Source organism: Paroedura picta, chromosome 13 (assembly GCF_049243985.1).
Source record: "Paroedura picta isolate Pp20150507F chromosome 13, Ppicta_v3.0, whole genome shotgun sequence".
Lineage (NCBI taxonomy): Eukaryota > Metazoa > Chordata > Lepidosauria > Squamata > Gekkonidae > Paroedura > Paroedura picta.
Genome location: NC_135381.1, coordinates 15237303 through 15381481, shown reverse-complemented (window position 1 = coordinate 15381481; position 144179 = coordinate 15237303). Strand labels below are relative to the sequence as shown.

Below are 144179 nucleotides of genomic sequence, written 5' to 3'. Positions count from 1 at the left end.
CATTATAGAAAAGTGAAGGAGCTAAACAGAGAAGACGCGTGGATGAGGGAGATGTCAGCAACCAAAAGCTGTGCTTACTTCTTTATAACAAAAGCAATTTCAATATGCCTATCTTGGACACAAGGTTTCTCATGTCATAAAAAGCTTGTAAAATGGAATGTTTCTCCTTCTGGTTGTGAGATTAAGGTAGACACAGTCAAATTAATGGGGCCTTTTTGATGCAGAAACACATCTACTGGCATGTCCCCTGAAATGGAAATGATTATGGATGTTATATTCATTTGTCCCACCCCAGGGACTGTGCCAGTAGATGGGCAGCGGTAGCTGGCCAGGCCTGGCACTGAGCTCTGCTCCCTGTGAAGCCACCATCTGTCTTGCACGCCCAGCCCTGCCCAGCCACCACTGCCTCTGCTGAACATTTTCTGCACCCGGCCGTACACTCCTTCCAGAATCAGTTTGTTACAGATTATATGTTTCCACATAATCTGCAACCATCTGATTCTCGTACATTTCTTTTTCATTTTTTGCACAAGTCCCATAGTTTGACTGGCCCGCCCCCTTTCAGAAGGACAGTATGCACACTGATGTGCATGAGCTGCAAAGGGTCAGTGGATCCTTGGCAGGAGCAGGAGACCAATCTGTAACGGAAGGAAGTGTGTGTTTTCATGTGTGTGTTTGCACCCCATGTGCAAATCAGACAGACTATGTGCACACTATGTATATATATATGCTGAAATTCCATGGGCTCATTTTTCACTTGGTCATTGGCATCAGCGGCCGTCACTCTCCTGATACCTTAGCCTTACTTGATGACTGGCCCTGCCCAGGTATGAAATATACGGAGAAAGCCAAAGTCTTGATGGAGCCATGGCCATCACGGCTAGCCACCATTGAGTCTAACCAGCCTACAACCAACCAATTGATCTTGCCATAGGAAAGGGTTGATAAAAACTCCCACACTACTTTTTAAGCATGGAATCACTTGTGCTTTCCCCACTTCTTTGTTCCTGCAAAGTCCTGCAAATGTCTATCATGGACCAATCATGAGATCAGCTAGGTTCTTGGGCAGACCCTGAGGGCACAAGGAGACACTAGTAGCAAGTTTCAACTCAAAAATCTCTCTAATTTTTTTGTCAATGAAAACGTGCCATTTAACAACTGGTGGCGGTGAGCAGACGGGTAGCAGAGCCCCCCCCCCAAACAATCTGAGTATGCAAACAGACACATACGAACAAATTCAGATGCATCCAAACATCTCAATGAGTGACTGGCTCTCTGATCACAACTGGCAAGCCGGAGAGCCAGCCAAACCGGTGGGTTATTGAGCATCCTTGCTGACAAGCAATTACACCGTGCTTTTCTTTCCCCTTGATGAATCAAGGAGGCATTAACCAAATGTCCGTTAATGATTTTGCATTAATTTTTTTCTTTTGTCCCCCACACATTCACAAAATTTGTCTTGTTTCCCCGTTGAAGCAAGCGGTGCCTCTTCACAGCTGATGGTGCTTTCCAGAAACCAAAACCAAAGAGGGGAGAAGGAAGCATGGGCTTTTGGAGCCCGCAGGCAAATTGAAGTATCTCTTTGCAAAACCATGGACGTCTCGCTTGCTCCGTTTTATTTCTGCATCATTTATTAATTCAGCAGGCAAGTAATTAGCCAGGCGAACAGCCGTCTTCTCTCCCTCCCTCCCTCCCTCCCCCCCCCAGCAGATGTTGGCGGTTTTGCAGAGGCAGCCGCCTGTGTTTGCTTCTTCAGCAGCTGTCTGTGCTGCTTTCGCTTTGGAAGCTTTAATCAAGTCATTACAGGGGATTTGGATGCTGCTGAGTCTCTTCGGTCTTCTCTCTGCTGGCTTGGAACAAGGCTTCGCTTGCCCCAGGCCTGGGCCCAAGTCAGAGGTCCCCCGGGAGCGTTCAGCTCTGGAAGTGCTGAGCCTGCCGCAGACTGGAACTTCCACTTGTCAGACACTCAAACATTTGTAAGGCCCCAGGTTACCGAGAGATTAGTCTAATCTCTTCATTAATTGAAATCTTCCACTGGGCACAGATGCTGCTTCGCGTGCATGGCAGGCAGAGCCGGGGATAACAGAGCGCCGATTTTGCTGTGATCTCCTCCGTGGGTGCAGCTGGAACCATGCAGAAGGCCTTGTTGTATCAGGCAAGCAACAATGAGCCAGTGAGGCAGGGATGTCATCTTCCAGGCCGTGGGGGCAAGGATACCCTACTGCTGCCCCTAGTTGCCTGCTGCCAATCAACGCAGTCGTCAAAGGGGACAAGTACATGGTCCCACCAGTACCATGTCACCATTTCTGGACAGAAAGTGGCTCCAGGAGTTCCACTGATCTCTATGATGTTTACCACTGAGATCTATGGCAGGGGTAGTCAACCTCTGGTCCTCCAGATGTCCATGGACTACAATTCCCATGAGCCCCTGCCAGCAAATGCTGGCAGGGGCTCATGGGAATTGTAGTCCATGAACATCTGGAGGACCAGAGGTTGACTACCACTGATCTATGGGATTCCTCAAGCATTATGGGGTCGGTGTGATGTCATTTCAGGGGGTTTGATTGACACAATGGCATGACATCAATGACTCTGTTTTCCAGGGCCCCACCTCTGGATGCCCATCTTGTGGCCAGCAATGAGCTGATCACCCTACATGGAGACCATGGAATGGAAGTCCTCTGTCTTCTCGCTGGAGCACATAAGGCATTCGGTTACCCTGGAATTATTGTGTTAAGTAACAGGCCCTGTATAGACTCAGGTGGCCATCAGAACTGAAAACCTCCACCCCGTTCTTCTGCCTTTCACCGCGACCCATTTGGAGCAATGTTCGGCGCTTTCCCATTAACATCTCCCAAGGAACCATCAGCTTGGTAACGCTACATTAACTAACATTTTTGTATTTAATTGCATTAGCATGTGTTTATTTTTTTTTCCAGTGGCTCTTGAGATGCTTCAGGGAGCCATTAATAAAGGCAGCGATCAGACAAAGTTCTCGCGTTTTTCACGGTGCGCCGGTTCCTCAGAGCTGCAAGTAGCACAACACTTGATGGCTGGATTGGGAACGTCTTGCTTTCTCAGAAATGATAATGCCCACATAGAGCCAAATGGTTCTCCTCGGCCTGCCTTCTTCTAATTTAAGCCCATTACAGTGGAACTGATGAACAAAGGCTCTCATTTCGCTTGCTAACAACCTTGCAAGTATCCCATCAACGTCCCACCCCCACAAGTCAACGTCCCAGCCCCACATGTGTGTGTGTGTGTGCACGTGCACACAGAGAGTGACTGAAAATATGGACGTATCAACTTGTATGTAGGCATGAAATGAGCTGCCCTGTCCAAGAGACAGATGAACTTTACAGCATAAGAGGAGGCCAGCTGAATCAGCCCAATGGTCCATCTAAATACCAGTTCATAGAAATCTTTTAAGGAGCTGGTGAGAATGGACTCATTCAGTTTCCTAGCAAGAAAATTGTTACCTGGAGCTCCCTTGAAGATGGGAGGAAGGGAGAGAGCAAGCAAGCAAGAAGAAGAAGAAGAAGAAGAGTTGGTTCTTATATGCCGCTTTTCCCTACCCAAAGGAGGCTCAAAGCGGCTTACAATCATCTTCCCTTTCCTCTCCCCACAACAGACACCCTGTGAGGTGGGTGAGGCTGAGAGAGCCCTGATATTACTGAAGAAGAAGAGTTGGTTCTTATATGCCGCTTTTCCCTACCCGAAGGAGGCTCAAAGCGGCTTACGGTCGCCTTCTCATTCCTCTCCCCACAACAGACACCCTGTGGGGTGGATGAGGCTGAGAGAGCCCTGAGATTCCTGCTCAATCAGAACAGTTTTATCAGTGCTGTGGGGAGCCCAAGGTCACCCAGCTGGTTGCATGTGGGGGAGCGCAGAATCGAACCTGGCATGCCAGATTAGAAGTCCGTACTCCTAACCACTATACCAAGCAAGCAAGCAAGCAAGCAAGCAAGCAAGCAAGCAAGCAAGCAAGCAAGCAAGCAAGCAAGCAAGCAAGAAAGAAAGAAAGAAAGAAAGAAAGAAAGAAAGAAAGAAAGAAAGAAAGAAAGAAAGAAAGAAAGAAAGAAAGAAAGAAAGAAAGAAAGATTATGCCACCTTGAAAGACATTAAAACATTTAAACAATTAAAGTGCAGTTAAAATATAAGTTTAAAATGTTTACACAAACAACACTTGAAATCTTGGTCATGAATTAATCTAAAAATTGCTTTTTTTTAAGTTATAGTTCAGCTCTCCCCATTCCCCATAAGTCTTTTCATAAATATTAAACAGGGAATAGTTCCTTGAAATAAGGAACTACAGGCAAGCCTGCAAAGCCCAAGTCTGGGCAGGTGAAGAGGAGGAATTAGTACAAAATGCAGACTCTTCGCTGAATCTTTCAAGGAGATTTATAGCAGACTGCAAGGCAGCATTTAACTCTTCTGAGTCTATTGGATTTACAGGGGCATAACTCAGTCTAGGATGATGCTGTTAGACAATTAACTAAACAATTGAAACCACACTACACTCCTTTACTCTCTCTTGAAAGCAGTTAAGAGTAACCCCATGGCGACTAGCACCGAGCAAGAGGTATTATACTTGCTATTGTCAAATTTGGACTCTTATATAACTCATAGTGTAGCTTTATTTGCTTTAGCTGCGATGATTTCCAAGACGTGATTTTATTTGATTTGGTTAAATTCTTTGTAACCAATAATAATAGTGATTGCATATTGTATCTTGAAACTGTGTAGTTCTCTTAGTTGTTGACATGATCGATTGCTTGTTTGCATATCTGCAATGGCCTTTGGCTATACGCAATAAATTTGAATGACTGACTAACTGAGATGTTGAAGTACTTTCCAGGGTTTTATAAGTCTGGATTCTTGGTTGCAGGAGCTTGAACAGAAAGGAAAAACCTCATATTTCCAGCAACTACAGGTACCTCTACTGAGAGGTAGAGGTACCTGTAGTTTTGGTCAAAAGCTTTAAATTCACATGATGTCCTGAATATATGTTGTTGAGTGTGCCCCCGGACAATCTTCCTTGTAAAATGGGTACTTTTTTTCTTCTATGCCACAACTGCAGCAAGGATGGCGCTTGCAAGAAGATGGAGACAAGAAGATATACCAAAAATAACAGACTGGATAGAAAAGTTGGGAGAACTGACCAAAATGGCAAAGCTTACTAATCTAGTTAATGGAAGACCAGCAGAAGAATTTGAAGAACATTGGGGGCATTTCTCACAATATTTAGCCAGATATACCTATTACCAAATTATTAATAGTATTAATAGTATTAACAAATATGTTACTGGGTGGACTGACTTGTTATGGAACTATAATCTTTTGTTCTTTCTTTTTTCTGTTATTTTCTTTCTTAAACGAAATAAAGGCTGGAGTTATCCAGCATTTAAAAAAGAGAGAGAGAGAGAGAAAACAGAATACTCTGTTTTATGTTTTAGAGAAGAAACTGGAGTGGTGTAGTGCTTAAGAGAGGTGGGTTCTAATCTAGAAAACTGGGCTTGGTTCCCCGCTCCTCCACATGCAACCAGCTGGTTGATCTTGGGCTCATCACAGTATGTTAGTGCTGTTTCCCTCAGAGCTCTCTCAGTCTCACCTACCTCTCTGGGTGCCTGTTATAGGGAGAGGAAGGGAAGGTGATTGTAAGCCACTTTGAGACATTTTCTGGTAGTGAAAAGGGGGGGGGTATAAAAATCAGCTCTTATGATGATGGTGATGATGTTCTTGTTCTTGTTGTTCTTGTTCCCAGATAACCATTAGGCTTGAAAAAGGGAGTCCTGCACCTGGAGGTCAAGCATTCTCCTGCATGCCTTGACTTGGTTCAGGCTTAGTACATCCAGTTTATAATAATTTGGGCACTATAGAGCTTGCCTATTCGATGCTATGAAATCTTGTGAATCCATTCATAAGTTTTTCAGGTTTAAATTACTGCTCAGCTTCATCTGTAAGGGTTATCCTTGTATGCTGTTCAGGATGAGAACCATATCTCCGGAGAAGAAACCGGTCCCTCAAAGCAACTTCCAAATGTATGGACGGCTAAATCTGAAGCAAGGAGAATCCAATCTCTCCTGGACAGATGCAACTGCAAGGCGGGATAAACAGAGGTCGGCAGAGTTTGGAGCGATCACCAGGGAGAGGGGGAAGGGAGTGATGGATGAGGCCACATTAAGGGAGCTAAATATGTACAGCTCAGCTAAATGAGGACTAATGAGGGATGAAGGCATCAGCAAATATTTGTGAAGGGTGTAAACAAGAGGGCAGGAAGACATTCCTCCCACTGCCACAGAGACTGGGGGACGGAGGATAAATTGAGAGGGAGACCCTGTTCCATGGCAGTCAACTGAAACATGGAGTTGGGAAACTCCCAGGTGCTCTTTAGAGGCAGCTTCTGGCTTTGTCTCTGCAGCTTTTTAAAACATTTGGCAAGTTCCTTCACTGTTCGTTTATTCTCCAGTCATCGTCTGCCTCCTTATTCCTGCCTAAGGCAAGAGCTGCTACAGCCTTTCCCCCAGCGCTCCTGGTTCTACACAGCTCAGATCTCCAGAACCAGGTGTTCCCGTCTGCCTGTGGGCTATGGCTTGTCTGGTCACAAGTGACTGTTTCTGTGCTTCCTTGATTCTTCAGCACCTGATGACTTGCAGCTGACTCTCTGAACTGACTCTGTCCCCACCCCCACCCCCACACCCCCCCCACACACACATAATGTTGTGGCGACATCTAAGTTCTTTCCCCCTTATGTAGTCATATGATTCAAACATGCAAATCTACCTGAGATGACAAGCATCAAGGGACATGATCTACCTGAGATGACAAGCATCACATACAAACAAGTTTATGTGGGTCATGTTTAAATACTCGCTTGTAGTCCCACTGTGATGATTTAGTAGTTGGAAAGGTAGGGTAGCCTTTTTACACGCAAGTCAGTAACAAAAAGGTACAAGCATCTGGATGTTTTCTCCATCGGGGGTAAAAGGTGATCTTTAGTGGGAAAACAGTGCAAGTGGAAAGGATTAAGAAACCCTTTCTCATCTTCTGGTGTAAACTGCAGTCTGACTGGTTATATTGTGCAAAAAAAAAAGCCCCATAATGGCATGACCTATAATACGTATTCTCCTTCTTTCCACAGTCCAATGCTGGAGACATTAATGTAGAGTATTTCAGCAGTGCTACACAAAAATTATCTCAGTTGTTTGTCTGTCTCCAGGCCTAAAGGAAGGTGCTGCTCAGGGCCAGATCCATGCACAAATTAGGTGAGCTACAGTGCAGGGCCTCTAAATATGGAAGGCTCAGGGTGGGCTCCATGCCTCCCACCCCTCCCCAGCTCAGCCTCAGGACTCAGGCCACCCCAGAGGCCATCCAGTTGGTGCAGGGCTGGCAGAAAGGCCTGGCTTCTCATCTCCATCTCCCGTCATTGTGGAGCATCAGGCTCCATGGAGGGCACAGGGCTAGGACAATGGCTGGGCTCTGTGCTTCCCACCCTACTCATTCTGAAGTGGATTCCGGGATGGAAGACAGAAGCCCCATGAGTGTTGTGGGTCCTAACTCGCTATTAATAACACTAATCCAAGGGCCCGTATAAAATTGGAGCCAGTCTGCCTACATTTCTGTTCCCTCCATTTTATCACAGCTGCCCTTCTCTACAACTCTGGCATTTCACTGCTGATGGCTCAAAAACTCAATTACTTCAGAGCACAGAGAATGGCTCCCCTCCTCTCCTCGCCTCCCTGCCGTCTGCAAAGTGCTGTACCAAAACACTCCCAGCAAGATGACAGTATTCTATAATATGATTTTGCCACATATTCCTTCTTTCTTGGCTCAGGCTTCCCCTGTGCATCAGCAGGGAAAGCAACAGAGAGAAGCAGTAGGAGGGATCTATCACTCTTGGATGCCTCTATGGCATCAGATAAATTTGAACCCAGGTCTTTTTCTTTCCCCCTCCCCCAATTGAAACAGAAAGCCTTCTGCATTGGGGAAGCTCAGAAGGGGGAGAGCTGATCACGAAGCTGAACTACCTTTCCTGAACTGGTGCAGGGGGGGTGTGTGTCAGGTCATGTCCAGCCAGCACTAGTGTTTTATTTCTTCTCTTTTGACTCTTGAGCCAGCAGCAGCCTCTCAGCAAATGAGGCAAATCTCTGCTGAGAGAAGTGTGGGCTTCTGGAGCACAGTCACTTTAAAACAGGGAGGGAAGCCTTGCAACTGGCAACCAGGAAGTCTTTGAACTGACGCCCTGGCCAATCAGGGAAGACTGCTTTGGAGCAGGAAGTTAATTCGCAAAACGCACAAATCTACACATTTACTGATGGCAGTTTTTCAAATATCGCAGCTTATATCCACTCCTGGATATCATGGGGAAAAGGTAGGGTCACTGCAGATCAATCATGCATGTTGCTGAAGGAAAATTTGAAGTGCCCAAAATCAAAATGGAAATTGAATTCAGTGTAGACAGGAAGGATTTAGTCGGGATGGGAGTGGATAAAAAGCCCCGTGCAGACTCGACCTAGGTAAACATGTGTAACTAAATAAAAGGATTCCACAGTAGAATATTGTTCCCGAATGGATTGCATTAAAGTTAACATTTCTTCATTTACCTTTGAATGTTTACTTTTGATCTAAATAAGTAAGTTAATAGTTTTGTTACATTTTGGTTTAAGTTGTGGCCCTCTTTAGGCACTGAGCATACTAATGCAGCCCCCATGTGCCAAAAAGTTGGGGACCCCTGTGCTAGGGCATTGTATCTTGCTGCTAGGAATGCCAGCCTCCAGGTGGGACCTGAGGGCTTGCAGTCATCTCCCGACTACAGAGATCAGTTCCCCCGGTGGGGGATGGATGCTTTGGTGGGTGGACTCTAGGGCTTTGTGTCTTGCTGCTCAGGATGCCAGCCTCCAGGTGGGACCTGGGGATCAATCATTATTACAGCTCACTTCCAAACTAGAAAGTTTAGTTCTGTTGGAGAACATGGATAACTGGGAAGTAGGACTCCCTGCAATTGTACCCCACTGATGTTCCTGTCTTCCCAAGGCTCTACCTTGAAATTCCCAAATGTTTCCCAGCCTGGATTTGGCAACCCCGCCACCCCATCCCCTGCTGGTGGCTAGGGTCAACTTGGCAGCCCTCACTGCACAATACCAAGTTCTGCAATCTTTTTTCTTCTTTCCTACCTCCTTCTTTATTTCTTGTTTGTTTTTAAAAGTCCCCTGGTGGGGGCAAGGAAAAATGATCTGCCACTTGGACAGGGTCAAGGAAAAATGGCTACCATGTTGAAGGGCAAATCTGAACTCTCACACCCCCCAAGCAGCCATCTTGGCTTTTACTATGACCTTTCCAAATAATCTGCAACAAAGCAGCTTTGAAAAAGAATCAGAGAAAAACCATGGATATACTAAGAGATGTAGTAATATACCATGATGCTCTGGAGAAATTGGGGGGGGGGGTAGGGGAATACCACTTCCCAACAACATTAACCCTGGGGCAGATAAGCTGTGATGAAATTACCAGAGAGCGGTTTTCTCTATGGCAGCCAATTTTTCTTAGTTGTTCTAGAAACCAGAACCTTGTCCGTTATGTCATCTTAGTGTGTAATTAATACAGCAAGAATATATTCATCTAAAGCCACATACTACAGGCCCTGCCGGATAGATTCCAAAACCTGGCCCATATCTTTTTTTTGTGGTTTTTAACAAGTTCCCAATGAAATATTTAACTTTCGGTTAAACTGGCCCTCTCCAGAGTCTCAACAGAAATTACAGTTGGATCTCGCTGCAATTTATATCCTGTCAAAACTTATTTCTGGCAACTCCAGCCAATAACTCTTAACTATTGGGCATTGCCACTAGAAATATCGAAAGTCAGTTTTCATGTGACAACATCTATAAAGATCTTAGTCGGTCTCTTTTGTATTAAGTCCCACAAATAGACTTGTGGTTAGGGGGGTGTGTGTGTGTGTGTGTGTTGGCTTTCACTCAAACTGAAAAAGTATAGGCTGGTTTCTCCTTAATGCCCTGCAAGCTGAAGCCCCCAGCCCACTACAAGGGACTTTGTGCCTCGCACCTTGTGTTGAGTGAGATTGGCAAACAGGTATGGGGAAAAGATGAAATTGTGGAGCATCTGCAGAGAACTGAAACCAAGGGCAGCAGCCATTTGGGGGTAAGTCATTACAGTAGGAGTTACAGGGTGGAATCATAGAATCATAGAGTTGGAAGGGACCTCCTGGGTCATCTAGTCCAACCCTTTGCACTATGCAGGACGCTCACAACCCTATCGCTCATCCACTGTAACCTGCCACCCCCTTGAGCCTTCACAGAATCAGCCTCTCAGACTCTCAGTAAGTAAATTTTGTTTTAATACACTCTCCTGAGGCACCACTTGATAAAGCTTGCAGAAATGGATAATTCAGGGCTATATACCAAGCACTATTTCCTTTAGAAGTTCAGAAGATATGTAACTCCTTTTGAAGACTTGATGGGATTCAACTGAAACACATGCTTGCAAAAATAGCCTGTGATTGCATAGCTAAAGGGAAAAATACTGACATCATACCATGTACTCTTAGTGAGAAACATTTTGTAACCTTTTGTTTTTGTTAGAAGTCAGCTTGGTAGAATAGACTGTGTTAAAGTGTTAAACAGCCTTGGAAACAAAAGGGACCTCTTTGTTTTAGACGGGAGGAATGAATAAAATAATCCCCTAAGTCACATGAGAGTAACCTTGAGAAGCCTGAAAGAACTGACTCTTGGAGTAGAAGAGAAAGGTGGTATTATATTCATGCTCTAGCTTTTGCTTGTAACTAATCTGAAATGGAGAAGTATGGAGAGCCCTCCCTTTGTTTGGTGCACGTTCTCTCCAGGCCAGTGGTTCTCAACCTTCCTAATGCCGCTACCCTTTCATACAGTTCCTCATGTGGTGGTGACCCTCCAATCCTAAAATATGCAGGTGTTCTTTCACAGAAATCAAACCGAAACTTACCAATGGCAAGAAGATCCATTGTTCATGATGGTATATAAATTGGCGGGTGCCTTCAGGAGGAGTGGCAACAGTGGCGGAGCCTGCCAAGCTGCTCACATTGCTGCGATCCCTGTTAAAAGGTCATTCGACCCCCAGAAGGGTCCTGACCCCCCCAGGTTGATGACCACTGCTCTAGGCTCTGGCAAAGAGGGAGTGTACCCTTCACTTTTTCTTAGCTGATAAACTGTGAAGAACAAAGAGACCTGTCCCCCCACCCCCTTTGCATCATTGGAAACTGGGTAAGAAAACAGGAGCACAACACTTTTTTGAAGAGTCCCAGATAAAAATTGCAGAGGGCAAGTTCTGCAGATGTCAAGTGCTCATGCTCAAGTATTAAAAAATACTTCGTGTGGATGGGCAGGGGATAAATACAGGTGAGATTCCATTTACACATTGAAAAGTCATCTTATTTGTTCGTGAACAACACAAAGACGTTGGACCCCAAACGTTTCATCCCTCTTGGATGCCTGCCAACTCTCTTCTGTATGCAAGCAAAGCAAGCAGGTGGAATCGGCTTTAGCCTCCCGCCCTCTGCAATTCATATGTCTGCAAACCGCACCACAGAGCCGCTGTTGAGTCTGTTGTAAAAGTCACATTAGTTATGTAGCTACATGAAAGATTTACAGTGGATCCAATAGCAGCTCCGTGGGGCAGTTTGCAGACGTGAAAACAACAGACAGAGGGAGACTAAGGTTGTTTCTCCCTGCCTGCTTTGGTGGCAAACAGAAAAGATTTTGTGTGTGTTGAGGACGGGGGAGAAAACCCTCCCATTGCATGTGCAGTGCAAGGTCCTTGTGCTGTTCTCACAAAACATGAGAATTTTGCAATGTGCAGATGGATCCAGAATGGCCAGACTGGGGCACTGGTAGAACAGAGAGAGAACCTGGTAGCCTCTTGCATCAATAAGCTGCCCAGACTGAAAGAAAGCAGCTGCAGTACCCTCAAAGAGTAGCTCTTTGCCAGCAGACTGCTTTCTCGGTGGGTTAGCTTTCTGCTTGCAAGGAGATTTTTTTAACATGGTGGTTTATGCAGGCTGCAGAAGGATGGTCCATTCTACCTCCCAGGATTTCCTTGCCTCCTTTTGGCGTATGCAGAGCTGAATATCACACGGGAAACTGGCAGAGGCAGCGGTGGCACAGCAAGTGGGGCTCAGCACCGGCCTGGCCAGCAGCCATCTACTGGCGCACTCCCTGGGGCAGGACAAGCAGTCATATCTTTTTCAGGGTGTGTGCCAGTAGATGTGTTTCCACATCAAATTCTGACCGATGTAGAATCATCATTTGACTAAAAGCAATGGTGCTAAAAGCCGGAAGGGTTAAACCTGTACGATTTCGGCAACAGAAATCCTCACCAGCACCAGGTGCTTGTATTGTCCATGTTCCCTACTGGGCTAACCAGGGTTCTGTCATGGAAATAGTCTAAGGAAAATGGACTATGGGTCAGGTTAGAAGACCTTGGAGGGAATGAGATGCCTGAAACTTCTACACCCAGGAAACAGGAAAAGGCAGCCAAAATGGAACTGAACACTTTTGCCCAATTTGCAGTGTGCTCATGTAGAGCAACAGACATTAGATTTTGAAGTGACAACCTTGGCCCAGCACACATTATTTTCCCCCCTATTTCTGTTGCAGAGGGCTTTTGTTGTGACTGTGTATTCTCTGTTTCCTGATGAAGGAGCCCTTCGAGTTGGGGTCAGAAGGAGGGTCATTCTCCCATGATGAAATATGCATGGCAGCAGGCAGGAGACGAATGATTCCCTTCTTGCATGCACAGCATGATATTCCAATGCCCTCCGCTGTCTGCTGTGCCGCATTTTCGATGCTCTGGTTTGGTGAAGGATGGGGTGAGGAAATACTTTGTTGTCACTTTGTAGATGTAATTGGCTTTTGAAATGGAGAGCTTTGTTTCCTGGAATATTTACAAGCTCCCTGTGACATTTTAGACAGCCAGCACAGCGGTAATGGCAAGGATCTTGTTCCTGTGATACCACCCTCCCCTAAAATTTCAAAGAGAAGTGATGACTGCATGAGGGGGGGGGGGGAGAAAACTTGGTAACGACTTCCAACTTCTTTCTCAAGAATTCCTGCACACCTGAGGCCTATCTTTGGGGCTCAGGCAACTTCCTGTTACCATTTATGAGATGAAAAACAAAAAGGGAACAAAAACCCAACTTGAGAAAAGAAGGCAGCAGCCTGAAGGCTGAGCAGAAAATATATATTATTATATAATATATATTACAGTACAGAACAGGAAAATCTATTTCTAAAGTGCATTGAAAGTGCATTATCTATTGTGTGCAGAATACACCCTGGTCTGTGCACAAAGGAAGAGCCATGTTACAGTGACCAGGTGGGGACTGAAAATGCCTCACTCGGCACCACGGTGCTCGCAGTGCCATAGGGTTGAATGGGGGCTTGTTTTGTTATTTTGCAAGAAGGTGGGATTGCGTTCTCACAAATCCCACTTTCCTGCAAACCCCCTTTCCCCTCCCATGCCCTCCCCCGCATGGTAGAACCTTTCTACCATAGTTCCATTTCCCGGGGGGGGGGTGCATTTCAGCAGTGGAGCTGCTGTGCATAATCAGTCAGTGAGACTCCTTCAGTTGGGAAAAGCGGAGAATAAAAACCAACAACTTTTCTTATTATTATTTTTGTCTCTATCTCCCAATATTAATATTTCTAGGTTATATACAGTTTTAAAATTTCTCAATAACTTTTCAAAAATAAAAAAACCTTTAAAAATGTAAGGGTAGGAGGAAGAAATATTTAGGGAATATATAATAAAATTCTGGTAATGAGAATGGAAATCATTCCTTTCTCATTACCAGAATTTTATGTTGGCAGGCATTTGAGGTATATTGGCAGGCATTTGAGGTATATTTTTGGCATATAGGCATGTTTTAGGAAAATCATTTATAAAAAATATATATTCAGAATTATTGTAATAAAATTAAAGGAAAAATTATTAAAAGGAGGCAATAAATTAAAATCAACTTCTTTATTCCTTTGAGAAAGCACATACTAAAAAGGCAAACAAGAACTTTTTTTTTCAAAACTTTTGTGACAAATTTCAAAAGCATCCACCAATGCTAAGTATGTTTTGCAATGCTTCACAACAAAGCACTGATGGTTTGCATGCCTCAAACAACATTTCATTGTTTATGCCTAAGACTATTGTTACGCAGCAAAGCTAAAACAATTGGTGAAGAACTCATCCTATCAGCATCTATTGAGGTTTTTCTGAGTACTGTTTTGCAAAAATCACCACTTGATATAATTAAGATGATTCCTCTCAGCTGCAATTCAGAGCAAAAACACACAGACAAAATATGAATGATCACATTGTGCAGCATATTAGGACAACAGAATCTGCTGGTTGAGTCAGCTTTGCAGAGCATTGAATCTTTGCTTCTAGCTTATGTGTGCTTTATAAAAGACAAAAGCTTGGCTCAAGAGTTATTATTTGCATGTCAACTAAGAACAAATACTACAGGGGAGTCCATATTTCATGCAGTTAAGCAGTGATTCAAAGACAAGGAAATTTCACTTATTAACATACTTGTGCAATACATGGAGCACCATCAACACTCTGGGTGTGTTGCAAGAAACCTCAATGTTTGCTTGTTTAAGTTTCTGCACACTATAATTGACTTGCAGGGTGGGAGTCCCGGGCTTAAGGAATACGCACAAACACTAGGATGGAATTGAATAAGGCCGCAACTTTTATTAACAACACATTTTTATGGGATGTTGGCCAAGGCAGGGAGTTGCTAGTCAGCTAACTGCTCCTTATCACCCCATTACAGTGATTCCCCCAGATCCCACACCAGTTCTCATCCAGGAATGCAGGTCCCAAAAGCCGCTGCAGTTCCTATCCCAGCAGGTGTCCACCTAGAACATCCAAGGAGGCGCAAATCTCTTACGGACCCTTTTCAGGCCACCTGGCCATGTGAAACGTGTGCTCCCCCCCAGCCGGGTTCAGCACCCTTTTACAGGTTTGCCGCCTCTTTAAGGAGACCCCTTGCTTGAGGAGTTTGCCACAAAATGGCTACGCCCCCTGCCAACCTGCAAGCTGTGAAAACTAACATTTCAATATAATGCAGCTGCAACAACCTGAAGTATAATGCCATGGCCTGTTTCCATAACCAACCTGTTGATTATTTTAACCTACAGGGGAGGGAGGATGGGTAGCTCCTTCAGCGTTGCTCAGCAAAAGAGGCTTGGACAGGCACAAGGCGCCTCCAAACGCCTGTGCCGTGACACCTCCTTCGCCTCCTGGCCAATCATGGGGCTCCTTGCTGCACACGGCAACCGCGTGAGCCCCGGGGCCCTCCCAGCGTCTTCCCCCTTGCCCTTCCCCAACCTGCAATGGCTAATTCCGGGCTGCCAGTTACTGCAGTGAATAAAATTAAAGCTCGTGCTCTTAAGGAGCAAATATTCTGGAAGCTCTTTGTTGAGATTGGTGAAGGTTTTAAATGTTTGCTGCTTCATATTGAAGTTCATTGACTACCAGTAGGCAACAGTTTAAGATGCTGTTATGATCTTTTTGACACAGCTGTGAAGTTTTTTGAAGAGATAAATGCTAAGTTCAGCGATGAACTCAGAGAGAGAACAGGCATGAAACTGCTTATTTATCAGAACTATTTGCAAAGTTCAATGAAATGCATTTGCAATTCCAGGATAATGAGGTCAGTCTTATTAAGGCTAAATATGTTGTTTCTACATTTATTTCAGAGTTAAATACCCAAATGCAATATAGGCCATTGCAAGGTATATCAGCTTCTGAGCCTGTCTGAGCTAAAATAAAAAGTTTGGATATGAGATCATGATCTGCATGTTTTTGTGATCATTTTCATCTGCTTCAAGAGATCTTTTGATGAAAATTCCAGATCGGGTGATAAATCCATTTTCAGACACTGAGGAAGCTGGGATACTGGAGGAAGAACTAGCTGAGCTACAAAATGACATCGAGCTGAAGTCAAAGTTTAAGAAATCGTACCACGAGTTTGGGCGACAGAAGAAATTTTCTGATCTCCATCCTGCATTATAGAGAGTGGTTAAGAAGTTCCTTGTTGTACTTCGAACATCATATATAATGGAACATGATTTTACTGTGGTCATTCAACTCCTCTCCAAGCAAAGAAATCGACTCTGGATTACTAAACAAGGTGATTTAAGACTCTTGGTAAGTGACTGTAAACCAAACAGAAACTAACAACAATCCATCAAGCCCATCCATGGCCTTAAGAATGTCCTGAACAGTGTTCACTAAATGTGGTGTCTAAGAGTCTTGCTAAATGACTATCAGACTTTGAAAAGCTGATATCACTGTTCTTCACTTTTGTTGAATAAATTAAACTAAAAATTTTTAATTGGATTTTGAATCAATGTGCAATGAAGTGTTACGGATTTGAATTTTATTATTATCTACCTTCCGAATTATGCTTTTAACAGAGTACTGGAGGGGGCACCGGGGATGAGTTTATGGAACCAAGATGGTGGTGCCCCAAAAGATCTTTGGGAAACTCTGCCTTGGAGTCATGAGATGTCCTGGGGTTCTTTCTCATGCTTCTTCCCAAGCATATGAAGTTACCATATTCCAAGTCAGATTCTTGTTTTGTCAAGGTCAGTATTGTCACCGCTGAGCAGGAATGGATTTCCAGGATCCCAGGCAGGTCATTCTCATCAATGTGATCCTTTCAGCTAGAAATGTCAGGGATCAAATCTGCAACCTTTTCAAAAACAAGACCTCAGTGGAGTATAATGCTATGAAGTCCAGCGGAACAGATCTCTTTAGTCTGGAGAGGAGCTATAATTCCAGAGGATCTCCAGGTCCCACCTGGAGGCTGGCATCCCTAGACAGAGGTCAGTTCACCTGAAGAAAATGGCTGCCTTGGCAGGTGGCATCTATGAAATTATACCCCAAATTCTGCCCTCCTCAGTTCCCCACCCCCAAAATATCCAGGCATTTCCCCAGCTGAAGTTTGCTCGCCTCTGGGAAAGCAAGATTTGGGTGTGCATGTTCATGCCATGCGAACAAACACTCCCGCATCAGTGTAATAGTAGTGGAAAATTCAAGAACATGTTAATAAAATCTTTCAATATGTACCTTACATCGCTTCCTGTAAACTGGCTCTCACCTAGCCAAAAAACTCCGTAGTGCATAATGCATACTACTATCAAATCGATAGTTTGCTCCTTCAAGCAGAGATAAGTGGTTTTGGCTATAATTCCCCAGGGCTGATTTTAGTGTGCAAAACTGGCAGATTTTGGACAGACACACATTCTGTCACACCGGTAGTTGTGCTGTCCCTGTGCTGGATTGCCAGCTTTTGTTCTGGGACAGACCCCGTTTATGAGATAAACAGGAGGAATCAGTCCATAAATTGTTATGGGCCTCCAGCTGTCAAGATAATGTGAAAATACCGCAAATGTTTCAAGGCATTTTGATGAAAATACATCAAAGCAAACAAGACATGCCTCTCTGAGGAATCATTGGGAGGGGAGGATAAACAGTTGGGTATTTTCCTCCCCACAAAAGTGAAAGACTGCTGAGGATCATTGAGTGTTCTCCTACTCATCTAAGTCCTAAATAGCACCTAAAATTACAAAAGAGGAATCAAGACCAAGTGGTATGGAGTTCTGTGCTATTCCATGAAGGTTTCCACTGTATTTACTGCTGCTTCCTCCCAGGACCATAATAGCAGCTGCCCTCACGACCTTCCACTTTCCGCTGATCAGGTTTGAAAGGACACTTTCCCATAAAGCTACCGTCGGGAGGAGGATCACTAAGAACTCTCACTGCTGAGTGAGTTCTGGCATTGGCCTGGTCTTGTGCTCGCCTCAGGGTGAGGTGCTTCATGCCTACAGGACAACACAGGGCCTGAACAGGCCAAATCCCCGTTCCCCGCCCTTAACTGGTGCTCAACAGCTGTCAACATTCCATGCTTCCTGGAGAGAAATCTGTACTCTCAGTTTCCATGAGGCCATTGAGGGGTGCTTAGCTTATTTTCAAATATGTAGCACCACTTTCTAGAGTTGCTAGCTCTAGATTGGGGCATTCCTGGAAATGTGGGGGTGATCAGGGTTTGGCGATGGGAAGGACCTCAGCAGGGTATAGGACCACAAAGCCACAGTAACTGTTTTCTCCAGGGGAACTGATTTCTGTGTTCCTTTGGGGAGTTGGCAACCGGACTTACCTGTAGGTGGCCTCATTTCACAGCACCACTGATGGGCTTCACTCCCCAGGATTCCTGGCCTCCTATGGAACAATGGGATGCTTTGGGCTCAGCACATTGTTTGAGGGAGGGTTTTAATCCCACAATTTTCACAAAACTAAATTTTGTTGCCCACTTCTAGAATCCAAGAAATGCCCACCTTGTCTGTGAGCAATCCCATTTCTCTGTAATTAAATCAGAGAGAGTTCTAATTATTTCATCCTTTCGAATATCCCAATCCACCAAGGTGCCATTTTATTTTATTAAGATATTTATTCCCTGCCTTTCCCCCACAATAGGACCCAAAGTAGTCGATATTAGTCTCCTCTCCTCCATCGTATCCTACTAACAACAACCCTGTGAGGTAGGTTAGACTGAGGGACAGTGACTGTCCCATTGTCATCCAGTAAACTTCTTTGGCAGAGCAGAGATTAAAATCTGGGCCTACAAGACTCTTAATCACTACACCATGCTTTCAATTTGGAATACACAGATAACAGCTGTAGTGTTCTAGGTATGGGGTAAACACCCTACAGCTTTTTATAACCTCAGTGAATAACAGCCCCAAGTGTCTTGATATATATTCTGTTTTTCAGCCACGGCCACCTCCCATCATCTCCACACGGGTTCAATAACTCTGGAAAGCTTGCCCCTCCAAAACATGTTCTGAGGTAAATTATTGAGCTTCAGCACAGTAATGCCCTCTAAGCAAAACAAGAGGCAGTAACCATAGAAACTTGCCTCATCAGGGCCTACATACAATGTTAAAGCATTGGCCATTTGTAGAGGAGAATGTCTGTAAAAATAGGTTTGCTCAGGGATTCTGAAGCATACAATGTCGTATCTGGGGAAAACTCAATGTGACACCATGATTTGCAAAAACTATACCACGGAGTTTTTGGCAAATCCTAAAACACACCTCCAAATGGTCTCCCAGTTTTCTCCAACTGGCCTTTGAGGTGCTGGTGGGCAACGGAGGAGATTGCTGGGAAGACTACTACCAAAGCAGGAGACCTGGAAAAGCTGACTGGCAGTGAATTTTGCATTTGAAGAAATATTTCTGTTTGTGTGTCTTCAATCTCTTGCCCATCAGCTTTGTATCTTAAGTCTTTGGTTGTTGATGATGTCTTCTTCCTAAAAGGAATAGCTTTCATACCCAAATGATGCCCCACCAAAAAAAAAAAACCAGAATTCCTGGCTAGTCTCAGAATTGATCCAATGAAAACCTATCTCACTATATGTGGGAAGACAAGTAAGATAGTTTTATTCCAGACAGCATTTGATGGAGGGTGAATTGTTTCAGAAAACTCGGCACTCCCTGTGTTAATTCTCCGTGTTTTCAATTCTGTGTGCACCAGGAGAGACCTGGACTATATATTAATTATATATTCAGTTCTGAAAGCCCCATTCAATTTTCACTATTCCTGTCAACACGGATACTTTTCAGTTTGTGCAGTCTGATAATGTGAATCGAATCCCTAGAGAAATGGGGCCAGTCCCATAGATGCTTGACCTTTTCCCTTCCTGGCTAATCAGAGCAGCCAAAAGGAAGCTAGCCAGATGGGCAGAAGAGGCAATAAATGCCCCATTAAGAATACCAGTCAGGGTGGAAAGAGCATTACTGAAAAAGCCACTCTGACCCGAATAGTTATCATCAAGTCTCTTTTGGTAAAAGTGCATTAATGTGTGGTGCTGACCCAGTTCGAAGTTATTTCTGGATTCCTTAGATCAGCTTTTCTCAAGTTTTTTTGCTGTTGAGAAACCCCTGAAACATTCTTCAGGCTTTGAGTGGCATGATCGTGCAGAATATGGTTGGGAAGCAGAGCTGCGTAAATGCCCACCAGAGGCCCCTCCCTCTTATACCCACTCCAGGACCATCATTCGCATTCGGGGGCCAGGAGCTGGTCAACAGGATGATATATGGTCATATCAACCAATAAATGAAGAAAGCCCTATCTTGGATTCTTTTCAATCAGATTTCATTTCCAGTTTCTGAATGGAAATAACCCCGACCACCCTAACACCTTCATCCGGAGCTGAATCAGATAAGTGCTTTCCTGTTAATTTCATAAGGAAGCTTCTCCGCCAGGCATTTGGTTGAGGTCAACCTGAACCAATTGCCTTCCACTGGCCCCCGAGCCTCCCTCTCAAGAAATCCACCTCTGATTTGTCCAACCCACGGAGCCATCAGTACGCTGTAGTTGAATTGATGTTCTCACCATTGTTCTACTGTTATATTGTTCTGTTGTTATCACTGTATTGTTATTGCGTTTATAACTACTAAGCTATCTGTATTGTTTTCCCTTGTTTTATATAAACCACTCTGCACCTCAGGGGAGGTCGGTATATAAATATAATGAATAAAATAATTAAATAAATCCATTTGGTAGGACGAGGTACTGTCTGACCAACATGAGGAGAACTGAGGGGAACTGGCTTCCAATCGATCTGGTCCTTCATGGATTGTAAGCTCCAAAAAGAAGGCTGGAGAATTGACTGTTGCTTAGCCCTTCAGAAGGAGGGATTCCACTAGGTTCCCAGTTGTCTCGATCCAGATGGATTCCCAGCCACTCTAGGAGAATGCTACAACAGCCTGACAGTTAAGAAAAACTGTCCAGAGATTTGGTTTCATTGATTTAGTTATTTTCTTATTTGCATAGTTAATTTGCTGTTTTCTCCAGTGCGGACCCAGAGCAGCTTAGTACAAACCTGATGTTGTCACCATCTCCCTTCCATCAAATGCCACAGAGGGGGAACTGAACTGGAAGGAGGCTAACAAATTGAATGTACTTTGGGGCAAGGGATTAACTGATCTGGGAGCAGGGGCAGTCTCTTATGGAGGTGGGAGCACTGCCTGTTAAGATCCAGCTTTCCTGTTTCATGGTGTTTGAGACCTGCCTGCTCATGCTATTGAGATGGCCCAGACACCTGGGCTGCCCTGCACCTGGCCTGGGACCTCAGGTGGCAATGGCACAGGCTTAGAAGACATGTGTCAGTCTTGTTTGTTTGTTTATTCATTTGTTTGTTCACTTTTTAGAAGATTTATAAACTGCCCTCCCAGTGAGCCAGCTCACGGTGGGTGCACAAAGTGATATATAAATACAATGCTTAAAACAAATAAACTTTAAGTTTAAACTGGGTTGAAAAGTAGATAAGAAACCAATTAGAATAGATATCTCTTGTTTTCTCCCATATTACAGCCTTTACAAAATTGATTGGGCATCCCAATTAGCTGAATGTGTCTCTTGGGTGGAGAATTATTCCTGAATGGTCACTTAAATGCTATGGCCAGATTCTCCTTCCACATGCCAGCTAGAGCCTTTCTGCAGAAGGTAGGTACTGCCACTGACACAGGTGTCCCGAGCACTCCCCATGGAGCTGCCTTTGAAAAGCCTTTGGAAACTTCAGCTAGCACAAAATGTAGTAGGTAGAGCAGCTGCCAGGTTACACCTTGAAGAAGAAGAAGAGGAAGGAGGAGGAGAAGGAGGAGGATTTGGTTCTTATACGCTGCTTTTTTCTACCCGAAGGAATCTCAAAGCAGCTTACAGTCGCCTTTCCTTTCCTCTCCCCACAACAGACACCCTATGAGGTGGGTGAGGCTGAGAGAGCCCTGATATCACTGCTCTGTCAGAACAGCTTTATCAGGGCTGTGGTGAGCCCAAGGTCACCCAGCTAGCTGCATGTGGGGGAGAGGGGAATCAAACCCAGCTTGCCATATTATAAGTCCATGCCTCTAACCACTACACCAAGCTGGCTCTTGATGGCACACTTCAAGGATCCCTCATATAAATACAGCTGTTGGGGGAAAAAACCTTTTCGATCCCATATTGTAACATGGCAATGGAGGCAATTTTCTTGCCTATGGCTCCATTAATATCTTAGTATTTTGCAAAAGAGGGGGAGGGAAATCGCAGTCAAAGGATTAATTTAATGTCACTTAAATGGTCCCGCCTAGTTACGTTGGCTCCTGTTAATAATAAGTTTACACTAATTGCTTTGCTCTCTTCCTTTCAATATAATTAAAAAACACAAAGACGCTTACAGGAGTCCTGTGCAATTTGTTAAATGATTATTACTTTTGGGATCATGCAGTATTAATCATCGCCATTATTTATTAGAATTTTACCATTAATTCAGAATCACATTATTATTGTTGCTTCATTTGAGTTTCATTATAGAGTATTCCTGGGAGGGAGGGAGGAGAGAGGAGGAAGTCTAGAGGCCCAATCCACTAGGATATTTTCCTGCCTGAGCTTCATTGAAATGAACAGGCGCTATTCTGCATCAATGCATTTATTTATTTATAAAACATATGCAACACGATGTCTAATAAAAACAACTCGAGCAAGATTAGACTTGAACAAACAAAAATAGCATCGGGACTAACAGCCTTGTGGAAGCAAATACCCATATTATAGGCATGAATTTATTCATGTCAAAATTTAGGATCCAATACAGGTTGCTGGTCTTTAATGATGTGCTGAACTGGTTTGAGCTGGGAGCTGTATGTGATCACCAGAGACGTTCTGTTGTTTTGGCTGGCTGTATCTTGTAGCAGGTATACCTTGGTATCCTTGGGGTTTGTTGATCTTTCTTTACTACATCAGATGAATATTGTAATTCTCAAAATGGCTTTAGCTTGTGTAGGTGAGAATCTCTGCAGGGAGGATTGGAACAGAGGCAGCTGTAGCACAGAGCTAAGCTGTAGATAATTAGAATAATAGAAACATAGAATCATAAATTTGAAAGGGACCTCCAGGGTCAACTAGTCCAACTCCCTGCACAATGCAGGACACTCACAACTACCTGCCTACCCACAGTGACCCCAATTTCAATTGATTGGTATGTTTATGGAGGGGACTGCATGCAGATATCTTTGGCAATCAGTCAGTTTCTGGTATAAAATGGTTTTTATGCTTCTATTATGTATTTGTATAGGAGTATCTAGAAAATGTACTTCTTGTGTGGAACAATTCATGGTCATATTGTTGCTGGGGTGGCACCCACAAGGCCTGGTGCAATTTCTTCAATGTTTCCATATGATTAAAATGTCATTAAAAAATCTCAAATGTAAAAGGGGTTTTAATGAAAGGGAGCTGAGGAAAATCTGCTCCAGACCAGCCATGAAAAAGCAGGCATACTGCGGTGCCATGTGGGTGCCCATGGCTGTGCCACTGATCTGAAGGAATCATCACCAAATTAGAGACAGTTGCAGGTGAGGACAAACTGGCAGAGCTTGATAGCAAAATCCGTTGAGGTGTTATCAGAGATGGTACTTCTTGAGGCTTAACACCAGAGTAGCGTTACCTGGAAGATTGTCAACACAGTATATATTTTCTTGTTTTTAGAATTTTTTCCCCTGAAAAGTGAGAGACGTAGATCTGGAGAACTATCTTGAATGGTAACTTAACCAGGACCGATTATGCACAGGGCGGGTAATCCAGGATGGTGGCAGCAGGGCTAATCCCCGATTGTCCATGATGCTGCCACCATCCCAGCCCTGGCCCGGCATAATGCCCCGGATGGTCCGCAGTATGTGAATGCAGGAATTCCCACATTCTCCGTGATACCACAGGTGCCATCTGTGGCCCTCCGGTGCCAGCCTCATGCATAATCAGAAGAGACCACATGAAACTGATCATGAATAATCAGAAGACTCCACCTTGGTGGGAGAGTGGCATGCTGCCCCCCTGCCATTGTCCTGTATAGGCCCCCTGCCTCCCGCTCTCCCCTGCTGCTGCTGCCACCACACAGTGCACTGGGCTCTTCTAGCCTTGGTGTAGTGTGCACTCACGAGCTATGCCGAGGCTGTCCACATACGCCAGGGGATTCCCTCCCCTGTGCATATGCGGGAAGTAGGGCATGCCACCCCGGTGTAAGGACCACGCAGCAGCCTGGTATAGCTGCCGCCGTGCATAATGGGTCCAGCTTAAGAATCTGAACTAGAGAGTGTGAACAGCATTGGACTCACATTTAAGGAAACAAGTTGCCATCCGTGAGATTATATACCCTAGCAACTAAAGGAGCAAGAGGGAGGCTTAAAGATGACTCCCTTCAAGTAGGCCTAGATCTTTCCTCAGAAATATAACACCACAACCTGCACTAGTTCCCACACAGGTGATTTCTCTCCTTCAAAGCAAAAACCATGGAATTGTACAACAAAGAAATAATCTCCTGGCTCTTTGAGGTGTGTGTGTGGGGGGGGACCAGTTTATCCTTTCCACCCCTCAGTTGCCACCGGATGTCTTGTTAGCAGCAGCCTGCTCATGTTTAGAAGTCCAACAGAAAAAAAATGGGGAAACTCCAGCCATTCAAGCATTGTTTAAACAGGATATAGGACTGAAGGATATATACCATAAGTTATATCTAATCAAATAAATAACCAGAAAACCCAGAAAGGATGACTTTTTAGACAGATGGTTGCCTTTTCTGACATGCATTGATTTGTTCCAGTGGGTCGGCCCTGTCAGTCTGCTATTGCCGAAACAAACGAAAGCCTTCTGGCACCTAAAAGACTTGCAGATTTATTGAAACAGAAGCTTGTGCAGACTGGAGTCCACTTCATCTTCAGTTGCCTGGCTTCTGCTTCAGTAAGCCTGTTCTCTTCAGGTTCCCACATAACCTCTTTGTGTTTTGTTCTTTATTGACAAAAGCTATCGGAATATTCCTTCACATCTATTTAATTCAATGTGTAATTGTAACCTTCTTATAATTTTGCCCTCAGCTGGATTTCAATAAATAGTGAAGGGATTCTGCTGCTGTACGATAGGATACAGAAGGCCTTACACATTTATTTTCATCATTTATGAATATATCTGATTCTCAATGTGGCCCCATCTGTGGGTACATAAATCTGGTGAGTACAGCCTTGAACAAACAAGATAGCTGTTTCTACAAATCGGGGGGGGGGGGGGAGGGAGGATCCCCAGGTTTGCAGAGAAATCCAGGGGGGGGAATAATGGGATGTCAAATCTCTCCCAAATAATATAAGCAGCATCTGAGCCTTTAAGAAATTAACATCCTCTGCAGTGGTCACGTGGGAGTTGCTAGGTAACCACAATAATGTTGCAGGCTTCATGCCTTGATTTCTGAAGGCAGAATGAGGGAGTAGGGTCTTCCAGTTCACTCCTGTTTTAGCTTTCCAGTTCACTCCTGCTCCCCTCCTCCATGTCCTGGAGGGAGGACTCATGTGGGTCAAGTCTAGCAGCAACTATCAGATGACTCATCACTGCATAATTTGCATGTCATGCAGTCTCAGCAGTGACCACCTGGTGCTGTGCTACTATTTGATAGTGTCACTGTGTGAAAGCCAGTGTAGTATAGTAGCAAGAGTATCAGAGTAGGCATGGAAGACCCTGGTTCGAATCCCTACTCAACCCTGGGCCAGTCCCACTCTCAGTTTATTCTGTCTCTCAGGGTTGAGGATAAAATGGTGGAGAGGAGGAGGATATAAGTTACTCTGGATCCCCTTTGGAGAGAAAGGCAGGGTATAAATGAATTCAGTAAATAAAGATTAAGGGGCTGAAAGGACTGGTGGATAGAAAAAAGGAAGCTGAAATGAGGGTTGCTAAAGGTAAAGGTAAAGGTATCCCCTGTGCAAGCACCGGGTCATGCCTGACCCTTGGGGTGACGCCCTCCAGCGTTTTCATGGCAGACTCAATATGGGGTGGTTTGCCAGTGCCTTCCCCAGTCATTACCGTTTACCCCCCAGCAAGCTGGGTACTCATTTTACCGACCTCGGAAGGATGGAAGGCTGAGTCAACCTTGAGCCGGCTGCTGGGATCGAACTCCCAGCCTCATGGGCAGAGCTTTCAGAGGGTTGCTAGGAGGAAGGAAAAAGGAAATTATATCTCCAAAATTTCTTTCTGTGAATTTGGGACTGGTGGGCCCAGGTCGGTTGAGGGGTGATTTGAACCCAAATCTTGTCAGATCAAACCCAGCATTCTAACCACCAATTATTTTGATTTCCAATTATTTTGATTTCTTTAGCTAGTTTTTAATTTTTAGTTGCAAAGGTTTCTATGTGAGACATAATTCATTCAATAAACACCATGGTTGTTGTTTTTTTTAATGTTCCTGGTTCTATTAACCATTCTTATAGTCCCTATTTGGCAGGGACGTGTCTAGAGTTCCTCTTTCTACCAACCACAATGTTAGAGTGGCAAGCCCTGGCACTGAAAAGGCCTTGTGGTTGCTGGGCAACCCACCCCATGTTTCCCTTGACCCTGCTGGTTAAGTCCCAATAGGACATAACTGGCCCTTCTATGAATATAATTTGCAGCTTTTCCTCTTAGGTGTTAATTAAGCTGATTGATTGCCAATGTGCTTAAATGACTTTGGGAATGCACATGCACACAGATCTGGCCAGTAATTGAGTTCACTGCTGCTGCTGCTGCTGCCTCCCAGCCCCAGGTATAGCTACTGTAGAGTTGGGAGGTTGGGTAATGCAACAAGAAGAAAATTAATTAACTTGTGTGGTATATTAATTAGATAATTGAATTGTGGAAAATGGAACACAGTACTGTTTTCAGATTGGAGGGCTGATCCAAAACATGAGCATTTCAAGAGCTTTTGTCTCCGCAGTTTCAGAACTGACCTCCAGTTCAATGAATGAAGATGGTATGGCAGGGTTTGCAATCTTTAAAGAGCCAAACTATGTTACAATTCACAGCAAAAGGGTAACAACCAGTGTAAGAAATCTCATTTGCACTGTGTCCAATTTTGAGCCCTGTATTCCCCTGAGGGATCACAATAGTAGCATCTGTGTATAAAGCTGACCCATCCACTAGGGCAGGGGTAGTCAAACTGTGGCCCTCCAAATGTCCATGGACTACAATTCCCATGAGCCCCTGCTAGCATACTGGCACTAGGGAAACCTAGGTGGTCACCCAAGGCACCACAGCTAGGGGCACCAAGAGACAGGACCACAGACAGCCCTGGGGGTCCAGGGTGCAAGCCAGAGAGGGTGCCAAACCAGAGTTCCTCCAGTGCATGTCTGCCATGCCTTCTTTAAAGTCCCACTGAGTTCAATGGGATTTACTCCCAGATAAGCATGCTTAGGATTGTAGCTCTTGGAATGATGGAATACATTATGGTATGTATAGTGGAAGCCTTCTTGAGGCCTGCAAGGAAGAAAAGTGGATAATAAAGGTTTTAAGTAAATAAATATCGCATTCAGGGTAAAATGAGAGAGATTTGCAAATTTATTTATGTGATTTATTTAGACTGACTATATAAACTTTCAGTGATGAAATCCTCCTGTTGCAAGACCAGCCAAAGTCCAGGAAGCACCTTCCCAAAGCATTTTAAGACCTCCCTGCATGCACTGGTTTTTGAAGGAATAGGAAGAATTATGCAAATTTTATTTGGAGAAGTATTTTTATGAGTGAAATTATTTTACCTCTGTGCTGAGCCAAGCAAGATTCCCAACACAAAAAATACAAATGCACACAGCTCTTTGTCATGAATCTAGCGGGAGGCATCCCACTATTTTGGCCACTGTGAGGAAAGGCTAAATGACTGGCCAGGCTCCTCAGGTGGCGGGGCTGTGGCTAAGGGTCCTATAGGGGTGTCCTTGGCAGACCCCAGCTATCCTGTCTGCCTGCACCCTAGGCAGTTGCTCAGGAATACCTAGTGGGCAAGCAGCTCCTGATTTTCAGAGCTGTGGGAAATGATCCCAAGCCATAGTAAGGAGGACCTTGAGCTCCAGCATATGCTGAAATAGAGAGGTGATAAAAATTTATAATGCAGAACGGTACTATGTGAAGGGAACAGGACTGCAATTAATTCCCCAGGAAAATTTTAGACATTTGTCTTTTTTCCTCCCCCTTCATACTGCGCAGCTTATTGGGTGTCCTATTCTGTCTTTATTTCATTGTTCTTTAATAATATAATTCACTTTTATTACACCGTGTTGCATGTATTATACTCTCTTTATTTCATCGTTCTCTAATTGTGAAATACTGTTTTCATTTCCTGGTTCCTTAATGTCATCCAAGTTTATTGCAGTGTTTGTGGTATTTACTATACTGGCCTTCACTGCATGGGTTTCGTTATTTTTATTATTCAGCAATCCGCCTTTAGTTCCAATGAGAAAGGCGTACAATAAACAAACTAAATGAATATACCCAACTAGCTCACATTCAGCTGTCCCCCAAGCTCCTTCCTCTGCAATTTGTGATGGGGATGATGCCTTTTAAACCTGCCTTGCCACTGGCTCCGCCCCCTGCCACAGCGCTAACTCGTGCACCCGGCAGAAGAAGAAGAAGAAGAAGAGTTGGTTCTTATATGCCACTTTTCTCTCCCGAAGGAGGCTCAAAGCGGCTTACAGTCGCCTTCCCTTTCCTCTCCCCACAACAGACACCCTGTGAGGTGGGTGAGGCTGAGAGAGCCCTGATATCACTGCCCGGTCAGAACAGCTTTATCAGTGCCGTGGCGAGCCCAAGGTCACCCAGCTGGCTGCATGTGGGGGAGTGCAGAATCGAACCTGGCATGCCAGATTAGAAGTCCGCACTCCTAACCACTACACCAAACTGGCTCGCTGTGCTGCTATGTGCTTCCTCCCATGGGCACCAGGGCTGCCTGGAGGAAACACATGCAGTCACTCCCTTTCTTGCTCTGGGGCTCTCGCCCACCCGAGCAATGGCCCCCATGCACCCCTGGCGGGGTCACAATGGCACTTCTCAGCGATCTCAGGAGTCTAGAAACCTTCGGGAACAAGGTATATTTATGAAGGAAGGAAATGCCTTGTTGGGCTGGAAGTGTTCCCCCATCTCAACTAGGCTGGGAAGGGAAGTTTCTTTCAGCAAAACCTAGCACATATTCAACCAGCAAATAATTAGGCTGGAGAAGGAACCCCAGGACACCACTGAGAATGTGAAACAGAGGAAATTCCACATTCCTGTATCAATGAACAGGTTTCAAACAGAGAAGAGAGGGAAGTTGTTTCAGCGTGGCTTTTGAAATAACTTGAGCAAACTTGTAAAAATAATTAAAGAAAGCAGTGTCAGATAAAGAAAATAACTCTACAGATGAAATCCGCTTTCATGGCTGTGAGTGACGATCCGACATAACAGTGAGTTAGAACAGAAAAGGAAGAAATTCGTGGGGAGGTCTTCCTTTTCTCGGAAACAGTGTTCTGAGGTTCTTTTTCCTGCCCGCCAGGGACTGCTGTGAGTACACAGCGGAGAAACCGAAGTCCAGAATTCCATGACAAACAGGCAGACAAATGTGTAATTATTGTCTAGAGAATTACATGATTATATTACAAAACTGAGATCTCCGTGTCATTAGAAAATCTCTCCAAAGGCATCATTTTACGGGAGGAAGCTTTGAAACTCTTTGCATAATAAGCCATTCCTCAAATCCAGATTGCTAATTAAAGCCATATATTATCATCAGCTCTCCTATTGGTATGGCAGTGCAGATCTACCTCATTAGTTGGTAATAAATGCCTTTAAAATCTTAGCAGAGCCAGAAAGTTGCAGAAAACTTGACGAGAAATAAATATGGTCTTCTAAAGACAGCCTATGCCCAGCTCGGGGCTGCCTCTTTCAGTTGCCAACCTCCAGGAAGAGCTTGGTATTCTCTGGAAAGGGCAGTATTTTCACATGTCCTTGGTAGTATTGAAAAGAGGGTCTTATATCTGTCATATATTAGCATTTATATATGTGAGAGCCAGGTTGGTGTAGTGGTTAGGAGTGTGGACTTCTAATCTGGTGAGCCGGGTTTGAATCTGCGCTCCCCCACATGCAGCCATCTGGGTGACCTTGGGCTCCCCATGGTACTGATAAAGCTGTTCTGACCGAGCAGTGATATCAGGGCTCTCTCGGCCTCACCCACCTCACAGGGTGTCTGTTGCGGGGAGAGGAAAGGGTAGGAAGACAACCAGCAGAGGGAAGGTATGGAGGCTCAAATACTCTAAAGGTGCCTGCCTCATCCCATCCTCACACCCGCCTCTCTCTCTCTTGTTCCCAGGGAGGAGAATGTCTTTTTAAATATGGCAAACTTCCTGGAGCAATGAATAAGCAGACACGTGTGCAAGCAATGCCAGAAATAAAATAATTTTTTTCCAAAGTTGTAATACGAAGTGTGCCCCTCCAAAGTTTCCTTACCAAATTTTTTACTTATTGCATTGACCTTTGTAATCAGCTGTTCTAGACCTAATTATGCCTAATTCACTCTAACTATACCCCTCCATACTGCAGTGTCTTCTAGGTCAACCCACAGATCTCCATCTTTGGAAATTTTTAAGCAGAGGCTGGATAGCCATCTGATGGAGAGGCTGATTCTGTGAAGGCTTAGGGGGGTGGCAGGTTACAGTGGATGAGTGATTGGGATGTGAGTGTCCTGCATAGTACAGGGGGTTGGACTAGATGACCCAGGAGATCCCTTCCAACTCTATTATTCTATTATTCTATTCTATGATTCCAGCAATTTCCCTAACCAGAACCCCTCCCCCCTCCAAGATTACAAAAAAAAATGTTATATGTTGCCTGGTCCTTCATACATTCTTTCCTTCCCAGGCCCTGACCCCCAAATTGCCCAGCAATTTGCATAGGCTATGTTGAAAACCCAGGAGCAGTAGCTTACGGAACAGGGGAATCAACTGAATTTTGCTTTTGTAACCTCTTTTGAGGTGGGCTGCAACTGTGTACTGTAGAATTTTCTGCTTAAAAAAAATTAAATGGAATCTACATCGCCAGACACCCACCCCCACCCCGTTCCATCTGCAAGATGCAGTTTGCCCCTTGCAATTCTTTGCACTTTCTCATAGCCCCTAATTTAAATTAATTAAACTGCGGCTATTCCTGTGGCTATTAATCACTCAGTATTTGTTAATCTAATTACAACTGTATTGATCAATGGGCGGAATAATGATTTGAATAACTGGAATTAAAATTAAGCTACCCAATTATTAATAATAAGGATAAGGATGCTTACTAAGTGGGAGGGGAATGGAAAGACTTGATTAATTCTTCTAAGCTATCTCCGAGTGTTAGGCTGCTTCTAAATGGCTTGCCCTGCGCCTGATTGAGCCGTTGCTTTTTTCCGACAAACAGCCCAGCCTTCCTCTTTATCACAGGAGGCCCCAGCGTCATCAGCTGAGGATATCTGGTCCCCTCCCTCCAGGTGGTACAGACTTGCAGTTCATTTATTTGTCGGTTTGTTGGTTTTTATACTTTAATTTCTCTCTTGCCACTCCCATGGACCGACTTAGTGGAGGCTAACAGATTGCGAAGGGAAAACCACATTAAAACCCATCATAAACCCCCCTACACATAAAACATAAGGCAATCCAGGTTGGAGGCAGCTAGACTCCCCATCTCCTCCAGACATATAACACCTCATGGGGGGGAAGGTTGGTAAAAGGGAGCCATGCCAATCTTATTCACTTGGTTTTTAGCTGCCTCTCTTACCTCCTCCCAGGTGGTGCCTGGTGACCTCACAGAATTACTGTCGCTCTCCATACAGATATCAGCTTCCCTGGATAAAATGGCTGCTTTGGAGGGTGGACAGCCATTCCCAACCTTTTTGGGATAGTGACCCACAAGTCCAGATTTACTTGGTGACCCATCAAAGGCAGCTGAAGGTTTTGGGTGTCCTCAGCAAACTGTGACCCTGGCACCCATTTAGCTCAGCTTTCCACTCTCTATAGCAGCCAGCCAAATAGTTTTGAGAAACCAGCAAACACCACACAAAGGATGCCACTGCCCCCACTATGAACCCCAAGCAAGTGGTATTCCACCCTACGCAACCTTTCAGATGAAGATCTAGCCTTTGATCACCGTCTCCCTTTAATCCCTCCCAGCATTCTCACTCTTGTAAGCATCAGGACAAGTTTTACTTCATCAAGATATACAGGCAATTATTTAAAAAACCCATTAATGTACAGCATGGAAGATAACTGTCTCCAAGGTCAGATCAAGAGAGTTGTGGAAGGGGCAGGAATGGTCATTAGGGAGGGATGATTTGCCACCCACTTTCAGAGCTTTGTAACCCACTTTTGAAACTCAACCCAGTCTAGGATCCAGGAAATAATGTTCTATGGCAGGGGTGGCCAGACTGTGGCTCCCCAGATGTCCATGGACTACAATTCCCATGATCCCCTGGCAGACTCTATATGCCTATCTTTGTGGAATGCATAACAATCCTCTAGCAAAGCTTGCCCCCATGTGTTAGATAGATTAGCTGTCTCCTACCTTGGCACCCTGTTAGATCAAACTTGGTTTCTGTGGGAAAGTGGACTTCCCATCTGAATCTGGATTCAGGGGGTGCAGGGGTACAATTGGCCATTATCTCTTTAGTTCTTTGTCTTCAAAAATGGTTGTCTGTTGATGCTGATTTTCCTGAAAAAGCTGTCTTGCCTTCAACAACAATTATGTTAGGTTATCCGGAGCCTGGGACTCCTGCGAGTTCATCTTGAGGGGCTTTGAGGACTGCCCCCCAGGGTCGTGACAGGTTATGTCTCTCTCTTCCTCCTATCTTTAGTTGTTTCTCTTCCAAATAAAATTATTTTATTCTGAGCATATTCAAACTCTGCCAACAGGCATGACACGCCACGTGACCTACCAGTTGTAGGGCTTATGAAATGCTGACAAAAGCCTTTCGTGGCACTAGGACAGTTTTGCCCAGCATGATTTGTTTTATTTATTCATTCATTTGAATGATGGCTGTGGGTGCTGTGGTAATTACCAGAGTGTTTCATGATGCCCACTTCCTTCTTCCTGAAAGTATCTCTTCCCCAAAGCAAGCAATCTCAGCTTTCTTCCACCTCAGTGGACTAGGAGGTGCTGCAGAAGAGCTCAGAATATAAATATAAGAATAAACAAAACAGGCAAATAAACTTTGCATCTTCAGGGAGTCCCACCCAGGAAGAGCTGCGCCTCCGTCCTAGGATAATTCTGGGCTTAGAACATCCTAAGATTTTGTGACTGGAGCCAGCCAGCCAGCTCCCACAGCAATGCTTCTGTAGTTGGATGCACCTTCACGATGGCCATTTTGTTCTGGTACCCACCAATAATTCTCAAAACTCCTGAAGTGCCCATAAGCATAATAAAGTTGAGGACCTTCACGGGAGGGAGGGGGGCTGCTGACATATCTCATGGGTGTGTTATTTGCCCTCTTTCCCCAAACTTTAACACACTGTAATAACCATTGTGGTTCATTAACAAATGTGTTTTGATAAGACTCCCTTTGGGACTTTACAATGGGAAATTCCATTGCTACACTCCAGAATCCTTTTTAGCTTTATGTTCATCCCAGCATTGTCATCCTGGACCAATAATGCTCTGATTAACATTCAGAGCCAGATTATTAGGCAACAGGGAACAGCTTTCTGATTTCAAGGGGAAGGCATAGCAATATGGCTAGAGTTTATAGATTCATATGTTGTAGCCCATTCATATTTGATTATGTTTTCTCTGTTGGGGGATATTAAAAGATTATTATGTTCCCATTGTTCTCACTTTCTTCATAAAACCTGCGTGGGACGCAGGATGCCTTGGCCTTGTAAAGATGCAGGTTTTGCAAATGGAGAGGGAACCATTGTGCCTCTCTGCAAAAATCCATTCATTGGGAAGGCCCATCCCTACTAGGAGACAATGGCAGGCTTCTAACTTAGGAAGACAATTGAAGATGGGCACAATCTGCATAGGTTCAGTCTGCCAGGAAGTCCTCCTGTGCAAGAGCCATTTGAATGAGCAAGTACACAGGAAGGCCCAACCTGGTCTATTTGCTCTCTCCCCAATATTGGCCTTTAGGAATGTGCTTTTAAGGTTGGCTTTTAGGGTTGTTAAGTCAGGCTGCAGCCAGCAAACCCCCCCCCCCCTCCCCAAGAAATTGGTGGTGGGACCTGGCACGCCACAGTTTTGATATCTCTTCTGGTAAAACCCGAAAGTCACGTCTTTAGACAGTCCAGCACTTATTAACATTTATAGCAGGGGTAGTCAACCTGTGGTCCTCCAGATGTTCATGGACTACAATTCCCATGAGCCCCTGCCACAGCATTTGCAATTGTAGTCCATGAACATCTGGAGGACTAAAGGTTGACTACCCCTGACTTAGAGTTTTTATAAAATGCTAGAGAAACAAATACGTTACTTCTAGTTTTTGCCAGGAGTGACCTCAGCAGGCCAGCTCCATCTTCCACCATTTCCTCCTACTGGTGCCTGAGTTCTTAAAAACTACACACCCTTGTTTCTTAAATGACTTTATGGAATTAAAATGATATTTTCCTGAGACCACAGCCCTACTGCCCTGCCTTCAGGCCTGGTGGGGGAAAGCAGCCAGGAAGAAGGTATAAAGACAACCAATGATGGTGGACACCCAAACAGATTTCATCAACAGCTCTAGGGATGCCAGTCCCCAGGGGTGGCCTGGGGATCCCTGGGAATTATGAATCCTCTCCAGGCTAAAGAGATCATTTCCCCTGGAGAAAATGGCTGCTTGGCAGGGTGGACTCCATAGCACTATATCACACTGAGTTCCCTCCTCTCCCCAAATTCCACCCACTTCCACCTCCACCATCAAAGTCTGCAGGTAATTCTCAACCGAGAGCTGGGAACTCTAGCAGCAGGTACCTCAAAACTTGCTTTCTTTGATCAAATGGCACCGCTTCCAAGGAGTCCAGAGAGAAGCAGATGAGGAGTGTTGTTCTGTCCCTTTGCTACTGGTAATCATGACTCCCAAGAGAACAGAAAGAGCTCCTCTCCTCTCCTCTCCCACCCTTCGGTTCACAAGAACTGTCAGTGAATGGGGGGAAAGCCCTTTAGTGAACTGGGGATGACCAGTGGTACCAGTCATTTGCCACATACAAGCATCATAGAAAAGAACGGAGGATATGGATCCATGGTTCAAGGTCAGAAATGTGAAAAATATGCCCCGAATTAATAGACACACCACTGATGTGTCTGCACTCAAGAAAATTCAGTGGCGAGTGAATGGTCACTGATATGCTGTGGCCAGATTCTCCTTTCACATGACAACTAGAGCCTTTCTGCAGAAGGTAGATACAGCCACTGACACACATGGGATCACTGTGGCACAACGGGAGGTGTGTGGATGCAGCTACTGCATGGAGAAGAGGAGCTTCTATATGGCTAACTGCAGAAGGCACTCTTTCATCTAACAGAGTGGATTTGCCCCTCCCCTCCACAGCCAGTTCATGAATAAGCCCTTTGGTCTGCTGAGAGCCAATGGAGGCTGGAGGAGGAGAGCAGGCAGTCAGTGTGGTGTAGCGGTTACGAGCAGCAGCTTCTATTCCAGTAAGCCAAGTTTGATTCCTTGCTCCTCCACATGCAGCCACCAGGGTGACCTTGGGCTAGTCAAAGTCCTGGTAGTGCTGTTCTCACAGAGCAGTCTCTCCCAGATCTCTCTCGGCCTCACCTACCACACAGGGTGAGGAAGGGAAGGAAATTGTAAGCCACTTTTGAGACTCCTTCGGGTGGTGAAAAGCAGAGTATAAAACCCAACTCTTCTTCTTCTTCCATTCTGCCACTAGAAATGCAGCCCTTTGCAGCGGCTGTTCTGTTGCATCCCTCCATTGGGAACTGATGCAAGATTTCGTTTTCCTATGACAAAATCCTTCAGCGGAGCATTGATCAACAACTCCACCCCGAGACATGATGTCCAGGATGTTTCTGAGACGTGACCCAAGAACAAAACGGGTACGTTATAAGAAAGACATAAAAGTAACAATGTAGCATGAAGACCATTTTTAGCACTGCATCAAAGGACAGGCCTTGCTCACAATGGCGCTGAGAAGGAAAAGAAAAGGAATTGAATCTCGGTGCTTTCTCATGCCTGAGAGCAACAAGAGGGAAAGCCTTTATCCGCCTTAAATGGTGCCCTGCTGCTAATAGAGAAAAGGACCGTTTTTCTTGGAGCACAATATTTCAAGGAAATCAGCAGTCCCTTAATTATCCCTCGGCATTCTCTCGATAAACCTGGATTGCTAAAGGCAGATAAAGGCCTGACAAAAAGGTTACCGGAAAATCATTTTTGTCAGTCATCGTTATTTCTGATAATAGTCCAAAGTTCAATGGCATTCATATTGCTGCTCCAGCTTCAATTGATTTTGTTAAAGTTCACCCCAACACTTCAAACCTTGTGGTTTCCGCAATTGCCTCCCTGGGACCCTCCAGACATTGGGGGGGGGGGGGTCTCAGCATTCTGGGCATGTAGGGACAGAGATGGCAGCTGAGACATAACTGGACCCCTGGCAGGCAAAGAGATTGTTCCCAGATTACTGGGAAAATACCTAGCAGTAATTACAACTTTAAATTCAAAGTGGTGATCTATAGTAGTAATATCGCATTGTATAGGCAAGAGGGGACTTCTCAGCCATTGGAGAATGGAGCATTGGCAAAAGAATTAGATTAGTGGCGAAATGAAGACAAGGCGGTGGAAATGAAAAATGAACAGTGCCTTAACCAGTGGTGCATGGCTGACTCAACCTGCCGGCCCATCGAACTGGGATGTATCATCACTCCCATCCAGCTCCCATTTGCTAAGTGGAAGATAGAGTTCATCTCAAGTCACAGTGAGCTGCAGTGACATCCAAATGGACCTCATCATCATAAAAAATATTAATACATTCCAGCGAGCGCAAGAAGAATATCAGACCCTGGGCAAAAATCTTTTAGGTCCTCCGCATGAAGATTCTGAACGCGGATTGCACAGTAAAATGTATTGCCATATTCACATCGTCGATACCACAGAGCTTGAAGCAGAAGCCCTGGGACCATCTCAAGACCTTCCCTCCATGCCTCTGGTTGGAAGAGAGCCAAGACAGAATCATAGGCTGGAATCCTCCAGGTTCTGGGAATAGGGTGATCCCAGGGCAACAACCTCCTGCTGCTGGGAAGCTCCGAAGACTGCACAGTCCTTAATTCCTGGGACTGTTGCAGGGCGGTGCCACAGCACTATCACTTTGCACTCCAGAGAGGTAGCAATGCTCTCTTGTTGACTTTACATTAATGGGCAGTAGGGTGGCCAACATTCCTGGAGATTTGGGGGTGAGTTCTGGGGAGGGTGGGCATTGGAAGGGAAATAATTTGCCCTCTGAAGCAGCCATTTTCTCCGGGCAACTGATCTCTGTAGTCTGAAGATCAGCTGTCCTACGGGAAGACATCCAGGCCCCACCCAAAGGTTAGCAACTCTGATGCTCGGCCACCACCACCAACAACACCCTCCAGCCTTTTCTGCCCTTTGGAGGCCTTTGTGCCCTGCAAGTGACCATCAATGACTGTTCAAGAAAAGAAACCATTGGAATCAGGACTCCAGGCCTTAACAGATCTCGAACTGGTGTCCAAGGGATATCCACAGAGTTTTAGCTTGTGTGCAACACACCACCCACCTGCAAACAACGTTTGTCAGAGTAATTCTTTTTGATTTACTTTTCATAAAAGACTGCTGTATTTTCCCCTCTCCAATAATTGGACAGTTATTTATAACTAAGATTAAGTAGCCTTCTGGAGCCTAGTATGAACGAGATGGCCCGCAGGGAATTGTCAATATAAATACCGGGTAGTCTCATTCTCACTCTTATGCTCTGTTTAGACTGATCTTCCGCAAGGCCCATGAAATCAAACCCCACTTGATGGGGTGGCAGGAATGTTCAGATCTTCTATACGCACTCCAGTCTCTGTGAAGAACCGTCCAGTTGGATGCAGCCCCTCAAAAGCGAGTTATCCCTGCCCTTCTTATTCCCATGGCCTTACTATATTGGAATCAAGGTGTGGTTCAAGCAAAAGAGGTAGACCACAAAATACACAAAAAATGTCCCCATTGTAAGGAGGAGACCCCACATGCTAAGATTTTAATATAATCTCTTCTGGATTTTCTTTAAATAGGCAGACAGACAGACATTTCAATTTATTGACTCCCAGACCAGGCCGGCTCATGGTGGTTTACAAAAGGACAATAAAACAAGGATAAAACACATACTCCCTGCAACCTAAAACCAGTCAATACTCTCCTCAGTTTCCCAACCAGTCCCAGTATTCATCACCCACCAACCTTGGGGGGTTGCCCAGGATGGATGGTCCAAAGAGGCTGTTAGGGGCCATTGGAGGAGGGACCCAGATCTTCCATAGCCCAGCCTTGACCAAATGCCTGGCAGAAGATCTCCATTTTGCAGGCCCTGTAGAACTGTGATAGGTCTGTCATTGCCTTCAGCTCTTCCGGGAGCTCATTCTACCAGGTTGGGCCAGGACCAAAAATGCCCTGGCCCTGGTTGAGTCCAGGCGCACTTCATGTGGGCCAGGGACCACCAGCAGATTCAAACTCATAGAGTGGAGGTCCCTGTATAAGGAGACAGGCGGTCCCACAGATATGCAGGGCCCTGACTGCGGATGACCTTCAAGTTAAGTACCAAAACCTTGAACCTGATTCAGACTGGGCTGGGCTGGTGTCAAGTCCTGTCTTCTCCCCGTAATGGCCCCCAACCGTACCCCTTAGTTAGGGGTTAGTCTGGGAATTTTGCCAGGTGTTTTTCCAGCCAAAACACCACCTTTGAAAGCTGCTACAGCCCTAATTGCCATCTTGGTCTTGCTCAGATGAGTTTCAGCTGATGTATGCAGTTCCTCCATTGTTGTTTAGCCTTTGCTATTAGATGCTAGTAACTTGTTAGAAAAAGTGGTTAGTGTAGCAAAACAACATTTCTGGCCCTTGGTTAGTGACATCATGTAAAACGCCAAAAAGATGTTGTTTCATAAGGTGAACATTTCACTTTTTTAATTGGGTGCAGAGTGGCCCATAGTGTCTATTCTTCTTTGTCCTAATGGTATAACTACATGTTGCACAGAGATACCCCTGAAAACAATATCCCTGGGCAATTCTTTTCCCCTCCCCCTTGCAGGCCAGCAGATGATCTGCTCCTCATATGACACTCAGCCAATATAATTCCAGTACACTTTTTCCAAATTTCCTTTTCCAAAGATGATCAGAAACACAAGACCCAATTCTTTGTCACCATCCCCAAAACAGCATAACCAAATGTGTAAATAACAAGTCTGAATATTGGTAAATGGAGATTTTAGGTTCCATCTACTTTTTAAACAGTTGTTTAAATGTTAATAAATTTCACCAACACTCTAGAACAGTGTTGATTTTCACAAGAATTTTCTTTTCAGTGAATGTCTGTTTAAAACTAGATTTTCCTCTCTGTTTACTGCAATATGCTTGTTTTCTGTATTATAGTTGATTCTTATTCTGTTGGTAATAACAGAACACGCTTCCAAATGTAATTCCCCATAAAAATGTACACAAAATTCTCATGGCTTGTACTCTTTGCTCAAGGGATCCTCCTTGCCAAATGCCAGGCAGATAGAGGAGAAACACCCCCTATTTTATAGGCAATTAACATTTCCCCTTGCAGAACAGAGAGCCTCTTGTGGCGCAGAGTGGTAAGGCAGCCGTCTGAAAGCTTTGCCCATAAGGCTGGGAGTTCAATCCCAGCAGCCGGCTCAAGGTTGACTCAGCCTTCCATCCTTCCGAGGTCGGTGAAATGAGTACCCAGCTTGCTGGGGGGTAAACGGTCATGACTGGGGAAGGCACTGGCAAACCACCCCATATTGAGTCTGCCATGAAAACGCTAGAGGGCGTCACCCCAAGGGTCAGACATGACTCGGTGCTTGCACAGGGGATACCTTTACCTTTACCTTTGCAGAACAGACCTACAGAGAGAACAAAACATTGGTGTGAAAGTGTTTCCCCTTCTGAAGGGTCCAAAAGCTGGGGGGGGTATATTTTTAAATAATATTGGAGCCCACAGAAAGTGACCGCTAAACCTCACCCCCGCCAAACACACACATTCACATACAAACCACTTCTCACTTTCTCCTTCAAGGCATGACAGTTAAATGCGAAAGTTTTGAAGAGCTCCTTTTTTTACCTTAACCTGTGAATTCTTCTTCCTGCTTTTCAACAGCACTTTTACAGGACCATGAAGAAAGACCAACAGCTCCTTGACAACTCTGCATCACTTCCCGAAGAGATATGATGCAGACTTGAAGGCCCGAAGACAGGAAAAGCAAACATATCTCAGCATACATTTGTCACTTTTCAGCCACAGCACACAGTCTCCCTCCCCCCCCCAAAAAAAAAACCAAACAAACAAGTAGTCCCTGGAGGCCTCATGTCAGAGCTAGATGCAGGCTCGGCAAGAGAATGAGAACACATTTCTGAGCCATAAGATTGCTTGCTCCCCAAACCAATAGAACCTCCATGCTCAAGCATGGGATACCTTGAATACTCAGTGCTAGGGACAAGTCACAGATTAGTGACCCCCAGGACAACATTCGTGGATATTTTTCCTGGCCCCCGCTTCCTCCTTCCCTTCTGATTACCATCCAGTTCAAATCCAAGAATTTGTAAACTTAATTTCAGAATTGTCACAAGCACAGCTTGTTGCAGTCTTCAGGTTACCAACGCACATAAGCTCATGAATGTATCGGTTAGAACACTGTGCAATATTTTTTTTTGCATTGTAATGAGGTTCCTTCTGTGATTCAATCAATGTACCTCCGTGTTTACGTGCACAGTAATAATTGGAAGTGGGGCGGGGAGATGCAAACTGTAGATGTGCAGTGTTGGAAAGGAAGTAGCTAATTCCGCAAATCAGGTGAGGGGATGAGATTTCTTAAATATCCTTACACAAAACTTTTCTTACAGAAAGGCAGGCTGTGACATGGGACCCAAGGGGACAATAAGCTCTCCTCTAGCAGTCTTCTTAGATGGATGGGAGCCTTATGTTTTCAACAAGGTGCATTTAGGAAGCAGGCACACCACTTCTGCCCTCTTGGTGGAAGCAATGAATGGCAGATGTGCCTTACGGCTCGTTTTTGCTTTTAACAAAGAAACAGCTGGCATGAAGACCGTCAAAGCTTCCAGTACAGAAAATATTATTCATCTGCTTAAAAGTGGCTTTTCTTGATCAATTCCACACCATTTAGTAACAGGTGCATGTATAGAGATGCCAACTTGCAGGAAAGACACGGCAATCCCCTGGAATTACATACAGTTCATCTCCAGATTATATGAGAGGAGACGACTGAAAGGGGATTTGATAACATCGTCAAATATTTTAAAGGCTGCCATCAATAGCTACCTGCTGTTAAATATATTTATTTATATATTTAAACAGAGCTTTTCTCCTTTACAGGGACTCAAAGTAACTGACAACATCCTTCTCCCCCACCCACCATTTTGTCCTCACCATATCAAGGCTCTGGAGAAGATTAAGCTGAGAGAGACTGACTGGTCCATGGTCAGTGGGGTATCAAGGGGGTCGGGGGGCAGCTTAAGATAGGCCTTTGAAGGGGGCCCACGAAGCCAGCGTCATCCTGCTGCCTCCAAATGGCAGCTATTTAAACCCCCTGTCTTGTTTCCAACCTTGCAAACCAAGGGAAGCAAAATGAACTGCTGAAATGGCTTGCAGCCATTTCAGGCTTCTAGCAGGGTGGGCACACTTGTCCGCTGGAAGGCTGCCAGAAATTTCCGTGGTCCATTTCACTTCCCTTGCTTTACAAGGCGGGGACAGACGCACTAGTAGGCAGCAGTACCTCAAATTGATTGCTCAAGCAAGAAAAGTGAAAACAGCCACTTTGAGCTTGGCTCCTTCCTAGAGCTGCTTCCTGTGCCTCGTGGGCTTTGCTGCTGAGGAAATCTTTTTGAAACAAGGATTTACAGGAACCTTGTTCAGCTTTCAGCATCAGCTTTCAGCATTGTTTAAAGGAGACATCTTTGTCCACGGATTATTTCTCCTGGATTCATTTTGCTTAGGGGGAAGACACATTAACATTACAAAGATACTTTTTACTTACCCTTTCTTCATCATGCTCCTAAAGATATCGATTTTTATTTATTTATTTATTTATTTTATTGCATTTTTATACCAACCTCCTTGCAGCTCAGGGAGGTTCACAGAAAACATGAATCCAATATGACAGATACAACACCTTCTGCAAATCAAACTGCATCAACGTCACCGAACAATTAATCACTTAGCGATTGATCGTAACCCAGCACATTGCTGCATGCTGTATCCAGTGGGCTTATCTGATAGGAGGAGGTTCTGGAAGGCCCAGTAGATGTTAGCTCATATCTTGGCTACACAGTTTGCTGTTGCTTTTGGGTTTAAATAGCTGCCAGATATTTCAGCAGTCCATTTCATTTCCCCTCACTTGGACGGGGGGGGGGGGGAACAAAATGAACAGCTGAATATACCCAAATAAAAACAAAAAAAACGACTTTTATTCTCATCAGATTTTATTTGACAGCTAAAACAGATCAAAGAAATACAGATTCTTTAGAAAATACCAGAAATACCAATAAGATGTTTTGAGTATTTTTTGTTAGGATGAATTGGATCTACACACCTTCTAACCTTTCTCTCTCTTAATTTCTCTCCTCCTTTTCCAAGCTCTCCTCCTGGCTGCTCTTGCTCCTCATGCCAAATGCAAGGAAGCAGCATGGAGGAGGAGGAGGAGGAGGAGCAAGGGGCAGGTAAGAGCCTCTGGTTGGCCATCAGTCAGAGACTGTTATCACCCTATTGGGGGCATGTTCCCCAGTAAGGGCCAATCAGAGCATGGCATCATTGGAAGGACCATGTATTTTAGATGAGGGATGTTACAAAGTTGAATAAGAGAAATTCTTCACTGTCTGCTTCTCTTCTCTGGCCACTGAGTACCAAGTCTGAATCAGCACCTTTAAGGCCAAACTGCTGCTTCAGACCAACACAATGGCCCACCTGAATCTATTCTCTGGCCATTATTGTTATTTGTTTTATGTCATTGTTAACTGAGATAGTATTATCTGTCATGGAGGAGACCTGACCTGGATAGCCCCTGCCTAATCTCATCAGAGCTCAGAAGCTCAGCAAGGCCAACATGAAGACAGGCAAAGGCACACCACCCCCAAACATGTCTTGCCTTGAAAACCCTAAGAAAGGGGTAGTCAAACTGCGGCCCTCCAGATGTCCATGGACTACAATTCCCATGAGCCCCTGCCAGCTGGGCTCATGGGAATTGTAGTCCATGGACATCTGGAGGGCCGCAGTTTGACTACCCCTGCCCTAAGGGATCCTCATAAGTCAGCTGTGACTTGATGGCAAACAAACCAACCCAGAGGGGCATGTGCCACACTGGGCACCAAATAGGCTAGCTACACCACTGCCCAAGGTCACCCCACTTCCATGGCAGGAATGGGGCTTCTAGTCTGGGACTCCCAGACTGTATTCTATCACTCTTACCACAATACAAAACTGTCTCTTTAAAAAAATCACACTAACCATACTACTGCCCTGGTATAAGATACCAGAAAATGGGGTCAATCCAGCTGTGAGCACCAGAAGGCAGGAGGCAAAGGGAAACAGCAGAACTGGACCCAGAACCATTCCAGGCACTTAAGGGATGGATCCGAATCCTCCGAGTGGAGTGACCCGAAGGAGTCAAAGAACCCTGCAAGATCTGCCCGTCACTCAGCAAGGAAGCATCCCTGCCAATCGAATCAAGGGCCTAAGCTGACAGAAATGTTCTTTTTAATAATTCAAAGAGTGAGAGGAAAATCTTGTTGTTGTAAGGGATCCCCTGAGCTGTAAGCAGCACTGAGAACCAAGCTGGGAGATAACAAGGAATGAAAAGCAAATGGAGCACAAAACTAGCACATAAATATCAATAGAGAAATGAATGGAGAGGAACTCAATTGGAAAACAAGAGCAGAGAGGAAAGAGGGAGCAGCGATTAGCAGCTATGCATCTTTATAGCCCTGCCATCAAGCCCGAGCTTGTGTGCAAACCATCAAGCCAACAGGCGATAAAGGCCTCTTGTGAAGCCCACACGTGTCAAGATGATGGTGGGGACGGCCACTGGGGCATGAATGCTCTGCCCATCTGTCTGTTTTTGGGTGAAACAGTAACCCAGGGAACTGTTTTTCTGCCCCAACACCACCTGGGGTACATTAGGGTCCGCAGTCTTTCTGCATTTGGACTGCTGAGCGGCCGCTGGCAACCAGACGGAGATGAGGATGGAGGTCAGGAGTTCCCAACAGGACCTGTGAAGTTGCCCAACAGGCACACCCCGGCTTAATACCATCAGAGCCGGGTGAGCAAGCCAGTGTGCCTAATGAAAAAGTGAGAAGTCCTCTAAAGCAGGACTGCTTCCTTGCCTGAAATTTGGGAGGCATGACTCCTTGGGGAGGAGTCTGGTCTCCAAGAATTTAACTCCAATTTAAGTTGAAACAAAGAAGTCATTGATGAGAGTGTGTGGATCCCAGTGAGGAGGGAGGAGATTTTTAAAAGGACAGTCTAAATCAGGGGTAGTCAAACTGCAGCCCTCCAGATGTCTGTGGACTACAATTCCCAGGAGTCCCTGCCAGCATTCGCTGGCAGGGGCTCCTGGGAATTGTAGTCCACGGACATCTGGAGGACCACAGTTTGACTACCCCTGGTCTAAATCATTATACAAAAGAAAACGAATACAAATACTCAAGAAGGAAACACACCGACATGACCTAGATTAAATTTCTGTACAGGATTTTCATTGAAGCCCTGTTTGAAACAGCCTTGGAAAACACACTAGATTTTACTTCTGCGGGATGCTTTCCCTACTTTGTGGCTAATAAAAAGATATTCAGTTTTTCTTGTAGCCCCTTCCCTCCTGCTTTAACCCTTTTCTCTGTCCTCCTAAAAACCATATCCTTTCTTTTTCAAATCTTTGTCCAAGAGACGCCTCTCCAGGCTGCTAATAAAGTCCAGCCTTTTTCAGACACCATCTATTCCCTGATTCCTGCCATCCCTCCCTATCTAGCCCTTTATAATCTAGCTGAAATTTGTATTACATGAAAGCTTAGAAACCAGCTGGACCTCTTGTTGTAAGATACACAGATTGCACATCGTAAAAGCCAGGATGGCTGCCAGGACATATTTCAAGATGTCAAAAGGAATAAAGACAACTGGAAAATGGCTGGAAATAACCAGTGGCATCCAACCAACACTCTACAAATGCTTATTTGTGCAAAAGGGAAAGTGACTTCTGTTACCAAGAAATGGTCCAGTCCGGTATAGCATGACAGAAAATAAATAAGAAAAGCTAAATGTTATTCTAGAAGACTTCTGGCCTGGGGAACGGCAAGGCTTTTATATTCGCACTTTTCTCCCCAATGTGAGACAGACTCGATTACACCATCATTCCCCCAGTGCCATTTTATCCTCACAAAAACTGCCCGTGCATGGACACCCAGTGAGATTCCATGGCAGGGCAGAGATTTGAACCTGGGTCTCCCAGATCCTAGTCCAACACTCCAACCACTACACCAGCTCCATCATGGCCTAAGTTACAAGTTGCTCTGCCAAATTAGGAGCTCTATGGGACCCAATGAAATCACCCGCATCCCTTGAATCAGCTGATCCTTGCAGAGTTAATACAGGTGTAGTCCCAAATTCTGGCCCTGCGGTGCAGTCCAGAACAGGCCAAGGGCTCCCTCTTCTGGAAAGCTGATCCATCAGTGCAGGGAATAAGGTGCCTGGTCCTAGAGTCCCCCAGGTTTCCACAATGGGGCTTTACAACTCACTGGGGTCGTTTAAGATTCAAATGGGTAGCTGTGTTGGTCTGAAATAAAAGAAGAAGACGAAGACGAAGACGAAGACGAAGACGAAGACGAGTTGGTTCTTATATGCCGCTTTTCCCTACCCGAAGGAGGCTCAAAGCGGCTTACAGTCGCCTTCCCATTCCTCTCCCCACAACAGACACCCTGTGGGGTGGGTGAGGCTGAGAGAGCCCTGATATCACTGCACAATACAATCATAGCACAATACAATCACTGCACAATACAACCTGATATCGTAGCACAATACAATCAGAGTCCAGTAGCACCTTTAAGACCAACCAAGATTTATTCAAGGCGTGAGCCTTGAATAAATCTTTGTTGGTCTTAAAGGTGCTACTGGACTCTGATTTTATGGTGGTCTTTTTAGGCACTTGAAGTAATTCTTTGTTTAAAAAGATCAGTAGGAGAACCATTCCGAAAGAGTGCACAGCAAGGCAAGCCCTCTCTTACTCTACCCATGAATGTTTAAAAATGGTTCCATCTGCCACCTGTTTTAGACATGAGCGCTCTGATAAAAGACACATGGATTTCCCTCCCCCTCCCATCGTTTCCAGTTTGGCCTTTAGATTACTCAGCTAATAATGTTGCCTGGGCATCTGCCTGTCTCTCTGAGCCTATGACTGACTGCAGGGCAACAGCATGCATAATTCAGACAAAGCGGAATGTCTGGCATCCAAAAGGATGGGCAGGCCTGCAAAATGTTTGATGGTCCACCTGCCTCAGCATGAGGGAGTATCGCCTGGCATTTGCCTCTTTCGCTTCCCTATGTTTGCCCTTCTGCCGAGTAGCTGCAACCCCAGGGAGGATGGTGCAGTTCAAAGACACTGGAGCCATTGCTTCTATAGGGCTGCCAACCTCCAGGAGTGGGCTGGAGATCTCCTGGGATTACAACTGATCAACATACAACAGGAAATAACTTATTATTTATTGTTTTTAGAATATTTATTCCACTTCTCGAGTAAACAGCTGCTTTGGGGCAATGGGTTGCATGCCAGCATACCCTACCAAATGCCAGCAAACCTTAACAAGGCTTCTTCCTTTAACTTTCCACACTCCCAGACTCTACCCAGGTACCCATTGGTCCTGGTCTATCCCTCCAAGGCAAGAGAGAACAACTCTGCTCCATCCTCTATATTAGCGATCCCCAACCTGTGGGCTGCGGACCACATGTGGTCCTTCGACTAACTGGAGATGGGCCCTGAAGGACACGTTCTCCCCCCCCCCCCAGCCCTTTACTTCATCCCCCCCCCCGGCCCTTTACAACACACTTCGGTTGTCATTGTCTCCCATCACTCCCAGATGGGACTATCTCGTTGCAGAGAAACAAGCTCAGTTCCCATTGATTTGTCATTGTCATGAATTAAAATTTCCATGAAAATAAAATGATCCTTATGTTCATTGTTGTGGCATGTCTGTATCTTGTTTTGAAGGGATGTTTAAACATTACCATAGCGATCAGAGAGTGTTAGGGCAGTGGTTGAGAGTAGAGGAGTAAACTACCCCCCCCCCACCGGGCCTCAGTAAAAGGCGTTGAGTGGTCCCCGGTGTTGAGTGATCCCCGGTGATAAAAAGGTTGGGGACCACTGCTCTATATGGCAGCCTTTTAAATACTTGAAGATAGTTATCAGATCCCCTCTCAGTCGTCTCCTCTCCAGGCTAAACAGACCAAGCTCCCCCAACCTTTCTTCATACGTCTTGGTCTCCAAACCCCTCACCATCTTTGTTGCCCTCCTCTGGACATGCTCCAGGTTGCCTACAAACTAAGCAAACCCCACCTACAGACACTGTTGGTAGCCCTGCAGAGGCCCAAGCTTGAGGTCCTCATCAGGATCATAGCTTACAATGTAATTGACCAATGCATGGCTAGATCCATCTGCAAGATCCAGTCAGTTTAAACGGAGTGACCAATAGTGCGCACTGGTGAAAAGATCCGTAGTTTGCTTGTGTATATGAGTTGAGTGTTTCTGGGGGGTTCCGGTTCAGTTCAGTTTTTCCTGCTGGGATCACAATAAAGAGCTCACATACTTTCCAGTGTCTGTGTTCCCCTCTGAACCCATGGATTTAAAACACCACTCCAATCTCCAGGAATTTTCCAACTTGGAGCTGGCAAACCTCACAAGAGATCTTCCTGAGAGACTGCATTCTTTCACCCACCAGACTTGACTTTGTAAAGCGTTCCTTTTGAGGCATTTCAGCTGCAGCAGCCTCTTCCCTGACCCTCAGACCTGACATGCCCAGCAAATTACTAGTACACGAGAAAAAGAAATTCAATCAATATACATGCTTCTTGGCAGACAGTCTAATATGTTTACCACTCCTTTTGCTTTCAAGTGCAGCCCTAACTTCATGCGAAGCTGAATGTGAGATATAAGCATTGTAGAATGGAAAGGTTAATATCTTTCTTAAGAAACACTAATGTTTGGTAGGCAAATTAAAATGCAGTCCACAGATTAAAAGGCCCACATTTCAGCATCTGGCTGTATCCCCAATATTAAAACTCATGAATCATTGAGCAAATTATTTCTAAAGAACAAATTGGTAAATGTATAATTAGATTCAATCTTGCCTGATAAGAACCAAAAATACTTTCAAGGGCTATACAAGGAAACCGCCATGAGCTGGCTGGGCCGACAGTGGTGTATAAATCTAATCTGTAACCATGAGCGTCTAAATAAAAGGGGTAAGGGGTCGTGGGAGGAGTTTGTTGTTAAAGGTTATGGGCCAATCAAGTCCATTATTGGCACCTGTAAGCATCTGATTGGCCATCTACCCACAGGCTGCTTGATCAGATTAGAACTCATGTCCCTAACCATCTTCCCACAATTTTGCCACTTCTTCGCAGTCTTTGGCCCCACAGAAACATCTCCTGAGGTGAGTGAGCTGCTAGGGTGCATGGGGGCTCTTTGGCTTCACCCTCCTGTCCCCATGCCACCTCCTACCATCTCTGAGGCATGCCTGCAGGCTGAGAAAAGCCTAACAGCCCCAGTATAAACTGCAAACAGAAGGGAGGGCCAGGAGGGAACGCCAGGGAGAGGGGAGTGCCCCCGTCTCCAGACTAAAGAGAAATCAGGTTGAAGTCTGTCCCAAGATTATTTTGGGGTGGATCCTTGCCCCAGTGTCCTACTGGTTGTTTGCAGGGGTGGCCAAACTGTGGCTTTCCAGATGTCCATGGACTACAATTCCCATGAGCCCCTGCCCACGGAGAGATGGTCTGGGACAGGCATATCTGTTGGGCCACCTCTTCCACCAGGACCCCCAAAAAGCATTGAAGTCAGCACACTCAAATATGCTTAGGATCCCCAGCTTAAAAGGGGTGATACTGGCCTCAATCAGGGCCAGTGCCTTTTTGGCTTGGTCCCGGCGTAGTGGAATCAGTCCTGACAGAGCTGTTCCACCAGGCCCATCGTTGAGGCCAGACAAAACACCAAATACAACATCAAGAAGAGCTGCCCTCACTGCCAAAATAATAGAGGAGAAACAAACCCCCTCCAAGAAAGAACTGGTATTCCCCAACTTTTATTGGAATGAGGCTGTATGTAGACTGTGGAATGTTTTTAATACTTAATAAAATTTATACTGGTTTTTAGAATTGATTATTTTAATATGTTGTAACCCGCCCTGAGGTTCCAGGAAGGGCAGGAAATAATAAAGATGATGATTATTATTATCTTCATCAGTGCAGGTCCATGGGCAGAAGAGATTTCTGCAAGGGAAGGAAGCAAGAAGATCCCGGTTCCTCCCCCCACGTGGACATAAAGCTCCCTGGGTGGCTGTAGGAGAGTCAATAACTCCACACATGACCTATTGCACAAACTTGTTGCCGGGATAACATTTTTCCCCTGAATTGCCTTAATTGCTGCTTGTTCTGACTGCTGCTAAATTGTTTTAATTACTCGTATTGATCGACTGCTGTTTTAATGTGCATTTATGCTGCTCTTTCTTTTAATGGATCTATCTTATTGGATTTAATGCATTGCATTTTATGACTTGTTTTGTTGCAATCCACTCTGGGCGTTTTGGAGAGAAGCCGCTAACCAATACTTTCAATGAATAGAATACAAGGGTAGGTGGGTGGCTTTTCACAGCTCTTTCTTCTGGTAGCCTGGGGTGAAACTTGCACAGTGCAGCCCAGCTTTCCCACTCAGCAAGAGCACTATGGAGGTCCAGTAGCCTGCAAGTGCTATGCATGGAACAGAATCATCGAATCATAGAGTTGGAAGGGAACTCAAGGGTCATCTAGTCCAACCCCTTGGACAATGCAGGAACTCACAACTACCTGCCCAACCATGCACAATATGCCTAAGTTCATAAAATCAGCATTTCTGGAAGATGACTACCTAGCCAGTTCTTAAAAACTTCCAAACAAGGAGACCACACCACTTCCCAAGGAAGCCTGTTCTACTGAAGAACTACTCTGTCAGGAATTTCTTCCAGATGTTTAGCCAAACATTTTTTTTGAACTTTGCTCTGGGGCAACAGAAAACAATTCTGCTCCATCTTCTATAGCAGGGGTAGTCAAACTGCGGCCCTCCAGGTGTCCATGGACTACAATTCCCAGAAGCCCCCTGCCAGCATTCGCTGGCAGGGGGCTCCTGGGAATTGTAGTCCATGGAGATCTGGAGGGCCGCAGTTTGACTACCCCTGTTCTACAGGATGTTGCAGTTACAGAACATACACTGTTGAAGATACCTTGTGGAGTCTTCCAAGAACATATATACCCATGTCTCCTCCCCTTCCTTCTCCCAGTCATTTGCCCGCCAGGCAAGGTTCCCATGGTTATGGAAAAGGAAACCAAACTTCAGCCTTCACACTCTGGTGCAAACTGCCTAGCAAGGCCTTCGCATTCCATAGTTACTTTGGAAAGGGGACTCTATGCAGGGCTGGTTTATTCATGTAGCACATGCTATGGACCCCACACTTCCCGGGGCCGCGTGCAGTGCCCTCCCCACATAGATCAAGGCCATAGCCTCCCTTCCCCCCCTTTTCCCTCTTTAAGGACACTTGGAGTCACGCCCGTTTCCACTGTGGCTGCTTCTGCCACAATTATACTGTGCTAAAGGTAAAGGTATCCTCTGTGCAAGCATCGAGTCATGTCTGACCCTTGGGGTGACGCCCTCCAGCGTTTTCATGGCAGACTCAATACGGGGTGGTTTGCCAGTGCCTTCCCCAGTCATTACCGTTTACCCCCCAGCAAGCTGGGTACTCATTTTACCGACCTCGGAAGGATGGAAGGCTGAGTCAACCTTGAGCCGCTGCTGGGATCGAACTCACAGCCTCATGGTCAGAGCTTCAGACAGCATGCCGGCTGCCTTACCACCCTGTGCCACAAAAGGCTCATCTGTATTCTGCTAGGGACCCACAAATACTTAAACCACTCCTGACTCTATGGCATTATACCCCACTGAAACCTGGAGGCTCGAGAGCCCTATCAAAGCATTACTGCACAGAATAGGCAGGCCACACAAAACTATGAGCACCACAAGTCAGGGCAATTCCTTATAAGATAGCCAAGGGGGGTTTCGTCTGCCCTTACTCAGTGGGATCATCATGCAGACAAAAGTACTGGGTAAAGTACCTTTCATATAATAAAAAGGTGCAAAGCAGCAGGAAGGAAACAATGGCTGGGGAAATGACTGGAAATGCACAAGAATAGAAAGTGGGCGGTATTTCCACAGACCTTTCCCCTTCTTCCCCATCCCCTCCTATAAATGGCTTTGCATCAAAAACAATGGAACCTTGTGAAAATTCAGCTCCATCACTCACAGATCTGAGAAGGCCAGCGGTGGTTTTTTAAAGGAAAAAATAGGAATGATTTGAACGGCTTTTGCTGGGTTGAGAGGAGTTTTTGTGCTCCGGCTTCTGAGATTAGAGGCTGGCCTTGGAGGAACCTCTAGCAGCAAGCTGATCTTCAGAAGGGCAGCGATCAGAATGCGAGTCCTGAATATTTTTTTTCACACATCCCTGTGAAAAAAAAATATCTCCCAACAGCAACTAAAGTACAACAGAGAAAGAACTCTGTTGAAAGCTCTCTTCTTGCAGAGCTAGTTTTCAACATGCAAAGAAAAAAAGTAGGATTGCTGGGTTTAAACTCAATAACATTATAAAGACTAAAAGGATTGGGTCTTTCAAGAGTTTTAAGGGTCAAGATTTTCAAGAGTTAAAGCTCCCTTCAACTGATATGAGTTGGAATGGAGATCTCTCAGGCCTTATACCTCAGGAGTGATACATCCCAGAAGGCAGCTTTGAGTCTCAAAAACTTATACCCTCCAAAATCTTGTTGGTCTTGAAGGTGCTCCTGGACTCAAGCTAGGAACCTAAAAAGTAGAGCAGCTGCAGACTATGTATTAAATATTAAAATGCAAATATTTATTTGAATACATCTGCATATATAAAACTTAAAAACATCAAACAAGCACTATGGCACAAATCCAAAACATTTTGACACGTGGATAAATGACCAAATAACCAAATGTGTTTCAATGCCCCTTGGGGTCTATTTCAGTGGTCTAATATTTAAATGCGCTCATGTGATGTGATAATGGGAACTATAAGGTCGTAAACAACATGAATGGAGAACCTCCCACACTAATGAAAAGTATCCAAGTATATCTCTTGGGCCATTTACGCACTGGAGGTTTCATGCTGGGCTGCAGGCTGGAGTTTTAGTCGTGGCAGGTTGTCCCACCTCTTCCTGCATTTGTGGGGGAGCATTTGTCCCGGTGCACCTCATCCGCCCCTGATTTGTGCTCCAGCACGGGAGCTAGGGCAGTGAAGTTCCCAGTGCGCAAACGGTCTTGGAGTCCCCCAATTTGAATATTTATTCTTCCAGCTTTGAGTCTCAAAAATTTATACCCTCCAAAATCTTGTTGGTCTTGAAGGTGCTCCTGGACTCAAGCTAGGAACCTAAAAAGTAGACCCTTATAGAAGTCCTCTCTGAGCCTGAGTGTATTTTCATAAGAGGCTCCAAGAGATATACTTGGATACTTGTCATTACTGTGGGAGCCTCTCCATTCATATTGTTTACCACCTTATAGTTCCCATTTTAGAGAGGAGCAAACCAACTATGTCCTTAGAAGGCAAGATAATACGGCTAAAGCTCACTTACGTTGGACACATCATGCGATCAGACTCACTAGAAAAATCGTTAATGCTTGGCATGGTCAGCAGTAAAAGGAAACGTGGTCAAAGTTGACACAGGGATGACCATGAACTCACTAAAAGAAGTGGTCATTGACAGAGACGAATGGAGAAAACTTTCCTATAGCATTGCAGGGTCGGACACGACTGAACGGATAACATCATCATCATCAGTTCCCATTGTCACATCACATGAGTGCATTTAAACATTAGACCACTGAAACAGGCCCCAATGGGGGTTTGAAACACGTTTGGTTACTTGGCTATTTATCAATGTGTCAAAATATTTTGGATGTGTGCAATTGTGCTTGATATATGTTGATGTTTTTAAGTTTTATATGTGCACATGCATTGTAATAAATATTTGCATTTAATTTTTTTTATACTTATTTGGCTGCTGCTCAACTTTTTAGGTTCCTAGCTTGTATGCACAAGTTGGGTTCCCTCTTTTGTTGTTTCATTTTCACTCCTGGACTCCAACCGAGCTGTCCTACTGCAGATCAACAGAACTGCCCTCTGGACAAATGGGAACACAATTACCATGATTTGCTAGGAAAAACCAAAGAGCACATCATAGCGTGACAATATTATGTGTAATTCAATCAGTCCCAATAAATAGCATTACAGGGATTATGTTCTAATTTTTTAGTCAGGCCATGGATTCCGCTGAAAAGCACTCACTGTGGTAGTTGTTTTAAAAGATAAATTGCATCTGAACTCTGTTAGTGTGCGTCTCATATTGATGGCACTAAAACCAGATTGAAGAGCGGTTCTATTACAATAGAGTCATAGTGATAGTATATCGGTAATCCATCGTCACTAGCAGTAGAACTGTAATCCATAGCCATTATCTGGAATCACACTCCTAGCTGTCAGGGGCACGAGGAGGCTGCTGAATGGGCTAGCCCCACACTCTTGATCACTCTCCGGTACAGAGTGATACATTTCCTCTCTCAGATGTCCAAGGGTCCCCTGTTCCCCTGAACAACTCTGCACTTTGTCTTTTGCCACATTTCCTTCCAGAATACTTGTGTGAAATAGCGGTTAAGAGCCGTGGACTCTGATCTGGAGAATTGGGTTTGATTCTCCACTCCTGTTCCATATGCAACCAGCTGAGTGACCTTTGGGTAGTCACCGGTTCCCTTAGAGCTGTTCTCAGATCAGTTCTTTTAGAGCTCTCTCAGCTCCACGTACCTCACAGGGTGTCTGTTGTGAGGAGCGGAAGGGAAAGGTGATTGTAAACCGCTTTGGGACTCCTGTGGGTAATAAAAAGTGGTGTATAAATAAAACGGCTCTTCTCCTACCAAACTCTCTGTTTCTGACAACTGAAGAGCACAGCCAGACTGATTGCACTGTCTTCCCACTTTACTCTTTGCCTTTATTATCCTTCCTTCCTCCTGTGGTTCAGTGTGCTGAATTCTACATCCTACATTCCTTGGGGCTGGGAGAAGGGAGGAAGAAGGGAGATTCTGTGTGCATGCATGTGAGGGAGGGAGTAGGCAGAGAGGGAAGGGGCAAGAGCCAAGGAGGAGGTTTGGGAAGCAAGAAAGAGGGAGGGAAGCAGGAGAGGGAAGTGGGAGGGAAGGAATCTGTGGGTGGGTGGCTGTCAGTGTCTCTGTGTCTGTGAGAGGACGGGAGGGGGCAGCAACCAAGAACTCCCAGAGCAGGTATTCTGTGAGAGTCAGACTGTCCCTAATTTTCTTGTATCTCAGTCTTAGCAACATATTGATCCGGTTTACTTGCATTATCTATTAAATCGATCTTTGCACCAAGTCAAGTCTGATAATTATGGCAGTCTGAAGAAACTTCACAGACAGAACAGAAAGAGAATAGGGGAGGACCTTACATGTGTGTGTCTGTGTGTGTGTGTGTGAAGTGCTTCCAACTCACTTCTCCAAAACATCTGATTGTTAACAGCCATTCTAAGGTTTTACAAACTGAGGGCTGCCTTTGTGTGTCAATCCATCTCATGTTGGGTCTTCCTCTTTTCCTACTGCCTTCAACTTCTCCTAGCACTGTTGTTGTTTCCAGTGACTCTTGTCTTCAGGCCTTCCGTGCCAGCAACCAGTTCTTATTCACAGACCTTTCACATGGTATCTGTGCAAGAAGAAGTAAGGAGATACTGGAGGGAGGGAGGGAGAAAAGGACTGCTGTTTGTATAAAATCACGAAGCCTGCAATGGTTAGCTGAAGGATTATGGTGGAAAAAAAATCACTTACACTGCAAGAAAGTTGAGAAAGTCTTTAAGATGCCACTAGATAGCTGTTTACTGTTACCTATCAGGAAAAGCCTCTTACCTTGTAAGACCAATTTGGCTGTGATGGTTACATGGACATTGTCAGTTGCACTAATTTCTGACTGTCTTCTCCCCCCTTCTGAGTTTGAACTTCGGGTAAGCTCCACAAACCAGACAGCAAAGTCCCAGAATAATGAATGTTAACTAAGATGAATTAATGGTATTAATTTCCCTATTTGTTTTCAAAGAGAACGGTTAGACAACAGCATAAGCAATTTACTAAGATCAAGTGAAAAAGAAAAACATACCTATCACTCAGCACTGAATGATGGGCCAAAATGTTTTAGAGATTTCAGGACAAAGTATATTAGGAGATATTATTGCAAATTTCTGTGGAAATTTTAAATTATACTCATTTTAGAGCAGATCCAGGGTCAGACCCCTCCCCCCCCTTTCTGGGGAGAGAACGTCTAGATGATATTATGATTCAAACATTATTTTATTCCCCTTAACCACAAACTTTAATAGATGTAATCCTAATTATTAAAATGATGTTCAAGCAGCCATTATATAGGTAATGTGATTTCCAATTACTCTTATCCCATTCATTCCCTTCATTGGCAAGAACCTGAGATAAAATAAAGTCCCTTTTAAAGGTCAGACCTACTTGTCTTACAGTAAATGCTAAAATTCTACCCACACCTTTCTAGTTTCCGGTAACCCCACGAAATGACTGTAATTTAGACCCTTGGCTTCTAGAATGTGGGCAAAAGTTCAGTGTTCATATTTCAGAACATAACTCTGAGAATCTTCCCAACCACTATTGGGGGAAGTTTACCGGCCATCTTGTCTCTACATCTCTTTGCTTCCTGTAGTAAACCATCTTCAGATAGTAGCTGCTGTTCAACAATTTATTCTGCAAGAAATTGCCTTTATTCTCATCCCTTCTGGGATCACTGGGTTGAGGTGAGAACCACAGATGGTTCCAACCAGGACACAGGCTAGTGTCTTCCATGCCCAGGAAGTCATGTGATCCCAGAAAGCCAATCCAAAAGCTCCTGCCAGCCATGTAGCTTCAAGAGATGCTGCACTCCCTCACTGAGCACAAGCCTAAACACGGGCCAACCCTTGGTGCATGCCACCTCTTTGGCCACTGGGGAGGGGGCTGAAAGTTGCCAGCCCTTGGACCTCTGCTCACTATGCATTTTACAATGAACAAGTAATGATTCGAACAGGCATGCTCAGACCACCGAGCAATGAGGCTCTGTGCTTTTCACACAGTAAAAAAAAGTACAAATACGTGTCTCAGAATATTGCATCTTCACGGAGCCACAACAATTAAAATTGCAGTCATGAGGAACACATTGCATGCAGCTATTGTTAGGGTGGTTGTGCCATCCAGGATATTGATATATTGAAATGCATCTTCTGAAACATGCCCCCAACACACACAAGCACACCATCTCTCTGTGTGTCTCTCTCTCCAGCTTTGAGATATTCTGCAAGAACAAGCTCTCCCTTCCTAGCAAAGGTCACTCCTTCAGATCTTCCTTCCCCCCCATCCCCGCCTGCAGACAGAGCCAGAAAGAGATACCATCTGGGGTTGTGTTTTTCCACCCCCTAAGCCAGCATTTACTGTATTTGAACAAAAGAAGTATGTTTGCCGGATGTTCTGAAGACCTACAATAATACAAGGTATTCCAACAGTCTCCCCACTTAAAAGAATCTCAAGATGTTGCGGATAAAGGAAAGGAAAATAAACCAACTAATGCTGCTTCTTATCAGCAAATTTTCTCTGCAGTCTTGAGGAGAAAGGAGAAGCGGTGGAGAGGAGATCGCTTGGGCATCCTAGTTTGAAAACACTGAATTAGCTTTCATGATATTCAAGGATGGAGAATTTCATCCCCTTTCATGACCTCATGCAATTATTTATTTTTTTTATCTCCAAGCAACAAGCTGCCCAGGAAGGCTGCAAAGTTGAAAGAAATGCCTGGCAGTGCTGAGAGAGGCTCTTGTTCTTTCAACGGCAGGTGGAGAGAGATCAAATTACACGACAAGGGGCCAATCAAACCTAATTGAGCAACCAACCAGTTTTCTTTTAGAACTCCCCAAAACGGTGGCTTCTGAAGAGACAAAGAGGAGGTTCCCCCTGAGAGGGCCATTAAAGGAGAATTTGTGCCGAGAAACAAACCGCAGGAATTTCTTTTTCCTCTGACACAACCGCCATGATTGGTCCTGGAGATTTCAGGGGGGGGGGGGCAAAATTGGGGAAGAGCAGAAAGAGCTGTAGCACTTGAAATTCTTGAATTTCTGGGTTGAATGGCATTTCACACCAAGCAACCTTAAAGAGGTATGTGCATAGATGACACAATGGCAGGGGTAGTCAAACTGCGGCCCTCCAGCGAACGCTGGCAGGGGCTCATGGGAATTGTAGTCCATGGACATCTGGAGGGCTGCAGTGACTACCCCTGGTGTTAAGGCTGGAATCACAGATTCATTTAAGATGGTGTAGGCTATGCTGTAGGCCTGTCTTGCTATTGTGCTTCAAAAACCAGCAAGACTGAGAATCACAGACTCATAGAATGGGAAGGGATCTCCAGGGTCATGTAGTCCAAACCCCCCCCCCCCAGTGCAGGAACTCAAAAATTGTTTAAGTATTGACAACTGTAGGCCAATGAAACATACAAATTAATAATGAAAAGCAGTCATGGTGTTAACATCATCACTTTACATAACAATGAAAAATGTCAGCAGTATCACATCACTATATCACAATGGGCAGTGATGGCAACACTGATGGCAACCACTTAGATCACAATGGGCAGTGATGGTAACATTATACTTCCTTACATCAGAATGGCAATGATGGCAGCACCACATTACTTTCTATCACAATGGGCAGTGATGGCAGCATCATATCCCCTTAGATCACAATGATTAGAGGTGGTGACATTACACCTCCTTACAGCAGAACGGGCAATGATGGCAGAATCACATATTTTATATCACAATGGGCAGTGATGGCAGCATCATACCCCCTTAGATTAAGGTGACCAGATTGTCCCACTTATGGAGGGACATCTGGGGGCACCTGGCAAATTGTACTTATGTTGAAATTAAAAAATATATATTACAATACTATTTTTGTGTTCTATGCGTTCTGTGAAACTTTTTGTTGCTCCATATAGACAAATTTTTAATCAAGAACACCCCCCCCCCCATCAATGGTGTCCTGCTTTACCAATGTTAAAATCTGGTCACCTTACCTTAGATCACAATGCGCAGTGAATGCACAATGATGGTGGCAACACATCCCCTTAGATCACAATGATCAGTGTTTGTAGCATCACATCCCCTTAGATTACAATTAATACTGATGGTGGCATCACATCACCTTAGATCACAGTCAAAACCCAAAACACAAGCCTGGGGAAACATCTTGGCCAGACATGCTGGAAAAATGATATCCAGCACAAGCAATTCTATTATCATTCCACTTCCAAAATAATTTAAACAACAACAACAACAAAAACACTCTTTTACCTTCCTCCCACAATTTCTGGTTGAGGTGAAGTATGGATCTTCCCAAACACAGCCATTCCAGAGATTTGGGCTAGATGACAATTATAGGGCACCATAACTGTATGTCTTAACTGTGTTGTTCAAACAAAGTGAAGGTGTACGTGTAAGGCCCATTACCCATCCTGGGTCTAGTTCTCTGCAGAATTTCTCCTCTTAAGGCCCACAGAGCTGCCTCTGCCCAATGTCAAGGGGAATATGGTAGTTTAAAGCACCTTGGTCATGGGAGTTAGTGGGTTTCATTACTGGCAGCAATGTTGGCGTGGAAGTCAGCTAGCACTAAGCCTGGGCACAAAAATATTATTCATTTCAGTTTCAATTGAGGCCGTTTCCGGGGTCTGGACACTACTCTGAAGGATTTTCTGGCACAATCCTTGCTTTCCCCACTGCCCTTGGAGATTTCAAGTAGAAACAGAAGTTCAAGAGGATAGAACTTGGGCTTTGGTGAAAGCCCATGTAAGCCTGGATCTATAACTAACTGGGGGATGAGGGAGCATCATATCACCTTAACTGACAGCTACGAGATGGTTTCTTAAAAAAAAATCTGAACAAGAATAAAGTTTATTTAGAGGAAAATCTACTTTGCCTGAGGTAACAGTGTACACAGAGAACCTATGGAGGCCTCACGTCAAAAGGATGTGGACAAAACTGGGAGGGTGCAAAGGAGAGTGACAAGAATGATCCGGAGCCTAAGGAAAGTCTGAGGGACTTGGGAATGTTCAGCCTGGAGAAGCAGTTGAAAGGAGACATGATTGCTCTCTTTAAGAATCTGAACAGGAGTTGTTCCTGTTGGCTGCAGAGGATAGGATTCGCAGTAATGGCTTTAAACTACTGTAGAATGGTACCAGCCAGATATCAGGAAAAAATATTCTCAGTAGCAGTGGAATCAACTGCCTATGGAGGTGGTGAGCTCCCCCTCACTGGCAGTCTTCAAGCAGCAGCTGGACAGATATTTATCATGGAGGCTTTAGGTTGTTCCTGCATGGAACAGGGAGTTGGGCACTAGATGACTTGTAGGACCCCTTCCAATTTTATGATTCTAAGTGTTTTACTATGACTGTGTCCACACAGGGAACTCTACTGCCTTGGCTCAAATCTGGAGTGGACAAGGTGCACCAGGCCAAATGCTCCCTGGCACAAGAGCAGCAAGAGGTGGGGCAACCTGCCCCGACTCAAACTCCAGCCTGCAGCCTGGCGAAAAGCCTCCCGTGTGGAAACAGTCCATGAGACATGCCAGAAAAGAAATAACATACATTCTACACATTCTTTAAATCTCTGCTGTAAATCTGTATCTCTCTCATATTTAAGACCCCTCCAACCGCAGCACTCCATCCTTCCCATTACCCTGTTACACTAACCCCTTCCCAAACTTTCCAGCTCCTATCTGCTGGGTCCCAAAACCTAACTCACCTGTCAAAGCTCCCTGTCAAGGGGGCATGATACCAGCTCTGTGTGACCTTAGCTGTGCTGCACCCCTGAAAGGCGTGAGGTCTACGCTCCAGAGATGCTACATCACTACTCTTCTGCAACTCTGGGACTGATGCAGTGACAAAGGGCAGGATGCTCAGAGTAGATGGAGTTTCTGTGGAGGCATGACTGGTATTGCAGGATTTCACCTTGAAGGTAACAAGCACAGTCCTTCAAGGATCTTCTTCCTCCGTGTTGATGGAAGTCTCTGCAGGAGTAGATTCTTGGGTTACAGGTTGCTGAGACGGTAAACAGAGAGGGTTTCCCCCTGTCTTAAGGTGTTCTGTGTTTCAAAAGTCAGGTTGCCCCTCTAGATTGGGAAATAACTAGAGGTGTTGGGGGTGGAGTCTGGGGAGGGTGTGGTTTTGAGAGAAATGGCTCTTCTTGATGGCTTATATGCCGTAGAGTAAGGCGACCAGATTTTCCCACTTTTGGAGGGACATCTGGGGGTACCTGACAAATTGTACTTATGTTGAAATTAAAAATATATATATTACAATACTATTTTTGTGTTCTATACATTCTATGAAACTTTTTGTTGCTGCATATAGACAAATTTTTAATCAAGAACCCCCCCCCCCGGTCAATAGTGTCCCGCTTTACCAATGTTAAAATCTGGTCACCTTACCGTAGAGTCAACCTTCCAAAGCAGCCATTTTCTCCAGGTGAGCTGATCTCTGTCACCTCGAGATCAGTTGTAATACCAGAGGATCTCCAGCCAAAACCTGGAGGTTGGCAACCCTACTTTAGCATTCTTCTTCCTTGCAGAAGTTTCCTGTTTCCAGTCCATGGCCAGTAGACAGCATTTCTGCTTGCCAAGGAGGTCGCCTTGTGGAAAGGACCTGACATTTCTGAGCAGGGCTGTGTGGCTGGAATGCAGATTGGGCAGTATTCTTCCCGTCAAGGCCCCCCCACCCCGGTCTCTCTGCTGAGCTTTCCTCCTGCCGCAGCAAACAGCCGTGGTGGATTATCATTTACACACCTCTTGCCAGATGCAGAGAAAGCCGCTTTGTTCTGCTTCAGAATGATTTTTCCCCCACCAGGTATTTTCTGTAAAGTTTAAGGGATGATATTGCATCTCAATTGCCAAGCAAAACGGTTCCCTTTCTGTTGCGACCCCCGTGGGAATATTCCATTTAAAAGGCTTGGCTGTCGATAGCGTGTAAAAGCTGTCACTCATTCTTGCTTGGCATATTCGTCTCCATTATGGGAAATAACCTACATTTATAGGGTGCCTTTCATCTTAAAGGCTCCCAACATGCTACACAGACTGCCTATAATAAAATAATAATTGCATAGCTTTGATGCCTCTGTGGGTGGATCTCCGAGCACTTCAACAAATGTTAATGAATGAAGAAAGTGAAGACTACATGGAAGAAAGCATTATCTGCAGGATACCACCTGGGAGTCTGACGAGCTGAAAAAGCTTCTTGACACTGATTTGCCCTCCTGTAACAACCACGCTATTATTTACTTCACATATTTATTTCCAGCATTTGTGTACTATCAGCCCAAGTCAGAGTCCTGAACTTCTGATATGAACACAGGAAGATGCCTTATAAACTGTTAGACCAATATCTGGCTAGGTACAGTCAAATCTGATCGGCTGCATCTCTCCAAACCACAAAAGCTAATATGTAAACACTGACATGTGGTCAAAAAAAAGTCCAAGGCTCATTTATTTCCCAGATATTGGAGTTAAGACAACAAAAAAATTGCAGGATCTTCTCACCCATTCAGATATTGATCATATGTCTATACAAAGAGAACCTACTACGGGGTGTTTTCAGTATGGGATATGAGCTAATGGCCTCCTCAGTGTTTTGTACATTCACAAGATCATCAGAAGTTTCCTATATATCATTTTTCAAATTGCTTTTCTTGGTGGGTTGTATCTGTGATCATAGGCCCATGTGGGCATTTTGGTAGGAGCAGTTGCTGCATTAGAACCTGCATGACGGAACATTAGTCACTTTTCAGGATTGCTGTTATAGACGCATCCTTTGTTTTACGTTTTGCAGGAAGAGGACACACACACAAATGTATTGCATGTTATGTTACTGAGATTTTACACATGCATCCATATAATCATCATGATTTCATATTATTACATAAGGAGGCAGAATGGATATTAACCCCACTTCAGTCTTACTTAGCAGGGTAAATAAAAGATATTCACACGCTATGTTTTAGGTTAAAGGCGGTTAAAAGGATTTATTTATGGAAGGACATACTGTGATAGTGCAGAGAGAGATAGGATAGCGTCTTTCTACAAAGCTACATAAAGGAGAAGAGACTGAGAAGCTTCCGAGAAGAAGCAGGAAATTGCCCTGAGAGTAGCAATCTAGGTAAAGGTAAAGGTATCCCCTGTGAAAGCACCGAGTCACGTCTGACCCTTGGGGTGACGCCCTCTAGCGTTTTCATGGCAGACTCAATACGGGGTGGTTTGCCAGTGCCTTCCCCAGTCATTACCGTTTACCCCCCAGCAAGCTGGGTACTCATTTCACCGACCTCGGAAGGATGGAAGGCTGAGTCGACCTTGAGCCGGCTGCTGCGGTCGAACTCCCAGCCTCATGGGCAGAGCTTCAGACAACATGTCGGCTGCCTTACCACTCTGTGCCACAAGAGGCTCTAAGTAATCTAGGGACAGACAAAAAGAACACTTAAAAGGTAGAAAGGTTCTGAACTCTCTGACCTATCTAGCAGTCTTCTTGCTGCCCCCTTCAGGGTCTTCTTCTCTTAACTTTGTACACCAGACATTGCCTATTCCAACAATATATATATTGCATTTTATGTTACTGAGATTTTACACATGCATCCATATAATCATCATGATATTGTATTATCGCATAAGGAGGCAGAATGGATATTAACCCCACTTCAATCTTACTTGCTTTATATGAATACAATATTCATTTTGTAGGATTTTGAAAGATATACAACATATTCGTATCAGGGGGTTTGATTTTACAATTGTAATCTGCATTATATGTTTTGGATCCTTCATTCTGTGGTCGTGCTTCCAACAACTATTGATATTGGGTTGCATGTTTAAACAGGCACTATAGTTTTAAGCATATGCCTTCTCTTAAAAGAAATAACTTATAAATAAGATGTGAATCTTAACAGGACCAGGTGTAGCAGGAAGGAGTTTCCTTGCAATAACCAATTTCTTTGCAGGAATCCCTCAAGGGGATTTGTATGTCACAATTCCATGTTTAACAGAGTTTTTAGCTGTTTTTTTTAAGGGATGCCAATCACAGTTTTTAAAATTATGTTTATTACAATAAGTAATGGTGCTTTCTTTCATAGAAGTATAGTTCTACTTTTTAAAAGAGCATTGGAGCATCTTTGCAGGTTTAATCTGAGGAACTTTTATGTACAGGAATCTGCAGGGAGGTACAGATGATAAAATGGGAGAGAATACTTACAGCAGCCACATAATTCTGTGCAGCTGCTCCAAACCGAGGCTTCTCTCCATAGTAATGTTTTAGCTAATGAGTAATTAGTGTTAATGCCTCTCATTGTCATTTACCCAGAAAATTTATTGACCTTCATCTCTGAACGAATCTGAAGAATAAATCTATTTCGAAACAGGATGCACATCCGATTCCTGTAATAATTATACATACTATGTTGATGAACTATGTTTGATTGATTGATTTTTTGCCACTGCGGGTGCATCATAAGATAAAATTGGTGTGTCACAGCACTTTGTATTTCTGCTCTATTGAATCAGAGTCATTTCCTTCTGGCCAGAGCATTATTCAACTTAAAGAAGCGGCACAAGATTGAAAAACATGGTGGCAGTTGTGCCATAGGATCGTCAAAAGTCAGACATGACTGAATGGCTAACATCACAATCAGTTCTTTTATTTTAATATCTGTTTGCCTCAGATTCCTAAAAGGGGTCAATTACCTTGTAAAATATTGGCAATAGATCTTGCTAGTTAAAAAGGTAAAGGTATCCCCTGACTTCTTCATTTTCATTAACTGACTCCCTGTGCCAGTTTGACTCTAACTGCCACACACTGACTAACTGCCCTTTAAAATTCTCTCCTTTAAAACCCTCCCTCTAGGGCAGGGGTAGTCAAACTGCGGCCCTCCAGATGTCCATGGACTACAATTCCCAGAAGCCCATGCCAGCGAATGCTGGCAGGGGCTTCTGGGAATTGTAATCCATGGACATCTGGAGGGCCGCAGTTTGACTACCCCTGCTCTAGGGAATCCTAGGTCCTTCAGGCTCCTGGCTCTGTAGATCTGTCACAGCTAGTTTGGGGGGGTGAACTCTATGGTATCTCATCCCCACTGAACTGCCTCCCCTGCCTAAACTCTACCCTCTTCAGGTCCCCCCTCCCCCATCTTTTAGGAATTCCTCAACCCAGAGTTAGCATCCCTGGATACAGCCCTTTCCCTAAATGCTCCTGGCTTCTTCCTGGAGACTTTACAGAGCTGATTGTCTTCTGAAAAGTTGGCTAAATTGCCCGTTATTGCGCTTGTAAAAAGGAATATAAGCCAAGTTGACAGCAAGAAGAAATTGGACATCCTATGTTATCATTCCTCAATGGCCCCTATTTAGAGGCAGACAAATACACAGTTAACAATTACACGCTTTTCTTGGCATCCCAGAGAAATCAACTCACCCTGTTAAGGGACTCTGAGGGATTCTCCACAGCCAGGTGCTTTTAAAAATTCAAATGAATCTTTTCTGTGAGGTTGGTTCCTGGCTCTAATTAAATCCCCCCACATGCCCACACTCGGGATGCATGACATCAGAGACAGGGGCTTGTGAACTGAAAGAGAAATTGAGATGTATTGCCCTGGGTAACTCTTTTCAAGGCTCCATGGTGTGGCGGAAGCTTTTCATGCAGAAGGTCTGAGGCTCTATCCTTCAGATGAGGAACTTCAGTGGCAAGGCTTTGGAAAGCTTAGGCTTTGGAAAGCTGCATTCAGACATAATAACCCTAGGCTAGACAGACCAATGATGCTAAGGATGGGCACGAACTAGCTCACAAACAAAAGTTCATGATGAATTTTGGGCACTTTGTGCTTCCCGGAGTCAGGTTCATGGCAGGTCACCTGGCACAAACTTTCAAGGTGTTCTATGGAAGTTCATTCCAGTTTGTGAATGGAGACATTCCCAGATAGACTGTCTCTGCTCAATCAAAACATTTACATAACTTCAATGAATTATTTTGGAAGGCATGTAGAGAAGCACCAGGGGAGGTCCATTGCAAATTTGATGTCTCCAGCTTGCACAGGATCCATTTTATATACTCCTGAACCTCAGTTGTTTTGACAGGCACAGGTTCAAGAGTGTATAGAACAGACTCTGTGCAAGCTAGATACACCAAACTCACAGCAGATCTCCCTTGGATGCTTCTCTACATGCCCTTCAAGTTTGGGGTGGAGATTTGGGGGTGGAGCCTGGGGAAGGCAGATCTTAGAGTAGGGAAGACCTCAGCCTTTGAGTCCACCCTCCAAAGCAGCTATTTTCTGCAGGGGAGCTGATTTCTGTTGCCTGGAGATCTGTAGTAATTCCTGTTGATCTCTATGCCCCACCTGGATATTAGCAGCCCTTCCCCCCTCCTTCCCCCCCCCCCCCGTCATCTACTATGGCCTTACAGATGCTTCACAAACACACATGCACACCATTTGTGCAGCACCAAGTAAGTAGTAATAGCTACAGCTTTAGCAAGAAAGGAAGAGCAGGATAACAATGAACTACAAAGATAAGTAGACTTTCACGTCTATATCAGATCTCATCAGCAGTCCCAGTCACTGGTGTAGTAGTTAAGAGCAGCAGCTTCTAGTCTGGTGAGCTGGGTCTGATCTCCCGCTCCAGCTGGGTGAACTTAGGGCCAGTCACAGTCCTGGCTGAGCAGTAATATCAGGGCTCTTTCAGCCTCACCTGCTTCACAGGGTGTCTGTTGTGGTGAGAGGGAAGGGAATTGTAAGCTACTTTGAGACTCCTTCTGGTAGAGAAAAGTGACATATAAGAATCTCCTCCTCCTCCTCCTAAAAAAGGCAGTGCAGAAAGTTTTAAGACCTCCTCTGAGCTCTGGTGGACGGTGTTTCCCTTGCTGTTGCAGCGATTCTTATTTGTAGCTTCTTCCTCCACCCAGGTAGAGGACAGGAAGGCCTGGAGGATCACTGTCCATGGGGTCGCGATGGGTCTGACACAACTTCGCACCTAACAACAACAACAACCTTCACCCAGGAATGGTGGAGATTGGATTTTTGCTAGGCAACCATTTGGTCACCAGTTCAATGCCTGTTGTGATCTCAAGTTAAGATACTTGTTGAAAGTAATGACCATACAAATCCAGTCTGGCATTCCTCATTCTGGGCATCTTGACTCAACCGTGTCAATTTCCCCCCACTTGGACTCTGATCCAGCCCTACCTCTCTTCTCCTGCAGCCTTCCCCATGTTTTAATTCTCTCCTCCTTGATCTCTTAACCCCACCCTTGCTTTTCTGTCTCCCCACCTTTTAGGCAGTTGCCTATTCATTTCTTAGTGATCTTTATCTTTGGAAAGTGGAAAGAGAAAGATGGTTTTGGATTTGCACATCAAAAGGAAGTCATGCACGCTGTTGGAGAAATTAATAAGAATTAAGGAAAGGGCCTTTCATAAGGCATGCAGGCCAGGTGTCAGAAGAGAAGCAATTAAAAAATCTTCGTGACCAGGAATTACCTTGTGTGCTCTTTGGGTCTATGACTGAAAGGATTTTTCTGCTAAAAATCCTCTCCCGCTCTTTCTGCTCCAAAAAGTGGGGGCCTTCCCAACATGACACGGAAACCAAGCATCACCTCCTGAGGGGGGAAATCTTGTCTGATAAGGAAAATCATACGAGATAATCACAAATGCTGGAATGTGTCTGACAAATTAGGAAAACAATTTGTTGAGACACCATAAAAGAAGACGCATAAAAATATTTGGGGGATACTGGCCTCCAGGAGGAAAATATGTCATTTCCTTCCCCAAAATGTGCTTTGTTTAAAGAACATGAATATGAGTAGGGGGTGTTTTTGACAACCCAGCACAGGAAAAATTGTGCTTAGATACATATTTTCCCCCCTTTCTCTTCCCTTGCCCATTAGTTACTTATTTGCTCCCCCCCCTCCCCCCAAGCCGCCTTCCTTTCAGGGAAGCTGAGCTGGTTATTAAAGTTGCATTTCACCAGCTCTCTCTGTTCCGAACGTCTGGGGAAAACCTTTGACAGCATCTCCACCAACTGTCTTGGGGTTAAAAGAAGAAGGGTGGAAGATAAAGTAATTAGCAGCATGGAGTGTTTCAGGGTTGCTGGCTGCTTTCCATTCCCAGAGGTGTCTGTGACTCACTGCGGTATTTTAAACAAGTCATGTTAGGCTTTTCTTTTAAATCCGTTTTCCCCAGAAATGTAACCAACTTTGCCGGTCAGCTTGAGGCTCTAGTCCAGGGGTGGCCAACCTGTAGCTCCCCAGATGTCCATGAACTACAATTCCCATGAGCCCCTACCAGCACATGCAGCATGGGAATTGTAGTCCATGGACATCTGGAGAGCCTCAGGTTGATCCTTGATTTTCTAAATATGGCTGCCCTGTGAAGAGCCACCAAGGTGGAGCCCACCACTGCATTGAGCAAAGTTGATTTATTTGTTTACTTAAATACCCTACTTTTCCTTTTGGCTCAGGTTTGAAACCTTTTCCCAATCTGACTTCTCCCAAATTAAGTGGCTCTTTGACTGGAGGAACAGCCACTTAAATCAAAGAAAGACTTCCTAGAGCAGGGATAGTCAACCTGTGGTCCTCCAGATGTTCATGGACTACAATTCCCATGAGCCCCTACCAGCAAATACCAGCAAATGCTGGCAGGGGATCATGGGAATTATAGTCCATGGACATCTGGAGGACCACAGGTTGACTACCCCTGTCCTAGAGGAATTGTGGATCCACTCACTGAGTGTCTTCATACTAGTTATACTGGTTTGAATTTATGAAAGGGGGAGGACAAACTGGAAGTGCTCACTGAAACCATGTTAATTTCTCGTAGCTGCCCATTTCTGTTCACTGTTTTTTGTTGCTGACGTTGCCAGGTTCTTTTATTTGTCTGTTATACAACTGACGTATAAATAAAGCTGTAAAATGCACACATTTTTATGGGGAGGGAATGTTGCAAGCAAGACAGAAACGTGTGTGAAAAGGGCCATAGTTTTATTACGCAGAAGGCAGGTGCAAAATTGAAATGTAGGTTTTCTAACCCAACAAGCAAGCTTGCAAAACTTAGTTTCATCCTCAATAATGGGGGTCCTGACAGAGGGTTCTTTGAGCTTTCACCAAGCCTTAATTCCTAGAATTTGGAGGCAGAGCCTCCTTGCTTTGCCTCTATTTTCAGCTTGCTTTATCCCCCCCTCCCCTCCCCAGCTCCAGCTGCCTTTCTGGTTTCCCTAGTGCCTCCTGCCAGTTCACCCACAGCTTCCCCTGGCATAGCAAATCTAGCATGGAATCAAAGAGTCTAGATCTTTGATGGGGGTGGCGCTAGCTGGTACTGCTCAGGGCATTGAGGAACAGAGAACTATAGAAAGCAGAAAACAAATATTACTGAGGTTGGAGGAAACATTTCCATGTGTATTCAAGTGCAAACCTTAGGGTACCTGCCCAGTATTATAGTATTTCCAGAAAAAGCGCGCATGAGTAATTGCATATTCAGGATCTACAGAGTTAACTTGGCCATTGTATTTTTGCCGTTCAAGTTACAACGCTGAAAGGTTAGAAGAAAAACCGTGAAAGGTCAGAAAATCGATCTATCAAAGCATCCGAAACACATCCAGAATGAGTCAGCATAGATCTCAAGGCCCTCTGATCTGGCAGCTGGGAGAGAAGAAAGGACAGTGTTGAATTCACATACACACACCGCCCCCCTGGAACTCTCCAAGGTCCTGATAGGCAGAAGAATAAAATCTTTGTAGATGAGCCATGATATTGGGGACGGGGGTGGGGAACGACACTGAAGAACATCCACTTGAAAATAATGTACAATCCTTTTTACTATGAGAGGAGATATTAGCACCTATTATTAACTGAGTCCTTGTCCTTTCGCTCTCTTGTCCAGTATGCAACCTTTCTCAGATGGGAGGAATTCATTCACCAAGCGTGTGTGTGTGTGTGTAAAAAGGAACACTTTCATTTATACAGACATTTATCTAGGGAGCCAGTATGATGTGATGGCTGGAATGCTGGATAGGAAAGATCGGGGTCAACTCCCAGTCTACCACAAAAGTCTGTAAGTGATTTGGGCTTTGGTTGGTCATAACAAAACTATTACGTGCATTTTGTTCTTGGTTTTTTTGGATTTTGCATGGACCAATATGGCTGTTCACAACTGTTTTGACCTTGGGCCAGTTATTTTCTTTCAGGATAATAAAAGGGCCGTTGTCACAATAAAATGGGAGGGGGATAAACATCCCCTGGAGTTCTTTTAACAAGAACAGGATAAAGAGTGGCAGATAGATAACTAAATACTGCCTTCAAAAGTCTCTCTTTGATCCCATTTTTAAGGCTACAGCCTGGTGCACATTTACTTGGAAATAAGTTTCAGTGAAATCAGTTGGAATGACTTCTGAGTAAATGCACACAAGATTGCAATGCATGAAATGTTTTAAGTGTTCTGTTTCTAATTTAGGTTAGATATTTTATGTTCCTTGAATATAAAGGTAAAGGTATCCCCTGTGCAAGCACCGAGTCATGTCTGACCCTTGGGGTGATGCCCTCTAGCGTTTTCTTGGCAGACTCAATATGGGGTGGTTTGCCAGTGCCTTCCCCAGTCATTACCGTTTACCCCCCCAGCAAGCTGGGTACTCATTTTACCGACCTCGGAAGGATGGAAGGCTGAGTCAAACTTGAGCCGGCTGCTGGGATCAAACTCCCAGCCTCATGGTCAGAGCTTCAGACAGTATGTCAGCTGCCTTACCACCCTGCACCACAAGAGGCTCTTCCTTGAATATATCCTGCCTAAAATGCCTCAACCAATAAAACTCAAAGTGTGCACTCACTCACGCACTAAAAAGTTCATCTACCAACAAACATGATTTCCCCCTCTGGCCTTATCAGACCAGTCATTTAGTGGAGGGAACAAGTGATTATGCCAAACCTCCTTGCCCTCCTCAGCAACTACTCTGACTGACAGGGAAGAGAAGGTCTGGAGACCAAGCCCTCCAAGGAAAGCTGAGGGATTTGGAATTGTTCCATCTAGAGAAGAGGAGGTTGAGGGGGAACATGATTGCTCCAAGTATTTGAAAGGCTGGCCCTTAGAGGACGGCAGGAAGCCGTTCTGGTAGGCAGCAGAGGATAGAACTAACAATAATGGGTGAAAATCACAAGCAGAATGATGCCAGCTAGATATTACAGAGGAATATTATAGTAAGAGTAGTTCAGATGAGCTTCCCGCCTCACTGGCAGTCTTTAAGAAGCAGCTGAATGAACATTTATCAGTGATGTTTTAGGCCAAGGTGGCCAAAACCATGGCTCTCCAGATGTCCATGGACTACAATTCCCATGTGACCCTGCCAGCATGGCAGGGTCACATGGGAATTGTAGTCCATGGACATCTGGAGAGCCACAGTTTGGCCACCTCTGCTTTAGGCTGACCAAGACCCCTTCCTCTTCTATGATCCCTTAAGTTGTTTATCAAGCAGCAACACTGAATTGACACCCTGGCAGAGGAGGGTTTTCAGCTGTCGTGAACAAAATCCAGCTTGATATTCTGACAGCCGCTTCCTCAAACTGGCAGCCTTGGCAAGTCAGGGAAGAGACCCCTGCCCCACCTCATTCCTGGCTTAATCTCAGTGGTAACCGAGGAGAGACCTGACAGGCTGTGAAATTTTTGTTCTCTTTATCCCCTCCGACAAAACATTTCTCTATCAAGAACTAGAATATAAAGTGGAAGAAAGCAAGCAGAAGAGACATGGGAGGGGGGAGGGACTGATCTTGTTAAGCAGGCCCCATTGTGATTTAGCCAGTTTCTCTCTTTTAATGATGCTGCCCCAGTGCATTGTGGGAATCCTGTCCTAGAACATGAAACGGACTGCAAAATCTGAACATAAAAGAATCACCAGCCATGGCTTCCTGGTTGGAATGTGACTTTGAGACATACAAAGCTGTATATCGTAAGAGATGCTGATGGCTAATGGGAAAGCTATGAAACCAGGGGTACTTTTGACCCTGCAATTCTTTGTCTGCCTACTGCTTTGGCTGCATTTTTTGCTGCTCTCTGCTGTGAGCATCTGGGATGGAAGAGGCTGCATGGGGTGGAGGGTTAACAAACCTCTGTTTTATTCAGAGATAGCTCAGAAGATGTGAAAATGCTACAAAGCACTAACCAGTCAGTTGCTTTGTCTAACGCCCCAGGCTTTTGGGGTAGGGAGAAAGGTCAGAGATCTCTCCTTGTCCTCATAACCCTGTACATGGATGACTCCGTACCAATTCTGAATAGATGAGCAAGAGACAAAATTCAGGGTGCAACTAGGAAAATGTGGGCCAGTTTGGTTCCCAGTGGCTCCCTTTGATCTTTGCTGTTTGCTGGAATAGTTGACCATGGTTGAGCAATGCATGACAAAAAGTGAATACAAATGCAGGCTGAAATGAGTAAAAGGATGGAGGAGGAGGAGTTGGTTCTTATACGCCACTTTTCTCTACCTGAAGGAGTCTCAAAGCGGCTTACAGTTGCCTTCCCTTTCCTTTCCCTACCACAGACACGCTGTGAGGTGGGTGAAGCTGAGAAAGCCTTGACATTATTGCTTGGTTAGAAAAGCTTTCTTAGTGCTGTGGCGAGCCCAAGTTCTCCCAGATGGCTGCATGTGGAGGAGGAGCAGGGAATCAAACCCGGCTCGCCAGGTTAGAAGTCTGCAATGCTAACTACTTCACTAAGCTGGTTATAACACAAGATGAGATTTAAAAGCCTGCACTCATAATTATCACTAAATTCCTAAGGGGACAGAAAATGCCTCCACCTGATGCCGGCCTCTTCACAGCAACCAGATCTGTGCAGGGACAGCACTCCATAGGTAAGGTACCAACACAGAAAAGGCCCTGCTTCTTATGACCATTCATCTTGTTTCAGAAAAAGGAGATACACAAAGCTGGTCTTAATATCTAGGCACATTTATATACAAGAAGGTGCACCAGTACCTTGTCACAAGCTGCTTAAAGCATTAAAAATATGCTTTGAAACAAATTGGAAGTCAGTTAAATTCTGTCCACATTGGTGTGTTCCTGTATCAGCTTACCAGATAGAAGCCCAACAGCTGCATGCTGCAGAAGTTGGGATTTCCAGCCTTCAAAAGCAGCCCCACAGAAAGCACACTGCAGTAATCTACATCAGGGTAGTCAACCTGTGGTCCTCCAGATGTCCATGGACTACAATTCCCATGAGCCCCTGCCAGCGTTTGTAAATGCTGGCAGGGGCTCATGCGAATTGTAGTCCATGGACATCTGGAGGACCACAGGTTGACTACCCCTGATCTAGATATGATTAGAAAATTGGACCATTGTGTTTGGAACCCACTTTTCAAGAAAGAAATACAACTGGCCAGCCAACCAAAGTCACTCAGAGGAATGATACACAGCAGAGAAGACCTGAAAGTCCAGCTGAGGAGGTCAGAAATTCAGCACCCCCCAGGCTGCAAATTCATTCCTTTGCAAGGAGCGCAACCCCACCATAGACAGGCTGGCTCTTCATCCCATGCTTATTTATCCTACTGTGCTTGTTCTCTAAACTGAGGTTCCATTTATTGCTCCCTCATCCAATTCATTACCCATGCCATAAACCTGTTCAGGACATCTAGTGCCCTACTTGAGTTTCTTGAAGACAATAAATGGAAAAGAAACAGGTCAAGACCTTGTAAATTAACTAGTAATCAAATATAGAGCACTGGACAAGGTGAACCAGTGGAGCCAGACTATTCCAGCTGCCTCTGGTGCTGCAGGAAATGTGTCTGGGCTGCAAGGTGGCAATCCAGAACTCCATCCCCAGCTCCTGGAACGGTGGGCAGTTGGGCAAATTCGTAGTCTGTGGTGCAGTCCTAATAGTATTCTGCATTCCTGAGAATGATTACACTGCCCTCTAGAGGTGGTTTCTGCAGAAAAGCAGTCCCCCAGCCACAGTAACTCAAATCAGCAGATTTTTTAAAAATTGAGAGGACATAGAACAACCCAAATTAAGAACTTCCAGTTCCTGTATACTTTACTGGGAGAGAATTTTGTGTTTCTTCATTCTTCTTTTGAAAACAATGGCATTTCAGTGGAGGCAGAAGAAGAAGAAGAAGAAGAAGAAGAAGAAGAAGAAGAAGAAGAAAGTTGGTTCTTATATGCTGCTTTTCTCTACCCGAAGGAGTCTCAAAGCGGCTTACTGTCGCCTTCCCTTTCCTCTCCCCACAAGACACACCTTGTGAGGTGGGTGAGGCTGAGATAGCCCTGATGCTACTGCTTGGTCAGAACAGCTTTATCAGTGCTGTGGTGAGCCCAAGGTCACCCAGCTGGCTGCATGTGGGGGAGTGCAGAATCGAACCCGGCTCACCAGATTAGAAGTCCGCACTCCTAACCACTACACCAAGCTGGTGGATGTTGCTCAGTATTAATATATATCTGAATATTGCATTTCTTGATAGATAATTTACATAACTTACAGAAACACACAACCAGAATAGCTCATGTTTTAAGGCAGGTAGGCATATAGATGGATCACCTCAAGGGAAGAAATACCTATTTTGACTGTGGACTTCTTACATAATTGGCATATCAAAGTGTTTTATTTTTAAGTCATTGGTCATTTTCCACCTCTTGTTCTTAACTCTCTACCTGTTAACTCAGATATGATATCAGCCGTGATAGTTAAATAGAACCACCATGTCCAGCAGCAGTATACCTCTGAATCTCAGGTGCTAGGCACTGACATAAGATCACCTTTCCTGCTGTACTGTTCCTAAAGACATCTGGCTGCTAATTGTGGTATAACAGGTGTGGCCAAACTGTGGCTTTTCAGGTGTCCATGGACTAAAGTTCCCATGAGCACATGTTGGCAGAGGCTTATGGGCATTGTAGTCCATGGACAGCTGGAGAGCCACCATTTGGCCACCCCTGCTGTATAAGGAACCACTGAGCTGAAGGGGGCCTGGGCACAATAAAAGCAAAGCATGTTTTTAACTTCCTGTTGAGCTAAGGCTTGGATGCATTTCACAAGACAGTGCAACAGCAGCCAGATGACAGCCAGAGATGGGGAAGTCAGAGTTTGGTATATGGATGTGAATAATGGTCAAGCGGGAAGAATCTTCCTGCATCCTGGTGCCGTTGATCACACACTCTTCCCATCTTAGCCTGCAGAGGTTGGAACAAGATATTTCGGGCTGCACAGATGCTGATTCAAATCTTTAAAGCTTATCAAAGACTCCTCTTTTCCCTGACATTTGGAGCCCTGTAGATTCTTAAGCACCAAGATCCTCTTATGTATAATAAACACACAAAAAGGCCTCTCTTCCCAGCTTTCTCGCTAAAACCAAAGATGATTATAAGCTAAAACCCCAGCATCTGGCTTTGATGCCCTCCTTGTAAAAGTTGTAGCTTGGGCTTAGGCAGATTAACCCCCCAAAAACACACACACACACACACACACGCACAGAGAGAGGGGGGGGAGAGAGAGGAGAGAGAGAGAGAGAGAGAGAGAGAGAGAGAGAGAGAGAGAGAGAGCTTGTATCTTTTGTCATGCCAGGTTCACCACAGAACTGGCAAGGGGCACACAGAACCTCTAAAGATCAGATGATATGCCAAGAAATCAGGCAGCAGTTCATCACCTGTACTCAGTGGGACGCTGTGTGCTGCCATTACATGGGCAGGAAGAAAGATTCAGGACGCGGAACTGGTTGCAGAATTCAGATTCTTGAAAATCTCAGCTCTCAAAAGTCTCAGAGATATGCCTGAGATTGTGCAGCCAACGTCTACTAAAATCTCCACTCAGCAGGATGGCTAAATAAGACTTGTAACATTCAGGGGACATTTAGCCCTCATTGTAGGGAAATTTATATATCCTGCATTTCGTTCAATGCTGTCAGGACCCAAAACAGTTTACTATACAAACCAATTATCTATTCAGGTAGTTAATGCACAAAACCAAACCAATAAGCAGAGTCCACATGTAACATCTCCAGGGCACCCATAAATTCTCTTGAATAACCTCTCCAGAAGGCCCCAAGGATGCATGCCCCCCTCATCCCTACTAAGAGGCTCTTCCCCCAACACCTGGGCAGCAACAGGACTCTCAAGTATCCCCCCCCCCCGCTTTTCAAGCAGCAGGCCTACAGGATCAGACCATGGCATAAAAGGAGAGAAGATGAAGATGTTTTCCTGACAGCTGCAGCCACACCGAGTTGCTATTTGCCCCACAGGGACAAAAAATGGAGCCCCTTGTTTGCCAACAGGGGAAGGGGGCAACAGAGAGCCCTCTGGGGGCCATGGGCGGCCTTGCTGTGATTGTCAGAGTCTCTCGACCTCCCTCTCAATCTGGTTGTCAGTGGCAGAGTTGCAGAGATCTCACCAAGGGCCAAGCAAGAGAGAAGCCCCCTAGGACAGAAAGGTAGCAGGGTTAATGATGCCAGCCTCCAGGTGGGACCTGGGGCTCCCCCATGATTACAGCTCATCTCCAGACTACAGGCATCAGTTCCCTGGGAGAAAATGGCTGCTTCGGAGGCTGAATGGTCTGGCATTGTACCCCACTGAAACCCCTGTCCTCCCAAGGCTGCACCCCCAAATCTTCAGGGGGTTCCCACCCTCAACCTGGCAATCCTACCCACTAGCAAGGTTGTGAAGAATGCATGTCCTCATAATCAGGTGGCTTAGAAGAGACGGCTGATCCATGAAACACAAAAACAAATAGACTCAAGCTCCCGGGGTCAGCTTATGGCCTCCCATCTGCCATTTACACATGCAGCTGTTACACCCAAGTGGACAAGGCATCTTAGAAGAGCCCCACCAACATGTGGACCAGTGGATGCCCCTAAAACTAGGCCCTCCTCCTGTGGGGCTCTGAGAACATGCCGTTAAACCTGAACCTAAGGACCCAAACGTGCAACTTGGCCTCCTTTGGGCTTGATTGCTCTTGGAAGGGCTCGAAAAGAGAGGAGGTCCAGCAAATAGGTGGGGAAGGGAAGGAGAAAGCCTTTGGGAGGTATCTAAAGCGAATGCAATCATCCAGGATTAGTTTCAGTGGCTGGGAGGACCAACCCTCCCCTCTAGGGCAGGGGTAGTCAAACTGCAGCCCTCCAGATGTCCATGGACTACAATTCCCAGAAGCCCCTGCCAGCAAATGCTGGCAGGGGCTTCTGGGAATTGTAGTCCATGGACATCTGGAGGGCCGCAGTTTGACTACCCCTGCTCTAGGGGGTGCAGACCTCTGGTCTCCCCTTCAAGCTGTACAGCCTGGGAGCTTTCTTTCAGCCTTGGGTCCCTCCCACCCACCACTGCCCTTCAAACGGCTGCAAGGAGAGGGCCAGCTGCTGAGACATTGATATCTGGGAATGCCCAGGCATCGAGCTTGCCTGTGTGCGCAGTGAGGGAGGTTTACAGAATGAATCTCTTGTGCGGCAGCTTGAATATTCATTGGCAAAAGCTGATTATGCATTCCGTAATTGTAGCCGCTAGCTAATGAAAGCAATGAACTTGAACTCTGAACTAAATTGAGCTTAACCCAGGGACAAGGTATACGTAATAGGCAGTTTTGTGATTCTTCTGACTTTTTTTTTTTAAGGGAAGGCGGCCACAGGAGACAGAAACAGAATCAACAAGAGAAGAAGAGCTGTTTTTCTTGTGCCCCGCTTTTTTTCTACCCAGAGGAGTCACAACGTGACTTACAATCGCTTACGCTTCCTCTCCCCACAACAGGCACCCTGTGAGGGAGCTGGGAGAGAACTGTGACTGGGCCAAAGTCACTCAGCTGGCTGCATGTGGAGGAGGAATGAGCATTGGTGAGTCAGGGCTGACTTTATCAGAGGCACGGAAGTGTACAGACATTCGGACAGGGCTTTTACAACCACCATGGAAAGCTGCGGGGGGGGGGGGGGAGATGTTGCAAAGAGAGGCTGGTCTCAAATAATCTCATAGGAAACTGTGATCAGAATGGGTGAAGGTTGCCCCCAACAGTTGTCAGAGAGGCAAGGCAGGATTAACATAAAATCAAAGGCGAGATAAGCAGATACAACAAGATGCTACAGAAGAATATGAGAGATCTCAGTACCTAGAAACAGTGATGTCCGTGTTACATAAGAGTTGTATATAAGGTGCTTCACGAACCCAAAGGGATGTACCTCGCATTATATTTTTAGGTGTACTCTTGAGACCTTTTAAGTGAACACCTAACACCCAAAGTAGCTTTGTTATTTCTTTTTCTAAAATGCGCTCAGATACAGCGATTATTCTCTCATTCTCTTTTAAAAGAGGGGCTTCTCTTTCTCTTTTGATTTCTCTTTGTAGAGAAATCGATGGCAAGCAGACACAGAAAAAATATTCCAAAAAATATATATTATCTTTGTAGAGAAATCAATGCACCTGTTTGAAACTGTAGCCTTTGCAGTTGCTTTATGTTACATACCACAAGGTAGGGGCTGTGGCAGGAGAACGAAAAGTTTGGGGGAACAATGAGCATCTGCAGAGTGAAATCCTGGGGTCCTGCAGGACTTCCCACCCTGTCCCCCTCTCTTTCAAATTCTCTTTTGTCACAACAGAATTGATCAAAAACAGACTCTAGTCCAGATTCCTTAAAAGAGAGCCAGAAGTGTATAGTTGGGTAAAGAGAAACGGAGAGGATTTCTCTTGACAACACTAAATCTAAGAGCTGGCAGCTCGTTTAGCAAGACAGAGGATGGATTTCTGCTTCCACCAATGTGTGCTTAGGAAAGAGAGAGGGAAGACGGTACCCTTACCTACGCAGGGCATCAGGAGGAGACCTCACCTTTATTGACACACTGCAGCCTACAGCAAAGGGAAATCTGTCCCCACTGCCCTAAACCACACAACAGTTTCAAGGATTTTTATTTCTTCCCTCACATCTGCAGTTACTATTTCAGAGAAGGCTGATGCTGGGGGGCAGATGGATCTCGGTTGTGTCCCCTGGAAGGCAGGAGATGCCACCCAGCTGGCCAGTCCCGACAATATCTCTCTGCTCCTCATTGCTAAGTAGGAAGTGCCAACCTCCAGGAGGGACCTGGAGAGCCCCTGGAATTGCAGCTCATCTCCAGGCTTCAGGGATCACTCCCCCTGAAGGGAATGTCTGGAGGATGAACTCTAAGTCAGGGGTAGTCAACCTGTAGTCCTCCAGATGTCCATGGACTACAATTCCCATGAGCCCCTGCCAGCATTTGCTTGGGGACTGGGGATCCTCCAAGGAGGCCAAGGCCCTTCAACTGAGCCGTTGGCTTGGCCCTGAACATCAACGGGCTCCCTCAGCCGAGGCGACAGCAATCTTTGGCTAAGTGCTCCTATTCAATTACCAGCGCCTCTGAGATTCTGGCAGCACTGCTTGGTGCTTGCAGCTGGCCCTAAACTGGATTTGCTTTTACATTACAGACGCTGCGTTCTTATCACAGGGAGGACCGGGTGCCTCGTGGAGCAGGCCTCGCAAGAGCAGTGCTTAAAGTCCCCCCCCCATCTATCCCCAGAGATAAGCTATTTCATTTCCCATCCCCACCAAGAGCAGACGTACTCTTCCACCTTCATTTGGCTCTGAGGGGCGGGGTGCTCCCTTCAAGTGGCGAAGAGGCAACACTGGACGATTTCTAACATTGGACGATGCTTCCATTTGGTGCACAGGCAATCAGTTTTCCAAGCTCTTGCTCTCACCTGCCCACCCGTCCTCCTTTCTGCTGTGAACAGCCATTAAGGGCGTTACCTGCCCTGAGTCTGAAATCCAAGAAATAATAATTATTTGTGGAAGGTGGCAACCACACCTGGAAAGGCTGGGAGGAACGGCACGAGGGAGAGCCAGCCAAAATTTCCCTTCTGTATGCCCCGCAGTGGCATTCAGCATTTTAAAAGTTCATGGTACTGATCCCCCTGCTTTTCGCCTCCAAATGACTTGAAACTTCTAACCAAATAACTTATGAGTTCTCAAAGCCACTTTGAGATTCCTTTGGGCAGTGAAAACTGGGGGGTAAAAAACAACTCTTCTTCCTTTCTTCCTCGGTCTTACCTCCACAACAACCCAGTGGAGTAGGTTAGGCTGAAAGAGACCAGTTGGCCCAAGGGAACCCAGCAAGCTTTCATGGAAGATTATGGGGGGGGGGGAAATGGGGGAATCTGGGTTATAGTTTTACACACTATACACACTATATTTTTTACACACTACTCCGTGCTGCCTTTTCAAGCTTGGTTGCTTCTTTTTATTGCTTGATATGTCACTGCTTTACTGCCATTCGCTGGCTGAACGTGCCAACAGCCCTGCGGCCGTGGACACTTCCAATTTACAGATGTGGAATAGAGAATGAGAGTAAATTTCTTGCTCGAGGACACATTAATAGGGGACAACCTTGCCTTACTCTGCAGTTCCAAGTGTAGAACTTGGAACACATCCTGCCCAGCCAGACATTAGGTTGGAACCCCAACATCCCCTGCTCTGCCTCTGGCATCATCCAGAATGAACTAATTGCTCAAGGAGAGGCTACAGCCCTGATCCGGGAGGGGGGAAGCACAGCACAGGACCCCTTGAAGCTCAGGGCCCATAGTACATGCTACATGGATAAAACAACCCTGGTTTGAACTCTTCGTGCTTTCTGAAACCTTCAACGATCAGTGTTTGTCCATTTGGTTCTGATGCCCCCATCTTCTTTGCTGCAGCTTTACGTGTTTCTGCTGGGCTGTTTGTGTTGGTTTCTTCTTGGAATTTTAACACAACCATCCTCTAGTGTTAAAGATTAACTTGTTTCCCTGTATTTTCAACAACATGTTGTGTGCCACCTCAACCACGTAGCCAGGAGGCGCTTTTAAGAAAAGATTTGCACCCAACCAAACTGGAGGTGCCAAGATAAGATGCAAAGAGAGAAAAGAGCTGGGTTTTCATGTCCTGCTTACCAGTACTGAAAGGAGTCCCAAATGCGACTCACAGCAAGCCCCTTTTCCCTTCTCTCCCTAAAACAGACACCCTGTGAAGTAGGTGAGGCTACAGGTCCATGCACAGGGTTTTTAAAATAGATTATATTCCAAAACCTTCATGGAACTTCTTTAGTTTTCATTTTCTTTCTTGAATTTTTAAACTCCTTTTCTATTATTTTTTCTCTCATACTCTTGTTAATAGGTTTCTATTGATTCAATTAGTAGCTTTTCATATTATTTCTTTTATTTAATCTTGGGAGGGTTAACACTCCCCCCCCTCCAAAAAAAAACCGGGCTTATGGGGCTGAGAGCTCTAAGAGAACAGCTCTGCAAAAAGAACGGCGACTAGCCAAGGCTCCAGATCAGAGGCTGCCACTCTATTACGTGTTCCACAGTAGCTCTATTCTTGTGATCTTGCCTGTTTAAACCCAAGATCCAGTAAAGAGGTTAAGAGTGATATAGATCAGGAATTCACTGGTTCAAGTCCTGCCCCGTGGCTTGGATGGAGCCATCCCTCTCACCACCCCCAATTCCCCTTTTGCAATAAAGAGAAATCAACATCCTTGCCTACCTGACATGTTTATTGTGAGGATTACAAGATGGCACTCTACACAAAGCACTATGAGCTCGCAAGTCTGTGTTTTCTTTAAACCTGCCTCTGTCTCTGCCGCTGGCCAAGGGCTCCTTGACCTACATTTTTGTCATTCTGGCTGACCTCTGAACAGGATCTCTGGGCTCCTTTTTCTTGCTGCAATCTTGCTGCAAAGACAGAGTTCCTGAAGAACGCACAACTTTTGCTGGGAAAGCAACAGTGCCACCCAGCGGTAAGTTTGGGAAATAACAGCTCTTCAATACTGAGCAGCCAAGTTTCCAAAGCCAGAGAAGGATCTCTGAGGAGAGCCTGAAACAGCTTTCCCCCTTTTGCAGCAGTGTGGTCTGTCCCTCACCCACCACTTGGGACATGACAGCAGCACGGGGGGGGGAGGGGGTGTTTGGGGGGGGTGCAGGACAGGGTGGGGGGAGAGACACCGTCCTCATTCCTAACCTTGTTTCTTCCACAGGAATGAGAAACACTCCTCTACACAAGCCCTCTTGGCCAAAAGGTTTGTGTGTTTTATGAACTGCCACTTTATTTGGTGAGTGGGTATTCCTGATTAGGGCTCCTCAAAGACTCACCTTAAGCCTGGCTCCTCACACCCCCAGGCCCAAACTTCAGGTGAGGACATACCCCACACCCCGTCAAAACAACCCTGCAAGGGAAGTTATCCTGAGGATGAGTAGCCAAATGCATCTCATGGCCTGAGAACAGATTCTAACGCAGTTCTCCATTTAATAGTCACAGCAGCTCTTCTAGGTAGGGGCTCATGGGAATTGTAGTCCATGGACATCTGGAGGGCCGCAGTTTGACTACCCCTGCTCCAGATGAACAAGAACATGTTATCCCAATTGATCGACTCCAAGACACTCATCAGGAGCAGCTTCCTATTTCAAGCAGCTGGAAATTTGACAGTTTGGGGTGGGGGAAAAAAAAGCCTGGTTCAGTTAGCTAGCGAGATGCGAGATGCGATCAAATCCACGAAGCATAGCATTTAGCGGAACAAGTAACAAAATGAGATTCTTCTGTGGCAGATTCCGAAAGTGAAAGACAGAAAAAGCGGTTTGCCTCAGCGCCGCTCCCCTTTCATTACCTGCCAGCGTGTGACATCAGCAGTCAAAACATGCTGGAAGTTGAGGCAACGTGGAAAGAGAAGCAACGCAAACAACTTATCTTATCTAGAAGGAACAACGGCTCACTTTAAAATGCTTTTCTAGGTTGCAGGACTGATGTGGATGTATTGATTTTACTCCCGAGGATTTCTGACCTAGCAAGAAGACTGGGGGTGGAGAGCAGATGGGCACGGCGGAAGGTTAAATTTGGGAGCCCTGGCTTCCAATCCGTGTTGAAGTCTCCGGGTGACCCTGGGGACAAAGCAGTTGCCTTGTTGTGTCCTGGCCTGGCTTACTAGGAAGGGAAAGCAGAGAAGCACACAAGATGCTCTTGAGCTCCTTCAAGAAAGACTGACATTTTTGAAAACGTGACCAGAGACTCTAGATCAGCTCTCTGTTCAACGCAAGACCTTACATGAGTTAACGTCACGTGCAGAGCTCAATCAACTTTCCTGTGCCTCATTCTTTTCGAGAGAGACAACCACACTGTTGCCGACTCCCTTGTGGAGTGCCACAGGGGACAGTCCTTTCTCCAATTTTATTTAGCATTGCCTGGCTAGTCTGTGGGTTTGGGTGCCATCAATAGCTCTTCCTCCTGTTGGATGGCCTTCCAGATTTACCCGCAGAAACTTCAGCCAGATGTCTGGAAGCAGTGACGAGGTGGCTCAAGCAGAGCTTTCTGACACTCAATCCTTCAAAGGTGGAGGTCCTGTGGCTGGGCAGGAAGGGACCAAGCAAGGAAGCATGATTGCCCTGCCTTAACAGGGTGTAGCTAACCCTTGCACACTAGGTCAGGAACCTGGGCCTTATCTTCGATGCCTCCTGACAGGTCCAATCACTTTCTAGAAACACTTTGCTGGTGGGGAGCAGCTATGTCCTCATCCCCACCTTGGCTATGAAGCCCAGATTTGTTTCAACAGGTAGCAGAATGTCTCAAGCAGTTTAAGGCCCAGGGAAAGGACTATCTGAACCAAGGCATGGGTATTAGGTAGAGGGGAAAATGAAATTATGCAGAATTCCATTTCAATGCAGAGCATTGCAAGAGCCATCCTAAGCAGAGTTATGCCTTTCTAAGCAGACTAACTTCAGAGGACTTCAATGGCTGCTACTCTCGTTTAGGATGGCACTGTTAATCTATTGCTGAGAACTGGGTGAAAATAGCTTCGTTTTTAATTGAATCCTGTACTTGAGGGAAATAAGATGCTGTGGGTACAAGCTAAAAGCAGACGTTTTGTTTGTCATTTAAAAGATTTTAGAAAATTTTATTTCTTCTTTTTTTTCAAAGCCCCCCAAAAAAAGGTTTGTGGTGGTTTTCCCCAAATTCAGGGCACAGGTTCCCCATTGTGTTAAGCACCATTAAAAAAACACACAGTTATTGACTGTTGCTGCCTCAGCAAAAAATTAGAAACAAAACTAAAATCAATAAAAACCAATAAAGGCTTGGTTAGGTTTGGTGGTTAGGACAAAGAAGATGGCAAGAACCGCAGCTCTTGCCCCAGGCTCCAGGAATTGCAAGGAGAAAGCAGCAGCTTGGACCAGGAGGAGCAGAAAGTGTCATACAAATCTTGAGTGCAGCAGCAAACATTTCTCCCAGGGCAGAGTTGCCTTCTCTCGTCCTGCCAAGCACAAAGGTTGGGTTTCTCCATCAGAGGGACCTTCTGAGCCCAAACCCACAGCTCCCCCACAGTCACTTCTTGACGGAGGCCAGGTAGGCGAACCAGAAGAGGGCCACCAGGTTTCCAAACAGCACCCGGAACTGATGGGAGAAGAAAAACAGAACAGAGAGAGGGAAATCTCAGCTGGCTGCCAAAGCAGCCGAATCAGGATTATTCCAAATCCACTAGCCCCACTGAGTCAAGCAGGGAAGGTGGCTTTGGTAGCAGAAAAGGCCTAGGTCAGGGGTGGCCAAACTGGGGCTCTTCAGCTGTTCATGGACTACAATACCCATGAGCTCCTACCAAGTGGCCATGCTAGCGGGAGCTCATGAGAACGTCTGGAGAGTCAGTTTGGCCACTCCTGGCCTAGGCTGTAATCGCCACCTGGCCTGCAAGACAAAATTCTTCCACAAAACTTTTGATTGGGGCCAATAACATCTATCAACACCATCTATTTAGTCAAACTGCGGCCCTCCAGATGCCCATGGACTACAATTCCCATGAGCCCCTGCCAGCATTTGCTGGCAGGGGCTCATGGGACTTGTAGTCCATGGACATCTGGAGGGCTGCAGTTTGACTACCCCTGATACTTGTAATGTATTATCTACCATCATGATACGAACCCTCGAACAATATTCCGGTTCTGGGGAGCATATAGGAAACATCCTTGGGGGTTCTTTTTCATTAATTAATAATATTTTTAACTGTTTTTACTCTATTTCTATCACATTTTTAGTGATTGTATTCTGTTTGGTTGTACACTGCCCTGAGCTGGCCACATTTTGGAAGGTGGTATCAAAGTCGAATAAATAAAGTAAAATAAATAGTTAAAATGATCAGACGTCATTCTCGGTTACTTATAGACGCAAAAGGATCATAAGAAAAGCACAGACGAAGGGGATGGGGGGATGGTAATAACAAGAACTTGAACATCTTCCGTAAAAGATGGACTTACTAGCACACCTGGAATGTTTTAGATTTGGGAGGGGCAGGATATCTCGGAGCAGCAGATGCTGCCAACAAACTATGATTTTTTTTGGGGGGGGGGGGATTGCATTCATCATGCTCTGATTCTGATCACTCAGAGGTCACCCTTGATGGAAACAGAAAGCTGGACAGATTTGGAGTCTGATTCACATGACTGTAACCCCAGTCTGTAATCTGGAAAAAACTATCACAGCTTTACAGTTAGAGGAGACCCCACTGAGCAAACCAGTAGCGGCTTGGGGAAGTTACAACACCTCCCCTCCCGCCCCCAGTTTCCATTGTCCTGTCTTTAAGAACAGAAATGAGAGGGCCACTTTAAAAGGCCACGTTCACACATGCAATTGCACGGGAGCGGCTTCCATGTCATGCCATTAGTAGCATGTGTGGATTAAACATGCCACCCAGGAAAAAGAAGACTTTTCAGCCTCATCTGCACCTGCAAACAGGGAGAGAAAGAGCAGCACTCACCTGCACAGGGACATATTTAACATTCACAAACTGGATTGGCGTCCACATTTTCCAGTTCATTTTAAGGGCTGGCCAATAACTAGAATTTATCCTCTTCGTGAAGGCTGTTGTGTCTTTCCCCTGGAAAACAAACATAGCAGCAGCTGAGCACACAAAGCCACCCCCTCCCTGCTACTCCTGGAGCCCATTAAGAAGAACAGGTCATGCAGACCCCCACACAAAAAAGAAGAAGAAGAGTTGGTTCTTATATGCCACTTTTATCTACCCAAAGGAGTCTTAAAGCGGCTTCCAATCACCTTCCTTTCCTCTCTCCACAACAGGCACTCTGTGAGGGTGGTGAGGCTGAAAGAGCCCTGATATTCCTGCTTGGTCAGAACAGCTTTCTCAGTGCTGTGGCAAGCCCAAGGTCACCCAGCTGGCTGCATGTGGAGGAGGAGCAGGGAATTAAACCTGGCTCACCAGATTAGAAAACGACACTCCTAACTACAACACCAAACTGGCTCTCCACACACCCACTGAGTGTTCCAATTTTTTTTTTTTTTGCAACACTTGGGGTCCAGCAATGTTTCCTCACTTAGCTACTTCTAGTAAGGCGGGCTGGCATCTGAAAACTCAGCTCCAAGAGTCTGGCCTACAATCAAAAGTGCCAGTTTCGGCACACCTCTGCCACCTCTAGCTTGAAAACTAAGCGGGTGGGCACCAGACCGAGCCCAAGAAATTCTAGTTGCTGACACCCTCTACATCAGGGATAGTCAACCTGTGGTCTTCCAGATGTCCATGGACTACAATTCCCATGAGCCCCTGCCAGCATTTGCTGGCAGTGGCTCATGGGAATTGTAGTCCATAAACATCTGGAGGACCACAGGTTGACTATCCCTGCTCTACATTAAAGTGACCGTGACAAGGCATGCTGATTCTGTACAGGCATGTGAAGCCCATACGTTCTGACATGGACTGGGAACCTAAAATTCTGTTCGTTATAAGGACCAGAGAGGCGGGTGAGGAAATCAGCTTTGAATTTCCGCTTACCTATGACTCAGCCCAAACAGCATCCATGTCTATAACTCTGCTCCTCAACACGTGGACATAATTCACCCACACCGGACAAGCAGAACTCAATGCCAGCAACTTCAGGGAATGTGAGAGTCGGTCATGAAAGATCAAACACCAAGGTCAAACAACCCTTTTGAACCTGCCAGGCTGGATCCCAAATATACAACTTTCAGCAGCACCTTTCTGAAAGCTCAGGGGTGATCACTGAGTCACATGCATTCAGAACCACATGCCAGTTTTGCTGAAATGCCCTCTGTTCTGGGCCATTCAAAGGTACACCAGAGAGATCCTCGGATGTTAAGAACAAGTGGGGGCTTGCATGAGTGAACTATGGGCAGCAAGGGATGAACCTGAGCATGGGAGCCAGTCCTGTTGCCACATGCCAAAGACCGGGACTTACCTCCAGCAAGTTCATGACATAGAAAAAGAGCAAAAGGAAAGCTGGGGCAACAATGACCCGGTCCAACAAGAGTCTCTTGACTGTGGAAAAAGGCACATCGGGAGGGAAGAGCAGGTCCAAGTACAGGTAGAAGTAGTGACTCAGTGGCCCCGTGAACAGGAATCTGGCAAACCAAGAACAAAAAAGGCTATTCATATCTTTCATATTGACGCAGTAGCAAATTAGCAAGGTGTACAGACTCACCGTAAGCCCAGCTGCTGGTGTAAAAGAAAGCCCTATACATCCGCTGACAGCCATTGGCTGAGCTGCTGTGATGTCATGAAATATTTGTCAGTGTTCTGACAGCACAGAGTTAGATTGACAGTAGAGGACTTTTAGCTGTGTAGATTCTGTGAGGGACATGAAAGGCCAGTTCAGATGGGAGGGGGAGTCGCAGGAGAGCCAGAGGTACAGATGGGGGATGGTTATTCTCTTGGCTTGAAAGGGGAAACAGAGGCACTCACAGCAGGTTAAGAGGACAAGGTCTGGAAAGGCATGGGAGAAGATCCACAGGCTGAGAGGCTGGAGAACAGGCTACAGCAGGGGTAGTCAACCTGTGGTCCTCCAGATGTTCATGGACTACAATTCCCATGAGCCCCTGCCAGCATTCGCTGGCAGGGGCTCATGGGGATTGTAGTCCATGAACATCTGGAGGACCACAGGTTGACTACCCCTGGGCTACAGAACAGGTGGTCTGCTGAAAGACCCACTAAATGGAAAGTTTAAAAAAAAAACAGGATTGATGGTGGAAACAGCCCGGCAGAACTGTGGGAAACAGGCCTCAAGGAAAGGAAAGGGGATGGGGGAAGAAGGAGATCTCCAAGAGACAAGAGTGGCTGTATGATCTGCTGGGAAGGCAGAGAACAGAAAGGAAAGGGGCTCTGGAGGCAGGGGGGAGAGTCAGGTAACCAAAAGGCAGCAAACTCTGAAATTTGCACATGGATGTGAGCTAGCCAGTCCATACTGTGGTTGCCGGGAGTAACAACAGCTGCCTGTTCCCAAAAGGCAGCCACAGATACACCCTTTAGATCTTGATAGGCTTTCGGCATAACACTTTGCTCAGCACAACACTTTGCAACCCAGCCACCTGCCCATCAGGTCTTCCAGGGTGTAGCCATTGCCTCCTCCCCACCCACGCACTTACCCATAGGTGGCAAATCTCAAAGGCTCTCCCAAGTCAAAACTTTTCGAAGGCCCTTTCTTTTTCCGGCTCTTCTCGATGATCTGAGACAGGAGGCTGCCGAGAGCCGACAGAAGGGCACTGCGGGAAGAAAGAGGGAGAGAAGATCAGCGGGCCGCCACCAAAAAGGTCATGTCAGCAACTCATTCCAGGCAAGGGTGGTGCTCAGCCCCCAAAACAGGAAGGGGGTGCATGGGAAATCTTAAGAAAAGCATGCATTTGAACTTCTCCATGATGCATTTGTTCTCCCTGCCCACTGAAAGGGAGTGTGTAAGAGAGAAGATTCACATTTTAGCATCTCAAGGAGAAAATGTTCTCTAGACAGGGAGATTTTACTTTTCCCCTCCAGGGTAGGTGGGTAATACAAAGGTGAAATCCTCCACTTGCAACCCAAATGGAAGTCCCAAGTCTCCATATCATACGACCTATCTCAATGTGTCAGCCAGCTCTGACTAGCTTCCCTTGCTGCTCTCCCTCTACCCCCACGTCAAGCCACACCAATCAGTCTGCCCAAAACTAGCAGTAAGGATTTGTGCTACTGCGGCTCATGACAGAAACAGCTCCATTCAACAACCTCATCTTAGATTGAAGAACATCCAATGCACTCTGCTGGGCCACACCAAAAGGGCTATGGAGCCCAGCCTCCATTCCTCACCATGGCCAGTCAAACACAAGTGTAAAGGGAGACAAGGAGCAGACAAAAGCAACCATCCTTCAATGCTTTTTATCCCAAGTACTCCTTCTTCAGGCGTACTTCAGAATACTGAGGACCCATCAAGCTTTCAAGTCTAGTCTGATTTGTTCACCTAGAACCACCCACCGTCTTTGGTGTAACAGCCTCTCAGCCAAAAGGGAGCATCTCATCACAACAATGCCACCATCTTCCACATCAGGATCTAGCAGAGGGGCCTGTGCTATGCCTGTAGGAGCGGCAGCATGGTGTAGTGCAGGCTTTCTCAACCAGGGTTTCGTGAAACCCGAGGGTCTCGCAATGGCCCCAGAAGGGTTTCGCCAACTGGGTGGGAGTTAATTAATTCTTAAAATATATTTTACATTTTAAAAATTGTGTGATAAGACCATATATATGGTCCTGTCCTGGAGGAGGTGCGGCGGGGGGGGGGGGGGGGCAATACAAATCCTTGCTGACTGAGCCTCATCACATATGTTAATGACTGGAGTCCAAAGAGGTAAGTACTCTCATTTTAACTTAATTGCAGGGGGCAGGGGTAGGGCAACACAGGTCTGCTCAAGTCCTGTTTCTGGCATTGGGGTGGATGTGGGGGCGCCGGAGCAGCATAGGCCTGCCCCAGTCCTCTTTCTGCAGGCTCTCTTTGGTGAAGAACAAACTGGTAGTCAGCCCAGAGTGTAGGTATGGTTCTGTTCATAAATCATCTGAAAATATTTCTGTTACTTCCTGTGTTGTGGGAGCGGCCTGATGACATCACATCCAGTGGGAGTGTCTGGGTGATGTCACTTCTGGTGACATGTGACTTCTGGTGGTGTGGCAGGAAGGGGTGGCCTGCTTACATCACTTCCAGGGTTTCTCAAAGCCCAACGAATATTTCAGGGGTTTCTCAACAATAAAAAGATTGAAAACAGGCTGGTATAGTTGTTAAGAGCGGTAGACTCTATCTCGAGAATCGGTTTTGATTCCCCACTTCTCCGCATACAGTCACCTCAGGCTAGTCCCAGTTCTCCTAGGGCTGTTCTCGCAGAGCAGTTCCTTTAGAACTCCCTCAGCCACACCTACCTCACAGGGTGCTGTTGAGGGGAGAAGAAAGAAAGCTGTCTGTGAGCCAATTTGGGACTCGTTCAGCTAGTGCAAAGTAAGGTATAAAAAGCCAGCTCTTCTTCTTTTTCTTGTGGAGCTCCATCCCATGCCCTTAATTTGTCGTAAACTAGGGGCTTACCCCATGATTATATACACAGATCTAGAAGCCTAAGCAAACTGAGTGGTTCATTATCTCCAGCTAAACGATTGCACAAACAATTAACCGTCATTACTCACACAGGGAGGAACACTATAAATCAAAATATGCGCCAGGAACAGGATTTGGAAATATTCTTATAGAAGGAGGGCTCTTGGGGAGGGCCACAGCTCAGAGATAAAACAGAGACTTTCCACTCAGAAGACCCCAATACAGCTGGCATTGCCAGGACTGCAAGCAAGTATGGCTAGGAAAGGTCTCCACCCCTGGGGGGCCACTGCCAGTCAGAGGAGACAGCACTGGGCTAGATGGAACACAATCTGTGATGTGCGTTTGTACGTGAGCACAGATTGCCATAGCACTTCCTCCCACAACTTTGCTCCCATTTCAGTCTTAAGCAAGCAGAAGGTGAAGCAACCTCTTCATGTGCAAGAAGCCAGAGGAGAGCCCAAACACCGCAACTCCCACAGAGGAAAGATTAAAAGATCATGTGCCAAAGCAGTGGCGCATACACCAGTCCCTGTCATGCATGGGTGTTGATTTTGGCAACCTATCTGCAACTGCTTGCGGGGAAAGCTTGCGGAGCTGCACCTGCTGATACTTAAGACACGCAGGCGTCTTGCAGCAACTAGAGACATCCCAAACATTTTGCTTCCACATCCCTTTGTGCTGCAAACCATAACACCACGGATTACCGCCCCTGGGAGCAAAGGCTAGTAGTCGTGCTGGAGAAGTCAAGCCAATCCTGCCAGGACAATGATACCTAATCTTCACCGTGGGCCAGGCATCTCTCAGGTGTTGGAGGTACTTACAGAGCATAGCAATCATTGGCTGAACCCTGACAGATAAAACACTTGTCAGACATCTTGCCCAAACAACCTGAATACGCCTAAAGAATCCCAGTGGTCTTGCTTGTTTTGCCAAAGTTAATAAATCACCTATCCAAGTCTGAAATCTGTGGACAAATGTCAGCATCCAAAACCCCAAGAACAAATCTCTAAGTGACGCCTGCTTTGCCACAAATGTTTTCAAGGAAACTTCCTTCTAACCAAGTAGGCTAACTATGAGGGCACCCCCTTAGACACCCTTACTTGTAAGTAATTGCCATTCAGCTTGGTGGGACTTCTCAGTAAACATGAACATGCTGGAGAAGACTCTTGCGAGTCCCTTGAACTGCAAGGCGAACAAACCGGTCAGTCCTAGAGGAGATCAGCCCTGCCTGCTCCTTGGGAGGCCAGATCCAGAAGATGAAACTCAAATACTTTGGCCACCTCATGAGAAGGAAGGACTCCCTGGAGAAGAGCCTAATGCTGGGAGCGATCGAGGGCAAAAGAAGAAGGGGACGACAGAGAATGAGGTGGCTGGATGGAGTCACTGAAGCAGTAGGTGCAAGCTTAAATGGACTCCGGGGAATGGTAGAGGACAGGAAGGCCTGGAGGATCATTGTCCATGGGGTCGCGATGGGTCGGACATGACTTCGCACCTAAGAACAACAACAAAACATGAACAAAAGCTTACTGAATCAGATCTTTCATGCCTCAAGATCTGTATCCTCCATGCAGCAGCAGCTCCCAAAGATCTTTCACACCACCGACTACCAGATTCCCTTACCGGATATATCCCTGGGACCTTCTGCATACCAAGTGGAGGCTCGACCACTAAGCCAGAGCTCCTGCCTAAACATGCAGCCCCACCCAATCAGGCTGTAAGGACACCATGCCAAGTACACTAGCTTTATTCTTTTCCCAAGAACTCCATGCACAAAATCAGGCATGCAAACGAATGAGGGAAAGACCTTAAGACTCCAAAGTTATGCACACTTTCTTGGGAATAAGCGCCACTGAATACAGCAGAACTCACTTCTGAGCAAACATGCTTAAGTTTAAACGGCAAATTTTACTTAGAGCCGCAGCATTACTTTCCCAAGAAATTAAATACCTTGGAATTAAGTGGGTTTTATAGCTGAGTAAACTTGCTCGGGATCAGGTTGTATGTTTTGTATAAATTACGACTGTTCTGCATATTTGTCCAGGAGTAAGCCCCATTGAATATAGTAGGGCTTTCCCTGATTAGACATGCACACAACTGAACTGTGGGCATATTTATTAATAAATTAAGTCCCGCAGAAAGTGGGGATTTGAAGACGGAGGCTTTCATGACAGTAAACCTGCTAGTTAGGATCTTCGAGGTTTACAACACTTGTCTGTTGATTAAAGCGGTCCAGCGGCACTCATGTTTATCTGAATTTAAGCCTCATGAAAGAAACATCGCAGGACTTAACAATGCCTGAGGCCGATGCTGCGAAACTTGGAACATGCACCCGATGCTCAACAAGGGCACATGTCCATTTTGTGGCAGCACGCAGTCACAGCTTGCTGTAGAGGCCAAAAGCGGTGGTTTGATTCCCCACACCTCCACACAAAGCCAGCTGAGTGACCTGGGGCTAATCGCAGTCCTGTTAGAACTGTTCTCACAGAGCAATTCTACCAGAGCTCTTGGCCCCACCTCCCTCACAGCCTGTCTTTTGTGGGTAGAGGAAGGAAAGGTGACTGCAGTCAAAATCAAAAGCGGGGCATAAAACCTAACTCTTCTTCATCTAAGGATGGAAAAGTTGCTGTGGGAGAATGCCAGACGCTGCACTCTTCAACGCAAGAGACACTCAACAGAAACCACAGAGTGAAAGGGGGAAAGTCCTGGTAAGCAGGTTTACTCGGAAGCAAGACCCATCGTGTCCACAGAGTCGCGTTCCCAACTCAACAAATCTAACGACCGCGACTTTGGCATGAAATCAAGATACTCGAAAGTAAGCCCCATGGAGTTCGAGGGGGTCTTACCCCCAGGCAAGCGACCCCAGAACTGCAGCCCCGGCTGGCCTTTACACGCACCTGGACACGGCTTTAGTGAGCACCGGGTAGAGGCGCAGCAGGAGCAAGTAACGCGCGAGCAACTTCTGGGGCAGGGGCCCCGATTCGAGCTTGGAAAGCACCGGAGACATCGCACAGACGCGAGCGGAGGGAGAGCGGCCACTGAGCATGCGCGCCACCCTCCTCGTCCCAATGGGAACCAAAGGTCTTTTTCTCCGGTCCCCTCGGACAATCCCGCATCACCCCCGCGTGGCATCTACCCACCATATTAGCCAATCAGGGAAAGGGGAAGAGAATACTAAAACGAGTGGGCGGGGCACGAAAAAGAGGCCGAGAAAAGGCGGATCCTTTTCTCGGGGAGGGGCGGGACCAGGCGCGATTATTGGCTAGATGGGCGGGAGTAGGCAGGAGTGGGCGGAACCTTCCCACCTCCACTAGGGTTCCAAATGAAGAGAGTGAAGAATGGTTGATTTTGTCATCAATCTAATCCCGCCAGCCAATCTGGAGAGTTGCAAACGAGGGAGAGCGAGAGCCGCTAAAGCCGCTAGGGGCGTGGCCAGGGAACGCGAGTACTTGAGAAAAGACCCGGCAGGGGGCGGCGACCTTCCCTCCCATTGGAGGGAAAAGAGGAGGGCAGCTCCGAGAACCGGGTCGTGATAGGCGGTGATACGCGAACGCTTGGAGCGCCCCGGCCGGTCGTCATGGGAAATCGCACGAGAGTTGTGTGACGTCTCGCGAGGTTTCTCCAAGCGCGCGAAACTCTGAGGGGCGACTGAGGCAGCAGCTGGTTTTGGAGGGGATGGCGCAGAAGAGGGGCGGCGGGCGCCGGCGCTGGCAGGGGGATGGCCTCGCTGGAGATGCCGACGAAGAGACGCCTCGGTGAGAGGAGGGGGGAATGAGGAGCGCCGCTGTGCATGTGCAGAGTGTCGGGGAGGGGGTCTGCTTCGGAGCTGTCAAGCATTTGTCATGCCTCTGAGTATCTGTGAAATATCCCCCTCCCCGTGTCAGGAATGAGGAGGAGCTCAATGCTGGGGGGGGGGCGGGTCTTGTCTTTACTGGTGCGCATCGTACTTCATTTATTATTTTATTTATGTATGAATTTGTACTTTATTTATATTATATATTTATTCATTCATGTGTGCGTGTAACAAAAACAGAGTACAATAACACCTTTAAGACCAGCAAAGATTTATTCAAGGTGCGAGCTTTCAAGTGCATGCACTCTTCCTCAGATGTGTATATATGTATGTGTATATAAACTTATTTTTATATCACCCTTCCATATGGCTCTGGCAGTTTATGTAGAACATCACAGGGTAATTACATAGAGCGTTTAAACAACCATCCTTATCCATGGTTCCTCTGTATATTTGTGAAACAGCCTGAGGTGTGGAATGTGTCCAGCTGTCCAAGTTGGAATAGGGCCAATCAGGGTGCAGCCAACTTTAGGTCCTGCCTCTGCAGCTCCCGCTCTATGTCCCAGGACTCTAGCCTCTTTGCTCTCAGACACACCTCAGTGCCTGGAGCCAGCAGCAGATAAGGGGAGAGGGCCTGGGCAAAGGGTTGTGGTGGAGGGCCTACTAACTAGAGCCTCTTGGGCTGCTAGGATGGACCTGCTAACGAGGGCCTCCCAGCCTGCTGACTGCCTGCTATGGAGCTCCTCTGCTAACTAGCTGGCCAGCCCCTGCCCGCCCCACTTGGTCCAGCTATGAGCTGCAGTCCAAAGCCACCTTAAGCTGCCTGGCTGGAGGCCAGGGGAGGGGGCCCTTTCAAGGCCCGTTCTTAGGAACGAGCTTTGCAGCTAGTAACGTAATATGTCAACCAGAACAATATTTTAACAGGAACATTGACAAGTCTTGAGTAGGTTGGATTGTTTGATCATGGAAGGGGGTACCTTGGGGGGGGCAGATGTTTAGGGGTCGTTCAGCCTCAAGCAAATGCCTGGTGGAGGAGCTCCTTCTTGCAGCCCCTGCAAAATTGTGAGAGTTCAGGGAGGGCCCTGATCTCTTCAGGGAGCTTGTTCCACCAGGTGGGGATCAAGACAGAGAAGGCTCTGGCACTTGTTGAGGTCTAATGTGCTTCTTTGGGGCCTGTGATCCACAGCCAGTTGGAGAGGGTGGGATGTAAGGCTCTTTTGGGGGTATAAGCAGAGAGGCAGTCTCTCATGTACACTGGACCCAGACCGTATATGGCCTTTTAAAAATTACATTTATATACTGCCCTCCTGTGCTCTCAGGGCAGTTTACTTTACAACTTATTGTGTACAAGACGTCACCAGGCTGAACATATAATAATAATGCCTCTCAGTGGAACAGGCTTCCTCGGGAGGTGGTGGATTCTCCAGCTTTGGAAATTTTTAAACAGAGGCTCCATCTGACGGAGAGGCTGATTATGTGAAGGGTTAAGGGGGTGGCAGGTTACAGTGGATGAGCAATAGGGATGTGAGTGTCCTGCATAGTGCAGGGGGTTGAATTATATGACCCATGAGGTCCCTTCCAACTGTATGATTCTATGAACATATAACAATTGAGAAAACATATTACCTCTACTGGTGCAGTACAAAACAATAAAATGTTCTGCCTTCAACACTACATTCAACATTTAGCCGTAAATCTCTTATTCCACAATTTGCTATCTTATGTTTCTGCACTGTGCCTGGGCACACCTATCTGCGAGATGTAGTTGGTGGTGGGAAGGGACTCCAGGCTCTGATAGGGGGGATTGTTTCATTGGCCTCCTCCGAAAGCCTGGTGGAAGAGCTCCATTTATCAGTCCACACATGAAGGGAGTGCTTCCTTACTTTATTTATACCTCACCATCTCCCTGGGCTTGCCTGTGCTCCTCTCCTCCATTTGGTCCTCACATCAACCCTACGAGGTAGGCTAAACTAAGAATGTTCCCCCAGGAAACTTCCGTGTCAGAGTATGGGTTAGAAGCTGGGGGCCGAGATCCTAGGTCAGCATTCTAACCCCTGAATCTCACTTGTTTTTCTGTGCAGAGTGGCTTTTTTTCTTGTTGCTTGGTTTATTGTTTAGGCACTGGGCTCAAAATTGGTTCTGCAACTTCAAATCAACAGGGCTACCGTCTTTGGAGAGTGGTGGGCAAAAAGCTTAATAAATAAATAAATCTGTCTTCATGGAAGATCAGCATAAGCACTGATGGGTGTGTTTATTTATTATTTATACTAGCAGAAAAGCCAGTTGTATCCCTAAATACAATGGATGCTAGAACCCCACCCTGGGCAGGCCAGCCAAGGCCTGGAGAGGCTTCGGCGGGCCTTTTCATGGAGTGGGGGGAAGCGTTGGGTGGCAGTAGGTCTCCCCCCCCCGCCGCTGCCCTCAGAAGGCCCACCAAGACTTCAGTGGGCCTGTTTGGGGTCGGGGGAGGTGTTGGTGGTCAGTCTGCTCCTCCTCCCCACTGCACCAGCGGCCTTACCAAGGCCTGACAAGGCTGCAGCTGGAGCTGCCCAAGGCATCAGGAATGCTGGCAGAGACTCCCCCACTCCCGCTGCTAGCCCACAGTCCCAGGCCCTCCGCCCTCCCAGCTCCTACTTACCTAGCTGGAACTTCTTCCAAAATGATGTGGTTGATGGGCCCTTGCATGGCTACACAAACAATCTGAGGACACATCCTGGCAAGCAGTCAGGTTTTAAAAAAAATCTCTTTCACATGTGTTTGGGAATTTGTTTGGGAGCAGTCTTGGATAACGATAGGTGTTTTTGGTCCAAATATACTTCCTAAAAATATCTGTTTAGTACTTTCTGGATTTATTTGGGTGTTCTGAAGATATCCGGAATTACCAAGATACGGGTAAATGAGTCCTGAAATATTCCAGAATATTGGGAATCAGCATTCTAAATCTCCTAGAACTGCTTTTTCCTTGAATCTTGCTGTGTATGTCAGCGGCTTCTTGCTAGAATTTGGTATTAGCTTGCCAGGTTGGTTTGGCTTGGGTTCTGTGCTTTGAAATTAGTTGTATGAGGTTTGCCAGTTGCAATATTATTTTCTTGGCTCAAGTTGGTTTACATTGGCTTCTTGGGTTCAGTAGCTTATTGCATTCTCCAGGAGGATATTTGTTGGACTTGCAACAGTGTTCCTTGTTAAAAGGGTTTGGCTTGGAGGATTCTCTAGTTTGATACTGGCTGTGTTAGGCTTTTCCTGGCCTTCTGCTGGGATATCCTGGTTCTATGTTTGTTCTGTGGGCTTGTTGGTCTATTTGCCTTGCAAAGCTTTTGGCCAGTGATTGCTTGGCTTGCTTTTCAGTGTTTGGTTATTGTTTGCCCTGGAGAAATCTTGGACTCTCCCCCTATAGAAAACAGTGGAGGGTGACTGGGAGCACCTTGTTCAGGGGCCATTAGAACTGGACCTATTGGTCCAATTCACTTGAAGCTAGCCAGTTACTTAGTGGACAGACATTAGCACCTGTAGCAATCTTGGTGTCATTAGCCCTGAGCCAACCCCAGAAGGGCGGGTTATGAAAATAAAGTTGTTGTTTTGTTTGTTTAAAAATCAGCCCCACCAGCCCCTAACAAAGAATCCACATAGGGAATAATGGAGCCAAATAATAACATAAGCCCAAAGAAGAAGGAGAACAGACCCAAATACTAAAATGCTATTCTCAACTTTGAAGTTTATCTACAGGCATCCTAATAGCAGCTGACAAAAGGATTGCCACCCCCTCAATCAATACAGGGTTCTGGCTATCCATTAAAAACAGTACTTTAGCCTGGTCAGAATACCTTGCGCACCTAGTTAAAAACGAGGATAAAAATTTGACTCGAATCCCTTCATAAAATGGACAATACAATAGAACATGCAAGACAGATTCAATACAATTCAATTCACATGGACAAATTCTATTTTCATAGGCAACATTATTGAATCTCCCAGTTATCACAGTCATGAAATGTTCATGAAAGAGAATATCATTGCAACTTTGTGCTAGAAGCTTTCTTTTAAATGAAATAAAGAGCTGAGATTCTTGGTGATTATGTTCTACCGCCCGTGTTGCTTTCTGGTTTTTCTGGACTTCTGTGTGAATCATGTTATACATCAATTGCAGTTGTCTTTTTAGGTATATACTGGCTCCATTGTTGATGCGATTTTGCCAGTGGGGTACTAATATTTTCTGCATTCTCTCACCACAGTGATGATAGCTCCTCACTCTCTGCCCTGAGGCGTTTGGAGCGAAGCCAGTGGACAGACAAGATAGATGGACAGTTTGGGTTTGAAAGGATAAAGGAACCTGCAGAGAGAACAGGATGGTTGATCAACATGCATCCAGTATGAAACTTTGTTTTACTTTTCTTTGAAAGGTCTTCTTTCTGGAGTTTCAGTGAAACTTTTTCTGCTGAATGACAAAATGACATTTTTCCTGCGGAAGAACGGCAAAATGTTGTTGCTGTTCCTACAATCTAAGGGAGCCAGCATACAGATACAGATCATAATAAGAAATGAAATTGAAAGATCACTTTACTTCAAAAAGGCAGCCATGCAGGGTGTAACTGATAATTTATGTGTTTTCTTGAAAGAGTGTAATGCAGAAAATCTGTGCTTGACTGAAGTAGGACCTCACCTAGATGAAGATACAGGATTTTCTCAGATCAAGTGTAACTTTTAGCTGTGCCTGTTGTCATCTGTAGGGAATGTTATGACGACATCACAGCATCATCCTGAGGCAAAAAAACTCTAATTTGAAATTAATTAATATTAATTGAGAGCACTGCCTGCCCCATATTTCATAACAGGCATAACTCTGGCTCTCTTCTTGGGAGGAGGGGATTAAAAACAGTGTGGACCAAGAGTATAAGAATCTTTTTGCTCTTACGTTAATTCTCAAATTAAGGTATAGATGGATCTTTGGGGGCAGGTAACAGAACTGTCTGTTTCATTGGTTGAACTCAGTGACATTATCTGTTCTAGACAGAAGTTTTGGATGAAGATAAACGCTTGGTCAGTGCTGTGGACTATTATTTCATCCAGGAGGATGGGAGCAGATTTAAGGTGAGTAAATGTTTAAAAAGAAAGGGAATAGGTTAGGTGAAGTGTATACCTCTTAAAGAAGGAGCACTGTGTAGAAATGTATAACTGAAGGCATGTTTAGTTTTCATGGAACTTGAATGATGATAGCAAAAGAAAGGCATACCCAAGAGGTTTGTCCTCTAGGCCGGTGGTCCTCAACCACCGGGCTGCAGCTCCCTCTCTCCGCCTCCCCCAGGCCGCAAGCTTCTTTTTGCGGGAGGAGGGGGGAGAGGGAAGTGCGGCCGCACCAGATCGCCCTCCCACACCCACCAGTCCACAGCCTAAAAAAGGTTGCGGACCACTGCTCTAGGCTGCTATGAATATGCATATATTCTAGATTAATTACTTGCATACATGCTATATTAATTAGATAGGATTTATTCTGCTTTGCTTCTCTTGCCTTGATCAATTAAATGCTTTTCTCTGTTCAGTTACATTTTTCCCTATTTCATGAAAAACTGAATAGAATGCTGAGAGGGGAAACTTTTTTACACCTACCTCCCTTTCATTCATGGGGGAGGGAAGCATAATTTTAACAGAGATGGATATTGCAAACTTCATGGAAGAAAAATGTCTCTCCTTTGTTGTTGTTGTTGTTTAGTGTGCTTGTGTCTTACCATCTTTGCTCATTTTTAGGTGGCGTTACCCTATAGGCCATACTTCTATATTGCAACTCGAAAGGTTGGTATGAATTTCTTGGCACACTCATAAAGCTTCAAACCTTCATTGATCTGAAAGTTCTGCGGAGCAAATTAAATTGCTTTAAATGTGAACATGCTTTATAGGGAGGGTGGTGGTATTTCTGTCTGGGTTTATGCAATCACAGCTGGCTCCGAAGCTCTAGTTAATGGGCAGGACCCTGAATTTGTTTGTAATAATTTCCAAATGATGTTCCAGAGGGTCACAGGAGGTGCAGCTTTTTGGAAGCTTATGAAGAATTTCTCAGTACAAAGGCTAGTCAGACTGAACCATGGAAACATGCCTACCACCTTCTGCCCCTTTTACATTCATAAGTACAGGGTGTATTGGGTACATTATAGGGTGCCTTGCAATTCACAGGGAGCAGTAGAGAAGTCCACTAGACCTGGCCATTGCTCCATATAAAATGATGCTGCACCCTAGAAAGTGCACAACAAGCTTCTGCAATATGTATACTTACGGGAAGTATCAGGGACAGAAACTTTGAAATATATTGTTCCCCCTCCCTCCCATCAGAGAGAGGGTGGGAGCGCCTGGCTTTTAAAACAAATTGGTTTTAATAATTTAAATATTTTAATTTGAATGTATTAACATGTGGTAAACCACCCTGACCCCTGGGGAAGGGTGGCATAGAAATATTTCTGAAATACAGAAATAGATAAATAATGGACAGTGGTCTTTCTAGGGTTGTGACCGAGAAGTATCATCCTTCCTTTCCAAGAGGTTCCAGGGGAAAATAGCAAAGCTTGACACTGTACCCAAAGAGGATCTTGATTTGGTAAGGAACATTTTCAGTGACATTGCTGGGAGATTCTAGGAGAATTACCCAATTTGGGGAGAAGGGGGTAGTGATTCAGGTAGCCAGTGGCCTGCAGCATCCCTGTATATCTGTATAAGGCACACAGAACTCCCCCAGGTATTTTTATCATATTGTTTCATCCTAACCTGCATCAGTTACTGCTTATGGCTATGCATTGGAAGAGCACATGCAGAAGCTTGGGATCCGTTCCTGGCCTCTCCAACCATTCATAGGGCTTCTTCTTTCCACTGTGCACACTTTGGTTGGTTGTTTTCCCTCTCTTCAAGCTCAGTTGATAACTTTATGAGAATACTTCTGTTTTTTTGCTTCTTGACCCAAGAAAACTTACAACATGATGCTCAAAGGGAGCTAACAGCTGAAAACATATTCACAGATGAAAACTATATCACCACGACTAAAAGAATCATAAATCTCAAATCAGGTCTCCAGAAAGGTCTCTGTCATGGCTGGGCTTCTATAACGGAATTGACTAGATACCTTCTTATATTTCTTTTAAAAACTTGGCAAAGTCAGATCCTTCCTCATTTCTTTGGGGAGGCCATTCTACCAGGAGGGTAGAACAGCAGAGAGGACCACTTCTATCACTACTTCCTTATGCTGTTATTCTGACCACCTTTTCTCTTACTTTCTCTTGCTTTCCTTTGATTATTGTAGAAGAAGAAGGAGAGTTGGTTCTTATATGCTGCTTTTCTCTACCCGAAGGAGTCTCAAAGTGGCTTACAATTGCCTTCCCTTTCCTCTCCCCACAACAGACACCCTGTGAGGTGGGTGAGGCTGAGAGAGCCCTGATATTCCTGCTTGGTCAGAGCAGTTTTCTCAGTGCTATGGCTAGCCCAAGATCACCCAGCTAGTTACATGTGTGGGAACAAGGAATCAAACCCGGCTCGCCAGATTAGAAGTCCCGCACTCCTAACCACTACACCAAGCTGGCTTCCTTCTTTCATCTGAGTGCTTCATACTTAACAGTCTCTTTCTCTTGTAGCCAAATCACCTGGTTGGCCTGAAGCGAAATTACATCAAGCTGTCCTTCAATACAGTGGATGACCTAATAAAAGTGCGCAGGGAGATCTCGCCTGCTGTGAAGAAAAACAGGGAACAGGACCTAGCAACAGATACTTACACCACCATGCTAGCCAGGTAGAGTAATCAAAGGGCCTAGATCCTGGCAAGTTGTGTTTGGGCTGAGTTGAACTAAGTCTTCAGTATGCCAGACAGTGTTCTGTTGCCTGCACTTGAAGAGATTGCTGCCTCCCACTCACTGAATTTTAGGTTTGTCATAAATAAGTTAATCTATGTCAAGAAGCATTTTCCTTATCATTTCCCATTCTGGCATTCGCAGATATCGTCAGCTTTTTTTCTCAATGCAACTGGCTGATAAATTGATAATGCTTGCTCCTTTTTAACGTCTATGCTGCTGCCTGGGCTGAAGCAGATCTTTGGCCCATCTGTCCTGATAGAAGGAAATGCTACTTATATTATGTCATTATTGTGATGGAAGACTGCTGTCATTCTCTTTGAATTGCAAAGGCTGCTTCACCTGGGAAGAGGACCTTCCCAGCTCTTGTCCTGATTCCACTGTCATCCTCCCCTGAGCAAAGGGAACATTCATAGCCAAACCAATATTCATCTTTTAAACATCAAATCCCATGAGCATTCATATGTAACTATGACAGCGTAGGAGCCATTTTCATGTGGCTGTTTCGCATGATCTGGTACACTTTGGGTACAAGAATCACGCAGATGGGACCACCCTCTCATAGACTGTGTTCATATGATTTTTTTATCCAGATTATCTAAAGCGTAATGCTTAAGTAGGTGCAGCCACAGCATTGCGGTTCATGCAACCAAATTTACTGGAATGGTGTGAGAAGAAGCCACAAAAAAGCAGCTCTTACACTACTTCTGAAACTTGTAAATTAGCCTCCAGGCACGATTGCATTTTAATCTGAGCTACCCACTTCTTTTTGCAGTGCTCTGACAGGGAGGAACCTGGCTAGTGAAGAGGAGAGGCCCTCTAAGAAGACTGCAGACCAGATGGACAATATTCTTGACATGAGGGAGTATGATGTCCCCTACCATATTCGTCTGTCCATCGATCTGAAGATCCATGTGGTGAGTGAAAGCTGGGAAAGATCTGCTTCTTATCACTGACAGCTAGTGACAAGATGTTGTTGTTGAGAAGTAGCCCCCTCCCCTTGCAGTAATAAAGTGCTAAGTATTCTGAATCTTGACTGGCATGTTTATTTATTTAAAATGTATTAATGCCAACTTTCCACCCATTTAATGCCAATTTTCCAGTCCATTTAATCAGCCTGATTTATGTGAGCGGCCATAATCTGAGTGATTGTGTGGAAAGTTGGCATAAAGACATTTTAAATAAATAAAAATGCCAGTCAAGATTCACAATACTTAACACATGATTACTGCGGGGGTGGGGGGGCATTAGCAAAAGCCATTTCTTTGCAACCTAGTTCTCTCCTCCTCCGGCAGGCTCACTGGTACAATGTCCGCTATCGGGGCAGCAGCTTTCCTCCTGAAATTATCCACCGAGATGACCTGGTAGAGCGGCCAGTGAGTATTTGTTTTCATTTAATTTTCTTTCCCTTTTAATTCTTCATATTTGCTAAGCATTAAACATTAACATAATACATCCAATATTAAATTATAGAGTACCGGGAAAGTATAATGTAGTCGATGAGAAGTAGATAAATAAATACGAATACAAATAGCAAATGTCAGGAACTGGTAATTCAGTAAAACAGTGGAAGCCACATTCTACCCATAAAAGCCTTGGTGAGCAGAGGAATCTAATCTGGTGCCTGAATGCTAGAATCATTGGCACCACACAAGTGCATCAAAATTTTCTGTAAATTGGGCACCACTATTAAAAGGGCATTTTTTTGCTGTTGCCACCTGTCTTATCTCTGAAGATACCCAGACAACAGCCCCTGAAGCCACTTACAGAGAGAGCTGTTTCCATTCTGATATTGATGTGAGCATTTTTATCCTGGCCAGGATCCTGTTGTTCTAGCTTTTGACATTGAGACCACTAAACTCCCTTTAAAGTTTCCTGATGCGGAAACGGACCAGATAATGATGATCTCCTACATGATTGATGGCCAGGTATGTCTACTCGTTTCCTGGTCTAACCCTATATATTTACAGGTATGTCTACTTGGTTTTACTGCACTGCCTAATTCCCCTGCTGTAAGGGGGATGGTGGTGGGACATTTCCTCACCATCCACTTTACTTACTTACCTACGCCGTAGCTAATAGCAAAGCAGCCAGCTCCCATATCTGGTTAATGAAAGCAGATCAGGGGGCCACCCACAAGAAAAGTAGGCCTCTGTGTGTTCAGGGATTCCCCAACTAGGTAGGCTGCATTGTGACTGTTTTTTTACAAACTCACTCAACCCAATAAATTATACATATTTCAAGGGGAAAGAGTTCATTAAATGTTAAAAAGTTATTTCCGAGTAAACATGTTTCATATTTCTTGCTTGTCTCCTGTGCAAGAAATAAAAAGTTCTTCTTCAGACTGGGTGGCTCAGCTAATACTTGTAATTGGACCCAGCGTTTCTTGATACAGCTCATTGCATTGCACTTGGGTTATGCAATCAAGATAATGGTTTACAGTGTAGAACATTTGCTATAGTCTTGAGCATGCAGTAGTATGAAAGGGGGAAAGGATGGAGAAGAAAGAGGAAAATAAACAGATTCAGATGCCTTTCGGTGAACACATTTGTTGGAAGATGAAAACGTAAAATTACTTGATCCAAGATTTGCTTAATCTAGGATCATTTGCCCTGCTTTATAGCTCTAGCTGCTCATTCTTTTGTACTGCCAACAGTACATGTCTACAGGGAGGAGGCACATGTGTATTTGTTTATTTATTATATGTATATACCACCAGGGATCACCAGCCAATAGAAGGTAGTGGACCGTAGAGCTCTTTGAGGAGTGTAGGCAACAAGTTCCCTCAGGTGATTACAAGAACAATAAGTCTGATCCAAAATTCAACTGGTAACCAGCGCAGTTGTTGAAAAATGGGCCGAGTGTTGGACCTCCATGTTGTTGCTGTGAGGATCCTGACTGCTGCATTCTAGACCAGCTGTAGTTTCTGGATCAAAGTTAAGGGCAGGCCTAAGTAGACCGAGTTGCAGAAGTCCAGTCTAGAGGTGACTATCGTGTGGATCACTGTGGTTAGGTGTTCCAGGGCCAATCACGTTACTAGTAGTCTGACTTATTGTAGATGGCAGAATGCCAACCATGTTTCTCTCATGACCTGAGTCTCCATTGAGAGGGAAGCATCTAGAATCAGGTTCCTGGCAGAGCCACTGATATCTGTACTCCATCCGGGTTGGGTAGGAATACTTCCTCTCTTGGACCCTTCTTGCCTAGTGATAGGATATCCATCTTTGAAGGTTTGGGTTTCAGGCAACTCTACTTGAGCTGCCTCATCACTGCTTCCAGGCAGCTGGCTAATACTTCTGGGGGAGATTCAAGGTAGCCATCCAGGAGGAAAAGCTGGGTGTCATCAGCATATTGATCCCAGCCTGAACTTCTGTACTAGCTGAGCAAGAAAGTGCATGAAAATGTTGAATAGGATTTGGAGAGAGAACAGCTCCCTGAGAGACTCCACTAGTGAATTGTTGGCGGCTCAATGATCTCTCTCCTATTGCTACCTTCTGTCCGCAATCCCAGAGAAAGGAGATCAGCCATTGAAGGGTTGTCTCCCATATCCCAGCATCGGTGAGGTGGCGAGCGAGAAGCTCATGGTCAGCTATGTCAAACACTGCTGAAAGATCTAGCAACACAAGCAACACAAGCCGACCTGCTCCAGTTCAACTGGCAACGGAGGTCATCCATCAGGCAACTAGCACTGTTTCTACCCCATGGCCAGGCCAGAAACCTGACTGAAGCTTCTTCCAGAAATGCTGACAATTGGTCTGCAACAGCCCTTTCAAGCATATATATCTTATTTATATATCTTATTTGTGTGTGTGTGTGTGTGTGTGTGTGTGTGTCACGGTTCACCTTTGAATAGACTGGGTCACAATTTTTGTCCAAGAATGTCTCTCATCAGAAGACCACTTCAATTCCCCTTGCTTTGTTTTTTTTCTCCCAGGGTTACCTGATCACAAACAGGGAGATTGTTTCAGAGGACATTGAAGATTTTGAGTTTACTCCCAAACCAGAGTATGAAGGTCCCTTCTATGTCTTTAATGAACCAGATGAGGTAATTAGGTTTCTTTTCATTGTTTCATTGGAAGCCTTGGTTACCTTCAGGTCTGTGCAGGTAAAGGTGTATATCTAACGCTGCTTTCCCAGCAGCAGTGCTTCTAGGCATGAAGGAAGTGGAATAAGCATGTTGTTTTCTTGTAGCCGTGACCTCTAAATGTGTGTGGCTGTTTTTCTTTTTAAAATCAGGCCCATCTTATCCAGCGGTGGTTTGAGCATGTTCAGGAGACCAAGCCCACCATCATGGTGACTTACAATGGAGACTTCTTTGACTGGTGAGAAGTGGTTAGAGTCATTTTTTTAAGCTCATAGGTGTTCAGGCTTTGGGAAGTTCAAAGTTATATTTGGGTTTCTTTCGCCAGAGGATTTAAAAGCGACATCTGAGGAACTCTGGAATGTATTGAGGGAATTCCTTAATAATGAGCAGTACACCTAGAAGAATCACTTGCCAACTCTGCATTGTGTAGCAGTAGCAGACTGACAGGTATATTCAAAGTCGTACTCTCAATTCAAGCATAAAAGCCCAACAGGCCAGGCTAGTGTCTCACATGAACTGAGTGTGCAGTCTCATAGGAAATCACATGTAGGGGTGTGCATTTGGTATATCCAAGCCAAAAAAAAAAATGGCCAAAATCCCTTATCTAAAACTTCCCCAAAATTCGGAAGATATTTGGGATTTTTTGGTGCTGTTGGATAGCTGAAGTCAAAAGGTGTTTAAAGGGATTTCAGTCCCTTTAAACTTTTATGGTGAACCTGCAGTTTGGAGAAAGCTTTTAAAGGGACCACATTCCCTATAAATGTCTTTTCTCCCCGATCACTGAAAGCAATTGAGGATGGGGGCACCTCCTTTGAGGGACCATAGAGCCCTAGATACCCCCAGATCAATTCTGCAATATACCCTATGGGAACCATTGACTATTGGAGCCAAAACAATTGGGAATCTCATCTGTTTACTAAGTTTGCATGCTGCTATTCGGAATTTGGGGGTTCAGTATACCTGAACCCGTAATATGACGGGATCTTGTGGGGGGGGGGATTACACACTCCTAATTCTGAGTAATACACAGGAGTTCTGTCATAGATATGTGATGTTAGAGCAGTGAATGTGGAATAGATTCTCTTAAGATAGAAGGCTCAAAAACTACTTCCTTAATCAGTTAATATGAATTATATCTCATAATTGTACAGAATTAGTCCATTATATTAGGATCATATATCCCTAAGACTAAAGTGTGATAAGCATCTCTAAGGTAGCTTCCTTAACAGAAACAAAAAACGTGTTCTATAAATCAGTATTGGTTTACCATTAGGATTCTTGTGGTAATGCAAAATAGTGACATCAACAGTAACACCCTGGTTAGTCCAAAAGTTTGTTTGGAGAAAGCTTGAATTGCCCATCCTCCCTAGGCCCTTTGTGGAAGCCAGAGCAGCTGTACATGGACTAGACATGAAGCAAGAGATCGGGTTCCAAAAGGACAGCCAAGGGGAATATAAATCTTCTCAATGCATCCACATGGATTGTCTCAGGTAATGAATGGTCTTTCCTTTATTCTGTTGCATCCTCTTCATTTGGGTGTTACAGCACAATCTTAAACAGAGTTACTTCTTTCTAAACCCTCTGAAAGCAGTGAGCTTAGAAGAGTATAATTTTGTTTAGGATTTTTGGTCTGCTAAATCAGTGGTCCCCAACCTGCGGGCTGCGGCCCGGTGCCGGGCCGCGAAGGCCATGGCACCGGGCCGCAGCTCCCTCTCCCCGCCCCCCCCCCACAGTAAAAAACTTTCCAGGTTGCAATCTTGCAGCCCGGGAAGCTACTTACTGCGGGAGGGCGGGAAGAGGGAATCAGGGCGGGGCTGTGCCCGTGCAGGCCGCGCCCGCGCGGCCCGATCCGCGGGCGCGGCTCACGGGTGCGGCCCGTTCCGCGGGCGTGGCTTCCGGGCGCGGCCCGATTCGCGGGCGCGGCTCGCGGGCGCGGCCGGGCACGGCCAGAAGCGTGGGCATGGCCCGCGCGGGTGTGGTCCCCGCGGGCGTGGCCCGATGCCCTGCCGGTCCCCAGCCTAATAAAGGTTGGGGACCACTGTGCTAAATGGTCTGTCTTCAAGGAAAACTTTAGCCTCTGTTCCTCACTAGCTTGTCCTTTGGAGTGTGTTTTGTTCTGGAAGACTGTTAGCTTAGCACCAACCTTTTTTTCCTGACAGCACAGATATATATCAAGCTGTAATGCTATGGAATGCCAATAAAGGGAGGGAGGGGCGTCAAGAGAGCTGGATGCATTCTTAAAGCACACTTTCAATCCTTAAGGCTCATTGGACCTGAGCAGAACAACAGTTGGACTGCAGAATATTTTCACAATAAAAAGGTTCATGGCCCTCTGACAGATGAGTCAGTAGGGAAACATGATCCCTGCAGGCATAAAGACTGGGCAATACGCTCCCAGCTTCTCGCTTGGTTTTCTACTAGTTCCATGCCTCCTTGGTTGATAACTTCTCAAATACAAACTGTTCTGCCACTTTTTGGTTTTGTGCTTCTGTCTGTAGGTGGGTCAAGAGAGACAGTTACCTCCCTGTAGGAAGCCACAACTTGAAGGCAGCCGCTAAAGCAAAGCTGGGCTATGACCCCGTAGAGCTGGATCCTGAAGAAATGTGCCGGATGGCTACTGAAGAACCTCAGGTGCTTCCATCCCTCTAGCTGTTGACGAGGGGTGACATAATCAACTCTGCCAATTCATGCCATGGTTGAGGGGTGTGCTGAAAACCTCTCCCAGAACCTCTACTGACCCTGAACAAAATGTTGCCCTTGCATAACAAAGCAGAGTAAATTAAAATAGCGGAGCTGCATAGCTGTCTTTGCCTCCCTGGGCACTCTTGCAGAATCTTGATAGATTTTGTTTTGTTTTTAATTAAAGTTAGCAATTTCAGCAGCTTCGGCTGAAGACTAAGCAATACTTAACATTTAAGTAGCGCTTTCGGTTTTCAGAGTGCCTTGCATACATTACCTTACTGTAATTCTTTTGACAAACTGTGCTGTAATTTAAGCCAATATAATTATTCCTATATTGCAGACATGGCAGAAGAGGGTGTCTAAGCAAAGAATAGCTTGTATAAAGAAACCTAGTGAGTCATGACCGAAGTGAGATTTGAACTGGGGACCTTACCATATCACAGCTAATTCTGTTAGCTACTGAATGGTGCAAACTGGCCTAAGAATCAGTTTCAGATGGCCAGTGTGTGTTCTTTCCATGCCTGTGCAGAGGAGCTTTATGCCTGTTGCTGAATATAGGCTTCATAATATAAGGTCCCTTTTGTGGAGGGAGCTTTTCTTCTTTACTGGAATCTCTTTCTCTACCTGCTCTTTTGTTCACAAGACGAGTTCTTTGGTCCAATAAGATGGACCAGATGATCTTGTAACTTCGACACGAGTCTTCCGCTACACTCGCTGTAGTCTCATTTCCCTCTTCTCCCAAAGCTCCCTGGTAAACCAGGGGTCCCGTTTGAGTCAAGGGCAGAGAGGATGTCTGGGGGCAATCTCGTCAATAGCAGCCATCATACGGGACTGTCAGTCCTCCACTAAGGCCACCAACAAGACTCCATGAGGCATCAGGTCCCACAGAGCATTCTAGAAACGAAGTGGATCCATGAGTCCCAGTGGACGGACAAAAATATGTCCAGCACCCAATTGGGGAGGGGTGGCATCCTGGGCCGGGCCCGTAGGGCATAGTGGTCTGACCATGGAAGGACATACTGATACTGCAGTGGGTCTCAGGGCTCCTCCCTCACCTAGCTGCCTGCCTAAGAACAGCAATTGCAGAGCTGGTGCTGGTGTTGTCCAGGCATGCCATCAACTCACCTGGCTCCTCCCCCTCGTTTGCTCAGTGTACGTTGTTTGCACTTGCACAGACAGTATTCTTTGGGGGGAGATTTTGCCTCTCCTCACCCTCAATTTTTGCTAAGTACATTTTTCTGCAGCAGAATCCATTGTGTCTCTGCATAATCCCAGTCCACAGAATGAAGTGAACACAAATGAGGCTTTTTTGAGGTTTAGATATATTGATGGGAAGCCACTCATCTTCCAAGGCTTTCAGAACTTTCACAAGCGTTCAGCCATTGTGTTGCTTGCCTGATGCAATTGAAATATTGGCCTAACTTTTGCAATAAGATGAAATCTCTCAAGAGCTTGGGACGGTCCATGAAGCACGTGTGGCTTGCCATGCTGGTTTTGATACTTTTTGTTTTGTTTTACATGCAGGCTTTTAAGGAGCGTGTGGGGGCAGGGGAGGATTAGCTGCTTACATTTAGAACAAAGTGGGCAGAGTGGCCAAGGTGTTAAGCCAGCACTGGGTGATCAACCTACTATAAGAGTTTGTATGGGAGACTCACAAAGAACGGGTCTGGCTGTGGCATGCTCAAATTTGCTCCTTGCATGTTACGTTGTCATCTGTTCTTCAGGTCAGTAAACGAGAGCCCAGTACACATGAAGGCACAAGACAGCTATCTATATAGTTCACTGGTGCACTACATCTTATTTTGTGACACTTGTGTTCAGAAGGTTGGCCATCACTGAGCTCAGCTTATGCTTTTAACTGTTAAATTAACATTATAACAAAAAAAACTTATCTTACCACTAAAAGACTCCACTGACTGATATGTATGCAGCATACAGCCAAGAAACCTCCTTTCATTGTCTTTGCTACAGATAAAAAGGATGTCTTTATAGGTTGTTTGTGTAGAACCAATATTCAGACTTTGGGGCAGAAAACTAAACGTACTCCAGATCCTTCTTGCCAGCGCATATTAAGGGCAGGGCACAGTAGTTTCTTGTATTGTGGAAGTAACCAGATTCTGTGCTATTTCTTCTCCAGACTCTAGCCACCTACTCAGTGTCCGATGCTGTTGCTACCTATTACATGTACATGAAGTACGTTCACCCTTTCATCTTTGCCTTGTGCACCATCATCCCAATGGAGCCTGATGAGGTGAGTGTGCTGGAGCATCAATCTTGTTCTGGTAAGGCCCATAAACTGTCATAATGAGTATGCAGTATAGAAGGAGTCCACTGGATGAGCAGGGAACTTTGCTGAAACCTAATCACCTGAAAGTGCCTCCATCTGCTCTTTATGCTTGCTTTCCTTCCTGATAACTTGATGCTCAAAATTTACAGTATCTCAACCGTGGCCAGTTCTGTGCAAGAAGGACTTCTCTGCATGAAGTAACATCTTAATGAATTGCATGTAGGTCTGCATAATTATGCATTCAAGCATGTGCATGATTATCATGTGTGGTGACCTGTGGTTTACTCAGGGGTAGTCAACCTGTGGTCCTCCAGATGTCCATGGACTACAATTCCAATGAGCCCCTGCCAGCAAACGCCATAGATTTTTTTTATCATAGCTTGAGTTATTCGTTTTCAGTGGAATCTTCTGAAACAAAGAGTGACTCTTCCTTACAGCAGTTCCAGAAGCTTCTAGAAGTCTTGCCTCCTTGAAGGGGCTGGGAATAGTCACCCATCTCAGCAAATGCCCGAAGGAAGAGATTTCTGGTAAATGTCATGTTTCCCCCTCTACCACCAGGTTCTGCGAAAGGGCTCCGGGACGTTGTGTGAAGCGCTGCTCATGGTTCAGGCCTATCATGCCAACATCATCTTCCCCAACAAGCAAGAGCAGGAGTTCAATAAGCTCACCAACGATGGGCATGTGCTGGACTCGGAGACATATGTTGGGGGCCATGTGGAGGCACTGGAATCAGGGGTTTTCCGCAGTGACATTCCCTGCCGCTTTAAAATGGTATGCGCTTTGGATCTGCATTTAATGGAAATCTGAGGGATTGGGTGGAATGGGAGAGGGCAGCAGGAAAGTTCCATTCTGCCGTTGGATTATTAGGTTTAGATCCAATTTAGCTTTAGTGGTGAATGGTGGGAGTAGAACCCTGCATGTCATCTTAGCCACTGGTCTAGGATTTAGGGCAAAGGAAAGACCAGCAGTGGTCTTAAATCTCCTTTTTCTAGGGGAAATAGGCCTGCATCTTTTTCACCAGAGAACATACAATTTGCTGCTACTTTCCAGACTACATTTATTAGAATCATAGAATAATAGAGTTGGAAAGGACTGCATGGGTCATCTAGTCCGACCCCCTGCACTATGCAGGACATATTCTCTTGTCTGTAAGCCACGGCTGCTTATGGTCATCCTGTGTAATAGGGCTTACTGGAAGGATTAATACCTCTTCAGAGCAGTGAATTACCTTTAGCTTGCCCAAGTTGTGCAGTACCGAAGCACAGGTCTAGCGGTGTAGTGACAATTCCTGACACAGACATAATGCTTAATTTCATGCCCCTGCTTTCATTCTAGAATCCTGCTGCCTTTGACTTCCTGCTACAGCGTGTAGAAAAGACAATGCGCCATGCCATTGAGGAAGAAGAAGGTGTGCCACTCAGTGAAGTTACCAACTTTCAGGAGGTAACTTTGACTTTGTTTTATATGGGTAAACTAATATTACTCGGCCCTGGGCAGAAGGAGGAGACAGCAGAGATTTTGTTCTTGGCCTATTTGGTGCCTCCTGTGACATTGTGCAGTGTGTAGCTACCATCAACTGTTTCAGGACTGCTGTCTTACGTCCAGCCTTCAACCCCGCTGTCTCATAAACCCAGGATCACCAGATTGTCTAAGCCTGGGGTTTATAGTCCCATCCAGTCCCCCGGCTTTTGTCACATTATCACCCCCACAGTTGTGTTCCTGGATTTATGGATTCTTCTTCTGTCTTTGCCCTCTCATCACCTCCTTTGTTCTCATTTTTATCCTACTGTTCCTCAAAGGAGCTCAGGGCAGTGGGTGTACTTCTTCCCTCTTCCCTTTTGTCCTCACAGTAACCCTATCAGATAAATCACATGGAGAAAGTATTGTTTATCCAAGGTAACACAGTGAATAGCTTTGATCCTGGGTCTCCCTGGTTTGGTCTGCCACCCAAGCCACTACACAACACTGCTCATTCACATTCTTGAACTGCTTGGAGGCTACACGTGACCCACAGAAGACTATTCAATCCAATTGTGTTCAGAAAACCACACAAACTGGTAATGAAGGGCCTGGTGAGATATCCTTGTCCGTGCTGATCTGCTTTGCCTTTACACTCTTTCTTCTTGACACAGGTTTGTGATGAAATCAAAGTCAAGCTGAACTCCCTGAAGGACGTTCCCAACAGGATTGAGTGTCCTCTAATCTATCATCTGGATGTGGGGGCCATGTATCCCAACATCATCTTGACCAACAGACTGCAGGTGGGCACAGAGGCTTTTGTCAGAGGAGTTCCTCCTGTGGCTTGCATCTTGTTCTGCCAGGCACTCTGCCATAGGAACGGAAATGTGCTGGATAAAGCACTTGCGGTTGGCAATTTCTGAGTCACAGGGGAGAAGCCCGCTGAGGAAGTGGGGTTCTGTTTCCTGGTTCAAAGTCCTGGAAGTGCATTCAAGGCAGGATTCTTCATTCTATCCTCGCTCAAAGGAACCGGGCTCTTACCTGCAGCTTGTGCTACAGAAACTAAGCCGTTTCACCTAGTCTCTCAGGGGTCTCTTCAGACCTCGCCTTGTTAGCAATAATTACTTCACTGTTAGTGGCCTCCCAGTTCACATTGCCTTGGTCTTGGCCTTTTCCTTGTTATTCCCCTTCTCTGTTTATGCAACAGTTGCTGCCACCCAGAAATGCGGGGAAGGGAAATAACCTGCCCTGCTGGTGTGCTTGCTCTTCCTGATGAGAGGCTTTTGAGAAAGCAAATGGTGGCAGCTCTTTTCTGTTGGAACTGAGCCAATGGGAGAGTGTTAAAAGCAAGGGGGAGTGGCTATTTTAACACAGATAATGTTCCTGGTAGGCTGGTGCCCTGGAGGGTCCCTGGCAGCTAAGAGAATGGAGATCCAAGCTCCAGTAGTTTCCCTAACACAGTGGAAGCCACTCAGCTGACTTGGCAATGGTGCAGGACAAATGGTTGGAGGATCAGATGCTCATTATTGGTCAGATCTGAGTTAGGTGACCCTATAGCACTGGCTCTTAAGCCTGGTTTGGTTCTAGTTCATTTTAACTTTCCAGAACGGAGCTCCTTAGCCACTGCTTCTAGGGATGTTATAACTGAAGGATCTACAGATACAGGCAGACTTTGGTGCAGTTCCTCACTGAGTGTGTTAGACGAATTGGTAATTTAGTAAATTCACAAATTAGTAGAAGACCTCTTACTTGTCCATGTCCTGGTGCAAACATCCTCATTTACTTGACTGAAGAACTTCCTTTGGGCTCATCTGCCACATCCAACTTAACCTGTCTCCTCATTATTTTCAGCCATCAGCCATGGTAGATGAGGCCATCTGTGCTGCCTGTGACTTCAACAAGCCGGGTGCAAATTGCCAGCGGAGGATGACCTGGCAGTGGAGAGGAGAATTCAGTGAGTGTCTATGGTCTACTTGGCTAAGTAAAGCTCCTTTGCAATATCTGAATTCTCCAGCTCTGCATATTTACTCACAGTTGTCTTTCTCCATCCTACCACCAATTCAGTGCCAGCAAGCCGCAGCGAGTACCACCGCATCCAGCAACAGCTGGAGTCCGAAAAGTTCCCTTCTCTCTTCCCGGATGGACCTCCTCGGGCATTCCATGAGCTGTCCAGAGAGGAGCAAGCCAAATATGAGAAGAAACGCTTAGCAGGTGAGAACAAAATTTAAATGCTATATTCTGGGATTTGTATCCAGGATTGGCTTGGCTGATGGTGCTGGAGTTTTTTTCACAAGCTATCACATAGAAAGCTGTAACCCCAAATGCACAATGCTCTCTCATGTGAAATCACACATACCTCAGTGATGGCGAGAAGCAATTTCCCCTGCTGCAATTTGGCTGTTTTGTAATGAGGTCTTTGTACCTAATTCTTGAACTACAGATTACTGCCGCAAGGCCTACAAGAAAATCCATGTGACCAAAGTGGAGGAGCGCGTCACCACCATCTGCCAGCGGGAAAATTCCTTCTACGTAGACACGGTGCGGGCTTTCAGGGACCGTCGCTACGAGTTCAAGGGACTACACAAGGTATACTCCTTGTTTTCAAAAGCACAGTGGTCTTGTACTGACCTTTGTTTCCTGGCACCTGTCAGGGGATCTCCTTGTCCTTGTAAAGATTGGTGGAATAAGCCATGTTGAGAGTCTCAGTAGTTAGGGATTTAGGTCTGCTGTGCCTCACGAGCAATTCCACTGAAATTTCAGAATAAACCTTCAGAGAAAGAACAAGAATGCCTTAGGCTGATCCTGCACTGAGCAGGGAGTTGGACTAGATGGCCTATATGACCCCTTCCAGCTCCATGATTCTATGGAAGGCCACACAAAAAGCACATGCACACACACACGCTGAGCTTTTCAAAAGCGATCTGAGATCTATAAAAGGAGGTTTGAGCTAAAGTTGTTAATAGAATGGCAGGCTGCGATTTTCATTGGCTGCCATTCATTGGCTTGTTAATTTTAGGATACTGTTTTATAGCTTTTAAACTTATGTGCTTCCTTTCCAAATGTTGGGGGGAACCCACAGATATTTTTAAAAAAGCATTAAAATGCACCAGCCTTAAGTAAGATGCAAAACTGAGCAGTTTCTGACATACTCCTAGTAGACCTCCAGTGAACTAAGTCAGTGTAGTTGGCTAAGGGCTATGCAAGATGTTCAGCTCACAAACTGTGCAATGAATTACTTTTTGGTGGATGGAAAGGGCTAGAAGAAATTGTATAATTTTACCCAAGCAGTTATCTTCGATGTGGCACGTAACTAATTAATATCTAATAGGATGGACTTGAGGGCTGCTGTTTGTCAGACTCATGACATAGTTCAAAGTTAATGCTACCGTAGTGGCCAGTGAGGCAGCAATACTCTGTTCTGCATTTCCTTGTGTTTAAACTATCCCTAACCTTATAGCTGAACTTCAACACTTACAGTGCATTTCTAGGAAGTGCTGCATCTTTCTAAGTTCATTGGCATTGGGCATAAAAGTGTTTGACTGTGCTTAGGATTGTCCTCTCAATATAATATTTTTGTCATTGAAGAAGGAACACATACACTTTTAGATTTCTGAAGAACAACTATCACAGTGTGGTCTTGAACCGTGGGTTTATTCCAATAAACCTCAGCTTTGCAGTCGACCATATTGTAAATCATTAAATCTGCTGTTGAGGATGGTTGGAGGTAACCTGTGGCTTAGATAGATTACATGTCCCTTATTTATATCTGCCTGTCCCAGGTGTGGAAGAAGAAACTGGCCGCAGCCGTGGAGATGGGTGATGCCTCTGAAGTGAAGCGCTGCAAGAATATGGAGATCTTGTACGACTCCTTGCAGCTGGCGCACAAGTGCATTCTCAACTCTTTTTATGGCTACGTCATGCGCAAAGGGTGAGCTGAGCGGGAGTAGAAATACATGGACGCTCTCCTATTTTGAAGGAGAGAAATAGCCAGAGATGTGCCATCCTCCTCCTAACAATTACTTCCTGGGAGAGGAAGAAGGAGGGGGAGGGACTGACACATCCATGTTAGAAAATCTGAATTTTCCCACCCACACAGCAGCCGTCCAGGCTTCTCCTCTGCAGTCTGCGCTTAAGGTATGTTGCTCTACTGCTGTCCAGATATAGATGACCAAGGCATCAAGTTAGATTCAAGTGGGTAGCCATGTTGGTCTGAAGTAGCACAACAAAAATAAGAGTCCAATAGCACCTTTAAGGCCAACAAAGATTTATTCAAGGCGTGAGCTTTCGAGTGCCGGCACTGCTCCTCAGACTAAATGAAAAACCATCATAACTGGAGATATAAGACAAAAGCATCAAATGTTAGAGATGGAGGGTAGACCTTGCCATCACCTGCAAGTGTTCTGTTTCTCAGTCCTTTTAAAGGACAGTAGAATATTGAGAACTAGTGTATGGATGGATAACGAGATAGCAGAAGAAGATTGATAGAACAGAGGTTTGTTTAAGGTGACATTTGAAGTGCAGGCTTCCGTCTTCATTGCTGCATTTCACAGCCATCGCGCTACCTGTTCTCTGGGTACCTTTGGTTAGAATAATCCTTAAAGTAGTTTAGAATAACTGTGCGTAAGCCAGTTATTTTTTATTCAGTGGAAGGTCTAGGGTAGAACCGTCTTTGCTCATCAATCTGTCCTAAGAATAAAATAGCCATAAATGGTCTTCGTCTAAAGCTACGGCACAGACACATCTGGCTGCCATATCTCAATATTGCAGAGCTGGAAAAAGTACAGAAGAGGGCAGCCAAGACGATCAAGGGGTTGGAGCGCCATTCCTATGAGGAAAAGCTGAAGAGTCTGAGACTTTTTAATTTAGAAAAAAAGTTAATGGTAGACATGATACAGGTGGGTAGAGGAATATTTTTCTCTCTCTGACACAATACTAAGGGGAATCCAATGAAGCCGATTGACTATAGATGTAGAGCAAACAAGGAAACAGTTCTTTACTGACTGCATGAGTAATTATGTTATGGAATTCACTGCCAGTGGAGGTAGTGATGGTCACTTGCATAGGTGGTTTTAAAAAGAGATTAAGATAGATTCGTGGTGGATTGGTCAGTCAGTGATTACTGTGGTCAATCAGTGGCCATGGTGAATAAATGGAACAAAAGCTTTTTTTGATACATGCAGGAATGCACTCTTTAGAGTTGAGAGAGGTGGCCTCAGAAAGTACAAATTTTAGAAGGTGGGCTCCAAATCAGATACTTAGAAAGACTAGTAGGAGCAGCACTCAGTAAGCCTTTGGATTTTATACATAAGTGCATTCCTCACAATAATTTGATCACTGAGGAAGACCCGCGGGGTCGAAAAACGCATTTGGTCTATTCTGTTGGTCTATTTCAAATGCAGTTAGAAATTTGTTTATCAATTATGATGACTGTGTTTTTAATATGTTGAATTAGTTCACTTTATTTAATAAATATTTGTAAAATTTTAAAAAATCATTTTTGCAGCCCAACCTTTGGGTTCCTAAGAAATAAAGGGAACTACCATATTCAGGGCAATAAATCTCTGAAAGCTAGTTCAAGGGGAGGCTGTCGGCCCTTAAAGGTAACTGGTAGACCACTATGTGAAATCTGATGCTGGACTAAATGGGCTACTGGCCTGAAGCAGCTGGGCTCTTTTTATGTCCTCTTTACTCCCCTCACAGGGCTCGGTGGTACTCCATGGAAATGGCTGGAATTGTCTGCTTCACTGGTGCAAACATCATCACGCAAGCCAGGGAGTTGATTGAGCAAATTGGGTGAGTGCGTGCTTTGAATGGCATTCAGGAGCTAGCTGGGATAAGCTCTCTACTGGAGCAAGTTAATACTTGAAAAAAATGTTATCTGTATTTTATTTAGAAAATGTCCAGGACACCTTTCCAGAAAACAAAGATCATAAAATCAACAAATCCCTGTTAGGGAACCTGATGAAAAGCTAATTGCTCCAAAGGTGTGAGATTCCAATATGAGAATTTTTCAGCAGCTAATTCTTGTGTGTTTTTGTTCCTGTAGTATGCCGCTGCTAATGTGCTTTGTTCCATCCACAATACGAAGCCTTTGTTTTGAAGGCCTGCTGCTTTCTGTTTTATACAAAAGGAAGAAATAAATCTGCCTCTTCTTCTCTGACACTTCCAGCAGCCTCAAGTTTGTTCAGCAGTAACATCTTGTAATACAGGGGTAGTCAAACTGCGGCTCTCCAGATGTCCATGGACTACAATTCCCAGGAGCCCCTGCCAGCGTTCACTGGCAGGGGCTCCTGGAAATTGTAGTCCATGGACATCTGGAGGGCTGCAGTTTGACTACCCCTGTTGTAATAGATCTGATCACTGTCTTTAAATGTTCTCCTGTTTATCGTTTCAAGGAGACCACTGGAGCTGGACACGGATGGGATCTGGTGTGTCCTACCAAACAGCTTTCCAGAAAATTTTGTTATCCAGTCAACCAATGCCAAGAAGCCCAAAGTGACAATCTCCTATCCAGGTGCAATGCTGAACATTATGGTGAAGGTGAGGAGGGTGAATGCCTTCATAGGGGCTAGGAAAGCCCCACCAACCGTAGACCTTGTTCTATATTGAACCAGTTGTTTTATTCTGTTTTTTATCTGTAATGCCAATAAAGGTATGATTGATTGAAGACCTGTTAAGCGAGTTCAGCTTCCCTTAAAGCAAATACTTAGCCATTTTGTAGTCCTTCAGAAAATGGTCAAAGGAGAAGTAGATTTTACCTAGCAGGCCCAGGTCTTTAGATGTTTAGAGGAGTTTACCTCTAAAGCTAATTTCTGTCACTCTCAAAACATAAATAAGAACCTTCTTAGTGATGCCACTGCAAGAAACCTTTAAAGAGATGCAAGTTTAGTTCTGCCTTTACCTCTTTTAAGACTCTTCTTTGTGTAAACAGCCCCCCCCATATTCCCAATTACTTTGGATGCAGAGAAAGCTTGCATTTTGTGAGAATTCAATGCACGTTGGTCAAACTCGTGTTTTATGTAGGTACAGAAGAACAAACATAACTCCAAATACATCTACAAGTCGGACTTTTAAAAAGGTCCTTTTGCCCTGATTTTCCCTTTCTGTCCCTCTGCATAAAGGGCATTGTTCTCTCATCCAACCATTATGAGACCCCCCCCCAATCCTACTTGTGTAAAATTACTCCAAGATTAATATCTTTGGTGGCTTCCTTTTGCCTTTTAGGGCAGTCTGGTTGTTTTTCTGGCAACACTCTATGAATGTCCATTCCACATCTAGGCATATTGGGGAAAAATTAATCTAGAGCTGTTAGGAGACCTTCAGGAGGCAGTTTTAGGTTACTGTCTGAGTTCCAGAAGCATCCTGATTTAAGTGTTCATTTTCCATGATTGTAATTTTTACACAGATAATGATGGAATTAGTTTTTTCACTGCACTGTGGGAAACATCCATTAAGTGGTTAAGATAAGCAGATTAGTTTGGAAGAGATCAGTGATGCAATATGTTCTTCTAATCCTGGAATTTCCAACTGCAAGGATTCTTGGTGGCAGAACAGCCTGAGATTTTGAAGAACCACAGAGCAGTTCACACTGCAGTAGATGCCAAAGTAACTTCCCTGAACTTCCTGTTTCCCCCTGCCCAATTTATCACCACCACCACCTCTCTGTGGTGGGGCAAAGCAGTCAAACAGAACTTTGAGCTGTGACTGTAAATAGTGGTGTATTTTGTCACCCATCCCCTGCAAGGCAACTGAGCCTGTTTGGTTTCACTCAATGTTCTTGAATTTCCAGTCCTCCAATGATAACTTATTTAAGGTGCAGTACTAGATCAGCAGTAGAATAAATCTGTTGCCCTGTACTTACAGGAAGGGTTTACTAATGATCAGTATCAGGAGTTAGTGGACCCAGCCTCCCTGACATACGTTACTCGCTCCGAGAACAGCATTTTCTTTGAAGTGGACGGGCCGTATCTGGCAATGATTCTGCCTGCCTCCAAGGAAGAGGGCAAAAAGCTGAAGAAAAGGTAAGCCATAGAATGTTTACTGATAGTTGGGCAGACCCATCAGTGTTCCAGAGCAAAACTCGAAAATGATAAAACTGATTTTTGAGCCATCACTGCTAAATAGTAAATAAGTAGGGACTTGCTTTTACTCTTTTCCATTCCTAAGAAAGTTGGAATCTAATATATAAGCCCTAGTAAAAATAACAAGCTGTTGAGGGTAGGTGGTGGGGATAGATTCTAGACTTTGAAAACTGATGTGTATAATCTGCCTCCTCCCCCAGATATGCCGTGTTTAATGAAGATGGCTCTCTTGCAGAGCTGAAAGGGTTCGAAGTGAAGCGGCGTGGGGAGCTGCAGCTGGTTAAGATCTTCCAGTCGTCTGTGTTTGAGGCTTTCTTGAAGGGCACCACCTTAGAGGAGGTCTACGCATCAGTTGCCAAAGTGGCTGACTATTGGCTTGATGTCCTCTACAGCAAGGTGAGTTACACCAAAGGAAAATCTCAGGTTTGTCTGCATTAAAGAAATCAGATCTCCACAGAATATTTGTATGGAGGGGATGAAGGTAATTGAAACAAGAGACTCGGGGCGTACACGGCAGAGCTACAAATGTTATCTGACTCATGAAATCAGTAAGGCTTTTCCCTCCTTGATTAGTTCATCTTACTCCATGCCCTGGTCTCACCACAATATGCAACAGTAATAATAATAACAATAAACATATTCTAACAATCAATAGTAAGCAATAACAGGCCCATGGTTGATCCGATCTGTCGTGCGAGTTCAAGGGAGGGAGTTTCAGGAGCCCAGTCAATGTTGTTTGGCTTTGATTGACCTCAACCGAATGCCTGGCAAAGGAGCTCCCTTTTTATAGGCCTTGCAGAACTGTTTTAGTTCCATTAGGTCCCTGATCTCCTCTGGGAGCTCATTCCACCAGGTGAGGGCCAGGACAGAAAAGTCTCTGGCCCTGGTTGAGGTCAAGCAAACCTCCTTGGGGCCAGGGAGCACTAGCCGGTTAGAGGTGATAGAGTGCAGAGCTCTTTGAGGGGTGTAGGTAGACAGGCAGTCCCTCAGGTACACTGAGCCCAGACCACTTATGGTCCTGAAAGTAATTACCAAAATCTTAAGCCTGATCCCTCTGGAGCACCTCACAGTCCCCCCTAGTTCTCACTGCCCAGAACAACTTGGTGTAATCTGCAAATTTAGCCACTTTATTGCTTACTCCCAAACCCAAATAATTAATGAACAAGTTAAAAAATACCAGATCTAGTACCCAGCCCTGTATTACTCCATTGCTTACCACCTTTCACTGTGAAAACTGCCCATTTATACTGTTTCTCTGTTTCCTGATATTTAACCAGTTTTTAATCTACAAGAGGTCGTTTTATCCCATGACTGCTAAGTTTATTTAGGAGCCTTTGATGAGAAACTTTATCAAAAGCTTTCTGGAAATCTAGGTAAACATCTACTGCGTCATTCTTGTCTACATAATTGATTACCCCCCTCAAAAAACTCTAGAAGGTTAGCAAGACAAGATCTTCCCTTACCAGAATGTGTGTTGATTCTTTCTCAATAGCTTTTGTTCATCAGTGTGCTTACTATATCTTTGATAATGGATTCCACCAACTAGCCCAATATCAGTTACACCAGGGGTAGTCAACCTGTGGTCCTCCAGATGTTCATAGACTACAATTCCCATGAGCCCCTGCCAGCAAATCCTGGCAGGGGCTCATGGGAATTGTAGTCCATGGACATCTGGAGGGACCACAAGTTGACTACTCCTGGGTTAGACTGACTGGACTCTAATTTCCCAGATCTCATCTGGAACCATTTTTGAAGATTAGGGTTATATTGGCTACCTTCCAATCTTCAGAAATGGAGGCAGATTTTAGTGATAGATTGCATGTTTCTGTCTCAGGTTCTATTGTTCTGCTTTTTTCTCCCCTTTGAGTTAATCTCAGAATTTGACTGAAATATCTATTCTTACTGAGTAAAAGGCCAGTTTCTGTCAGCGGGCAACATCTTCGGGTCTCAGAGGTGAATCTGGCAAGAGCTTACAACTGTTTACCACAATTCTCTTCACAGGCTGCCAACATGCCTGACTCAGAGCTGTTTGAACTGATCTCTGAAAATCGATCCATGTCACGCAAACTGGAGGATTATGGGGAGCAAAAATCCACCTCTATCAGCACAGCTAAGCGCCTGGCCGAATTCCTGGGGGACCAGATGGTGAAGGATGCAGGCCTGAGCTGTCGATTTATCATCTCTAAGAAACCAGAAGGCTCCCCAGTCACTGAGAGGTATATCAAGGAGCTGAAAGAGGCAATGGTTTCATTTTTGTAGAAAGAGGGTGAAACACAGGCTAAAACAAGGAGCCAAGGTCAACCTCCCTGATGACTGGCAGGTTGAAAAAGCCTGGAGGGCTCTCTGCGTGTCTTCAGGACCCCTCTTGAACTAGTAATAGTAATGTGCCCTTTGTTTTGCCCAGGGCCATCCCACTGGCAATTTTCCAGGCAGAACTCTCAGTACGAAGGCACTATCTTCGAAAATGGCTGAAGAGCCCTTCACTGCAGGATTTTGACATCCGAACGGTAAGTTTTCAGGGTTGTCCATTGATCCTGGCTTTGATGCACAAGGTGAAGGGGGGGTGTTCCCCTACACAAGCCTTTTTCTTCTTTCTCCTTGTTGCTTAACCACAGTTCTCTATATCTGATTGCAGATCCTTGATTGGGACTACTACATTGAGAGACTGGGCAGCACCATCCAGAAAATTATCACCATCCCAGCAGCACTGCAGCAGGTGACTGAGGAGAGGGGAGAATGATTAGTGGGGGCCTGAACTTTCAGAAGAGCCCTGGTTTGATGAGCTATACTATTAAACTCTGTTGCCTTGATCCAGTAGTTCATTGCAAGCATGAGAAGCCTAATGCAACCGTTCTCAACATTTTTACCATTGATAAACCCTTGAAACATTCTTTGGGTTTCAAGAAACCCTAAAGTTGCGCAATTATACAGAATGTGGTTGGGAAGCAGAGCTGTGTACATGCCTACTCGGGGCTCCTCCCCTTCCCACCCCCTCCAGGCCCATCATTGGCCATTTTGGGAGGGGAGGGAGGTTTGCATGACCATATATGGTCATATCACCGGATAAATGTTTAGAAATTGTTTTAAATATATTAAAAAATTAATTAACTCCCAACCATTCATGATACGCTTCTGGGGCCATCACAAAACCCTGGATGAGAAAGCCTGGCCTAGTATGTAGGCTGAGCTGACCCATCTACAAGTGGTGGCTTCCCTATAGCTGGCCTCTGCACTATATCAAATGCAGACCAAATTCACAAGAGTTCCATGGGTTCATGGGAGCTCTCGATTTGTGCATATCTATACAGTATCCTTTGTTCATGCTGTCTTAATGATATGGCTAGGATTGTTCATACGAAGAAACCGAGGAAATCGAAAGGCTGATAAATAAATGCTTCAAAATCCCAAATGTTCTCTCTAAGATTTATTCCAATATCGAGAAAATTATGTTACTAAAATAATGTATAATTATTTTATTGCACTTAGGAGTAATCATTGAGGAAGCTCCTGGAAAATGAGTTTATTACCTAGGACCCCGTTTTGATTATATTGGAGTAAATCTTAGAGAGAACATTTGGGGTTTTGAATCAGTGGTGGGGTCCTGGCAAGGCTAAAGCAAACAAAGAGCAGCTGCCAGAAAAGTAATCCAGAGTTTCCTGCCAGGTGAAGAACCCAGTTCCTCGGGTCCGCCATCCTGACTGGCTACACAAGAAACTCTTGGAGAAAAATGATGTCTACAAGCAGAAGAAAATCAGTGAACTGTTCACAAGTGAGGGCAAGAGACAGGTAAGCAGAAGACGACCAAAGTCCTGAAAAGTAAACTGGCAGTTGTTAAATATAAATTTAACAACTGTGCTAGTTTTTTTATTCTCTAAATGAAAAGCAGCCTCAACAGTATGACGTTTTGAGTGAGAAGGTTGGGGAGGGCCCCTCCCTTGCTTTTTTCCTGACTTCCAAGGAGCTGAGTGGAGTAAATCTTTCCCTCCTCTTCTATTTTATCCTCACAACAACTTTGTGAGGTAGGTTAGGCTGAGAGAGAGAGTGATAAGGCCAAAGTTGGCTGGCAGGTGTCATGGCTGGGTGGACCCAGCCTCCCTATCCAGTACTAGAATGACTACACCTAATAAGTCTTCAAACCATTTCTGCTCCCAAGATGAAGCAATCTGGAACTGGATTATTCCTCCCACTTTGCTTTGAAGGCTAGGCTTTGCAAATGATCTTCTGATTAGTCAGTTCCAGCAAAAAGAGACCCATCCTTATCATTCCTTCCCTCTCACCTTTTCTGGCTCTGCCTTCTTTAACAGCAATAGGACTGTCATGGAACATTCTACTGGGATTACCAAAAGCCTGAAGAACCCCTTCACAGCCTTCTCCGTCAGCTGGGTCTGACTTGCTGTTGTGTTTTCCACTCAGGTCACTGCCAGTGTGCTGCAAGAGGACACTCAATACACACAGACGACTGACATGGAAGATTTTGGGATTGCCAAGCCTTCGCAACCAAAGGTCCCCCTGTCAAGCAAACGCAAACGCATCCCTACAGCTGAGGAGAGCCAGCTGCAGTCCCAGAATCTGGAATTAACTCAGTCCTGGAGAGAGATTCTGGGACCACCCCCACCCACTGGCACCACAAAGGCAAGTAATGTCGTTGCCCTGTGTCTAGGATAGCCACCAGAGGGTAAAAGACTGTTTTGTTCCTGGGCATTTTCTTGAGAAAATAGAATAATATTAATTGATATTGGGTAAGGGAAAGACAAACGATTAGTTCTCTTAGGGTATATACAGTTGGGCTTATATAAATGCCAGGGGTGGGATTATCCTTGGTTCAATATGTTGATTACACTTTAAATTACAGAATCTGCCTATCAGTAAATTATTTTATACATATTCCATATTTTCCATTTACATAACAGGATTATTAAAGAGTGTGGCCAACAGCATGTCTCTCTCTACCTCTCTCCCGACAGGAAGAGCGCCTGGTCTGGCTGCGGTACCACAAGAAGAAGTGGGAGCTGCAGGCTCGGCAGCGCCTCGAGCGCCGGAAAAGGCGGCGGTTGGCAGACGGCGAGGCAGTCCTGGGTGGGGGGCTGATCCGGGACGGTCCCGCCAGAGGCCTAGGCAGCTACTTGCGCAGGACGGCACGCAGCATCTTAGACATACCGTGGCAAATCGTGCAGGTAAGGCACGTTGAGGGAACCATTTGCAAAATGTGGAGAGCTGTGATACTTGGGTGCAGATAACCTGCTCTGAGCATAATACAGTGTGGGGAGGCCTAGACTGAATAGACAGAAATGATCTTCTTTCCCAAACGTACACTAGGGTGAGCATGGCCAATCTCTGGCTCTCCAGATGTCCAAGGATGCTTATGGCAATTGCAGTCCATGGACATCTGGAGAGCCACAGTTTGGCCATCTCTGCACTAGAGCTACTGGTGTGGCAGAATGACAGCAGCTGGGGCATTGGCTGTGCTAATATTCTATTCTTTGTCTCTGCCAGCAGGTCTCACTGGCTTCCGGCAAAGAGGAGTGAGCTGGCCCGTTTTGCTCTCCTTCCTTTCTCTTCCTTCACTCCATTATAGAACTGCAGGAGATTGATTCCCCCAGAGCTCCCAAAGTGTGCCCACTTCCTGTTTCTCTGTCCCTATTTGCAAATGGCCATTGCTTCCCAGGAAATTGCTCAGACAAGTATTTGAGCAAGGCTCTCTCCTTTTGTCCCCTTTGGCTTGCACATCCCAGCAGTATCTCCTGCAAGGGCACCGACCTCCTCCCTCAAATTCAGACAGAGACTGTTATGAACAAGAAAATCCCAGAAGATACAGGCTTTTTCCCTGAGCTTACTGAAAGCGGTCATTGATGTATAGGAAAGCATTTTGGGCTTCCAATAATTGTTATATGAGACTAGTAGTCGTAATAAAAATAATAGTAGTGAACTAAATTTGTCTTCCGAAGTCCATAACAGTAAAAATCTAGTTCCTGAGGAAGCAAATAAAACCATAGAATCATCTGCAGGGACACTACCTATCAGCAGACCCAGAGATCTTCCATCTCTATATCCATGTCTTCTCCGTACCTTAAAAAGTCACTCCTCTCACAGAGAATGCACATCTATTTATTTAGTGCATTTTTATCTGACCCTTCCTCTCCCCCTGTTTTATCCTCATAACAGCTCTGTAAGACTAAGATAAATGTGTATGACTGGCTCAAAGTCACCCAGTGAATTTTCATGGGAGAGTGGAGATCTGAACCCAGATCTCACAAATCCTAATGCAGCAGGCTGGCCTCTACACCATAGTGCAAAGGAAGCTTCTGCAGGCAAACAGTGATTCAGTGCCACTGCTCAGCTTTCTGCTGATGGCTGGCTGCTTAGTTATTGGAGGATGTTCCCTGGAGGCCACGCTGGCCGCCTTGCAGCCCTCACAATAGCTTCCGTCTCTGAGCTTTGTATCTGGAAATTGAAATTTGCTTTAAAAGGTATCCAAGCAAACAGGTTTGTTGGGCAAGTCAATTTGTTGGCGCCTGAATTGTCTGGGGGCATCACATCCATTTAGTTAACAATAGATGTGTGATGTGTATTATTTGTTGGTCTTGAACAGGCCAATGACCTGTCCTCTTCCCCCCACCCCACCCTTTGAACCGAAAAGGCTACTGTCAGGCAGTGACACATGACAGGAACTAGAACAGCCAGAGTTAAGACTTCATGGGTGCTTAAGCCTACAGGCAGCAGAATGAGAGAACTGGGAAACTCATGCTAAGAACCAGGAAATATAGTGCAAAATGAGCCAAGGACAGAAGAGCTGGGAAGAAGTCCTCTTAATTTTTGAGTGCGTTCTTCTTGCCAGCTTGATGTAGTGGTTAAGAGCAGCAGCTTCTAAGCTGGTGAGCTGGGTTTGATTCCCCATTCATTCAAATGCAACCAGTGGTGTAATCTTGGACTCGTCACAGCGCTGATAGAGCTGTTCTGACTGAGCAGTCCTATGAAAGCATTCTCAGCCTCTCCTACCTCACAGGGTGTCTGTTGTGGGGAGAGGAAAGGGAAGATGATTGCACGCCGCTTTGAGACTCCTGGTAGAGAAAAACAATATATAAAAACAGCTCTTCTTTCTAACACTCCTCTCAGTATGCAGGCGAAAAGAAGCAAGAACCTGATGGTCCCAACACATGGATGGGAGGCCACTTTTATAGGGAAACATGTTTTCAGAATTTCAGTAATGTGATATCAATAGATAGACAAAGTTACAAAGGGCCAGGCTTATTTTGTATAGAGCTGTTTAATTTGTAGGATTCAGTATTTGGGATAATCTGTCCCTATGTAAAACATTTTTGGCTTCTTTGTGTCCTCAGCTTATGAGTGCCACCCTCTCCACCACTTTCGGTCTGGCCCAGACTCATAGGAGGAATCCTTCACACAGTATTTGAGAGTGTGACCAGTGTTCAGTGTCTTTAAAACTTACCAAATATTAAACTATGTTAGAGATTACCTTACTAATGACGCAAATGTGGTGTATAACTACTGTAGTTTTCATGTTGGCCCCATAGAATAAGAAATAAGAATAGTAGGCAATGCCTAGTGGAGACTTCTGTGTGAACAAAGAGCTGTGCACTCCGATGCTGAAATCACAATATCAATTCCAAACATTTAAAGACATATAACTGATAACAGCAGTTGCTGTTTGGGGTGTGTGTGTGTGTGTATGTTTTATGTAAAAACGTAAAGGTATCCCCTGTGCAAGCACCGGGTCATGTCTGACCCTTGGGGTGACGCCCTCTAGCATTTTCTTGGCAGACTCAATACAGGGTGGTTTGCCATTCCCTTCCCCAGTCATTACCGTTTACCCTCCAGCAAGCTGGGTACTCATTTTACCGACCTCGGAAGGATGGAAGGCTGAGTCAACCTTGAGCCGGCTGCTGGGATCAAACTCCCAGCCTCATGGGCAGAGCTTCAGACAGCATGTTGGCTGCCTTACCACCCTGCGCCACAAGAGGCTCTATGTTTTATGTATATGAATCCTATTCCTTCTCAGTTGGCAAATTTCTGTGGGCGAAAAGGTCAAAAAACACTCTGTCACAGTGAACCTTGCCTCTCCAGGTCTCAGAAGTTCCTTTCTTTCTCTAACCTGCTCTCTTCCATAGATTGCTGAGACTAGCCAGCCGGGCCTGTTCAGGCTGTGGGCATTGATTGGGAATGACTTGCACTGCCTTAAGCTGAACATCCCACGTATGTTCTACGTCAATCAGCGCATCCCTAAACCAGAAGAGGGCCCTACCTACAGGAAGGTGTGTTGGTCTATTTGCTTTGCTCACATGTTGTATGTTGAAGATGGAGAGAGTTGAGACAGGCCTTCAAAGCTTTCTGTTCAAGGCTGGATCCAAAATTTTATGATGATCATAGGGCACACAGTTTTCGAACAAGATCCATTATAGGCACTTGAATGTATCTTCTGCAGGTGTTTGGTTAGAAAAGGCAGGAAGGTAATGACTAAGGTCTATTGTAGATGGTGCTCTTGGAGGAGCAAGGCATGCAACTGCTGCCTTCGTGTGCCATCTTGTGTTTACTATATATTTGGCCATCAATCCTGCTTCCAGTCCTTGTGGTAGTACTTGACCCATAGCATTCTGAAATTCTGTGTATCTTCATCCATGCTCAACATCTTTGGCTGCTAATTATGCATAGACAGGAACTTGACCAGCAACATAGCATGAGGTATGTTGTACTAGATGGAGCATAAGTGCATGATGGTCACTTTGCCCTTGGTGCTCATGTAGCAATAAGTGAATTGGGATCATGTCCTATTCCCTCACTGCCACAAAGGCTACCCCAGCCTCTGTCTGCTTTGAACGTAGAATACAACTGCAAGATGCAGAGACCATGCATCTAGTGCTGACAACAAAGTAAATTAAGCCCCAAGTCAGAAGGAAAGACTTAATCTTCTGACTGTAGGAGATGGAGGAGACTCTCTTTGGTGGAGTTTTCTCCCTTCTTTCTTCTCCAATGTGGACTTCTGCTGAACACAGGTGACTTCCTGCAGGTCCATAGTTCAGTCCACTGATCTTTCCCGTTCTGTGAGCTGTTCAGCAAAGCCCCATTAACCTAACATTTTGTATCTTTAACACTGGGAGTGTTTAGTAATCCCTTGCTCTGGTGCCACAAGATAGCGGGGAGGAGCATGATGGAGTTCCTCATTGCCCTTCAAACATGCAAGCTAGCCTGTAGAATATTTTCTGATTCCTTTTGTTCTGTTGCCAGGTGAACAGAACTCTGCCTCGCTTGAACCCTGTCTGCAATTTGTATGAGTACTCTGTGCCTGAGGATATGTATCAGGAGCACATCAATGAAATAAATGCTGGACTCTCTGCCCCAGACATTGAGGGTGTATATGAGACCCAGGTAACCCATGGGCTTATTTGATACAAGAGGTGGTAGCAGCCAGACAATAGTTTTGCTTGTTTTTCCAGAGAAGAATGATAGTTTGATTGAAGAATTGTAATTTGTATGTATACACTCCAAAGGAAAAGAGTAAAAGTATTCATTCAGATCTACCAGACCTGAAAATATACCCCCAAACAAACATTATCAGTATTTTGGGATTATATTTTGACTTCCTAATATATCTGAGTTTTCTTGGGAAACCCCCTCCCCCCCCAAAAAAAAATACTTAGAAAATCGCAGATATATTTGGGGATTTCGGGTAGATCTGAAAATAGCAGTTTGAATCTCTTGGCCCTGAAACATTTCAGGATTTCTGAAAAATTCCGGATTTGGGGGGAGTTTCACAGTTTTTTGGCTCCAATAGACACAAACAGAAAAATACCAACAAAAAACATAATGCCCACTCCTAGAAAAGAACCTCCTCAGATTACTTTCAGCTCTTCAGCACAACTATTATGGCTCCACCTATATTTTCAGAAGTCTCAAGGTGTTCCACCTGGGCAGCTAGAGTCACACTCCTGTTATTAAGTGTCAGTAGCGACAGACCCAGGCTGTGAATCATGTATGTTTAACAGCTGGTTCCTCTTTCTCAGGTGCCATTAATAATGCGAGCCTTGATCCGCCTGGGCTGCATGTGCATGGTGAATAGGCATCTAGTTAGGCATCTCACTGGCCGGGAGACTGAAGCCTTTGACCTCGAACATCTGGAGATGCGTTCTCTGGCCCAGTTCAGCTACCTAGAGCCAGGTAATGAGGCACACCAGAAGGACAGTAGGTGCTGCTAAGCTGGAGTCCCCTTCTGCTCTGATGACTCCGTTCTACTTTTCCAGGCAGCATCAAGCACATCTACCTGTATCACAACTCCCAAGGCAAGAAGGCGCTCTTTGGCCTCTTCATCCCTTCTCAATGCAAAGCATCTGTCTTTGTGGTAGATACGGTAAGATCTCGGAAGAAAGGCCAGGGAGGATTTTGTAGGTAGTTATTCTTGGAACCGAGGGTGGAGACCGCTCTGAAATGTTTAGGCTTTCCTTGAAATGCCCTCATTGTCATCAGGGCAAACGTTCCTTTCCTCTCTAGGGCTGAACTTGGGGGGGGGGGGGATGCCTCTTAGTTTTTCAGAAGATGGTGATCGGCTGCCCTCTCCAGATATTACCACCAAGCCTTTCTCTTCCGCTGCACCCCTCCCCCCCTTCCCCCAAATCCCTGGAGCCATTTTGGCTTGCTTTTAAAAAATTGATGTGGTGACGCATTAATGGATAAATGCTTGAACATTCATGCCAGCCCCTCCCCACCGGTATGTTTTAATGTCAGATAGCCCACCTAAAACGAAAAGGGAAGAAAAGCAAGACTGGCTGAAGCAGCATTTGATTTGCTTTAACATGTGCCTATCAGTTCATTTCCATGATGGAGAGATGCACTGTGAATCCTCTTAATATTACCTCTCTCATCACCCTTGGGACTGCTGTAGGCTGGCAGTTATGAGCTGTTCTGCTTTCTCCCATTGCGTTGGTATGCCAAAGATCTCTCAAACTTTCTTTTGTTACTGGTGAGGGAGCTCTGGTTCTTGGCCTGAGATGTACAAAAGGAGCCCCAAAGTATTTTTTCCCTTTAAATATGAAATGGAATTCATTAAGGGAGAGAGTGCCATGGTCCCGGGGTATTCAGGAGTTAGAATCTCTGAGCCAAGAGGATAGTCATAAAGAGGACTTTTAGTCAGTGGGGGGGAGGGGGTGTCACCCAAATTGTATCATTTTAAAGCCAGATGTAGTAATAATGGTATAGGCCTTGCAGATTTCTAGAGATCTTGCTTGAAACCTCTCTATACTTGGAGGCCAGATGTTTAATCTGCCAATACTTCAGTCCTATCATACCTTCCCTTGACTAACATGGTGTGTTTGAATTAGGTACGGAGCAATCAAATGCCAAACCTCACCAGTATGTACTCAGCAGAGCATCACATTATGGTGGAGAAGGTGGGCCAAGACTTGCTTCCACCAGAGAAGCACAGTTTTGAAGTGCGGGCTGAGACAGACCTCAAGACAGTCTACAGGGCAATCCAGCGTCTTCTGCTGGGCTACAAGGTGAAACTAAAATTTCATTGCTGCAAAACATTTGTCATCTGGTCCAAAGCCTCACAGGAAGGGTCCCACAAAATGACCCTTTCTGCCTCTGAATGTACCTTCTACTCCCATCATTCAAATGCTTCTTTCCTCTCTGTGTCAGGATGAGCGCAGGGGTCCCACCCTGATTGCTGTGCAATCAACTTGGGACGTGAAGAGGTTGGTGAATGGGATGCCTGTCTTGGAGGAGTTCCCGCTGGTTCCTGTCCAGGTAGTTGATGACATCAACTACGGAGTCCTGGACTGGCAGCGCCATGCTGCCAGGCGCATGATCCGGCACTACCTCAACCTGGACACGTGCCTATCCCAGGCCTTTGAGATGAGCAGGTAGGCGTTGGGACCTCTGGAATGGGTGGTAGGGCCACACCATGACTCAGGCCTTGCATGTCGGAAGGTCCTTGCTCAGGTCCTGGCAACTCTAATGGCAAAGGGTCAGGTAGTAGTGTTGTAAATTACTTCCACTGAGATGAGTAGACAGTACGGTTCTTGATAGCCCAGTGGTCTGGGTCAGTGTAAGGCAGCTTCAGGTCCTCATGTAGAGCTGGAGGTTGTGTTTTTCACCTTGAGGTCATTGAGATCAGGCATTGAAGAGCAGCAGACAAAGAGTCTAGGCCAAAGTGGCAGGGGCTCATGGTAAGTGTAATCCATGGACATCTGGAGAGCCACCTATGGTCTAAGCCAGGGGTAGTCAAACTGCGGCCCTCCAGATGTCCATGGACTACAATTCCCATGAGCCCCTGCCAGCGTTCGCTGGCAGGGGCTCATGGGAATTGTAGTCCATGGACATCTGGAGGGCCGCAGTTTGACTACCCCTGGTCTAAGCCCTCTGTGTTTAATCCAGAGAGGTAGGGTTAGCCATTTTGTCTGTTGTAATGAAGTAAGACAATGGCTTCTCTGCCTGAGGGCCCAGAGACCACTGCCAGCCTTAGTAGATAACAGTGACAACTCCTGATGGACCAGAGTTCTCTCTCAGCATACGGCAGGTTGATAAGTTCAGAAATTCCAGCATGAGCCGCCATGAGTCAGAGTTGACTTCTTCAGATGTGTCTTTCTTTCATTCCTCTTTGAATAATTACTTTATTCACACGCAGTCAAGAGATTGGCATTGAATTCAGCTCTTTGAGTTAAAAGCATCATTTGCTGAATACAGCATAAAATACGTTCATTAGGTCTGTTTAAGGCAAACCTTCAGAGACGTGTCTCTGACACAATGAAATATTACTGGTCAGGTCTCTTTGCAGCAGAAAAATGAAAGAACTTCATTGAGTTAATGATTGTATTTTTTTTAGTAGGCAAGACCTTTGAAAATAGCAAGTGCAAATTAAGCCAACGCTTCCAAAGGAAGCACATATGATTAAAATACAATTTCCTGTCATTATAAATCTGAGCTAAGTACATAACCATTACACTTTCTTTTAAGAATAAGTCAAATAAGGTTTTAAGCTTATAGGCAGAAGGCTGTATAAAGCCATAAGACAGTCTTGCTGAAATATGAAGTCTCTTAACTGGAAGCTGCTGCAAAAAGTCTGATCAAACTCTTACATGGCATATTTTACAAAGAAAGTGATAGTTAAGAACAAGAGTTACATTCTTCTCTTAACATCTGTGTAATATCATTGGAACCTAAAACTAATGCATTCATATACGTACTATCATGTGAACTAGAATATTTCCTGATGATCACTCATTAAAACTCTCAAACCATACTTTTTAAATTTTAGAACATAATTAAAAAAATAATAATAAATCTGCTATTTCTTCAGCTACACTAATGAAAGGTCTCTCAATCATCAGTCCTGAACCTTTGATACAATAACTGACCAGCAGTTAAGCCTTGCATAGATTATGGAACTATATAAGACTACACGATTAATTAAATCATGACTACATGACACTATGGCTTCTGAAGGAATTAAGCACTGACTCAAAGCTCATGCTGGAATAAATGTTGTTAATCTTTAAGGCATCAGTGGATTGTTTTTGTTAGGTTCCTCTGTATTTATACCAAACCTGGCCGAGCCAGAGTATTCTTATTGCCCGCCCGTCATAGGAGCTGGTGTTGCACATCTGTTCCTTTGTAAGTGGGTAAGCACAAGACAGTCCCAATTATCTAATTATGCTTCAGGCCATGAGGGTTCCCAGGACTTGAATAAGGAACCCAACAATGAAACCTAAACAAAAGCTTAGAGAATGGTTAAAAGTTTATTTCTGCAGCTCTGTTCCTGCTTTCTGCTGATGTTTGTGTCTTCTTCCCTGCACAAACCCCTCTGCCTAGATACTATCACATTCCTATTGGGAACCTTCCTGATGACATCTCCACCTTTGGCACAGACCTCTTCTTCTCCCGCCACCTACACCGCCACAACCATCTGTTATGGCTTTCTCCAACCTCCCGCCCAGACCTGGGGGGGAAAGAGGCAGATGACAGCCGCCTGGTCATGGAGTTTGATGAGAGGGTCTCTGTAGAGATCAACCACCCAGGCTGCTATTCCACAGGTGAGTAATGGGAGGAAAGGAAGTCTTTGTATGTAATAGAACAATTAACTCAGACTCTGATGGGAACAGGTTCTTCCAAAGAATAGTGTCCAAAGCATTTTGACATATGGTCCTGGGTGCTTGAAGGAACACCACCTCCCTCCATCTCAGGACCTTTGCTGGAACATTTCCCCAAGCCAAATTCTCCATACCGCATGGAGTCATCACTGTGTCCCTGGTAGAGAGTGTATTTACATCCACAGCCCTGCTACTGTACTTCTCCCTGGCTTGGATTCCTTTTATACCCAAGTTCCCCCTCCTGGTGCCTCCTCTTCCTCCCCATTTGCTGTCTGCCTTGTCTATCTCTACTCTTCCCCTATTTAACACACTTGTGTAAAGCTGGTTTCTCCCTGCGAGGCTTGCTTGCTGAGATAGCCTCTTGAGACCTGCCTCACTAACAGCTATGGGTCTGGCTCACCCTGCCAGCCTCCTGAGACCTGACTGCCATGGCCCAGGCCCTTTGGTAAATCGACTCCTTGGAGGACTGCTGGTTTTGGATCAGACAGGCAAGTCCAGGGTCCATCCTGCCATTGCCAAGAGACTGCAGCCGCAGTCCTGGACAGCATCAAAATTCTGGCCCCTTTCAGTATTTCTGGTAGATTAAATAAGTTGCCCTGTGTCCATTCTACTATGCTCCAGAGGATAATCCATCTGATTCAAGAGTAACTTTAAGTGATCCAGAAACCTACCCACTCACTTATGTTCATGGAATCTCAGTAGGGGTCATGAATTATTGTACTTGAACTGTACTTGAACAGCTATCTAAAATATAAAGCCTGGAAGTTGAAACCAGCATGCTATGTGGTCACATCTATGCATCGCTAGATAATATTCTGAAGGTGGTGACCTAGATCAGGGGTAGTCAACTTGTGGTCCTCCAGATGTCCATGGACTACAATTCCCATGAGCCCCTGTCAGCAAACGCTGGCAGGGGGTCATGGGGAATGTAGTCCATGAACATCTGGAGGACCACAGGTTAACTACCCTGACCTAGATGACACAGGTTAATCCAATCTTGGAAGCTCAGCAAGGTCAACCGTGGTTAGTATCTCGATGGGAGGCCATCAAGGAAGACAAGGGTCACATCACACAGGCAAGCAGTGGACCACCTCTGAATGTTTCCTGCCTTGAGACCCCTAAAAGGGATGCCATAAGTCAGCTGTGACTTCACAGCACTTTCCACCACCAGAATTACATGGAATTAGAAAAATAAAATGATGGTTGGCCCTCTGATGCACAGTGCATCAAATAAAAGGCTGCCTTTTTCAGGAATAACATTTAGAGCGTGCCTGAAACTCTGGCCAGATTTGCTGTTTGGTGCCATTTAGTTCAGTTACACTGCATAAGAGGACTCTTGAGCAACTATCTTCACGAATTTGTGGGTGGTTGGGCAGGCAGTTGATAGGTCAAGTCTTCGCTTGTCCTTGGTAACATCCAGTGATGGTGAAACTAACAAATAATGGCAGTCTGATTTGCAGGAAAATAACATACCAGCTTTTCATGATCAGAATTTGACAAGGGGAAAAAAAGCTGAAGATGGCATGCCATCTTGGCAGAACGGCATTTTGGCACCTAGCATTTACCTACCTAATTTGACTGGCTTAAAATGAAGCCTTTGCTGCAGCTCTGGGGAGAGGGGAAGACCATATTGGCCAGTTCTGCCTCCTTTGAATGAAGGGGGAGGTGCACATTTTGGCAGCCAGGATAGGGTAGAGTTACTCCCATGCCCTCTTGCCCCAGAGCTTTCTTCTTTTGCACTTCTGCAGTGTGTGTGGAACTGGATATCCAGAGCCTTGCTGTGAACACCATATTGCAGTCGCACCACATCAACGACATGGAGGGGGCATCCAGCATGTGCATCAGCTTTGATGTGATCCAGCAGGCATCTCTGGAGGACATGGTCACAGGGAACCAGGCCAGCATCCCAGCCAGCTATGATGAAACAGCCCTCTGTTCCCACACTTTCAGGTATGGCTTGTGGCTTAGTTTTTTGCAGGGAACCATCTCCAATATCCATACTGGAATTAGTAGGAAACACTCCCCCATTTACTGTCTCAAGCTCAAGGCAGTTTGAAGGCCAGAAAGGTGGGGTGGCACCTTCTGTCTCAGTGTGTGTCATACAAAAAATTTGTACATCTTCACAGGATCCTGAAGAGCATGGTGGTAGGCTGGGTGAAAGAGATCACGCAGTACCACAATGTCTACGCTGATAACCAGGTGATCCACTTCTACCGCTGGCTGCGTTCACCAACATCTTTGCTCTACGACCCAGCGCTGCACCGCACACTGCACAACATGATGAAGAAGCTGTTCTTGCAGTGAGTTCTCCCTTACCTCCTAAAGAATGGTACTTGCAGGGGTGTGAAGGGGCAAATACCGCTATGTGCTATTTAGGCAAATCTCGTTTAGCAGCACAAGGGCTAGTTGGTGGCATCAGGGTTTTTTAGACCAGTGTTCTCTTGGATTTTCATCTTCCACATAAGAGTAGCTGGTTGGATAAAACTAAAGGTCCAACTACTGCAGCTTTCAGACTTCAACAGATGTCAGTTGGATTCCTGGAGCATCACAAGTCAAGTATGAAGGTGGCTTCCCCCTGTTATGATTTGGTATTCCTCTTAGAATCATAGAATCATAGAGTTGGAAGGGGCCATACAGGCCATCTAGTCCAACCCCCTGCTCAACGCAGGATCAGCCCTAAGCATCCTAAAGCATCCAAGAAAAGTGTGTATCCAACCTTTGCTTGAAGACTGCCAGTGAGGGGGAGCTCACCACCTCCTTAGGCAGCCTATTCCACTGCTGAACTACTCTGACTGTGAAATTTTTTTTCCTGATATCTAGCCTATATCGTTGTACTTGAAGTTTAAACCCATTACTGCGTCTCCTCTCCTCTGCAGCCAAAATGTTCTATACAATGTTCTATACAAAAAATTCTATAGAATGTTCTGTACAAAAATATTCCATTTATGTATCTCCGCTCTTTTTAGCAATGAATTCTGTACATTACTGTAGGCATTTGTGGAATAAGTACTTGTGTTTGTCTCTCCAAAACCTGCTTCCAATCTGTTTTCAGTTACCCCAGTTTCTAGTATTGTGGGGGTTATGAGAGTTCAGCTGACCAAGAACTTCGTTGCATCTTTCCTGTAGCCCTCTAGATAGCCTTGCTGGGATAAAGAAGAAAATGATCACAGCTTTAACCCTGTCTTGTTGCAGTTACCATCAAAACCTGAGCTGATGCAGATTCCTTTGAACAGTCCAGTGCAGAGAACTCAGAGGAGAAACCAAGCCACACGTTCTCGAAACACATGGGCATGGCTGCTGTTTTCACCTCTTGCTTTCTCCCCCAGATTGGTTGCAGAGTTCAAGCGCCTTGGATCCTCAGTAGTTTATGCCAACTTCAACCGCATCATCTTGTGCACCAAGAAGCGCCACATAGAGGATGCCCTCGCCTATGTAGAGTACATCACCAACAGGTGTGCCTGGTTAGGAGGAGTGCCATGGGAAGGGAGGGCTGTAGCTCGGGGCCTTTGAAACAGACCAGGAAAAATAAAATCCTGCCTCTTCAAAGGAAGGCATTCTGGAGATTCAGCATAGTCTGGGATTTGTAGTCTTTTCCTGCCCCCTGGCATCCTAGACAGACGTAGTAGACTGCAGTTCAGGCTGTGCAGTGTCCACTGCCGCCGCCACCCCCATGCCATGGTATCTAAAATAAATCATGCCAAATGGACAGTTTTATGGTTATTGGTATAATGTTCAAAGCATTCTTTCAGTAGTTCTTACAATAACTCTTTAAAGTTGATCAATATTACTGCAATATTGCAGATTGAAGGGGAGAGAGAGTTCAGGCTAAAAGAATAGTGGCCTCTTAGACTGGCAATTTTATTTTTTTTAAATGACCCTGGGCTTCCATTTTAGCCACTGATGCTCCATGAGCTCTTGCATAATTAACTTTTGATTTCTTCAATATGGGGCAGGATGTTGACTGATGGACTTTGATATCCAGTAGGGCTGCTGTTTTGTGGGATGTTGGCTGATGAGCTTTGCTCAGCTCGTGTTCTCATGATGACATATCTAGTGGAAAGTGGAAAGACCCACTTTGTTCCAGCAGGCACACCCTCCATCTCTTGGGGTGGGGTAACTGCCATCTTTTCTGTTGTACCTAAGCTGTTGTGCCTAGGAACTCGTTCTGTTTATAACAGTTTATATTGTTTGGATAACGTTTTTGCCATCGCCAGCTTGAAAACTACCCTTTTCTTGTCTATGTATCCTTTCTCTTCCAGCATCCATTCAAAGGAAATCTTCCACTCCTTGACAATTTCCTTCTCACGCTGCTGGGAGTTCTTGCTCTGGATGGACCCAGGCAACTATGGTGGGATCAAGGGCAAAGTGGCTTCCAGTGTTCCCAGTGGGGAGGTAAGAGGCCTGCTGAGAAGGGTGGTTGGCAGCCTTTGAACCCAATGAGATTTACTTATAGTGACTCTGCAGGGAATCGCTCCGTCCAGAGATCAAGAAGACGAGTGGGTTGCCAGAAGCTTCAGAATGGAAGAGACAAACACAGGCCAATTTTAAACCCTTTCTTGCAGAAGGATACGGGCAATAAGGAGGCAGAAGATGAGGAAAGCAGCGAAGGGGAGGAGGTGGGTGATGATGAAGAAGAAGGAGCAGGAGAAGATGGTGTGGAAGAACAGCTAGAAAACAACTGGAACATCATGCAATACTTGCCTCAGGCAGCTTCTTGTCAGAATTACTTCCTCATGATTGTATCAGGTGAGGTTCAAGGCTTCCCACTTCCATGGGAGGAATAATGCCCTGTCAGAGTGTTCAGAATCTTTATGCATCCCTCAGTTCTGCTGCCTGCTCAGCACTTGGAAAAGCTCTTTGGAGTGCATTGGTCTGCCTGCTTTTCCGTGTGGCTATTCATATCTAGCAGGGTCTTGCTTGCTTCCCCTGGAAAGGACTGTGTTTGCATCTGCAGACACTTACTGCTCTTCCACTCCTAGGAAAGTGGAGCTGCGGTCATTGCTCCTTCCATGGAGAGGGATCCTTTGTCCTCTTTACCAGTCTTGGTTGTCTTTCCTAGCCTACATCATCGCTGTGTACCAGAGCATGAAGGAGGAAATACGGCGTAACTCTCCTGGGAACACCCCCATCAAGAGACGGACAAACAGCCAGGTCTCCCAGGAGCCCACGGCCGAGGCGGGTGCTATGCCTGGTGAGGGCCACGCTGCTTCTCTCCATGTACTTTACATAAATTGTTATGTAGTATAGCAAGTGAGAACCTCCAAGCCAGAGAGCCCCTCCTGGCTTAGATCCCAGCTTGGCCACAAAGTTATAGGAGTGCTTATAGAAACCCGACTAGCTTTAGGAGCATAATCTGCTCTATGCTGATGAGTAATAGCACCTTTCAGGATCATTCTATGGGCAGCTCTGTAGCGAAACATGTTGGGAACTATTAAACAGGTATTGTGTTGAAGATTGAAGACTCCTTAGGTGTCAACTTACTATGCTATGAACTGCTCTGAGCCTTTGGGGAGGGCAGTATATAAATATAATAAATAAATGAATAAATGCTAGTTTCAGCTATTTTGTGCTTCCATACCAGCATCCCAGTGTTTTGGTTTTGGTTAATCGTCTTTATCTGGAGAGTTCCCCTTTCCAAGAGAACATATTAATAACTACTTTTTGAAATGTCTCTTTCTGGGTTTTTTTTTAGCATGTTGCTCTTTCCCATCGGTTTAATGGGGTCCTTATTAGCTTACCTTGCAAGGTGAAAAAGTGCAAGGATGGTCTTTGTGCCCTAGAAATGGTCCAGAAATAAGAATTTGCCATTTAGCAATGGGGGGAGGCTTGAGTCTGCCTGCCAAGTTACAATCCCATCTATGTTATTTCTCTGTTATGTCTCTGTCCCCATCCCCCAGGCATGATCACCTTCTCACAGGAATATGTTGCCAATGAACTCACCCAGAGCTTCTTCACCATCACCCAGAAGATCCAGAAGAAAGTGAGTGGTTCTCGCCGCACCACAGAGCCTTCAGAGATGTTTCCAGTCCTGCCTGGATCATACCTGATGTTCAACAACCCAGCCCTGGAGTTCATTAAATGTGTCTGTCAGGTGAGAGGACTTTCCAGGGTATGTTGGTTTGCAGCCTCCTCTGGCTTGAGCCCAGTCTAGGAGAGATGGTGTGGGAGGAGAAGGCAGGTGAAGTGCCTGTGAGAGCAGACAGACTATAACATTCCAGTGGGGAGGCGATGCTAATGTTCCTCCAGTACAAGATGTGTTGCTAGGTGGCTCATATCTGTTCCTTCTCCCCACCTTCTTCCTCGCCCAGGTATTGTCTCTTGATACTAACATCACCAACCAGGTGAGCAAACTGAAGCGGGACCTGCTTCGCTTAATCGAAGTGGGTGAATTCTCAGAAGACGCCCAGTTTCGGGACCCTTGCCGCTCCTATGTTCTCCCGGAGGTGATCTGCAGGAACTGCAACTTCTGCAGAGACTTGGACCTCTGCAAGGACCCAGCCCTCTCCCAGGTACTGGAGGCTGATGCTATCACCTCTTCTCCTTGCCACCAAGATCCCAGCAGTGACTTAATCTTCCCAGCTTGTTGTCTCTCTTTCAAACCCACTTCCTCAGTGACTGGAGGAATTCATGTCATCTGCCTGAATGTGGGTTAAAGTGCATTACTGCATGGAGCTACTTAAACTGACATCAGGAGCATCCCCTGCCATGTGGCAGCTATTGCCTTGGTGCCTTCCCAGGTGGCTGACAAGAGTCTGTTTATTATTCTCTCTTTCTCGCTGAAACTCCAGGTGGATTGCACATTGTCAGTCAATGCAATCAGTAAAATAAGTCAGTTAATAAGCAGTGTAATAGGTCTGGGGTTACAGAAATCTGAAACAAAGTGTGTTGGAGATATGTTACATTATGCTCAAAATACAAGGCAGAAATAATGTAGTGACTCTTTTATTTGCTTTATTTATACTCTGCTTTTCTCCCCAATGGGGACCCAAAGCAGCTGCTTACATTTTTCTCCTCTACTCCGCTGTATTTTCACAACAATCTTGCGAGACCTGTTTGGCCAAGAATCTGTGGCTGGCCCAAGGTCAACATTTGACATCTGTGAGTCAAATGAGAGCCAACTGCAACAGCTCAATTCTGAAATCATTCCTTAATCATTCCTTTCAATATTTCTATCCCCTTTTTCTCCTCAATGGAGGCCCAAAGCAGCGTATAGCAACATTTCCCCCTCCATTTTATCCTCACAGCAACAACCCTGTATGGTAGCTTAGGCTTGAGAGAGTGACTGTCTCAGGGACACCCAGAGGAGCTTCCATGGCAGAGCTGGTATTCAAACCAGGGTCCCGGCCCTCTCCGCCATGGGCAGGGAAGAAACATTCCAGCCAAACAAAAAAAAATGAAGAAAAGCAGATCTGGAATGTGGGGAGGGAGGGACTCCTCCCACCAGAAGGGACTCTCACAAGTCACAGGCAGGAGGAAGGGTGCCCTCCACTGGCGCTATGCTTGTTTCCCTTTGCTTAAATGAGCGGTCTCATGTGGGGTCCCTGGATCCAGCCTGATGCCTTTCATAACTTCCAGCGTGACTTGCTCAGTTTGGAAGCCTCCATCTCTCTGTGCCTGTTGCCTTCCAGGATGGCTCTGTCCTGCCCAACTGGGTGTGTTCCAATTGCCACGCCCACTATGACTCCGATGCCATCGAGGTGGCTCTGGTGGAAGCCTTGCAGAAGAAGTTGATGGCCTTCACGCTTCAGGATCTGGTGAGGAGGGGTAGCCCAGGTCACAGTAGATTGTAAAGCCTCACAAGTTCTCCAGCCAAGACTGGGAGTTATGGGTTAGTTTTATCCCTCATGTCCTAAGCACCTAATACTGAACCACTACTAATTATCCTAGCTTCAGTGGGTTTAACAGTAGTGGTCCTCTTGGAGGGCTTTCTGATCCAACAGTTCATCCTAGGGTTGGAACCATTCCTAGGTGATATTCCGGATTGTGCCTAGAAAACTAGAATATTGTGGAGAAATCTTGGTGAGCATGCTTCTCCCTGAAATATGTCTATCTTCTTGGTGCAGAGAGTTTGCTCTTCCTGTCTCTTAAAAAAAAATGAGCGGGGCATTCATTCATGCAGACAGCCTGAAATCCAGCGATTGCAAGCAGGTCTGTCATACAGTGAAGTATTCTACTGCGCTGGGATCCTGGAATCTCTCACCATCAGACATGAAGGGTTTGGTGATATGAAGCAAGTTCTCTCCTCACTCTGCTTCCCTTTTCCTTTCCAGCAGGAGCTATTTGCTATATGACAGGAACAGCCAAACTGTGGTTCTCCAGATGTCCCGTAGACTACAATTCCCATGAGCCCTGAAGCACATGTTGGAAGAGGCTCATGGGAACTGCAGTCCATGGATATCCGGAGAGCCACAGTTGGGCCGCCCCTGCTCTATGCAGCACTCTTGATTATTCTTGCCATCTGTCACTGGGGCTGGGGGAGAAGAAAAGGCAGCAGCCTTCCAGTCCATCAGACTTGGTGGTTGTGTTCAGGGAACAGCTGCTGAGCTTGCTCCAGTAGGACGGGTGCAGTCCTGGGTGGCTCCAAGCAAGCTACGGCCCTGTTCCCGAGTAAGGCCATTTCTGTTCCAGGTGTGCCAGAAGTGCAAAGGCATTAAGGACACCCACATGCCCGTGTACTGCAGCTGCGCCGGGAACTTTGACCTCCTCCTGCCTACCAAGGTACATTTGGGCCACCTCCTTCTGTTTCCCTGAGAGCCTCAGTATCCTTCTTTTTGTGCCTCACTCAAGCCCCATCTCTAAAGTAACCCTGTGCTTGAAAGTAACCCGTCTTCCCTTTGTCTCCTCTCGTCCCCGTCCAATGCAGACCTTCATGGAGCATCTGAAGATCTTCCAGAGCATTGCCCAGCACTACAACATGGCCTATTTGCTGGAGACCATTAAATGGCTACTACAGATGAACCCTCGGTTTCTCTGACGAGAGCACTCTCCCCACCGTCCAGCTGAAGTGAGTTACAAAGTACTACTGGACTCACATTTGCACCCCTAATTGGACGGCCTTGGAACCTGAGCTGCTGGTTCGGCTTTGCCCAAGGACAACACGTGCTTAGAAACTTGGCACTCCTGACATGCTCCAAAGAAACAGATGGGCCAAGTGACTCAGGTGGCTCTGGAAGAAACTGTGTTAAACCCAGCCTAGACCACCCCTGTTCTTTTCCCTTTTTTGCTGGGCTCTGGGGAAGGTTATGTCAGAGATGGGGGATTTGGAGGAGGGTGTCTTTGTCCTGCCCAAATTTTATTGTATTTCTATGTTGGATTTTTTTAAAGTCTTTCATAAATAAACTTTTTCCAACAACTGCCAACCTACTTTTTCCCCGATGAGCACACTGAGATTGACATGAGGTGAACCATTTCTCTCAATTTCACTCCTCTGACTCCAAAGACTGAAGGCAGCACATGCCCCGTCACCTTCTGGTGGAGAATAAAGGCAGCGGTGATGAGTTCCCATTTGGTGTGATGAAACAGCTGCTCCTGCCAGACATCGAGCCCTGAGAGTACTTTAGTGTCATCGCAAATTGGAGCCTAACCTTCCCCACACACCTGCAACGCACATTGCTACGTGGGGTACAGATAGTCCACAGAGCATAGCTTCGTACTCAGATTCATCTCCCTTTCCCGCCACAAAGCCCTTCGGGGCACAGCTATGAGATTCTGGGGTTTCTGGAAGAACAGATGGTCTCCGGGTGTCGGTAATGGCTTCCCTCTGTGGAGAAAGCATGAGCAACGGAAGACCTGTTTTCCAATCAGCCTTTTTGTGCTCTTTCACATGTAGGGAAGCCTCCAAGGGAAGCTGATCCCCCCACTAATGGTGTCAAGGGCCTTTGTGATTATCTGGAAGCGCTGCTGCAGAGGCCCAGCTAGTGCATTTCTTACTCCCACTCCCAGCCCAGCACTCTGCCTCCCCCCACCCCGAGTCTTACCATACCCGCATCATCCCATCTGTTGGGGGGGAGGGGGTGGCAATATCCCTCCTCGACCCTCACCGAATGTTGGGAACAAGCAAGGCAGTTTCTCTGCTCATGCATTAGTAAAGAAGTCATTAGTGCTCCTAATGG

At 45.5% G+C, this 144179-nt stretch overlaps 2 protein-coding genes across 3 annotated transcripts; one reads left to right on the top strand and one right to left on the bottom strand.

The window, feature by feature from the left end:
- Window positions 1-83312: 83312 nt before the first annotated feature.
- PXMP2 (peroxisomal membrane protein 2) lies at window positions 83313-92922 on the bottom strand. Its single transcript, XM_077307459.1, has 5 exons — window positions 92667-92922; window positions 87818-87934; window positions 86635-86797; window positions 85182-85301; window positions 83313-83827 (listed from the first exon to the last, which is right to left on the bottom strand). The coding sequence occupies exons 1-5, from the start codon at window positions 92813-92815 to the stop codon at window positions 83759-83761; spliced, it is 618 nt and encodes a 205-aa protein (XP_077163574.1). The 5' UTR covers window positions 92816-92922; the 3' UTR covers window positions 83313-83758.
- Window positions 92923-93234: 312 nt separating this feature from the next.
- Window positions 93235-143436, top strand: POLE (DNA polymerase epsilon, catalytic subunit). Of its 2 annotated transcripts, none has more exons than XM_077307458.1 (49): window positions 93235-93524; window positions 97792-97927; window positions 98567-98647; window positions 99302-99346; window positions 100050-100142; window positions 101167-101321; window positions 102155-102296; window positions 102675-102755; window positions 103200-103307; window positions 105314-105424; window positions 105616-105701; window positions 106834-106953; window positions 107962-108094; window positions 110283-110396; window positions 110991-111203; window positions 111768-111875; window positions 112565-112693; window positions 113742-113844; window positions 113955-114101; window positions 114331-114476; window positions 115670-115818; window positions 117591-117683; window positions 118286-118430; window positions 119754-119911; window positions 120172-120367; window positions 121973-122187; window positions 122376-122478; window positions 122607-122687; window positions 123635-123757; window positions 124385-124607; window positions 124940-125145; window positions 128098-128241; window positions 129212-129352; window positions 129988-130141; window positions 130225-130331; window positions 131299-131475; window positions 131618-131841; window positions 133790-134010; window positions 135816-136017; window positions 136194-136367; window positions 137394-137519; window positions 138327-138459; window positions 138630-138813; window positions 139127-139258; window positions 139965-140158; window positions 140376-140576; window positions 141696-141821; window positions 142696-142785; window positions 142931-143436. In XM_077307458.1, exons 1-49 carry the CDS (start codon window positions 93445-93447, stop codon window positions 143039-143041), a joined length of 6864 nt encoding a protein of 2287 aa, XP_077163573.1. In that variant the 5' UTR covers window positions 93235-93444; the 3' UTR covers window positions 143042-143436. The 2 variants fall into 2 exon arrangements, with proteins under 2 accessions (XP_077163573.1, XP_077163572.1); XM_077307457.1 differs by having other exon boundaries at window positions 93237-93524; window positions 124385-124603; window positions 124936-125145.
- Window positions 143437-144179: the final 743 nt, after the last annotated feature.

Coding starts and splice junctions, on each gene's coding strand:
- PXMP2 (XM_077307459.1), bottom strand. CDS start 92,815: ATGCTCAGTGGCCGCTCTCCCTCCGCTCGCGTCTGTGCGATGTCTCCG. Junction 87,935..92,666: donor CTCACTAAAGCCGTGTCCAG/GTGCGTGTAAAG, acceptor TTCTTCCCGCAG/TGCCCTTCTGTCGGCTCTCG. Junction 83,828..85,181: donor TTAAATATGTCCCTGTGCAG/GTGAGTGCTGCT, acceptor TTCTCCCATCAG/TTCCGGGTGCTGTTTGGAAA.
- POLE (XM_077307458.1), top strand. CDS start 93,445: ATGGCGCAGAAGAGGGGCGGCGGGCGCCGGCGCTGGCAGGGGGATGGC. Junction 115,819..117,590: donor GGCTACGTCATGCGCAAAGG/GTGAGCTGAGCG, acceptor CTCCCCTCACAG/GGCTCGGTGGTACTCCATGG. Junction 138,460..138,629: donor CCAGTGTTCCCAGTGGGGAG/GTAAGAGGCCTG, acceptor CCTTTCTTGCAG/AAGGATACGGGCAATAAGGA.